General features: G+C 39.4%; 19 protein-coding genes across 27 annotated transcripts; 10 read left to right on the top strand and 9 right to left on the bottom strand.

Annotated features, from left to right (window-relative positions):
- Positions 1 to 3,482: 3,482 nt before the first annotated feature.
- Positions 3,483 to 7,408, bottom strand: LOC141809578 (proton channel OTOP2-like). The gene is made up of 7 exons (XM_074696665.1): positions 7,140 to 7,408; positions 5,311 to 5,705; positions 5,096 to 5,232; positions 4,957 to 5,015; positions 4,761 to 4,885; positions 3,895 to 4,667; positions 3,483 to 3,773 (listed from the first exon to the last, which is right to left on the bottom strand). The coding sequence occupies exons 1-7, from the start codon at positions 7,211 to 7,213 to the stop codon at positions 3,603 to 3,605; spliced, it is 1,734 nt and encodes a 577-aa protein (XP_074552766.1). The 5' UTR covers positions 7,214 to 7,408; the 3' UTR covers positions 3,483 to 3,602.
- Positions 7,409 to 9,332: 1,924 nt separating this feature from the next.
- Positions 9,333 to 10,820, top strand: amn (amnion associated transmembrane protein). Its single transcript, XM_074697347.1, has one exon. It carries the CDS (start codon positions 9,348 to 9,350, stop codon positions 10,818 to 10,820), a length of 1,473 nt encoding a protein of 490 aa, XP_074553448.1. The 5' UTR covers positions 9,333 to 9,347.
- Positions 10,821 to 11,145: 325 nt separating this feature from the next.
- On the bottom strand, positions 11,146 to 14,339 carry LOC141809900 (tripartite motif-containing protein 16-like). 2 transcript variants are annotated; one of them, XM_074697132.1, is made up of 6 exons: positions 13,827 to 14,339; positions 13,636 to 13,731; positions 13,303 to 13,536; positions 12,898 to 13,075; positions 11,851 to 11,925; positions 11,146 to 11,767 (listed from the first exon to the last, which is right to left on the bottom strand). In XM_074697132.1, exons 1-6 carry the CDS (start codon positions 14,247 to 14,249, stop codon positions 11,232 to 11,234), a joined length of 1,542 nt encoding a protein of 513 aa, XP_074553233.1. In that variant the 5' UTR covers positions 14,250 to 14,339; the 3' UTR covers positions 11,146 to 11,231. The 2 variants fall into 2 exon arrangements, with proteins under 2 accessions (XP_074553233.1, XP_074553234.1); XM_074697133.1 differs by having other exon boundaries at positions 12,904 to 13,075.
- Positions 14,340 to 16,520: 2,181 nt separating this feature from the next.
- ush1ga (Usher syndrome 1Ga (autosomal recessive)) lies at positions 16,521 to 24,639 on the bottom strand. Its single transcript, XM_074697602.1, has 3 exons — positions 24,230 to 24,639; positions 19,452 to 19,905; positions 16,521 to 18,533 (listed from the first exon to the last, which is right to left on the bottom strand). The coding sequence occupies exons 1-3, from the start codon at positions 24,391 to 24,393 to the stop codon at positions 17,736 to 17,738; spliced, it is 1,416 nt and encodes a 471-aa protein (XP_074553703.1). The 5' UTR covers positions 24,394 to 24,639; the 3' UTR covers positions 16,521 to 17,735.
- On the top strand, positions 21,897 to 30,278 carry LOC141810214 (proton channel OTOP2-like). 3 transcript variants are annotated; one of them, XM_074697599.1, is made up of 8 exons: positions 21,897 to 21,943; positions 26,203 to 26,281; positions 26,761 to 27,214; positions 27,305 to 27,441; positions 27,519 to 27,577; positions 28,713 to 28,855; positions 28,948 to 29,795; positions 29,888 to 30,278. In XM_074697599.1, exons 3-8 carry the CDS (start codon positions 26,779 to 26,781, stop codon positions 30,056 to 30,058), a joined length of 1,794 nt encoding a protein of 597 aa, XP_074553700.1. In that variant the 5' UTR covers positions 21,897 to 21,943; positions 26,203 to 26,281; positions 26,761 to 26,778; the 3' UTR covers positions 30,059 to 30,278. The 3 variants fall into 3 exon arrangements, with proteins under 3 accessions (XP_074553700.1, XP_074553702.1, XP_074553701.1); XM_074697601.1 differs by having other exon boundaries at positions 26,203 to 26,293; positions 26,844 to 27,214; positions 29,888 to 30,276; XM_074697600.1 differs by having other exon boundaries at positions 26,844 to 27,214; positions 29,888 to 30,274.
- A 1,087-nt stretch (positions 30,279 to 31,365) lies between these two features.
- LOC141810051 (Golgi apparatus membrane protein TVP23 homolog B) lies at positions 31,366 to 35,984 on the top strand. The gene is made up of 7 exons (XM_074697357.1): positions 31,366 to 31,439; positions 31,624 to 31,691; positions 31,780 to 31,924; positions 32,080 to 32,169; positions 32,808 to 32,933; positions 33,031 to 33,159; positions 33,245 to 35,984. The coding sequence occupies exons 1-7, from the start codon at positions 31,428 to 31,430 to the stop codon at positions 33,269 to 33,271; spliced, it is 597 nt and encodes a 198-aa protein (XP_074553458.1). The 5' UTR covers positions 31,366 to 31,427; the 3' UTR covers positions 33,272 to 35,984.
- LOC141809388 (ligand-gated cation channel ZACN-like) lies at positions 35,826 to 39,945 on the bottom strand. Its single transcript, XM_074696377.1, has 9 exons — positions 39,882 to 39,945; positions 39,634 to 39,779; positions 39,144 to 39,188; positions 38,952 to 39,058; positions 38,693 to 38,862; positions 36,843 to 36,964; positions 36,529 to 36,739; positions 36,182 to 36,343; positions 35,826 to 36,082 (listed from the first exon to the last, which is right to left on the bottom strand). Exons 1-9 carry the CDS (start codon positions 39,943 to 39,945, stop codon positions 35,826 to 35,828), a joined length of 1,284 nt encoding a protein of 427 aa, XP_074552478.1.
- Positions 39,946 to 46,347: 6,402 nt separating this feature from the next.
- On the top strand, positions 46,348 to 47,496 carry LOC141809981 (inward rectifier potassium channel 16-like). Its single transcript, XM_074697267.1, has one exon. It carries the CDS (start codon positions 46,348 to 46,350, stop codon positions 47,494 to 47,496), a length of 1,149 nt encoding a protein of 382 aa, XP_074553368.1.
- Positions 47,497 to 48,114: 618 nt separating this feature from the next.
- On the top strand, positions 48,115 to 53,793 carry LOC141809996 (inward rectifier potassium channel 2-like). Its single transcript, XM_074697284.1, has 2 exons — positions 48,115 to 48,305; positions 50,558 to 53,793. The coding sequence occupies exon 2, from the start codon at positions 50,785 to 50,787 to the stop codon at positions 52,099 to 52,101; it is 1,317 nt and encodes a 438-aa protein (XP_074553385.1). The 5' UTR covers positions 48,115 to 48,305; positions 50,558 to 50,784; the 3' UTR covers positions 52,102 to 53,793.
- A 20,273-nt stretch (positions 53,794 to 74,066) lies between these two features.
- On the bottom strand, positions 74,067 to 87,524 carry LOC141809870 (dual specificity mitogen-activated protein kinase kinase 6-like). Its single transcript, XM_074697093.1, has 12 exons — positions 87,159 to 87,524; positions 83,593 to 83,662; positions 82,690 to 82,738; positions 82,474 to 82,587; positions 82,114 to 82,233; positions 79,866 to 79,982; positions 79,295 to 79,346; positions 79,056 to 79,183; positions 78,573 to 78,650; positions 76,613 to 76,752; positions 76,347 to 76,392; positions 74,067 to 76,168 (listed from the first exon to the last, which is right to left on the bottom strand). The coding sequence occupies exons 1-12, from the start codon at positions 87,175 to 87,177 to the stop codon at positions 76,091 to 76,093; spliced, it is 1,011 nt and encodes a 336-aa protein (XP_074553194.1). The 5' UTR covers positions 87,178 to 87,524; the 3' UTR covers positions 74,067 to 76,090.
- An 847-nt stretch (positions 87,525 to 88,371) lies between these two features.
- btbd17b (BTB (POZ) domain containing 17b) lies at positions 88,372 to 92,217 on the bottom strand. The gene is made up of 3 exons (XM_074696447.1): positions 92,103 to 92,217; positions 90,450 to 90,735; positions 88,372 to 90,158 (listed from the first exon to the last, which is right to left on the bottom strand). Exons 1-3 carry the CDS (start codon positions 92,188 to 92,190, stop codon positions 89,084 to 89,086), a joined length of 1,449 nt encoding a protein of 482 aa, XP_074552548.1. The 5' UTR covers positions 92,191 to 92,217; the 3' UTR covers positions 88,372 to 89,083.
- A 2,476-nt stretch (positions 92,218 to 94,693) lies between these two features.
- LOC141809433 (G-protein coupled receptor family C group 5 member C-like) lies at positions 94,694 to 100,940 on the top strand. The gene is made up of 4 exons (XM_074696446.1): positions 94,694 to 95,534; positions 96,136 to 97,137; positions 98,855 to 98,958; positions 99,054 to 100,940. The coding sequence occupies exons 2-4, from the start codon at positions 96,165 to 96,167 to the stop codon at positions 99,150 to 99,152; spliced, it is 1,176 nt and encodes a 391-aa protein (XP_074552547.1). The 5' UTR covers positions 94,694 to 95,534; positions 96,136 to 96,164; the 3' UTR covers positions 99,153 to 100,940.
- Positions 100,941 to 102,998: 2,058 nt separating this feature from the next.
- Positions 102,999 to 106,315, bottom strand: ccdc137 (coiled-coil domain containing 137). Its single transcript, XM_074696449.1, has 6 exons — positions 106,118 to 106,315; positions 105,798 to 105,937; positions 105,490 to 105,715; positions 105,275 to 105,357; positions 103,700 to 103,779; positions 102,999 to 103,613 (listed from the first exon to the last, which is right to left on the bottom strand). Exons 1-6 carry the CDS (start codon positions 106,186 to 106,188, stop codon positions 103,416 to 103,418), a joined length of 798 nt encoding a protein of 265 aa, XP_074552550.1. The 5' UTR covers positions 106,189 to 106,315; the 3' UTR covers positions 102,999 to 103,415.
- Positions 106,316 to 106,796: 481 nt separating this feature from the next.
- On the top strand, positions 106,797 to 109,202 carry LOC141809728 (retinal rod rhodopsin-sensitive cGMP 3',5'-cyclic phosphodiesterase subunit gamma-like). Of its 5 annotated transcripts, XM_074696896.1 has the most exons (6): positions 106,797 to 106,894; positions 107,144 to 107,224; positions 107,631 to 107,729; positions 108,506 to 108,666; positions 108,746 to 108,786; positions 108,897 to 109,202. In XM_074696896.1, exons 4-6 carry the CDS (start codon positions 108,521 to 108,523, stop codon positions 108,971 to 108,973), a joined length of 264 nt encoding a protein of 87 aa, XP_074552997.1. In that variant the 5' UTR covers positions 106,797 to 106,894; positions 107,144 to 107,224; positions 107,631 to 107,729; positions 108,506 to 108,520; the 3' UTR covers positions 108,974 to 109,202. The 5 variants fall into 5 exon arrangements, with proteins under 5 accessions (XP_074552997.1, XP_074552998.1, XP_074552996.1 ...); XM_074696897.1 differs by lacking the exon at positions 107,631 to 107,729; XM_074696895.1 differs by having other exon boundaries at positions 107,144 to 107,729.
- A 1,122-nt stretch (positions 109,203 to 110,324) lies between these two features.
- On the bottom strand, positions 110,325 to 111,567 carry tspan10 (tetraspanin 10). The gene is made up of 3 exons (XM_074696376.1): positions 111,481 to 111,567; positions 110,749 to 111,344; positions 110,325 to 110,640 (listed from the first exon to the last, which is right to left on the bottom strand). Exons 1-3 carry the CDS (start codon positions 111,565 to 111,567, stop codon positions 110,325 to 110,327), a joined length of 999 nt encoding a protein of 332 aa, XP_074552477.1.
- Positions 111,568 to 116,166: 4,599 nt separating this feature from the next.
- Positions 116,167 to 118,847, top strand: LOC141810137 (uncharacterized). Its single transcript, XM_074697489.1, has 4 exons — positions 116,167 to 116,227; positions 117,298 to 117,403; positions 117,501 to 117,630; positions 118,374 to 118,847. Exons 2-4 carry the CDS (start codon positions 117,307 to 117,309, stop codon positions 118,651 to 118,653), a joined length of 507 nt encoding a protein of 168 aa, XP_074553590.1. The 5' UTR covers positions 116,167 to 116,227; positions 117,298 to 117,306; the 3' UTR covers positions 118,654 to 118,847.
- A 1,974-nt stretch (positions 118,848 to 120,821) lies between these two features.
- On the top strand, positions 120,822 to 122,790 carry LOC141809790 (immunoglobulin lambda-1 light chain-like). The gene is made up of 4 exons (XM_074696980.1): positions 120,822 to 120,939; positions 121,032 to 121,356; positions 121,644 to 121,678; positions 122,353 to 122,790. The coding sequence occupies exons 1-4, from the start codon at positions 120,900 to 120,902 to the stop codon at positions 122,691 to 122,693; spliced, it is 741 nt and encodes a 246-aa protein (XP_074553081.1). The 5' UTR covers positions 120,822 to 120,899; the 3' UTR covers positions 122,694 to 122,790.
- A 597-nt stretch (positions 122,791 to 123,387) lies between these two features.
- On the top strand, positions 123,388 to 129,044 carry LOC141809672 (immunoglobulin lambda-1 light chain-like). The gene is made up of 4 exons (XM_074696804.1): positions 123,388 to 123,485; positions 123,578 to 123,903; positions 127,977 to 128,010; positions 128,719 to 129,044. The coding sequence occupies exons 1-4, from the start codon at positions 123,446 to 123,448 to the stop codon at positions 129,042 to 129,044; spliced, it is 726 nt and encodes a 241-aa protein (XP_074552905.1). The 5' UTR covers positions 123,388 to 123,445.
- A 1,134-nt stretch (positions 129,045 to 130,178) lies between these two features.
- On the bottom strand, positions 130,179 to 135,462 carry LOC141809580 (immunoglobulin lambda-1 light chain-like). 2 transcript variants are annotated; one of them, XM_074696667.1, is made up of 4 exons: positions 135,423 to 135,462; positions 133,487 to 133,812; positions 131,393 to 131,426; positions 130,179 to 130,694 (listed from the first exon to the last, which is right to left on the bottom strand). In XM_074696667.1, exons 1-4 carry the CDS (start codon positions 135,460 to 135,462, stop codon positions 130,369 to 130,371), a joined length of 726 nt encoding a protein of 241 aa, XP_074552768.1. In that variant the 3' UTR covers positions 130,179 to 130,368. The 2 variants fall into 2 exon arrangements, with proteins under 2 accessions (XP_074552768.1, XP_074552767.1); XM_074696666.1 differs by lacking the exons at positions 133,487 to 133,812; positions 135,423 to 135,462 and adding exons at positions 132,153 to 132,478; positions 132,564 to 132,651.
- Between the last annotated feature and the right edge of the window lie 904 nt (positions 135,463 to 136,366).

Below are 136,366 nucleotides of genomic sequence, written 5' to 3'. Positions count from 1 at the left end.
CTCATGTGCTTTACTGAGACCTGGTTGAATCAAAACATCTCTGATTCCTGTGTGGATATCCCTGGCTTCACGCTGATACGTCTGGACAGAGACACCAAAGCTAGTGGCAAGTCAAAAGGTGGAGGACTGGTTTTATACATCAATCAGAGATGGTGTAATCCTGATCATACTACAGTCAAGGTGAAGATGTGTTCTCCGGACATTGAACTGTTGGCAGTTGGGATGAGGCCATATTACCTTCCCAGAGAATTCAGTCATATAATAACAATCCTCGTGTACATTCCACCCAAAGCAACTGCTGAAGTTCCATGTGATGTTATCCAAGAAACTGTTGCCAGGCTACAGACTCAACATCCTGAGGCTCTCATAATAATATCTGGAGACTTTAACCATGTTAGCCTCTCCTCTCATCTCACTGGATTTAAACAGTTTGTTAATTGCCCAACCAGAGTGAACAGAACACTTGATCTTCTATATGCCAACGTCAAAGATGCATACAGTGCCACTGCATTACCACCACTGGGCAGGTCGGATCACAATCTGGTTTTACTTCAGTCTTGTTACAGACCCTGCGTATTGAGGCAGCATGCAACTACTGTAACAATTAGAAAATGGACACCTGAGGCCAGTGAGGCTCTGAGAGACTGCTTTGAGTGCACAGACTGGAATGTATTGTTAGAAACAGATGAAAATAGTATAGATATTGATAAACAGGTTGACTGTTTTACTGAATACATCAACTTCTGTAAAGACAATATCATACCATCAAAGACTGTACTCCGTTTCCCCAATAACAAACCCTGGATCACAAGTGACATCAAGGATATCCTCAATCAGAAAAAGGAAGCCTTTAGAGATGGCGACAAAGAACGGCTCAAACTGGTGCAAAAAGTGCTGAAGAGGAGATTAAGGGAGGCTAAGGTGAAATATAAAAAGAAAATTGAGAGACAACTACAAAATAATAACATGCGGGAGGTGTGGAGAGGAATCAACAACATCTCTGGATATAACACAATGACAAGGCAGCCAATTGTGGGTGATGTTGAACGTGCTAATGAATTCAACCAGTTCTTCAACAAGTTTGACACAGCGACCACTTCCTCTTCTACTGCTGCTCCTTCTACACATCTGTGTCTCTCCACCACTCCTGCTACATCCCCTCTTACACCTGTGCCTCTTCAACCGTCACCGTCTGTCACAGCTTTAGGAGTGAGGTTAGAGTTAGGAAGACTGTGCTCAGGGAAGGCTGCTGGTCCAGATGGTGTGTGTCCAAGACTGCTTAAGGACTGTGCTGCCCAATTGTGTGAACCCCTTCAGAGGATCTTCAACCTGAGTCTACAGTTGGGTCAGGTCCCGGCTCTGTGGAAAACATCTTGTATTGTGCCGGTACCAAAACTCAAATGCCCAGCTGAACTCAACGACTACAGACCAGTTGCCCTCACCTCACATGTTATGAAAACCTTTGAGAGGCTGCTTTTACGTCTGTTGAGACTTGAGGTCAAAGACACACTAGAACCTCTGCAGTTTGCATATAGAAATCATATTGGAGTGGATGATGCAGTTACATACATGCTCCACCGTGCCCTGTGCTATCTAGAAGAACCTGGCACCTATGTAAGAATTATGTTCTTTGATTTTTCAAGTGCATTTAACACCATCCAGCCCATGATATTGAGAGATAAGCTCAAAGACATAGGTGTGAACCCATCCTTTGTCTCCTGGATCACAGACTATCTCACAGAGAGGCCACAGTTTGTCAGGTTGGGAAACTGCGTCTCTGGGACGGTCATGAGCAGCACGGGGGCTCCACAAGGAACTGTTCTGGCTCCATTCCTCTTCACACTTTATACTGCAGACTTCAAATACAACTCTGAGTCCTGCCACATCCAAAAATACTCCGATGACACTGCTATTGTGGCGTGTATCCAAAATGGACAGGAATCTGAATACAGGGATCTGATAAAAGCTTTCTGTGACTGGAGTCATAGAAATTGTCTCCTACTGAACACCTCAAAAACAAAGGAAATGATTGTGGATTTCCGAAAGTCTGGGCTCTGCCATCAGTCAGTTAACATCCATGGGGTGGACGTGGAGGTGGTGCCAACCTACAAATATCTTGGTGTACATCTGGACAACAAGTTGGACTGGTCCCTTAATACAGATGCACTCTTTAAGAAGGGGCAGAGCCGTCTCTTTTTCTTAAGGAAGCTCAGATCAATTGATGTCTGTGGAAAGCTGCTGCAGATGTTTTATCAGTCCGTGGTAGCCAGTGCTTTGTTTTATGGTGCAGTCTGCTGGGGAAATAGTTTAAAGCAGAAGGACAAGAGGCGACTGGAAAAACTGGTGAAGAGAGCTAGCTCTGTGGTTGGATCCAGTTTGGACTCACTGGAGGCTGTGGTGGAAAGGTATACACAGAAGAAAGTGGAGGCCATCATCCGTCACTCTGATCACCCACTTCACAACATCATAGTCCAGAGGATCAGCAGCAGGGGACGCCTTACCTCTGTGCGCTGCAGGACCGAGAGGTTCCGAAGATCATTCCTCCCTGCAGCCATCAGAGTGTACAATTCTCTGCTTGGAAGAGTGCCCAAACAACTTGAATTTCCCTCCGGGGATTAATAAAGTATGACTTATCTTATCTTATCTTATCTTATTATCAATATATGTTATCAAAACAAAGTCTTCTTTTTGCAGTCCTACAGTTTCAAAATTTAAATACATTCTTGTCTATACAATTATCCATATTATCCAATTATCCAATATATTTTAACGATATATATAGAATTTTATAATCTGTATTGTTTTTATGGCTCTTTTGATGGTAAAGGTTGGGGAATTCTGCTGAAAAATGCAACCCGATACATGCCAAACCCATATTGGGCAGTGTTTTTTAGATGTGAAACCTTTGCCAGCCAATCAAAATGGACTAGTTTTCCAAAATCTTCACTTAGTTTCAGTTTTCAGAAAACTGTTTTGTGATGCAAAACTGTTTTGTGTTGACGACAGGCCAAAACTCATACAAATATATGCGTTTCCCGAGTTTCCCAGCCATGTGTCAACATGCCCTGAAACACTAACTTCCCATAAACAGGAAAAGACGAGCAAATCATCAACAGGGATTCCTTTGTCCCTTGGGGTGCTGGGACATACACAAGCAAAGTTCCTGACTGAAGATTTAATTCAGGCTTTTTAATCTGCTTTAACCTTCAAAACACGAGTTCAACATGTAAACGAAGAAACAAGTTTTTATACATTCTTCCTAGACAGTAACTATCAGGCCAGAGAGGAGAACACTCTATTTTTATTTTATTTTATTATTTTTTGTGTGTGGGTCAATAAAACCTAATAAAACTCTGTGACTATCACAAACTAGGCATGCAAATTAAATTGCATTTCTCTTTAAAGCAAGTCATCTGACACAAACCATTGAATTCAATTAAATTCTCACACCATCAAAATCACAAAATGTTTTTTCCCCACAAAATTTATTGTATAAGTTAAATGATAATAAAAAAATACAACATTTACTTATTTTATAAAATCAAATACAAAAATAATAAATCATTAAACTATGTTTAAAACCTCAAAAAAAAAAAAAGTTTCTAGGAAATTAAGTAAACCTCAAAGAGACTGGCAACAGAATGCATGCGGTAGAAAATTCCAAAAGGAAGTCCAATGTTTACGATGGCAGCCCACATGGTGAATTTGTAGAACCTGATCTCAACGGTATGATCGAACTGGGGACGAGCACCAAAGGCAGGCATGATCCACAACTGGAAATGTAAAATAAAATCAAAAAAGGTGAATGGCATCAAAAATTCTTCTTCCGCACATTGCACTTAATGGGCCTAAATCAACTTCAAAAGAAAAGAGGAAAGAATAAATACAACTTACAATGACGTTAGCGAGCAGCAGAAAGGCACAGACTTCCTTCAGTACCCTCCTCTTCCAGCTTAGCTTGTCATTACTTGAAGACAGGTAGTAGCTGGACTTTTTGCGCAGGGCGTGAGCATTTGTGTGCAGAGCTGCTTCCTGCATCATGTGAAAAGGCTCCCTGTTGAGGCCTTCGATTATGAAGTAGTTCTGCAGCCCGAGCTGAAGCACTGTCAGCACAGCCCATGACAAGTTGAGGGCGTTTAGGTATCCTTGTGCTCCTGTGGCCACCATGGCCACGATGCTGAAGTAGCTGATGATGAACTGGCCCATGGAGGCTCCCACCAGCAGCCCCACGTCGAGGCTGCGAGTGGGGTTCTTCTCAGACACATGCTCTCTGTGGTCCAGCCTATAGACGATGCAGCCAATCACAGTGAAGAGAGACATCAGGCTGACTATCACAATATTCATGATGAAATGAATCAGCAGGGCCCTGTTTCTGCTCACTGTGTCTTCCTTTAGTATGTCCACCTCATAGATGATAAATGTTACAAGCCCTGCCACCACCATGAGTATTCCCATGAAAGTTCCAAAACACACTTCCTGTGGGCGAAATTTGGCATGGTGGTGGCTGTGATCCTCCACGAGTCTGCCAACATTTTTCCACATGATGTAGGCCATGGCTGAAGCAAAAAGGCTGTACTCAATGTTGAAGGGGTACAGGTAGTAGAATGCCTCTTTGAAGGTGTCGCACGCTGAGTGGTTGCATTTACACTTCTTGTCACCGTAACTGGCTGATTAAAGGAAATGAACAGTGTGAGTTGTGTTTTACTCAAATAATCATCAAAATGATTTAATCAGAAATGAAAACGTAAATCCTCAGATACCTCTGTACATCTTGTGTGAGACGTTCACATACAGCTCTGGAATCTCAGTTTGGTGAAGCGATTCCTCGGTCACGGCTGCCATCCACACCACCAGGTTAGTTGAAAGTGTGAGAGTGAGCCCACACCTGGAGGAGTGAAAACATAAGTGCCCTGCTAGATGAAAATAGATCCCCATGTAAGTGGTGAGATGTTTTACCGGGTGAAGTTGGTGTGTAGCTGTACACAGTCCTTTGCATGAATCCACAAGAAGTAAGTCTAAAAAAAGAAAGAAAAAAAAACGGTTATTTTTTCTGGTTTCCTTAAAGTGAGACTGCATGCTTTTGCAATGCTCTAACCTGAACAAACAAGAACACAGCTTGCACAACAGGGAATGCCACTTTCACGGGAGAGTCACAGTGAAGGTAACCCACATAGGTAGCTATCTTGAAGATATCCATGAGGAGACTGAGAATCCCAAACAGCACAAGCCCAGCTGAAAAATAAAACGTTTTTGTGAATAAATTAAATAAAAGTTGTCAAATAAAGAGGACTAGAAAGCCAGAGTTCTCACCTCGCAGCCACACAGGCCCTGCATGGCTGTCTCTGAACACCACAGCTTGATCCCCACGTGATGTAACAGCTGTGTAAAACAGCATCCACAGCATAGTGAGGAGGAGGAGAATGATGAGGAAGATCTGCCTGTGCACGGCTGTAATGGCCACACTGTTGAAGGCGCTGCCACTGACCAGAGCACAGCCCAGGATCAGGATGTTGATGCAGATGATGCCTGAGAGGAGCCATCCACCCCCATGGTGGGCCCTCTCTATCACCGTCTCCACGTGGTGCACGTGCTCTCTGGCGGCCTCCAAGCAGGAGCTGGGGCTGGACAAATGCTGGATGTTGTCCATCTGTGCTGCTGTCTCAATGTTGGATGGATGACCGTCTGAAACATCATTCTGTGTTTTTCTGTAAAGGGCAAAGGTCATGAAGGTTTGTCTCAGAAATCCCCTTAAGGTTGAATTAAAAAGCACATTGGAATCAAAAAATACACAAACTCTTCCCCTTTTCAGCTTATGAGCTTAAAATTTCACTCTGCACTCTGAGTCCAACAAATAAAAAACATTAACAAAGGGTTTGAGGAAGATGGTGAGAGACCAAAATATGTTTGTTTTCATTACCTTAATTTTTAAATGGTTTAGGTTTTTTTGCAACACAGAACAAACATAAGATTAGATATAACAGATAATGCAAAAATTATAAATCTAAATGAAATATAAACACCTCTTCAGCAGAAGGAAAAAAGGGGGCACATTAATATGTTGAATGAGCTAATTTACTAAGGCCACTTAGGGCTGTTTTTGTGGCCACTTACACAATCATCACAGGGGGCACTCTAGGAAAACCAGCAGGTGAATACTACAAGAAGGGCCCAGGTGAAGTAATGATTTGGGCAATGGGAAGAGCACAGGATTTTCACCAATAGCCATCATGTTTCGCACATATAAAAGAAGAATAAATGGTGCAACAGTAACTTTGGGTTGGACACTGGACTCTCTAAGAAGCGTTTCAAAAACATCTCACTCCTGTACCCAGACAATGTCTAAAACACAGCTAGAACAGTCGCTACGTATGGATAAAATAGATTAGATAGATTAGAAAGATACTTGGCTACACTGCCGTAGGGCCCTCTTTTACACATTTCAATCACACTCAACCTCTGTAATGATACCCAAGTCTCTACTATCAATCATTACCATCAATTTTACCTTCACAAATATGTAAGTGTACAACCACAAAGTTGCATTTTGCCACATCTCTTACAGCAGTGCAACATCAAAACTGATAATAATCTGAAAATAAGCTTTCTTTTGGACAGATACTGAATTCAATGAGCTTTAAAAAGGCCTTAATGAGTTAAAACTAGAATATAAAGCATGTCTACTGATCCATTTCCACTAAAAGGCTCACTTTCCCTCCCTCCTATTAAGGTCCTGGAATTTATGCTAATATGCTAAGTAAACTCCTAAATTTGTACAGTTTGCATCATCAAAAATGTCCATCAACACAAAGGCTTTTTGCACAGCAGTTGATAACTCTTCTTCCTATTTGATTAGTGGATTTTCAGCTGAAAGAAAAAGTGTGTGACTAGTTTGTCATATATGTACTTCTGTAAAAAACAGAAGAAGACCCACTCCATATCTGACAAAAAATAAATAAATAAAAATAAATGAACATGAACAACATTTTTAGGCTTTTCTGTTGTTTTGCCCATCTAACTATTTAATCAATATTATGTTTCATTTTCAAAAAGAATGAAAAATGTTGATTTGCATGTTCAGAATTAAGGACTTCTATTGTTTAAACCCTAGTGAAAATGAAAATGCGTCACTCCAGCTTTACCTAGAGAACAGCTTGTTGCAGGTCTCGCGCATCTTTTCAGCCACGGTTCTCATCGTGCCCCTCCTTCCGACCATTAAGGTGTTGAACGCCAGAAAGAAGGAAAATGTCACAGGTCGCTGAATTACTAAGCTTTTTTTTTTATTCGTGTAAGATATACATGTGTACGACAAAGTGTGCTATCCCTTTCTCTACCCGTCAAACAGCTCAGGTGGCTGTTGTACCGCACAAGGTGAAGTATGTGAAGACAATCAGGTGTTAATTAGTTTCAGCTGGTCAGTTCATCTGGCGTCTCGCCCCCAACCCACAGCCCCTCCGAGCACTAATGGAGGTTAATGGGTTTCGGGAGCAGTTCCGATCGTCACTTCCCCGTCATTTCCCTTTGGCAACACGTTTTATTGTGATTCCATGTAAACAACAGAGTTATCTCTGAAAGCATGCAACCGTGCAGGTAACAGGCTGCCTCAGGGAGAAACCAGCGTCAATAAGGGCATGCTGTGCATAATCCAGTTATCTTTTTCAGGAATCAGGATGAGTCCTTTTATCTTTGAAAACTAAAACTGGTCCTCATGACTTTTGACACTGGAAATTTTAAAGCATAGCAGCTTGCTTTCCATTAGTGGAAAACTGTTTAAAGAAATAGTAAAACATCTTACATTTTGAAATAGTGGGTGAAATGTTATGGCATTATAAAACTCCACCTGGAAGAAGTGGCTTTTAAAGCAAAAGTCAAAATGCAAAATGTTTTAAATGTACTAAACTTTGACTTGACTTTACAAAGATAAAGTAGATCTAAAGAGATATGCAAGAGAATCATGGGGAAGGGTATTCCTAGAAAAGGAGTCTGCAACCCTACATAGGAGCCATTTTCCCTCAGCCCACCTGGATGACAGCCATTCTGGAGCCACAGAATCTACACAATCTTCAGATGAAAGACTACAACGTTTATAAAATTCTTTACATCGTTAAAATCTAGAGAAAAGTTGTCTAAACAAGACCTATTTTAGATTAAAAAATCGTACATATGATGTCTTACTTTTTTTTATTTTAAATAAATTAGCATATATTAGAAAATAAAAAATGCATTTCTATATACAAGAAATTTGCAAAATTAAAAAGGAAAAAAATTAAAGCATTTCAAAAATTGCAAACAAATTGACATGTAATAAATTTGCAAAAAATGAAAAGTAAGTCAGTTTTCATATTAAATAAATTTGCAATTAAAAGAATTAAAGCATTTCAAAAATTGCAATCAAATGTGTAATAAATTTGCAAAAAAATGAAATAAAAGTGCATTTTTTTTATCTTAAAGAAATTTGCAATTTTTTTTAAGCATTTCAAAAACTGCAAACAAATTAACATGTAATATATTTGCAAAAATTAAAAGTCTTAAAGCTTAAAAATATGCAAAAATTTTAAGCATTTTTAAAGACATTTGAAATTGACTAATTTTCAATTTTTTTCAAAGAATACTTGAACTTCATAACATATATTGATACTTTCCTTAACTCATCATGTTTTTTTTGGTTTGCTAATTATCTAGATAATTATTTTACAGCTACAAGGAACCGCTGCAAAAGAGTCAAAGAGCCAAAGGTTGCAGACCCTTGTCCTTGAATGTCTTTTATTGCAGCTGCGTCTAATGGAAAGAAATGAGTTTGCTTTTCTAGTTCTGAATCCATTCATGTTTTTTCATATCTCATATCATTTTAAATTTTTGTACACGCAACAGCTTAAGTGTTGTACTCCTTAAATGCTGAGCTGAGGACTTTTAACCCTCATGCGTTGTTTTAGATAAAGCAGTGCTTTATGCTGGCAGTCCCCTTATTTACTTGCTGTGTTGAGCAGCAAGCATCCTAAATTTCTGCAGTCAATAGCAGTGAATAAAATGGCACACTTAAAGCACTGGATAAAAGTGCATAGAGAAAACATGAGCAGGCTGTTTTGCCAAAGAGAAGCTTTTAAATAATTTTAGTATTATTTCTTTTCTTCCTTTCTTCACGCAAAGATATGAGGCCTTGGAAGAGTAAGACTTGCAGCAGTGTCAGTACAGCCCTTGTAAATCTTTTACAGGTCACCTGTTTGTGCAGGTTGTTGTGTTCCAGAGCTCATCTGCTCATCTGATGAGTTGTGTGCCCTCGTGTTGGTCACACGGCTCAGAAACAAAGGTCATGAAATGTTTGCCCAAACGCTCCATCACAAACACTCAGGATGTCGAAAACATCAGACCTGCTCCTTCTCCTCTGTCTCGTCGGGGCTGCAAGTGCCCTGTACAAACAGTGGATTCCTGACACCAACTATGAGAATAAGACCAACTGGGACAACAATGATGTCCCACATGGCTGTGACATCGTCCAGTTTGCAGCTCAGAGAAGAGTGTCCGTGTTTGTGGAGACGTCACATGCGGTACGTGAGATGAGGCTTCCAGTCAATGGTGAGTTCATCCTGAATTCTGGAGCTGGTTTCTATGGACAAGAACCAGGCTGTGGACAAGGTGCTACAACCAACTTTAAAGACTCAGAGGATCTCCAGTGGTTCAACCCAGCTCTGTGGCAGGCAACTGCAACTCTGGACGACATGCAGAAAGGACAGGTCTTATTCTCTGTGCATGAGGAGAGTGTCCCCTGCCAGTATGACGATGTGGTTTTCAAGGCACTCTCCTCTTTCAGGGTTGACACCGGCTCAAATCAGCCTATTTCTGTTAAATCTGTGTCTGTGCTTGGGAAGAAGTTTGAAAGCTCAGCTGAGTTCTCACAGTACCTCAGCTCACGCTCTGGCCAGCTACAGTTTCAAGGGTCTTCTGCAGTCAACGTCGGACACCAAGGTTGTGGGGATCCATCTGGATGTGACTGTGGGAATTCTGTCAACCATGAGCGGATCTGTGGCACTGTTACTTGTGACTCTTTGGACTGTAAGACTCCTCTTTCCCCTGTTGGACACTGCTGTAAAGTTTGTGGTGCAGTCGTCTCGATCAAGTTCTCCACGACTTTCAACTTACAAACCTACAGGCAAAGGGTCCACCACCTGTTTCTTATCCTACCTGAATACAAAACCATCCAACTGGGCATGTCCAAAGTCTTAAAACCACAGAAGTTGTTGAGGATCATCCCTTTTGGTACTACACCTGAGATTCAGGTGGTTATCCTAGATGGAGACAAGGGAGCATTGGCAGAAAAACTGGCCAAGGACATAGTGAAGGATGCTGGCACTCATGGCTCCAACATGGGAATCACAGGAGCTGAATTTCAAGCCTCTTCTGGGGGCAGTAGCAGTCAATCTGGGAGCGATGCTGGGGTTGTTGTTGGAGCTGTGTTTGGAGTTTTAATTTTGATCTCACTAGTTGTGGTTTTGGTAGTTTTGGTTCGTAAAGGGTTTGTGCAAATGCCTTCTATGCCATCAATGCCTTCTATGCCATCAATGCCATCCATGCCTTCAATGCCTTCAATGCCTTCAATGCCTTCAATGCCATCTTTGAGACGATTCAGGGGACACAGTGACATCGGAGAGCTTGGTGGGACTCTTGACCATGGCTATGACAATCCAATGTTCGACAGGCCCCACATGATGCCTAATGACCCTAGTCTGTATGGGACTGAAGCTAATACTTCAATCTCAATGACCCAGACAGGTGTGCACTTTGTGAATCCAGTTTATGATGACAATGAAACTGATTTTAATGCTTGAAATTAAATTCATCTCTGAACATGCGTTAAAAAGTATTGAACTGATGATTTTACTGACCTGTGAAACAATCTTTCATCCTGTGGCCTTTAAATAACTCAGTGATGTAAATACATTTTTACAACCCAATGTACTTTAAACAAATAAAATAATTATTGTCTGACATGTGTGTACTTTTTCCCTCATTCAGATCACATTCATGAGCAATAAAGCTGCAATAAAACTGCTGTAAACTGTCAACACTTTTGGATGGTTTATGCAACACAAACTGCTTTATGCAACAGTCACCACTAGATGGTGGTAAATTCAACTTTCAGGGACATGCGTGTAGAAAAATTCTGCATCAACACCTTCATATTTGTACCTTAGTGTCAACAGGTAAAGGTAGATGTTTTACACTCTTGGAGAGAAGCATCACTTTGCATGAAGGAGAGAAACTACATTATCTTTCTTTGATAGCCAGGTGACAACATACAAGGGCTCAGTAAAATGAGCGGTATACTTGCAGAGAAGCGTGATAGGACCAGTGATATCATGAAAAGACACAGTGCCCTTCTCAAAGTCAACATATATGCCGATTCTTGTAGTACCAGTGACTTCCAAACGAATCTCCACACCGTCATGCCAGGCAAAGAAACCTCTGCTGTTCCTTCCAACACACCAGGAAAAGTCATTTCCCGTGATACAGCTGGTGCTTTGCTCCCCCTTTCGATCAATGCTCTTGTAAGTGACACCTACGTGTGCCCCTTCCCCGCTCAGCTCTGCTTCGACATAGTGCCTCCCCAGGTAAATGCTCTCCACAGTCATCGCCTGTCGCCAGTACTCAAAGCGAGCAGGGTGGTCTGGGTAGCTGTGCTGCCAGGGGCTGGTGTTGATGAGCTTTCTGTTGTCCTCCCTCACACGGAGGAAATTATGTGTGGTGTTTGGGTCAAAGGTCAGACTCCTGATGTCTGAAAATGAAGGGACACATTTAGTGAGTGTATTTTGACGACCAGAAACCTCAAAACATGTAGATGTTAAGTTGCATAGTTACATTTTAAAAAGTCCTCTCTTGTTTCAGGTTCAGGTAGGAATGAAGCTGGAGATTCTGGCACTGGGGATTTGGTACCTGGTTCAACATTTCAGAAAGAGACTTTTCAGTTTCATGGTTTCATCATAAAAAGAATTGAAAAAATTACAGTGTACTGTAAATTGAATAAAAAACAGTTTGTCATGGTCATTTTCATTATCAATATTCAGTTTTTGAGAATCTATGACAATTTAGGGCCTGTGTCCATAAAACAGCATGGTTTCGTTTTTTTGGCTGTTTGTTTTTGGTTTGTTTTTCACTGGCAGCACCTACAACCTGAGTCTTCCAAGAAACCTGTAAATTGGAAATTTCCCAGTTGAAATCTCATAGTTCCAACCTGAAAGCGTTCCAGGCAAATTATGACTTCGGTTTGAGCACAAGAAATTCAAACCAACATTACAGACATTATAAACATAATTCTTAATAATTTAAATTCCCAAAAGAGCCTGCATCTTGCTCATTTGAGTGAAATGGAGGAAGGGTAATTGTGCATGGAGTAACAAAAGCATGTACTTTATATATTACGGTGTTTGTTGTTATATAGAAACGTATTCCCAGAGCAGCTGCCAATGATGCATTAACACCAACAGAGCAATAACGTTACAGCAATACCTTTCTATGATAAACTATAAAAATAAGTGATGTGATGTCACAAGTTGTATCCCAGAGTACAAGTTTGACACAGCAGTTAAAAAAAGAGGTTAGTAGACAAAGGCCCTTACTCTTCAGCTGTGTCATTTGGTATCATAACAAATGTGGAACATGAGGGCTCTTTAAAGTCAATTACGCATGTTGTCTAAGAATTAATAATCTTAAGACCATGAGTGTTTTGTGAAACTTCTCATACTTTTGGAAAATTTAAGTCTGATTGGCCGGCAGATGATAAATAAACAGATGTTTAAAGAATTTCCAAGAGTGAACACAAAGATTAAATGATGGGTTTACACCTGAAGCACTTTCCTCTCTTAGGGGCTGAAAGATGTAAAGGTATGCAGACAAAACAATATTTACACTCACAACTTTTCCACACCAGGTTGAGTTTTTCCCTGTATGATGACAGAATGAGGTCACACAGCTCTTGTGTAGCATCAGTCACTACTTGGATATAGGAGATCAGATGGTCCCGGTGCGTGACGCTTGCTGTAGGCAGACACATGTCTGTTGATCGTTTTTTCCACTCAGAGTATTCCTGGAACAAGGAAGAGCCACAGGTGCATAAACGTGATGTCGTAACAGTAAATGAACTGTTACGACAAAATATGAGACTTCCTCTGACTCAGAACTTTTCTCAGTAAATTTACTGTAATGTTTTAGCTTTGTGTACAAGTTCAACAGGTTGACATTCAAAATAAACCCACACATCCTGGATTATTTAATGTTCTACATGGGGTTTTGCCTCAGGTCTCACTTGTTTACCTGCAGAAAGTCAACATCTGACTTGTACTTGGACAGTTTGTTCATTTGAGCCAAATTTTTCATCAGCTCTGTTCTCTTCTGCTCCAGATGGGCCTGGATGCCCTCTGCTTGTTTCAGTGCCCGTCTTTTCTCTCCTTCCAGCACCTCCACCGCCCCTTTTCTGGCCTCCTCCACAGTCATCTGCAGCCTGTTGAACTGTTCATCGACAATAACACAAACCTCCTGCATAGACGACTGAAAGAGAGAGAAAAAGTATTAAGAAATACAGTCACATCTCATCATTGTGTCCTAAATAAATGCAACAGTGTGTTAGACATAAAACATGTAATGAACTTTGATTGTGTCGTTGTTTCTTTGTAGCTTTTCAATCGCTTTCTCAGCTGCTGCAGCACTCTGACAGATCTGTTTTTGCTCCTTCTGAAGCTCCACCTGCAAAAAATCATCACAAACACAAAATTTCAAACATTTTGATAAAGAATATTCTGCTACATGAGATTTAAAGCAATATAGAATTTGATCAAGACCTCAATTTGTGCCCGTGCCTCCCCCACAGATGCAGCCATGTGCCCTTGATGCTCCTGAGTCTCACAATCTGGACACACACAGCAGCCATCAGTCAAGCAGAAGCGCTCAACAGGAAGTTGATGAACCTCACAAGTCCTGCAGTCAATGTCGTGTAAGGGTTCCACCAAACGGTGGTTTTGAAATTTGGCGTTCTCCAGATGTGGTCTCAGATGGGTCCTGCAGTAAGACACCAGACAGGTCAGGCAGGATTTAAGGGCCTTGCTGGGACTCTCCATACAAGAGTCACATAACACATCTTCTGGGAGTAGCGTTTCTGATATCTCAGGGGTGGGGTCCGTCGGCTCCCTCGGTTCCTCCTTTGAATCCGAGCGGTCCTGATTCTCCTTTGGAACCTCTTCATTAGTACTGCTGAGAGTTGCCATATCTGACAGTGTTTACTGTCGTCGAGCCTTCGAAAAGCCGGCTCCTTCCATACAGCTGCTTTTCCCTGCTTTTTTGAGATCCTTAGGGAGCATACGGAAAGAATTAACAGACCACGCCCAAAGTATCTGGACTCAGCCAGCTAAAGCATTCTCATTTTTCACCACACCCCTCTTTAACTCTTTTCTTTGCTGGATCTAACGGAGCTCCAGATACAGCAGATTACACTCGTAGGGAGGAAATGGCGAGTATAATGTAACCGTCCAGGAAAGGCATCCACACCCTCACTCTGCTCTCCATTCTGTCCCAGTAAAGAGCTTAACCCTTTAGTTATCTGACAACATCTGATAAAACTTATGTTTACAGTTTAATTTAAACAATAAAAACATTTTGTCCCTCATCAGCCAGTGAATGACAGAGATCAAGTCCCTGTGTCATCATCAGCAAGTGGTGTCAGTAATGCTGAAGGAACTTAATGGGCAAGACTGTCAGTGCTTCCTTCTGATAACACAATAGTGTTATGTCACACAGCAGCATTTATCTACAACTCAACTTCCTGACTTCATGTCAGGCCGTGCAAAGGAAGACGTGACGTCTGCCTTTTGTTTTCAAGCAGCATGGGAGGATTATCGTAATGCCACAACATGTATTTTCTGTTCCCTGTATCTGTTCGTCACGCACAGACGCACGCACATTGAAGTTTTGACTGAAGCTTAACTTGGTGTGCCTATAAACAGAAAATCAGACAGGATTTTCAGTGACCTGTTAAAACTGCACATACAACAGTTTTTAAAAATAGAAACACTATGCATAAGCAGAAACTATACTGTACTGTAAATACTGCAAAAAACGTAGTCTTATTCACTGTTTTTGTCTAATTATAAATAAAAATTGTATTTTGTACTCAATCTGAACCACATCCAACCAGTCGGTCCAGAAAAATGTCTTGTTTCAAGTTATTTGAAGACAAAAATGAGGTCTTAATTGCTTGTAACAAGTTAAAAAAATCTGCAAATGAAACAAGAAAAAAATAGCTTTTTCTACTTGTTACAAGCAATATAGACCTCATTTTTGTTTTTACATAACTTAAAAAAGACATTTTTCTGGACTTGCCAGGTGAATGTGGCTCATATTAAGTCTAAAAATGATTTTTTTACCCAAAAAGACAAAAACACTTGATAAGATTCCATTTTTTTCTAGTGTAATGCACTCAGTATTTATTCACCTTATACTGAGGCCAAATTTACCAGTAAAATCACATTTATGCCCACTTTTACACAAAAAAATCACCATTTGGTCAAATAACAAAAGAGACTCAGTTTGATTCCCATACTTAGCATAATGCTGCAGCTTCTTTTGTTTGAATGTGTTTTAATTTGTAGTTCTCACATTTTTTTTATGAGTACATTTGCAAAATTTCCACTTGTTGTATGACCAACCACATGACCTCCATGTCTTGAATTGTAGGCAGGTTTTTCTTAGAGGCATGTTAACAGCATGTTATTAACACTTAAGGTTTAGCTTCAGCTAATAAAAACAGCTTTCATCAGTCTGCCTTTAGGCAGTTAGTTTTCTCTGTCGAAGCTATAACTCAGTGGAACACTGAGTGCTGGCATTAAGTGTGCTTGTCAAGTTTCTTAAAATTACAAGAAACTTTTTTCTTACCCCACTGGCAAATATTTTTACTTGTTACAAGCAATTCAGACCTGAAATAGGAGATTTTTCTGGACTGTTCAGGTGAATATGGCTCATATTAAGTCAAAAAAGTTTTTTTTTCTGAATATAAGACAAAAAAAACTTGATTAGGTGTCATTTTTTGCAGTGCAGATATGACTTAGGTCTAAGCTTCATATCTGTGAGTCTGGTTTGTTTTCTTTTTCAAGCCTAAACAATAGGCCTTGACAAAATTTTAATGTTTTTAAATGTTTTGTAAAACATTTAAAAAAAATTATTATTATCTGTGGAATTACCAAAACACACAATAATAGATTATTTCATAATCTCCAAATTTTTGAATATTTAAAATTTTGTAAAAAAAAAAAAAAAAAAAAAAAAAAAAAAAGAAAGAAAGAAAGAAAAAGTCTTTTTTTGCTCTAAGAAGAATAAAAACACTTGGGGAAAAAAATTGAGACACGCTTTGAGAATTTATATGTCAGTGAGTTAAGTATCATTTCAACAGTCCACTCCTATTTGATTAAAAAGAAAAAACAGATAAATGTGCTTTTATTTTCTTTTTCACAAGCATTCACATTTCAACACAAAGTGTTACGTGATCTGGCATTACATGCAGTGAATGACGAACAGGCACAGCCATGACCGACAAGATAGTTCTTGATATTTTGTTTTTACTGTTTAGAGGAAGATAACACTAATTTAACCGGCAAAACCTGTGCCACAAGTATTCTGGGAGGAAAAAAGTACCCAAGCTTTAAGAAATCTTCTGAGTCATTTGAAAAGTTATCATAGCAGGGTTTTAAAGAGTATGCAGCTGCAGCTAGCTTTAGTGTGGGTGCGGTTGTGGTGGTTTAACAGACATATAAGCACAGCATCAAGTTTTTACCAAAGACCCAAAGTTAACGTAGTCATCATGAGGTAGAATACCAAAGATTTCCCAAGCTAATGGCATAGTGGGAAACTCAGTACAACTACATATATGGGTCATCAGTAATCTGCTTAAAAGTGTACATCCCTACTTTAACTTTACAAGCAAAATAACAAACTACCAAGAGTTAGTTGGTGCAATACAAAATCTAATAAAGATACAGTTTCAACATGTTTTACTGCTCCTCACTGAACAACTGACATGGCTTACAGAATGTAAACATTACCAAACAGGCTCTGGTGAGACTGTTGCTCAAATGCTGTTACTGGAACATCCTAATGTCAGGGTACAGTCATAGTCGAAGGTTTTCATTACAAAAGACATTTCTAGCAAATGTGCAGGCACATGCAATGGAGGCACATGAAGTCATAGGATTTACCCCACAGGGGCAAACACATTCAGGGGACACAGACCCTACACTTACGTCTCTGTTAGCTATGCCACGTGGCACACACTGACATCACACACGATTGCACTGATTGTATTTCAGTTTGTGAAGCCGTGTAGTGTGGGGAACTCCAACAACCCCGTGCGCCGAGCTGTCTTCTGAGATCCCCATGAGGCGTACGAGACACTGTAAAAGATCCTGTTATAAATTCATGTCACGCTCATCTCTTCTTGTTCGACATACTCCTCCTGACAGTGTCCTTTCTGCTTTGTTAGCACTGAGGTACCAGGAGAGGTAAATCATTGTGTCCTCTCTGTCCATACGTGACATTCACTCCACAATGATGCACTGACCTTAAAGGCTGGGTGAGCACACAGCAGGAAGACTGCTGCAACTTTTATCATCTGCACAAGATGAGATAAGAAACTGTCCTTGTAGCTTGAGTACAGAAACAACATGCTGTTATACTCTCTGCACTGTGATGGAAAATCTTACAACTTAAAGTTCAGTGTCCTCTATACTGTCTGGCTCCTCTATCGTCTCCAGTCGTGTCCTACAGGCATCCAAGATCTTTTTCCGAGGCCCTAAAGGGATGTGGATACTCTTAAGGTCGTGGTCAGAGCACAGCAGCAGTGCCTCCAGGTCGATCTTCTCTCTCTTGAAGATGGAGAAAAACTCGCTCATGCATTGCGCGGCTAGGAAGACCTCCAAAGGGCTGGTGTCAGCCTCATCATCGTCGTCCAGCCCTAATTCAATATCTTCCCAGGGCAGCTCCTCCATATTCCTCTCCTGCAGGCTCCGTGCACTGCCGATGCTGTCTTCATCCAGACTCGAAGTCGGCTGCAACCGACTTCGCAATCGCACGTTATTGCCAGAGCGGTTTTCCGCAGCTTCATCCCGGCTGAGGTCAAACATCCCTCCACTAACATAGTTCCTCCTAAAGACCATGGTCCCCAAACCGGGACGGTTGAAGAGGGAATCATGTCCTGAGTCAGTGCTGATCTCAGAGTAGTCCACGTCAGGCCCGTGAAGGTCAGGCTCGCTCATGGCACGTGAAATGGCATCGTAATTGTCTCTGGGGAACATATCGCGAACGTTGCGGCGGCCACGGTCTTTTGGGTTGACGTAAGTCCCCTGTTTGACAAACATGACGTCGTTGCCCAACTGGAGTCCAGACAGAGACCGCACGCTCTTCCTCCCATCCTCATAGATTTTAAACGTTCCATCTCCTTGTTTCCTTTTCTCCAGCTTCTTCTGAATCTTTGTCTTCCCTCGGTTTGTGGCGTGGAGGGTAGCCTGAGAGAAACAGGTTGATATGATGGTAAGGGGCAGTAAAAACAAAGGATAACAGTTTACGATGTAAAATGTTATACTTTGATACAGCTGTAATTACTCTTTATGCTTAGTGCGCAAAAAACTAACACATTGGCTATGGTAATATTTAATCTGTTAAAAGTAGGGTCTGCAGGAACTTTTATTACTTGTTAGTAAACACAAATTCAAACTGGGCTCCTCCTCCTTGGCTCAGTGCCAGCAGCAGCACACACCCACAGTTTCTGACTGAGACTATGTGAACACACTCACTAGCCCAGAAACCACCTGCAGTATCCGTTTTGATGTGAGAGTGACCCAGGAGATGTGCACCTGACTTGGCATGTTAGCACAAGCTAATCACTTGTTATTTGACACATACCTGGTTAGCAGAAAGCCAACTCGCAATGCTCTTCATCCATTGCTGCTCTCCAAGTTCCCGAAAGTGAGTGAAAGTTAAGCCAAGCCTCACCCTCATTTAGGAAAAATCTTTATCTGTTGGGTGTTTTGTTTCACTTTGGTTGTGTTTTCCTTTCTCAACGCTTCTTCTACTATCAAAGTCGCTCGGGTAGCTTCTTCCACTCACGAAGCAACACGCAAAGTCACTTGCACACTGTGATTGGCTGATGTAACCACGCTTACTGTCTGCCCAGAAATGTCTCGGAACAATCAAAACATCAACATACAGGCAGAGGAGAGAGTTTGAGGCAGACACAGACACTGACACACATGTATAGAGGCCCACTTTTTTTTGGAAAACCCTGCAGACACTACCTTTAAGCTCATTAGCTCTGATGCTGTGAGCGTGTTAGAAAAGAGAAATTATTTTTACAGTCAACAAATTACTACAAGACCATAACAAACTCCAAAAAAAAACAAAAACTGATAATAAAACCTCCTGACCTGGGAATATGGCACACTGACGGTGGCAGCATTGAAGTTGCGCAGCTTGTGGCTCATTGAGCTGCTGGTATAACTGGAGAAGCTCATGGCGTCTGATGCAGAAGCCTCTGAAGCGTCTTTGTGAAACTTCCGCTCCATTCGTTTGTGGTGTTTCTTCTGCATCTTCACACACTCTTTGATTCGACGCTCAGCCTCACGAAATGCCCGGTCCTTCAGCTTGTTCACCAGCTTGGCGTTGAGGCCTGTCTGCTTGGCAGCGACAGAATCCAGGTAGCGGACGCAATCCATGTGGTTCTTTGTGGCGGCCATGTCCAACGGTGTGTGGTAATCGTTGTCCAGGCACCATATGTTGGCACCAAAAGACACAAGGAAGAAAAGGCAGTTGTGGTGACCATTGGCAGCTGCAAGGTGGAGTGGCGTGTTCCCCCATATGTCACACTTGTCAGGGTCTCCTCTGGTGGACATGAAAAGAGTGTCAAAGTTGAATTAGATGATTAAGTTATAAGTTATTTCCACAAGACTGCTGCACCCATAGAAGACCACTCAACCATGAAAAAGCATGTGATTTTTTTCACAATATTTTCAGCCCTGACTTGCCACCCGTGGGTTGTTAATGAGACCTTATTCAATAATTCATCATTGTCACCACATAAGTCTCTCAAAAAATATTTCTGTGAGCTTCCAATGTGCTTCAAAAGGCCATAACAACCAGTGTAGAAGATGTTGTTATTGAAATAATTGTTCAAGAGGTATCTACTGTAATGCAGAGGCCACAACTAACAACATATGCAGCACTTATCCTTGGCGGGTAGTCCACGACCTTAATGTTACCTCTGCCTGTGCTGTGCTCTTGCTGTCTTTCCTGTAATATGACCACAGGCTTGCCAGCACCACTGCTTCACTACTTGTATCCAATTTCAGGGGAGGCCGACTGGGCTGTACCTGGCTGAGAGGATGCATGGCTGGTGTGGTGATGTCACTGGAGTTTTAAAGTCAAGACACAAGGAGTAAGGAGTGCCATTCAGCTGCTGACAAGAGGGGCTGTCATGTACCGAGCTATATCATATATATATATATATATATATATATATATATATATATCCTTTACCCATACATGTCTATATATACAGACATTATTCTTCTTCATTATTCGTGTTCCTATACTCTTAATTATTTCTATCTCTTTCTCAGCACCCTTTCCCCTTTTTCACCTGATGTGATGTTGTCATCTTCCCTTTTTTTTTTCTAAATCTTTAACCTTGTTATCTGTATAGTATCTTACTGACCTCTAACCTCAGCCTGATATTCGATTTTCTGATCCTTCGCCATGTTTTTATCTGTCAAAGCACTTTTAAAATGGCTTGTTTTTTTAAGGTGTTGTATAGACAAAGTTTATTATTATTATGACTATTATTATTATGAATAGGAAAGTACTGGTATCTGGTATCAGTATTGGACCAAAACCAGTCTTATTTCAAGATATTAGTACTTGTGAAGGCTGCCGATACCAGCAGCTGATACTCAAGACAAAAAAATCTTACATCGAGTAAGTCCTCCTCGCCAGTAGTTGGCGCTACATTGCTGCAGTTTGACAACATGGTAAATGTGTATCAGGTCCTGTTTAGAAAACATGAATAAGCCAGACAGTTAACAGTTAGGCTGTTTTATTTTGCACTTCAGTTTACTTAATACAATAATTCAAAATGATTCATCAATGGTATTAAAAAATGTTATGTATCAAAAATACAAGTGGTAACAGTGCTCGGTATTCCAGTACGAGTACTCAAGAGGAAGTACTCGTACTGGAATCAAGTGTCCCTAATTAATATTATATTATCATTTCCTGGAATTATAAGTGTGATATGCAATTTTATGAGACATGTTTGTTTACATATTTACACCCAAACAGATCTGTAGTGTAATGTAGCTCAAGTGTTAAGGAAGGTGGCAAGAAGGCAACACTCCTGTTATCTTTTTCCAAAAGACAACATATGTCAACTCAACAAAACTAACATAAAAGCAACAGAAATTAACGCAAATTGATTCATAATTAAATAAACAAAAAAAGGCACATGTAAGCAGCAGCACGGCCTCCACTCCAAGGACACTACTGCTAGCCTTTATGGCCTCTCAATTACCCCAATTGGACACAGGTGAGCAGCTGAGAGCAGCTGAAAGCAGCTGAGACGTCACAGCACAAGAAACAACCATTACTCTTGCACCCAAAACAAAGGGAATCAACTTCATAATTTAGCCTTACCCTCTTTTAACTAAATGGCCTTCTAAAGAGAAAAAAAATGTTCCCCCTGAACAATACAATTTGAAAACAAAAACTCCATCCAGCAGCAAATCCCCCCACACAGTTGGTATGGCCTGGTGATGTCAGTAATTTCAGTAATGACATCACAACGCCTATAAAACCCGGGAAGTGCTGGGCTGACTTTCTCTGTACTGGTGGGCACCGCATGGCATCTTAACAGAACAAACAAAAGGTAAGTTTAAACAAAGAAAAGTTTTCAAAATAATGTGCACCTGAGATTTAAATAAAAATAAAATTACAACTAAAGACTGAGTGTGTGCTTTAACTTACTTTGTGCTCTGATGTGATCTGTAACATGAGACTAACACAAACAAACCCGGAATAGTAAGTGTAGCAAATGTTACAAAAGCAAAAGTAAGTTACAGCAAACAAATAACTGAAAAGAGTAATGTGTTGGATGTTATTTCTGTGACAAGTGGTAACTGAAAGGGCGAAGTGTTGAACCTGCCAACCTGGGCGCCACTTTGCAAAGTCACACACTGATTTTAGCCCTCTATTCTCTATACCTGGTCTGGATTTACTTGAAAGAGTAGGGGACATTATGATCGAGGTGTGTTTGATGGACAGTATGAGTCCTCAATGAAACAATGTTCAAACAAATGAATTACAGAGTAAACTGATATGGAACATTATGCGACACAGTGAATTGCTGCACAATCATAAACAACAATTAGACTTTTTCCATTTATATTTTAAGATGATGTATTAATCATCACTTAGGAGATTACATAACATGCTTGTTGCGTTATCTGAAATAGATAGAGACCGTCTCACTTGATAGCTTTATGTGTCATAATTTATGCCCATCCTAGTAAAAAGCTGACCCCTGCTCTTTATCACATTGTGGACTGTTAGCGTCCTCACTTCCCGTGACAGCTTGATGTTACTGCAGGCCACCCTGTGCCATATACCTGCTAAATTTATCACTGAAGTGTCTTTCCCATGAAATTGTTAAGCAGTATTAGACTTATCTTTATTACAGCATCCTCAGGTCTCACGAGTTTGGTGCCCACCGTGAAACATTATGGCAGCTATTAACGTTGAATGTTAGCCCCTTGTGTCAATCAGGAGATAATGTGTTCTGTTATCCATAGGGGAAAACTGTCTTCACACTCTGTGGGAAACATTACGTTTACCATGCACTGGAAGAACTCCTTACTGTGTGTTTTAACAGCATTTAAATAAACATCCCTCACATTTGTCTACAGTGGTCAACGTGTGACTGATTCTGTGCAGTTTTCACAGTAATTCTCTCACAAGCTGTACTCAATTAAGCAGATTCATAATTGACAAATTTTTCTGCCTGACAGACAAACCAGGTCAGGCAGAAAAAAAGGGGGGATTGGCTTTTGTGTGGTTCTCAACCCAGCTTTCTATGATTAACAATCACATTTGCTCACTTAGCCTAAGTAAGGCCCGCATTTATACCACGATGCAGGTAATGTTGGTGATATTTACTGTAAATGTGATGAATCAGGTTTCCTTTATTGTCACGGTGCAATGGAATTGTTAATGATGTCCCAACAAGCTTTAGTGTCCCTCCATAGCAACGATACAAAATAATGAAGGCTCCAATTTACACTGAGAGCTTTTCATATACACCTGATTTGAATGGATTTGCTGCTTGATGAACTATCTTGCTGAAGCAATATTTGACTTTGCCAGAGTGCCTTTAGGACCACTTCAACCTCTGCAACCTCTTAGCTTTGCAAAAAGTCAAAAATTGAATGTCATAAAAGTATTCAACAGCTGCACAACACATACTGGTATTAATTCCAGTTTTTCCTCTCCTCAAAAAAATAATCTTAAAGTTGCAAAGTCATAAAAGTGGTTAGGCCTAATTGCTTTTCAAATTTAAATGCAATGCTTCAACTTTGGATTTCCTTCTGAGATGCACTATGTGAGTCTGAGGTCTGCTATCATGTAGGCATAGATTTCAGATGCAAAAATCCCCCTTGTTCCAAAACACACATAGGCCTAAGTGTCCAGCTCGGTTTTGTGGAATTTTCCAAACTGCATGTCCAAATAAAACGACCAAAGTAGCTGTAAAGTTAAAAGTGCTCTAGTAAGCTGAAAGCAAAGCCTGAGGTTAATGTGTCGGAATGCCAGGACCTGACCTCTCACCTCTGGATGATGAACTCTGTTAATTACTGCACCGTTTGAAGAGTGGCCTACATTTTTTTTTTAGTTGTGCATTGCTCCTGGAACTACGCATGGTTCAACTGCGAAAAACTTCTTATAAGTTAGCAAGTTTAGAAACGTGATAGATAAGTGATTGAGAACGTTTGGTTAAATGAGGCAGCTTGGTGCAAGGCTCTGCAGAAAAACCAATGAAAATGGTAAAGTAGTCCCTTTGAGCGCTTTATTGTACCTTAAACAAAAGACGAGTGGACATAAAGCTGTCCTCAGAGTGTTAGGCACACGCCCTGATATGTCATGTAACAGTGTTTTTACCCACCCCCTTCCCACGATCAGACGCAGAGCCTCCAGGTTGCCGTGATATGCAGCCCATAATGTCGGTGTCATGCCATCTTCATCCGGCGCGTTCAGATCCTTCCGCGTCGCTTCTTTCAGCAGGTCCAGGTAGCCGTCCCGGGCCGCCTTGTGGTACCTGTCATTCATGGTGCTCAATTAATCCACCCTGCTCTATTCCGTTCCGTTTCATTAGCAACAACACCATCATCGTCGTCGATGTAGCGGGAGCAGAGCGGCTGTTAGAGCCAGTATGTCCCACAAACAGTCGCCCCTGGTCATCGGTGGGCCAACAGGCTGAGAGCGTCGGTGGTATCCAGGGACGCCGGGATGTGGGCAACAGTGCTCCCGGTGGCCGAGGTGGTCCAAGACAGACCTAAATAAAGCCCCCCCACCCCAAAGGTAAACAGTGCAAATAGAAAAAAGTATCATTTTTAATCCTCCAACTACTCATTATTATTTGACTTACATAAAAAGCTTTTGGCTTTTTATTGGTCACACTAAAACTTTTTTAGTGTTATAAATCTTCCAGATATGAAGGCCACGCTCATCTACAACACTTTGTAGAACAATAGTTCTGCAAAATAATAACTCTAAATGTGGTGGGGTTTATTGCAGGGTTGCTAAAAAAGGCTTCTTTAGATTTTGCAAGTTATTTCTAGTAAAATAAAATAAAATAAAAAAAAATAATAATAATAAAAAAAAAATAATAATAAAAAACTTGCTGTGTGCATTTGTTACTCTGGCTTTCAGACACTACTGGAAGCTAATCAAGACATAGTGTTCTGATAAAGTCTCTTGTCTGCTTTAATAGCAAAGAAGAAAAAAAAAGCTAAGATATGATATCAGTAGCTGGTGTAATAATTCCACTTTTAATGTGATTTAATTTGAACCCTTTACCAAAAATTTAACTGATCCTTTCAGACTCCTGCGTCACAAATGAATAAAGGTTAACACAAGTCATACATGACAAAAAGTCATTGTGACATTAAAACTTGATCTATCAGGAAATGACTTGCAAACTTTCAAGAATGGGAAAGTGTTTTTCTGCAGATGTCTCAGTGTACCGGCATACATAGGGAAGAAAAGTGTCAGTCAGCCGGCATTGTTTGCACTTCTCAATAAACCATTGTTCTGGCATTTAACTTCCCCCTTACCAGCAGGATGGTTCAGAAACATGCTTGAGACATAAGTAGACAGCATAGTATTGCAATAAAAAAAAAGTTTCCTCAGCTCTTGGCCCCACCCTTATGAGAAGCATATAAATTAGCTAGGTGATTGGTCTCAACTGTGTAAAGGAGCATGGGCGACTCTGAGACTTCAGTTCTCAGACACACAAACCAGTTGAAACTTCCATAACAATAGGCACAGATAACGGGCAAATACTTCTTTTCAAGTACTTCACCTCAGGCTGTTAGCAGAGACAAGATACAGAGCAACATCTCCGTGGTAAGCCGTGAATGGCATTAAAGATCTCAAAGTATTCCCTTCCAGCTCTAAATAAAAAAAGAAGGGCGAGAAAGCATGTTACGCTGGTTTGGAGAATTTAGATTGTAAGGAGATTGTGAGGAAGCATGTGGTCAGCATTTGGTCAGCTGAAGCAAAAAAAAAAAGATAACAACTCATAAAAACTAAAGTATTAAACATGCACAGAGCTACAAAGGCAGCTTTAAGAATTAATTTGCCTTGAGATCAATTCATGCTTGCTGATAGATCTTTTACAAAAAGAAAAAAAAAAGAAAAAAAAAACCCTCAAGTATTATATCATGTCATAAAAATTGCTGTTGATCCAAAAAGGAACCGGTTTCACTATTTGGAAGTCGCAAGAAAAAGTTTTTCCTGGAAACATCTTTTGAACTTTGCATGAATATTTTGTGCAAAACATGCTGTGTTTGGTAATAATATGATGTTGTTCATAACAGATTATTGACATATTGACATTTATGACTCTTTGTACAGTAAACTACCGTGTTTTTGATGGCTTATAAAAGCCAGCACCACTGCTCAGACTGCCTCACAGGATCACACTACACATCAGGTAGGCTTACAGGTATCCTGAGACCCTTTTTCTTTATATCTGAAAGGTCACTTCTTTGTTGAATTGTCATAAGAGCTCAATTTTGGTAATCAAGAGCTTTTTTTTTTCTTCTTTACATGCTTGAAGGCTGTTTCACCTGTCCTTATGTTAATCCTGATTTTATCTGGGTTAGTGTAGATGACTTTTCTCAAGAAAACAGCACAGCTAATCCACGTAAACATGTTTGTGGATTCTCTCACAATGCTTCTGGGAGGCAACACAAGAGAAAGAAGAGAATGAAATTAAATCCTATTTGTTGATTTGAAACTGATCTTTTGTCTAGCTCCAACAGCTTGACAATTATGCTGATTTTTGTGCCCATGAAATGGTTTCACCTGGGCGGGATCTGTACCTACAGTGAGCCAATAAGTGGGTGTAGCTGTTAAACCTGTAATGTCTCATTTGGGACCAGATGCAACTAAGAGCTCATTTGTGAATAGGTCTTTGCTACAGGAACCATGTGCCTGAACACTGGCTTTCCGTGCAACTGTTTGACCGATGGAAATCCCTGTGAACCATGCAGGATGACGGCCAAAGACAAAGAGCCAGAGGAAGCCCATCTCTCCAACAATGTCCATTTGCCCAGTCCAGAGGGGGGCTCGTGTAAACTGGACCTGGAGGACTCTGGTAGTGGAGCTGCCAAGGAGCGGGTTCGAAACTGGGGATGGATGCTGTCCGGAGTCATTTGTCTGAATATTTTAATTCTGGGCAGTGCTCTAGCCAGTGGCACTGCCTACAACAATGTAAAAATCGGCATGCCTGACCTTCAGATTTTCCTCATCATCCTCCTTCTCCTCACCACTCTCTGGATGTTGTACTACATTATCTACACGGCGAGGAAAGAAAATGCGGTGGTTTACAAGGATGGACACGCTGGACCTGTATGGCTCAGGGGTAAGCTGGTGCTCTTCTTGCTTTAGAGTTAACTTTTTAATTCCTCCATGCCTGTTTTCTCATAGTTTCATGTTTTTTTCTGCTCATCAGGAGGACTGGTGCTTTTTGGAATCCTCAGTATCATCATGGATATTTTCAAAATTGCCAGCTATGTGGGCTACCTTCACTGTGATTCTGCTGTTAAAGTTGCCTTTCCTGTGGTGCAACTTGTTTTTGTTCTTGTGCAGGTAAAAATGTCAAAGAAATTCAGAATTTACTCAGTTCAGCATCAATGCAAAATATTAACACAATGTTTGTTTTGCAGACATACTTTTTCTGGACCCACTCCAAGGACTGTGTGCAGCTACAAAGGAACATAACGCGGTAGGTATTTCGTGGGTTTTTGTCTTTGCTAACATTCTATCCCTCAGGGTATTTATTTTGAAATTCAAGATTAACCTGGACAACAGGGTATATTTTTACATCTAAGCTGTTGGCACAGCCCCAGTGTTGTTAGAAGGTTCAAATAAGAATACGCTCTCAGTTTGCTAACCCTGATAAGATGAAATCATCCAGCTCCTTTTCTTCAGATCGTCACTTTGTAAAAGCAAAGAAGTATTTTCTATAATATTCTAAATCTTGGGACCACTTTCTTTGTCTATGACTAATTCCCCGGTTGATAAGGTTTCTAAATCAAGGAGATAATGTTATCATACCGTAAGTTTTAACTATTTTTCCCTTAGAGGACTTGGGAAACCAGCAAATATTTACAGTGTATCTAAGGCACGGCATGTCAAGGCAAGGCTAGGGCGAGGGGAGTTTGTGTATTTATCACATTTCAGCAACAAAGCAATGGAGAGTGTTTCGCCCAAGACCCTTGACACCTTTACAGACCCTTGACAGAAAAACACAATGAAAGAGGAAAAACAAACATGAAAAGACAACAAATAAAAGTACTTGAAAGCCATTGAAAATCAAAGAAAAGAGAAAATTAAAACAGAAAGTGCAGGGTCAAAATAAAATGAAACAATTTTATATGACATATATGTTAAAAGTTACTGTACAGTGCTCTGCTATCATAGGAATTTGAGTATTATTTTATAATAAATAAATGACATTTGTAGACATGATAAGTCTTTTACCTGGATTTTAGGGTGTGAGAATTTCCAGCATCTCAGACTTTTTCTGGAGAAAAAGGAAAATAAAATATGAAAGAAGAAAAACAAAACAAAACAACCAAAGAAAAAAAACATTTAGTGCTTTGTAAAGTAGCAGCAGAATTTTAAAATGCCTTTGCTGATATTCAGGGATTAAGTGTAAAGACATTCGACCTAGAGCGATGTGATTGGAGCTGTTTTACTGATTTTGATTGATTTCATATAATAGATTTTTAAATTGATCTTGAATCTCTTTTATACCAACTGAGAACGTTGCACTTACATCTTTATGAAAGCTACAGCTCTGCTTCGTCTGATCCTCATTATTTCTCTTTTAACCTCCTGCTTGTCTTTTCATTCAGCTGTGGGTTAATGCTCACCCTATCAACAAATCTAGTCATATGGATGACTGCTGTGACTGAAGAGTCGTTACACCAAACAGAAATCCCAGAATCCCCGACTAATGCTTCAAAATACCACGGAAGAAAGACGTACATCAGCAAAGGTAAGTAAGGAAGATGAAAAACCCAGAGTAGACACTGTGATTTTTAAGATATCACACATATTTACAATTCTTCCTTGTGTCATTTTTTACAGCTGGTTACGGAGATGATAAGTGCAAGTGCAGCCACACCTCGTGTAGCATCTTCAAGGATGCTTACTACTACTTGTACCCCTTCAACATTGAGTACTGCCTCTTCGCTGCTGCCATGGCCTACGTTTTGTGGAAAAATGTAGGAAGAGTAATTGACGATCACACCCACCACAAGATCAAATTTACTCTGAGGGGTGTGGTCTTTGGTCCTGTGATGGGAATACTCCTGGTGGTGGCAGGTCTGGCAACCTTCATCGCTTATGAGATGGAAATACAAAACGACGATCATAATGAGGCAAAGAAGGACAAAGCGGTGATGATGCATTTTGTAATGAACATAGTTATAGTGACCCTGATGTCTGTCACCAGTGTGGTTGGCTGCATCGTCTACAAAGTGGACCACAGAGAGCATGTGTCTGATAAAAACCCCACACGCAGCCTGGATGTGGGGCTGCTGGTAGGGGCGTCACTGGGGCAGTTTGTCATCAGCTATTTTACGATTGTTGCCATGGTTGCTACTGGTGCAAAAGGCCACCTAAACAGGCTCAACCTCACGTGGGCTATCCTGATGATAATCCAGCTCGGCCTGCAGAACTTTTTCATAATTGAAGGCCTACACCGGGAGCCCTTCCATGAGGTGCAGCCAGCGGTTCCAGTGCTTGAAAATCCATATGTGATGCATGGCAAAGACCTGAGCAGCCTTGAAGGATCAGAAATGAGCACAAAACAAAATCCAGCACCCACAGCACACGACTTGCACAGCCACACATCGGAGCACAGACCTAAACTGACATGGAAGCGACGTGTGCTGAAGGAAGTCTGTGTCTTTCTGCTGCTGGGGAACGTCATAGTAAGTATAGGTTACACTCTTGCCTTATTTTTTTTACATTTGAAAGAATAACTAAGTGCTCATCCTTTTCTTTTCCCTCCTTTCTTTGGCAGCTGTGGATCATGCCAGCATTTGGAGCTCGCCCTCAGTTTGACCATGATACTGAAACAGAATTCTACAAATTCAACATGTGGGCTGCGGTTGTGAATGTTGGACTTCCCTTTGGCATCTTTTACCGCATGCATTCAGTTGCCAGTCTGTTTGAGGTCTTTGTTACTTCATAACACAGCATAAAACAATGAAGGAAATGAAGTGTACAGCCAACTGTTGTGAAATTAGAAAACTTTTTTGTATAATTTTTTTTAGTCTGTTTTGATGATGCTTTTAATGTGACCATGTATTGTGAAGTAGATTCTGACTGACTATCACATCACCTCTCACTTTGCCTTCCAATGTGAAAATGTAAATGCATAAATAATGTAATTTAATTAATTATTTTGAACTTGTTGTTGAATTTCAGCTTCTTTTTGCACATTAAAGAAAGCAATGCATTAGACTGGTCTATTGTGTCTCTGATACTTTATACGGATCATACAATGACATGACTATTACTTGTACAAGCTTAAAGTGTAGTAGTGTAACCAATGCACACTACTAGGGCTAGTAACATTTTCTGAACAATGCTTGTATATTACCCAGCTGACTGGTGTTCCTGAGTAGTCAATGAAGTCTGCTGTTACATATTTCTGCCTTTCAAAATGTTTTATACATAAAAGAACAGGAACCTGAAATCTCCCCCAAAATGTTTGGTTTTTCTAAACGAATCAAAAATGCATCATAAACCACTAAAAATAATTAAAGGACCAAACACACACACAAAATACACATTTGTATACAAAATACAAAAACAATTATAAACTGTCATATAAATATAAATATAAATATAAATATAAATTTATTCCATTTATATTCACTGTTGTTTTATTATTCCTGTAGCTTCACAACCTATCAAGTTTTATAAAATGAACCTTGTGGAAATCTTTGCATGTTAATGACAGGAATGTCAGGATGCCACCATGTTTGTTTCCCCCCCATATTTTTTTTTTTAATGAAGTCACAATAAATAAATAAATAAATACATAGATAAATACATACATACAAACATACATGAATGAAAAGAAAAAAGATAATAATGATAAAAAACTTAAACAATAAGTAAATAAATTAAAGCATATACATATACAGAAAACAATTGAAAGTGACTATTTTTAAGCTCCTAAATTGTGTTTCTTTAATAATAAATGGTTATTTAATAGAGTTTATTCGTTTTTTTTTGTTTTTTTTTTCTAGGCCGAATAGATCCCTAATTTTTAATTAAGAAAGGTGTAAATATATAGGAAAGAAGTAGCAGTTTTTACTGTAATTTGGGACATTTAGGACGTAAAAAGCACCCACACAATTTCCCCTGAAACTTGGAAAAAGAACTAATAAGTTTGAAATGAAAGCATTCACCCAGGAGAGAAAAATATGAGAATTAAAAGGAACATGTTAAGCTAACTTAAGTCAGGCACATTTGAAGTCACACCTCTGGGGTCCTTAGCACACGGTTTTGTTTACAACCACGTCACCAGGAAGTGCATCCGTACTGTCAAAATGCTCGGACAGGTAAACTTTAATACTTTATTACTTTAAAGCACCACATGCTTTTAAAAACTGTTAAAGTCGTCTGGGTTCAATTTTTTAAGTCAAAAATTATACAAATTTAAAGACGATTTGAAAGGTATCACAGTTTGCATACACGTTTAACACGACGTGAGCATTCACCTGCGTTTATCTTCTATGCTTTAAGGATTCCCACGACGCTCCTCTCTTTGGTGAAGAGGAGGAAAACATCGGAAATACAAAATCCCAGCTCAGGTTAGATGAGAACTTTGAGCAATATCGAGTTTGCATTATGTTATAACATCAGCATCTCTGAAAAATAAAACTTCAATTTGTGTTTCAGATATCCTGTGGCCACATTCTTTCATCTATTTTTCCGGACCAGTGCTATTTTGGTTTATTTACTGTGTGATATCCTCAGTGGTCGTTTCATCGCTTGTATGGTCACCATCATTCTCCTGCTGTCATGTGACTTCTGGACCGTTAAGGTGAGCTGGTCAGCGTATATTCATACAGAGGACACCTGCTCCTTGCTTTTAATTTTAAATCAGCTAGAAATAATAATGGAAAATCTTATGTTACATATACAACCTGACACTATATTTTACAGACTTCAACTGATACAGACTTTTTCTCTCCCCAGAATGTATCTGGCAGACTGTTAGTGGGTCTTCGGTGGTGGAATCAGGTGGACGAAAGTGGAAACAGCCACTGGGTGTTTGAGTCGAGGAAGGTAAGCAGAAGCTCATGTGGTGCATTAAAAAAATGTCTAGCTGCTTGTATTTAAAAGGGTTTCTTTTCAGCACAAGATAAAAGAAAACCCTGCACCGAACAATGAAGGATCTCACGTGGAGGATACAGGTTAGGGAGGTAAAGAAAGAGTGAAACATCCTTTCTAGGCTGAACAGCCTCCTCGTGTTTCTTCTTTTCAAATAAACGTGACCTTGGCAGTCAGCGTGGGGCTCATGGGGAAAGTGATAGAGATCTGTAAACCGGTATATTCAAAGCAAAAAAAAGGGGCTGCATTTCAGAAAATATGTTGCATCTACAGTTTCGCAAAGTAGAGCTTGCAGCAACACTGCTGGTGCCAATGTTACATTTCCCCAGGTTGTATTTACTGTAATTTAGCTGCATGACCTTATTGGATCATTGGATGTAGGGTATCAGAAAGTCTGGCTCATACACATTTGACTTACTTTCCCACAGTTGGAAGAACCCATCTTTCCTGACACAAACAAAAATTCATCCTAAAAAACAAAAGGTTGAAAAAGAAACAAATGAAGCACATCCACCTCGTTACTTGCCTCATGTTAGAAGTCAGATATAACCCTCATCTTTTAACTTGTGGCTTTTTTTTGTTTTACAAAACAGACTCCAAGTAAAAAACCTACATCCAGTGCAGAGTCCCGAATCTTCTGGCTGGGACTCATCGTGTGCCCCATCTTCTGGGTCATTTTTGTCTTCAGCACAATCTTCTCTTTCAAGCTTAAATGGCTGGTCAGTTAAGTGGTTTTAAGACATCATTTACACCATTTATTAGTTTGTAATTTTTGACTTTTTAACACACTCCTGTTTGTGTTTTCTTCCTCCACAGGCTGTCGTGATCATGGGCTTAGTTTTGCAGTGGGCCAACTTGTATGGTTATGTCAGATGTAAGGTGGGAGGCAAGTCCAACCTTGGAAACATGGCGAGGAACTACATCAGTTCCCAGATTTTTAAACAAGTGAGTGGACAGTGATCCTGCCATCTTCCATATATTTTTTTCTTTAATTTACATGATGCAATAAATTTTCCATTTTTCACCTCAGGCAATGGCGAAAGCAGAGGGACCTTAAGGCTGCTGTTGGAAATGGCTCATCTTTTTTGAAGGATGATTTAAAATTGAAGATTTGCCCAGAAATTTCACGTTCTTTCCTTTACTTCTGTGACTTGATTTTTTTCGGTGTAATTCTTTAATAATCTAAAACATTTTTCTGAAAATGACTTAATTCTTGCTGGTAAGCTTAGTGCGCTGCTGTTAGGGCTGTGACAAGAAGAAAACTTTTGCAGTCTGCAGGAATGGACACTGAATGTGCTGTATGCTGTTATAATATGACAAGGAGTCATTTGTTAGTCACTTTAATGTTGGATCTTTGAACATAAAGCTCTTAAAGCTCTTGTGAGGTGTTCTTAACTGGTTATGAATCAGATTGAAATGAACTCTGTCAACTCTTAATGAGCTACTAAGGCAAAGATATTAAATTTTTTTCTCCAGCTGATTCGTATGCTTAAATAACTGCAGAAAGGGAGTAGATGTGAAAGCAGAAGATTGATCGACAACATGCTGAGGAGAAGCCTTTTTCACCTTTTTCACTGTAGAGATTCACAGTGAGTGAAAATTTGATTGGTCAGTGATCACAAGAGGAGATTTTTTTCTGTGAAATAAACTACATGTATATAAGTTTGGAAAATAAGAGGTATCATTTAGTCCTCAGGGGGGCACCAAAATCCACACAAACAGGAAGGGGTCAAGTTTTAAACTGCTTTGCTTGAATTAAACTTGTATTCAAAATCTGGGTTTAAATATAATTAAGTGTAGATCATAGACTGTGTATGGAGTTAACAGCCTGGCTCCGCCTTTTACCATTGCAAAGTTTTGAAGCCATAATACTCCCCTCACAGGTACCATCATTGTGCAGCCATAGCCTGCACAGTAAAGACTGTAAGGGACTCAGAGAGAATGGAGCCAACAAAAATACATATAGTTTTTTTTTTTTTTCTAATCAAGGGTCTAATCTCTTCTTGGCTCCCCCCCTGACATATTTTACTAATCCAGAATAAAAACAATACTCAAGAACCACAGCTGTCCAACATTGTTACACGTTTTTCACCTCTTCTTATTAATGAAAAAGAAACTTGAGCACTATGCAGCCCAATAATAGCTTCATATCACCACAGCATATGGATGTGAGAAACATTTCTGTGAGCGGTATTTATTTTTAAAATTTGACCACAGTCCGGACCCCTGGAATGGCTGGGGAGATGGATTTTTTGACCTATACTGCAGCCAGTCACTAGGGGGAGCAGTTTTTGAGGTGTCACAGCTGAGCAAGATGACGTCCTTTATTTAACCGTCTATAACAGTGGTCACGAACCTTGAAGGCTTGAGGCAAAATGGAAAAAAAAACATGTTTTGCCAGTTTTAACTAGCCGAGATGTATGAATTATACTTAAGCCCCTTGTATTTAAGTGTTAGAAGCTGTTTTGCTTATCTGCTAAAACTCTTTGGATGTTATAACTTTTTCCTTTTACGTTATGAAAAGATGAAACTTTAACATGTGTTGTAGTCTGGCTCATAGCTACAAACAGCTAGTCAGAGACACTCATTAGGGTGGCTGACAAAAAGATGGCTGATTTCCCATCTATACTTTAGACTCTATAGTATAGATGGGGAAAGATGAATTTAATAAGTGCTTTGTATCTCTAAACCAACCTTGTTGCAATCAAATGTGTCATCCACTAGAACTTGTGTGGGACACTTGTAATTTTGAATAAATAAGATGAAGCTGAACACTTTTTTTTTAATTGGTGTTTTTTTCCTACTCAAAGCAAATTTCAAAAACAACCATACAAAAATTAAATAATTATGCTGTTTATTGGACTTTGTATACAAACAAAACTGCAGGTTTCAAAGTGAACTGACAGAATTTCACCCAACAATCAGTGCAGATTACACTTACTATTAATTCTCAGTGTTCACCACAGCCTCTCCATGTGTGCTTTTATCACTTTTAATTGATAGATGAACAGAGGTGAAACAGTGTGTAGTTAAATATTCAGATAAATGCATTTGATAAAGAGAGAAAAAAAAACAACTGGTTCAAGTAAGAGATCAGAGAAGCAGGCGGCAGTGAAAGTTTCCACCACAAGGTGGCATCCAAAGACATTTAGGAGTTTCTCATCATCTTACTGTGTTTTCTTGTGCTGATTTGTATTTGTGATGATGTTTTTTGCACATTTGAATTTAAAAATGATCAAAAAGATACATATGAATTACAAATTGAATGTTTTGAATTAAATCAGAATACTTGCAGATGACTGAGTGTAACATGATCAATGTATAATGTAATCCAGATGGGGGATGATTAATCATAAGGCTGAAAAACTAAAACTTTGTATTGGTTTTATTACAGATATGTTAACACAGGTTTTATATGACACTGACATACAAAGAGTGTAAATAGTGCAATATTTATGAGACAGTCTGTAATAGATGTAACAAATAGTGTAGCGGTATTGCTTTAATTGCAGGTTTCTAATCTTTGAACATGAATCTGTGTAATCTAACTAAAGTGTCTTGCATATTATCTTTATTTCAGAAAGTATCGGTATGCATTTAGATGGCATGGTTTAGTACCAGAAGTCAAAGTGATTGACGCTACATGTATGCAATACCATCACACAAACCATGGTGATGAAATAGGCAGTGCCCATAACTAAATAGAACCAGAAAAATATCTTGTCAACTGTTTCAGCAAACCTCTTACACTTCTCACTATCTGTACTCTTCGCGCTGAGATCTTCCAAGAAGTCGACAATCTTCTTGAGCATGCGACTGTCTCCCTCTGAGGCATTCAGCTCAATCACACTTATGTCAGCTTTGGTCTCTGCAATGATGAAGGAGAAATTAGAAAGGCTCACACCCTTTTCAATAAGCAAAAATCAAGACTTTTGGGCCAGGATCAGTGTTTTAAAAATTTCCTCACCCTCATCATCTTTGTCACCCTTGTCCCCAGTGTTGGCTCGGGCTGACTTCTTTCTAGGCCAGCAGCAGAAAATGAACCTGCCATCACTGGCTAACCCTGTCAGCACCATGGACACCAGCATGCTCAACACCAGAAAGACCAGGCAGATGCAGAAGTGGGTTCCTGCAGCACATACAGACGGTGAGTTTTTCAAACTGTGATGCTGGGAATAACAGGAGTGGATCAGGACTCTTTGACTCAGGTGACCAAACTCATCATCCAGGTCCAAGGCAACAAATGAGAGTGCAAACAAAGGGAATAAAGGTTAGTGCATGGTTGTGTTTGTGTCTGCATGTGTGCTAACTTACGGATAATGGGGCTGCAATGACTGTCCCCAGGGAGTGCATCGTTGAGGATGATGAGGAACATGGTGAAGCTGAGAACCAGAGTAACCTTGAAACAGTTGCGTTCGCCACCACTCAGCGGCAGAGCAAAACTGAGCACATCAGCCAAGACAATGAGAATACTGGGCAGCATTAATGTAATGAAGGGGTTGGTGTATTTGATTTTCAGTCCCACCTGCAGGACACATCAGACAGAAACAATGCCAATGCAGACACTTGATTTTCAAAAACTCATTTGAAAATGATAATGATAATGTTCCACACAGTCATGAACTCACCCTGATGTAATTGCGGTCATATCCTGATGCCTGTCTATCTAATATTGCATACTCTGTTTGCCAGTCTCCATGGGTTCCATCAACCATTTTCAAATAATTCAAATCCAAGCTTGTGCCACATCCTGTCAGAGACAAACCTTCATTACACCTGCACTTCACAGCTTAAGACTGGCACTGACCTGTGTCCTCATAATGACAGTTAGCATCTTTAGTTAGCATAGTATCTTTGACTGTTTAAAGATGCTATGAGGAGGATCTGTTTTAATTGCACTCCCTTGCCACCTTGTGGCCTGGAGTCTCCGCACACTGCCGTAAATTACTTTTAGTGAGGTGTGTGTGTTTTTTTTTTTTAATCATATGGCGATTGGATCAAAACTATTTATTTTTGTTCAAGGCAACTTTTTACTGGATACAACGCCCTGAAGTACGGTATCTATCAGTACAGTTACATGGCGCTACCGTTAGAAATGTGACATCAAGCAAACGTAGCAACCAGCACTATGTTAGCCTGGTGCTCCGACATATCCATAGGCTATCGTGACAACAAGTAAAGACTGTCAGTTTGTAAGTATTCTAGTGGCCGTTTATATTTAGCGCTGAGAGAGGGAGTGTGCGCGTTTTTTGCTTGAATATTATCAGTTATGTACACGCTTCTGTAACAACTGTTTGTCCACAGCTATTATGTATCATCAAACCCTCCAAATCTCAAAGTTGGCTGAGTGCATGCTTAAAGTGATACTCCGGGATGGAACAAGTTGGGTCCTATCACAAGGTTTAGGGCAGAAATTACTCCTACAGCAGTGTTTCTGTGCAGCAGAAGCCCAGAGCACTCGCACCAAACACCCCCTCCCTGCTCCTCTGCCGGTTTCCTCTGCACTCAAACGGGGCCATTTTTTACTTGACCAAAATCACAAATAAACAGACTCCCACCGGAAAAATCTGATATCGGTCTGCATTCACGCTTTATTTAGAGAATTTTTAGCGCGTTACTTTCACACAAAAACACCGCTAAATAAGGCTCTAGTTCTCATTGTGTTGTAAAACAGCGCTACCTCCACTGCAGAGCCACAGCTGGCTACGAGGCGCTCGCCGCTTAGTTTATCAGTCCGTGCGCGCGGCGTGCCGGATATAAACAAACGCAGGTAGTCTGCCAGGTCGAATTATGCAATAACAACGTAAAGATGAGTGATTATGGGAACAAGGACGACCTGCCGTTCACTTTGAATTAAAGTGAATGCAGACAGATATCAGATATTTTCGGTGGGAGTCCGTTTATTTGTGTTTTTGGTCAAGTAAAATATGGCCCCGTCTGAGTGCAGAGGAAAGCGGCTAAGGAGCAGGGAAGGGGTTTTTGGTGCAAGCGCCCTGGGTTTCTGCTGCACAAAAACACTGCTGTAGAGGTAATTTCTGCCCTAAACCTTGTGATAGGACCCAACTTGATCCATCCCGGAGTATCACTTTTTTAAGGACTATCCAAGTTTGATTCCTTGTAAATCAATTAAAGCTAGGGGCTTGTCCTTATAAAACAAGAGCTTTACTCAACCAAATTCCAGACATTTACAAGTTAATTAATGTCAGTTAAGAAGTCATAGAGACCCTTTTTTGATGATTTTTGTGTGAATTTGTGTAAAACCATGGCTTTATTCTCATAAAGTTTTGACTTCACGCTCGTAGTATCACAACTTTGTACTCAAAATCTTTTTCAATCTGTCTCAATGTGGATCTCAACATACCTTATATAAAAAGGGACCCTGGATATTGAGACAGGATCTCTGGGGGTTTGACTCACTTTTGGAGGCAACCTCACCCTAAAATGTAATGTTGTAAAATAAGTATGTTTCTGAGCTCACCATCAGCAGTCCAGGTTTGGATTGCCACAGGACATTCATCTCCAGCAAAAGGATAGTTGAACAAGTTGACTTCACAGTTCACTTCAGCGCTGATAATCACAGAGTGCTTCACTGTGCCGTTACTGTGCACAAGCAGATCCTTGGAGTTGTGATTCATTGTTGTTAATATTCTACACAGGTAAGAGACAGCTGTCAGGTTAGGTTTACTCCACAGTTCTTTTATTTTTTTTTATCTATTGATACAATGTAGTTGACTAACCCATTTGTGACATGAATCTCTGGAGTCCAGACTTTAGCCACTGGGAGGACGACTTCATCATACTGGTACTCTGATGTGTTCCACCCTAACTCAGGGTCTTTCCATAGCTGTGATTCAAAAGCAAAAATATTGTTTAAAAATAAATATATCCTTTGTTTCTATTTGTCCATTTAAAAGTATGTTGATGCTTACAAGTGTGGCTCGAATTTGGCTCACAAGTCGCAGCTCCTTGGTTTTCTGTTAAAAAAGATACAAGAGTGCATCAGGAAAGTTAGAGCTGGTGAAATAGCAATACTGTTGACATTTTTCTCAAACTTAAACCTATAAAAAAGGAAGAAAAAAAAAAAGATTCAGAACTAGGAATGGGTACCTTAAACATTTAATACAATAATGATGCCTAGATAGATTTGTACTTGACTACTACTTTGGAACCAATTTCGGGTGGTTTTTTGTGTGTGTTTATGTGGTACTAAATATTAATTTGTTTGATAATTGAATCTCAAAGTTTTCTACTTGACATATTTATTTATCATTATATAAACTTGCGATGCCATGTTTATGTCTATTCAAAAATACTTGACTTGGTATCCATCCCAATTCACATCAACACATTAAAAAAAAGAAAAAAAAAAAGGAAATGAAAGTTGGCAAAATCACTGAAAATTCAGAGCAGAGTACTTACAACTGCCAGAGTTTGGTACTCAATGAAAGGCACCCTTATTACTTGTGTACAATTTTCATTCTGTGGCTGAGATAAAGATTCTTTCTTGATCAATGCATTAGCCAAACATCTGCGTGTTCTGCAGGTAGTTGCAGCATGCCCACATCCTGCAGTAAAAGAACAGCATGAGAAAAGGCTCTGAACAGCAAATCCCAGATTGTGAACTCTCTTTATTTTAATTTGAAGAAATACAACTGTGAGACACTTACCGGCTGTTTGAAGAATCAGTAAGAGTGCTGCCCTCCACACAATGTGGGTGAAAAACATCTTCATTTCTGGCTGAGTGACACCCTTACTGAGGCTTAACTGAACAACTCCTCTGCTTTCTTTAGGTTTCAGCTCTGCATTCGTTTAAATAGGCTCGTCAGTGACATTTAATCACATGCGCACAACGCAAGCACACTCCAAGATATAATAGTGCCTCAGAATACTATTGTGTGATTAACTACAGAGTGCTCGTCATAGATCCTGTGCAAACAGTCTGGACTGAAATGCATTTATTCTCACTCTTTGTAAAAGCAGGCACTGGTAGTCCCAGCTGCTAAATGTTATTAAAGCTGGATATTCTACTTAACATTACAATGGCTGTTATTCAACATAGAGAATTCAAACTACCTTTATTGGAGACAGGGGTTGGCTTCAAAGACAATTGACTGTGACTGCTGCGGTTTCAGTGTAAGCTGCGTGTCTTTTTACAGAATGGCCTTTAAAACACTATGTTTTGACAGCTGGATTATAAATCTTATTAGAAAAAAGTTATGTAATTCTGGCAATTTGAAAAAATTAATGTGCATTTATTTAATATTTTCATGCTTTGACAAGGTGCTGTCTGATGCTTAAAATCTACACATTTGTAAAACCGAATGTTTGAATAAAGCTATAGTTTTGTGGTAGTTTTAGATCTAAACATTTTTTTAGTGTGTTTCATAACCAAAACATGACTTTATTTATATATAACTGTGCGGTGTGGCGTTAACACTGTATTGTCTGTTAAGGCCCTCTATTGAGACTTTACTGCTGGTTGAAATAGTTTAAAGACAGGGGAATATGAATCAACACAAGTCAGGTAATCCCATTGGATGAACTATGGGAACATTTTTTTTGTATATTTTGACTAACCAAAATATATTATACAAAAAATGGCAGTTTAATTTTCTCTAAACAATTGTTTTGGAAATCAGTTGTTTACTTTTTTTTTTCTTTCTTTTTTTTAATAGCTCTAGTATTGCAAACCTAGCACAAACTGTGATATGCCCTTACATCATCCCTACCCCACCTAATGGAAATTTGATCTGTGTAAATAAATAAATAAATAAATAAATAAATAAATAAATAAATAAATAAATATATATATATATATATATATATATATATATATAGTCTGGATATAAACATTACTAAGCAAGTGTGACTGGATGAGAATATGCTACTGTCCTCTATCACCCATAATGCTGAAAGATAAAGAGTTAATGTATGTACATTTATGTTTTGATTAACATATATGAACAGCATGAACAATTTTGTGACCTATTTTTTAGCTTTTATCTGTTTTCCCTTTTTTCTTTTTATTGGACTGTTGAACCACTGACACTGGTTCTTTATCTTGAATGTGTTTCATACCTGGTTGCCCCGATCACTGTCAGTTGGAGCAGGGGTTATCACCCTGTGGTATATAATATGTCAGACAAACAACATCCTCAGCTGCCCTTTATGCTGGTCAGGCTGCCTCTTATTTCAGGCTGCTGACCTACATTCTCCTGTCTGTTTTTATTGTGATCATGGGAAAACAGGTGCATAAACTCACAGTAAAGCATGAGGTGAGTTACAGATTTATCCTCCTCTTTCAAACCCACAAATCAATTTATCTGACTTATCATGAAGACAAATAAGTATAATTTTATGATGTTGTGTAAAAGAAGGTACTAGGTCTTTGCCCCTAATAGAAATTGTTTACAGATACACTTAATGACCTAAAAGTACTGGAAGAGACACAGAGCTCCTGACGGGCTGCATAAATAATGTCTCATCCTGACCATACTCTGCTTTGCTGCCCATCACACAAATGCTTGTTTCTCATACATGTGGCATTAACTAAAAGGGAAATGAACAGGTTTTCCAACGGCATACTATTCATTCTACCATTCTACCAAACACAAATTGCTAAATGGACACAGCTTAGAGTCTAGTTCATCGAAGAGGTGTTGAGTGACTTGTGTCCTGGTCTGCGTGTCATTGAATTAAGACGTATCAACTAAGATCTGAAAGCACTTTCATGCCAGCTGACAATGAGTATCAAGTTTCCTTTACATTACATATACATACGTTGCTAGGCGCCGCCCTGTTGGTTGTGGCTGCTGTTGCAGTGTCTCTCTCTTCCTTGTCCTTTTCTTGTAATTTTTTCTGTCTCTTTTCTGTCATTTTTGCATTTGGAGTGGGTAATTGCTCACCAATTGCTAGGTGAGGACCACGCACTGGTTCTCAGGTGTGAGCTAAAAAGTGCAGACATCAACCTGTCCTTCCATCCATCGTTATTGGGAACTTAAGATCTATCTCCAATAAGATGGACAAGCTAACTATGCTAACCCAGCATCAGAAGGAATACCAGAAGGCAGAGTAGCATCATGCTATTCACAGACATGGCTAACAGAGCTAACAACTTTCTTACTCTTGTTTTCTTGATTGCTGCTGCGACTCCTCCAGAATTTCCCCTTGGGATAATAAATCTATCCTGTCTATCCTATTCTTCTCTATATATGTGCAAGTAAACTGGTTTTCCTGAGGGCTAAATGTAATGAAATGTTTTTGAGTGTTTTTACGCTGGCCTCACGTGAAGCATGACTCATCAATAAATCAATAAACAGTGATGTAGTTTTACCGTTTATGGGTTTTATGATGTACTTAACTTGTGACTAAGTGACACTATGTTCTCCTGTGTGTGTTTTCACTCATTCATTGAGTAGCTATGACAGACAGGTGCACTGCTATTTCCAGGTTATCTCTCCGAGGAATGTCTCTTATCTATGTCTTCACACATCATCAAGAAAACCTGACACAAATTGATTCACTTGGACTTCAGAGGGTTTCTGTTCCCATAAACACACAAAAAACAGTTGTTTTGATGTTGGTGACCTCTTCCTTACAGCCTGTGATTTTCTTATGACTGCAATAAAAGTGCTTTAAAAGTCATCATGTTCTGGCGGTTCTCTCTTGTCTTATCAGAACCAAATTGAGGACAAGTGGGACAAAGAAAATCCCTGTGCCAATGGCAGTGGCTCCACCTGATGGAGCAAAGGTTAACTTTCTGTCTAATGAATCATGGAAATTTGAAGGGAAATGACTGCAATGCACTCTGCAAAAAAAAGCTGAGCAACCGAAAATCATTAATATTTATCGGCTCTTATCTCTGAGGACTGTTTTGATTACACAATTTCTATTTGATCATTTTGAAGCAGTTAAGAGGAGCTTAAAGGAACTGGGGCCTCGGAAATATTCCATGGGTCATAAATTCTGTCAGATTGACCAATAAGCTCTCAGAGGGAAGTGATTGCCAGCAAGGGATATTATAGAAAACTTTGCCTCAGGACCAGGTCAGCCCCAAAACACTCTGCAACCAACTGGGAACACAGGTTACTTTCACTGTGGAAACATTTCGCTCAGGACTCGGCGGATTTGACGGGTTCACACGACATCTGACAAACTCTGATTTCCACTCTGCAAATAAGGTAAATACTAAAGATTATACTGCTTTTACACAGTTTATATGTTTAATAATTGCCTAAAGAATTTAATCTGTAATAAAAGAATCTGATGTTCTAAAGATTGAAAAAGGAGAGAAGAGAAGAAAAGTGCCATCAGGCAGACAGGAAAATTGTGTTATCCTGAAGTCAGCTATAAAAATATATAGTACAGAAGTCTCCTAGAGTTGTTGCGCAAATGCATTATTGCACTATATTGTTGTTTTGTTATCAGTATGTCAGGTACAGTAGTTCACTGTGATATGAGCTTTATGGCAAATAGAGAACAGCTGAAGTGGAAGAAGTAAAGATGCTCAGTGACCTGTGGTATCCCTGCTTTTTTTTTTTTTTTTTTTTCAAATATGTGTCATATTTCTGGGCTGAGAAAAGACAGTCAATAAGTCTTTGACTCATTAGATCCAAAAAACTGATGAGTAAGTTGATATTCTGGCCAGAATAGCTTCTGTATGTGGGGTTAGTTTTAGGCACCCCCTCAGATTATTGAGAGCATATACAACATCTAAATACTGAAACCATAGAATGGTTTTTCATGTCCAGTGTGCTGTAAGAAATTGCAAGAAAATAAAACAATGAAAGCTTAATTTGTTGTTTACGTCGGGGTCAGTACACTGCAAAAACTGAAATCTTAGCATGTGTTTATGTCCTAAATGTGAGTAAAAATGTCTTATTAGACTTTCAATGAGCCATATTAAATTCTAGAAAAAACTCTTATTTCATGATATCAGGAGAAAAAAACGAGGCCTGTAAGAAAAATATAATAGTTGACTCGTAAAACTTGGAATTTTTTCCTATTTCTAGTAACTTGACAAGCTATTGTTTTACCCCACTGGCATTTTTTATATTCCTAAAAAGCAATTTGGACATTTTATTATTATTATTATTATTATTATTATTATTATTATTATTATTATTATTATTATTATTATTATTATTATTATTTATTTATCTTAAAACCTTGAAAAAAGTTTTCTTGGCATGTCCGATCAAATTGGCTCAAGTCTAATTGAACCTTTTAGGTAAAAAAAAAAAAAAGGAAAAAAAAAAAAACATCATGAAATTTGAGATTTTGCAGTTTTTTTATTTGTATTGTGTCAAAAACAGAATTTCAAAACAAGAAAAAAAAAGGATTAAAGTAGCATAGAATTATATGTTACAGCTACGTGCGCAGCAAAGCTCAGGAAATACAGATGTCCAGAACAAAAAATTAATGCAATACTTTCAGTCTTCCTCCTGATTTTTTTTTTTTTTTGTATCTTTGTGTCTAGTGCTGGGGATTAGGCAGACTTGCACCACTGACCTTTCCTTTCCTGATCTAATTGTCTTGTAATTTGTCCTTTTCCATTAACATACTGACTGCTCGGTAAAACTCAGGCTGTAGCTGTCTGGGACCTGTGACCCTGCTCCTTTAAGTGAAGCATTAACCTAATTATACAAGCATTTTCACTTGAAAACTTCTTCATTTTATGTAGGGTGCTTTGCTTATTTATACAGTACAATTCTGTATCTCCAGACTCAATATCCTGAGTCTTAATTAAAGTTTACTTACTCATCTTTAAATCTTTCATCTAGCTGCACTGGCCACGTTTGAGCCACCTTACAATTAAGGTTGTTTTGTAACACAATAAACCTACACAACATGTCAGATTAGAGCCTTTCAGATGTCATTCATCTTAATCTGGACACCGGCTACGTGCTCTCAAGTTGTTCCCAAAAGCAATAAAACTCTATAAATGTAAGATATGACTTGCATGTGAGCAACATGGGGCAAAACATGTATTGATTAGTGACAGCAATTACCTAACACTTGATAGTGTTTGTGTTTTATCAGTGACAAATGAAGGAGCTGTCAGAATAATGAACGACAACAGTGATAAAAAAAAAAAATGTCCTGACTCTTGTATTTTCAGTCTGACTGGAGAGAAGGTTTGTCTGGTTAAAGTTTGACATTTGAAGAAACATTTGGAGGTGAAAGCTCTTAGAAGTAGTTTGGGGATAATAATTTACTTTCATGAGGACAAAAATGGGCTAAAGTTGCTTAATTGACCGTGACATCCTTCTTAATGGGATATACAATTGAATTTGTTAATGAAAATTTACTCTTTTTTTTTTTTTTTTTTTTAAATGTTCCTAAATGAGTCAGTCAACACTGATGAGCCTGATGATAGTTTTCCAGTTTAACTAGCTGCATTTGAAACGTATGGACAAAAGTTGAGTCATGGTTTGAAAAATAAAGTTTTATTTTTACTTTTTTTAGATGGTAACGGTCAAAATATAAAGTATTTCTCATTATAGGCTTTAACCAATCAGCCCAAAGTAGAGGACCTTTTGTTTTGGTTGGCTTAAATCGTGTTTTTAGAAAACTGTGTCATATGCTAGCATTTCCGTCTATTGATGATGATTTTAAAACCAACAAAAATTGAATGATGGTTTGATATCAAAGATGTAAAATCAAATGTAGTTGTGCAGTAGTGTTAGTCAATTTAAAAATGCAAAGCCCCTGTCAACTTAACAGTTTGATTGATAATTTCTTAATGGCTTTCGTTCATTTTTGATGTTGACAGTGAAGTGTTTTCTGAGATATCTGAAGCGTAACTGTTTTTGACAGTTTCCAGACTGAAATGGAACTTCTTGTAAATGATCAACCAGTTAGAAACTCATGCTCGTGAAGTTCATTTTTCACACCTTGAGCCGAGCACCACTCCGGCCATTTAGCGCTGATAGCCTGAGGCACAAACCGACCTGTGCTGCTTGCTCAAACATGAAGGGTTCAGCTTCACAAACAAGTCCGAGGGCCTTTTACATTTGAGTCACATGTAATGAGTGAGATGTTGTCAAAGTCCATGAAAAGTCCATTTTCCCTGCTAAAACAGCGTGTCATCTCTGTCTTTCTACAGGTGGCTGAAGTAAAAACCTGGTCAAAATGAGCTCAGAAAGAAGTGACGAGGTGGTCATTGATACCAATCACACCACAGTCCACACGCTCGGTAAGAAAAACGAGACCAGGCGCCTCCGCTACATGAAGAAAGATGGCAGATTCCCTGTGGCTTTCCAGAAGCTCCCGGGAGACTGGAGTCCATACCTGACGGACATCTTCACCACTCTTGTGGAGATCCGCTGGAGAGTGATGTTCCTCATCTTCTCCCTCTCATACATCCTCTCTTGGATCTTCTTCGGCCTCTGCTATTGGCTCATTGCTTATGTGCATGGTGATACTGAGGACCTAGATAATGCACCATGTGTGGATAACGTCCGTGGCTTTACTGGGGCTTTTTTGTTCTCCATGGAGACCCAGGCAACTATTGGCTACGGCAATAGGGGGATGACAGAGAACTGTATAGTCGCCATTATTGTTGTGACAGTCCAGGATGTGTTCAGCTGCCTTCTTGACACCATTATTATTGGTATTGTTATTGCTAAAATGGCGTCAGCCCGTAAGAGAGCTCAGACAGTTGGCTTTAGCAGCTGTGCGGTGGTCAACCTGCGAGACGGGGTTCTGTGTCTTTCATGGCGGCTTGGGGACTTCAGGGGGAATCACATTCTGGATGGTGTTGCCAGGGCCATGATAGTCCGCTTTGTAAAAAAGGCACAGGGGTCTATTGTGATGTCATACCAGGATCTGGATATCCAGGATCGAGACATTGTCCTTGCCACGCCGGCTACCATCATTCACAAGATAGAGCCTGGGAGTCCTCTTTACAGCATGGGCCCTGACAGCCTCCTGGAGGATGACTTTGAGCTGGTGGTGTCTTTCACCTACACAGGAGACACTACAGGAATGCTGCACCAGACAAGAACCTGCTACAAGCCATCAGACATCCGCTGGGGTCAGCGCTTCCAGGACATGCTAAAAAGAGGGAAGAAACACTACAAGGTGGACTATGCACGCTTTAATGAGACCACATGGGTGTCGGTACCTCAGGTCAGTGCTGAGGAGTTTGAGAGGGGGAGACAACCTACAGAGGGCAGGCAGCCCCACAGTCCTCTATTCCCACTAGACAAGAGGAATGGACACACTTACCAGCTGGATCGTGACATACCAGGAGAGGTGATGCACCAAACTAGTTTGTAGCTTTAACAACCAGGGGCATCTTTCCCTGCATTAAATGATGGACTCATGAGATGTACTGTAGTCTTGTAAATATATTTAAGTGTGCTTTTATATCTGTTTTCTTCATGCTTAAAAAATGATTTATACAGTTTAGATTAAATAAAAGTTTTCCTCTAACGCTGTGTCCTGTCTTTTCCTTGTACCATGATAAAGAGCTGGTTCCTGTTGGTTAAATATCTTTGTGGCTCTACACTGCCACCTTGTGGTCATTTATTACACTCAGTGTCAATCCACCACTTGTGGGTAATCGCAGATTTTACCATTTGCAGAAAAAAATCCCACGTAAAAGAGGACAGCCGCTTTGTCACGTGATCCATTAAATCTAAACATCGCCAATTGATGCCATTAGTTTGACCGACTTCGTAAATAAAAAAGAAAACTGAAGATACTTACTGATATTTCACGTTTATGTCAACATCATCTTTTGCCATCCTTTATTGAGGAAACAGGTTTCTCTTCTGTCTTTTCACTCTGGTTTACAACCGTCCGCATCCAGACCCTCACACAGGCGCTGCTGCTCTCCATTGGCTGCTGGCTGGAAAGGGGGCGGGGTTAAGCACACGTGTTTTTAAAGTCTGTCTTTGTATCCACAAACATCTTTCTCAGTTTTGCTGGAGAGGGTTATGGCAGAATTTGCGGTGTCAGACGGGAAGCTCGGTGAACATTACAAGCGAGCAGTGAGGAGAAAAAGAAGAGTGCAGGGTGCTACACACGCACATGGGACATATTACGACGAGAAAACTGCAGATTTATACTGCGAAGACCAACAGGTAGGTGTCACAAAGATTCATCTTATACTATGAGTGTGATGTAGTATGAGCCAAGAAGGGTAGTTGTGTCATCATACATAGGAATATTGATGGAAAAAAAGGGACAGTGCAATGGCTGATGTGGACGTGCGTCTACAAAATTGAACGTTATTTTAAAATGCAATCCTCAATAATAATAATAATAATTATTATTATTATAAAAATAATATTAACAATGATATGATAATTATATTTATTTTATTAGTAATGGAAGTGGGAGCAGTATAAAAAAATATTTTTAGAAAAAGATGTCAAATGTACTTTAGTTGTAACTACCTCTGAGGTATAACTTAAGATTTTTTAATCTCCTTATGTTTTAATAAACTTTCAACATAAAGTAAGTAGATATAAATTAATCAATTAAATTCGAAATAAGATTTTTTTTTTTTAATAATTATTATTTCAAACAGTATTTCAGTGTTCAGCAACACGTGATTCAAAAGCTCTGCACAACCCACTGGATGCTCATCCAAAGTTATTGATTTGTGTAATAATAAATAGAGCAGCTTTATGTAACCAGTTTCCATTTGTCTCAGTTGTTGACCAGAACAAGAATACATGCAAAAGCAAACAATCAAATTTTGTGCAGCCTATATGCTCTGTCAAAAAAAGAAAAAAAAGTTATGTTTATAAAGTCAAAGAAGTAGTGGTAGCCATTCAGCGAAAAAGAACTCCAAACTGCGTGACACTTGCAAAGTGATGACTGAGATTAAATTCACTCTGTGTCACTGTCAGGTGTAGACCAGCAGTCTTTGTATACTACAAATAATCCTTTCAGCATTTGCCTTTGTTTAATTTCTCTCAAATCATGTATTTGAAAAAGGGAATCTGTGCCACCAAAACAATTGAATCAAAGAGTGAATGACAGAACAACAAATGCATCATGTTAAAGAAGCTGAAATGGTCCAAATTTGATTTTTATTTTGTAACAAAAACTCAGTTTGTTGTTTGATCCTGCAGTTTGACAGTTGAAAAGAGTTCCAAAAAGTTTAGCTGAATATGTTATTACAATGTTTTATACATGGTTGAAAATCACTGACACACTTTTAAGTTAAATATTTGGCATGCATGAATTCAGCCTCATATTTCCAATAGTGTGCGTGACAGTTTGCTATTTCTAGTTGACCCATCTGTGACATTGTGAGTTTAGAACAAACAAAGAGGATGCAGGAGGATTTGTGACCAGGTCCTGCACATTTCAGTCCACATGACATTCGGTCACTGTCACAACAGTTCAGTCCAAACTTGATGAGAAAAACACATCAAGTTCCTTTCATGGCATCTCTAATGTTTATTTTTAGAACCTTGAGCTTAACCTGAACATCCTTTTCAAAACTATCCCCCAGGACTTTATTCCAAACTTTGCAACCTTTCAGATTCTTCCGCTTTGACTGAAAAGTCAGCATCAGATGAGAGATGGGAAGTTGTTTTGGCACATACAGAGCATGTCTGCCTGTTCAGAGCCTGATGTAGCCTGTGGTGCTGCATTTTATTGGACCTTTCAGGCCACACACGCCGAGTCGATAGCTTTTCTAATTTAGCTGTCCTTGTGACTCTATTACACAGGGCGCAAGGTTACACTTTTCAGAGAAAGAGACCCATCCTCTATGAAAAGCTGTGAGGTTCATGATGTGCTGTTACATGATGTTCTGGCGCAAACCATAGTGTAAATTAGATTTGCTTATGCATTTGTGTAATCTTAACTGGGCACTCGATATCTGAAGCTTACTGGCACAAACTGGTGTTAGATATGATTTTTGGGGGCATGCCTACCCTTCTTTTTTTGTTGTTACTTAAGTCTGCACTGACTTGAGAAACACTTCTCCAACAAAGCTGCTACTTTGTACCAGTTGCTCACTAGATTCACAAGAACTTGATCTGTAATTTGACTCAGCTCCCAGTGGGGCGACCTGCCTAATTAATACTTGCATTATGCAGGGTAAACATCCTATCTAACTTTGTCAGCTTTCTAAGTGAATGAATAGTGTTTATGGTTTACACGCCTCACTGCAGATTGGAGTATTCCCTGTGCTTTTCAAAGAAACTGGACTTGATGATTGTACATTGTTTGTGTATAGAGGAACAGTGCTCAAACTTAAAGTGTGCATTATTTACACACATCAGGTAACCACACACCCACAGACGTTGATCTTTGCTCTGGTTCCTGCCAATTACTTTAAAACTGTTTGCCTCCCTGTCTGTTATTTCCACAGCACACTTCACTGATGAGGTTCAAAGCATCTGTCAGAGAGGAGTGACCTGCCCTCAGCACGCCTGCAGCAGCACAGGCCCTGCCACCTTCATCCCCTGCAGGATCAAGTCCCCATTTTCTGCTAGAGTTTGTCCCTGGGATCATTCAAAACTGTTTCTCCAACGCTTCTATCAAAAACTGAGACTGTTTTCCAAAGCAGATCCGGCCCAGCCCTCCCAGGCGGAAGCAATGGGGAGTGTGCGAAGCCACCGCTACAGCATCGTGTCCTCTGAGGAAGATGGCATGAAGCTGGCTGCTATTGCCGTTCCAAATGGCTACGGAAATGGCAATGTCAACAAGGTGCACGCAGAGCATCAACATCAGAGCCGCTTCGTCAGTAAGGATGGCCACTGCAATGTGCAGTTTATCAATATGAGTGAGAAAGGCCAGCGGTACTTGGCAGATATCTTCACTACCTGCGTGGACATCCGCTGGCGCTGGATGCTGCTTGTGTTCTGCCTTTCTTTCCTGGTGTCATGGTTGTTTTTTGGGTTTGTCTTCTGGTTAGTGGCCCTGTCTTATGGGGACTTATACAGTGAGACTCAAATTTGTGTTTCTAATGTGGACAGCTTCACTGCTGCCTTTTTGTTCTCAGTGGAGACACAAACCACTATTGGCTATGGCTATCGCTACGTTACAGAGGAGTGCCCTGTTGCGGTCTTTATGGTTGTCTTCCAAAGCATCATTGGCTGCATCATTGATGCTTTCATCATTGGTGCAGTTATGGCCAAGATGGCCAAACCCAAGAAGAGGAACGAGACCCTGGTGTTCAGCCATTATGCTACAGTGGCCATGAGGGACGGTAAACTTTGCCTCATGTGGCGTGTGGGGAACCTGAGGAAGAGTCACCTAGTAGAAGCCCACGTCAGGGCCCAGCTTCTCAAGTCCCGCACCACTGCAGAGGGTGAGTACATCCCACTGGATCAAGTGGACATTGACGTGGGCTTTGATAGTGGCATTGACAGAATCTTCCTGGTGTCTCCGATCACCATCGTGCACGAGATTGATGAAGACAGCCCGTTTTACGAGATGAGCAAACAAGAGCTGGAGACATCAGAGTTTGAGATTGTAGTGATCCTGGAGGGCATGGTCGAGGCCACCGCCATGACTACTCAGTGTCGGAGCTCTTACGTTGCCAGCGAGATCCTCTGGGGCCACCGCTTTGAGCCTGTGCTCTTTGAGGAAAAGAACTACTATAAAGTGGACTACTCGCGCTTTGACAACACCTACGAGGTGCCCAGCACACCTGACTGTAGCGCCAGGGAACTGGCTGAGAGGAATTCCAACGCCTCCAGCCCCAGGAACTCTTTTTGCTATGAGAATGAGGTGGCTCTGGAGAAAGTGGAAATGGAGGAGGAGTTTGAGGAGGCGGACAACAGGGAGACAAGGGGTGTTGAGGTTTTTGATCTCGAGGATGCCAACACTGATGAGGTGTCAGACTCTGAATGCAATCTTGACTCTTTGCCTTTGGAATCAAGACCTTTGACGGCAGAATCAGAAATATGACTGCAGAGATAAAGAAGGATTAAAAAACGCCGCAGGTTTTGTTAAAACTAGCTTGAATTTGCTCCTGAATGCTGGTTTGTAGTGCATGGCAGTTTGTACAAAGCTGTGATGTGAGTATGATATGGTCTATGCAAAAGCTTGTTCATAGGACGCCATGGGAATCCAGACACACTGTACTGTTCACGGTGAAGAACAAATGAACTAGATGGAGCTAGAGGAATAAAATGGGTCAGATGCCATCACTTACACACTGTGAAGTCTGTAATTTTAAAAGGTTAAGTAGATTAGTTAATTGGGTGGAGAAAAAAAGAAAAACTATGCTTCAAGAAGCAAATTTTTATTTATGATGAGGCCCATTTCCAAGTTTGCACATTTTGCAGTTAGCATCATGGGTATATTAGCTTCTTTTTGGGGCCTATACATTACATAAGGTACACTTCAACCTAAATGTCAACTTAAAAATAATCTATTTGTAGTAATAAATTAATCTCTACTCAAAGGCAAGTAAAAGTTTTGTTAATGAGCTGGACTCTTAGCAAAACACATTTGAAGTTTCTCATAGTAATGGTCTTCGTATGACTCCTTGATGCAAGGTAGGGCAAAGATACCTGGCACACATCATGAGTGCAAGTACACTATGTTCTTTAATCTATCATCTTGTCTAAGTTTGGCATCTCTTGCAATGTGTGCCTTAATAAAAGTCCCTGTCCTGGTGGGAGGTTTGGCTCACACTAAGCACACACTGCAATAGTTGTCACAGTAAAAATAAGAAAGCTTTAAAAGGTGGTTGTCTGTGCAGTATGCTGCCCTTCCTTGAAGGTCCTCATGTCTTTACGTGCATTACAGATCTGTGGTTGAATGCGACAGGGAGCTCAGTCCTGAGCCGAGGTTATGAATGTTGATAAGTGCTGCTAAGTTACATATTGTATGTTTAGAGAGAAATCTAGGAGCCAAAATGTATTATTTGTCTTTCAAAGTATCAATTTTGAAGATTGCAGATGCAGACTGTGATGTTATTTGTAGATCTAGACAAGCATGAATTTGTCAGTGTGTTTTCCAAAGCTTTAGTGCACTTCTCTCCAGAAAACCTCCCCTCCCCCCTATTTTTGCACAAAAGCCAAATGTGTAAATTCAAAGAGACAGCCATGACTTACCTGTTAGTTGGTTTTTAACTCGACGTTTTCCCAGGTTGGGTGTCAGAATGTTGAATCATTTGCTTTGACCTAGTCAACATTATTTCAACACCAGTGTTAATGGCGTGCAGAATGTGGACACATCCCAGATAACCCTCTCACTTTGCTGCTGTGGGTCTTGTGAAGTTATCCTGTCATTTCTGAATGGGCCCTTTGCTTTGTCTTTATGAACACCAAGTCTTCTTCCTGAGCAAAATCAGCACACTTGATTCAAGTCTTACATGAGCATAAATACTTTCGTAATAGTAACTAAAGGTGTTGTTTTGACACATTCAAACCAGAAACTGTTCTGCATCTGTGATAAGAGAAATTAAAAGAAGCTTTATCTGTCCCTCACTGATAATTCACCTGTCCTAGGTATTTATTTTTCTACCAGGGTCTTCCCAACTTCACAAACTAGAGACTGTACAGATACTTTTTTATCTTTTGTAAATTATGAGGCAAATACTGTATATTGATATTGCAGTTGTTGAAAACTGTTAATGTCCCTTTTTCAATAAAAATGCATCAAAATCATCAATGTAGCGCATTGATTGTGACCATAAATTGAGACAAGAATTTTTGAATTTGCACCATGACCTCTATTACGTGACACCTTGATACGCTGCTCTTCTGTTTGGAGCTTTGGCCTAAATTCCAGTTTTCTAGCTGTCATGGCTCTCACCACCATTTACTCTAATTCACCAATGTTACTCACTCCAGGGCTGCAGGTCCACAGAGACCACATTGCTTGGTCAGTCAGTGACAGCATGGAAAGATTACGTCACTCACCTCTCTTGATCTCATTTAGAAAACTGGAGAATAGTGTATTGTGGTCTTTGAAGGAACTTAATGTGTAGAATTAGAGGATTTACAGCAGAATTTTACATTTTCTAAAACACATTTTATAATTGGCATTTTTCACTTTTATTCTATGAGCTTAAATAGGCAAAAATCAATAGTTTCAACGTGATCTATTGACACACAGATTACATAACTCACTAATACTCCAGAAAGCATACAGCAAGGATTGTGATCACACATACCATCCATTGTTATTTAAAATAAACGTACATAAAACTTAAAGCTCCAGATGTGATCGATATATTGGTACCATCTGATGCTGTGTTTGCAGTATGATGCATCTGTCATAAACTGTATGACTTTCCATCCACTGCTCTGTTCTGTCAGCATGAGTCGTAGTTGGGATCTATTGATCTGACACGTCCACAGGAAGGCAGCGAGCCGGTTTGATTGGGTTTCGCATAGGAAGTCGGTGCTGCTTCAGGGCTTTTTCCACATTAGCCCATGAAACTGCCACAAAGCTTGGGCTAGGACTTAAAATGGGTACTGCCACTTTTTCTCCTAAAAACTAATTTTCAATTAATTCACATTAAATTAGCCTTATTTCATATCTTACAAGACCTGATGATTTTTTTTGTTCCTCTGATTTCCACTTTAATTCGTTATACCACTCATTTGATTCATTAAGATCCAGCTTCCTATCAAAAACATCCTCCTTGTGATGGAGGTGATCACACCTTAACTCCTGATACCTCCTGCATGACGTTGAACTGAACAAATCTGGTGGCTGCTCAGTCCGTGCTGGGTGCACTGAGAGAAATCGACAGCCAGTGTTGGCCTGAGAGTGCCTGTCGATGATGCTGGTGACGTCTCTCATGGTGACTCCCTGAACTGGCTTATTAACAGCAGGCTGATGAGTCTGACCTTCAGATTAGATGGTACAAAAACAGAGCAACAAAGAACACATGGTTCCTGATTTATCTGTTTTGATCTAAATATGGTAATGGTTACAGGATTCTGGATGGAAAATCACTCATAGGCTAGTGGACATGTTCCATTCTCCAGACCTCAGCATGAACCCATAAAACATAAAGATATGAGCACTTGAAATGAAGCATTTGTACTCTTGTAAAAGTTAAGAATCCTCTGTTTTATCTCAGTGAATGTCATTTGGAGACATCCAATGCACATAATTCTAGTCAGTTTTAAAATCACAGGCATATTTATCACTTAGGAGGAAGTGTGTGGAGCTTGTATAAAGTGCTTCCTGAACATTTTAGAAAGGGTGTTACATCAGAATCAGCACCTGACTCTGAACTTATGAGAGGCAAAGCTGAAAATAGCAGGACCTGGGTGTATTTGACCTGAAGGATTTTACTCTGAGAGGTGTAGATCTGCTGAAAAATGACAAAAAATTAGCACTCCAGGAATTGATTTTTGTCTGATGAAGCGATTGTCCCATATACTGGTGAGTACAAAGTAGAATTTTTATCAATGAGAATGCTCCATCTGGATTTCCAAACATGAAAAGAAGTCTTCAAACTTCTTTAGGGATAAATTTTAACAAAAAAATAAAATAAGCATTTGTTTTTAATCTTTCTGATTGTCTCTTTCACACACTGCTGCTCCGTTATTTTGTAATTTCCTAGAAAGCAGAGCAGCTCTCTGACACTGACAGTAAAGTACAGCTGTGACAAGTGTGAGTGCATGTGTGGCTTACAGGAAGGAAGCAGCACAGGTAGTGCCATTCATAAGTTGTAACCATTCAGTCAGAATGACTTATAGCTTCAACAAGTCAGGAAGTGGGGCAGAGCCTGCAGATGGCAAACTTTCTGAAAGTCAATGCGAGTGTGAGAACATGCTTTGAAGGAGTATCATACCTGGTTTCCACAAGCACATAACTCATGCAACTTGTTCTTCACAGACCTAGATCATGGTAACCAGCTGAGTAAAGCCTGTGAACTGGTCACATTATTAATCAAACCATATTATTGGTTTTTGTTATCCAATGTCTGTGGTGGCCTCTTTGGACTTTTTGTACCCTTGTCCCCAAACAAGGCATGAAAAGAAAAAAAATCAACATGACGTATCTTTGCAAGGTACATTTGGATTAATTTAGGTAATTATGTAATCCCTATGACATGGCACTTGCGTAAGGTCTCTTGTGGGTCTGATGGTGCAGCAGAGAATAGCTGTCTCATGCAGCCAGCTCGTCAGTCAATGATGGCAGTGTGTTGACGGCATAAGCTGCATAAAAGCAGTGGACATAGCCTCCAGGTTAGAAAAGGGAGCTCAGTGAAAACTTTTTTTTCTGCTGTTGATAGCTCACATAAGGGTTTAATGTCTGCAAAAAAAATAAAATAAAAAATAAAAATAAAAATAAAATAAATAAATGTCAACAATTCTTTTACTAATGTTTAAAATATTAAATAATGAAAAATGATTTCACAGGGGTTCCTGATAGTGGCAGGTCTGAGTTTCACTGTAAATATATACACATATTGTTAGCCTAAGTTGTATCTTAAATTTAAGTTTGATTAACTATTTATAATAATATATTTTTATATAATGTTGGGATTTTTTGGGGCAAAAAAATATTGAAAAGGAAATATTTAAAGCCTGGACCAAAAAACAGCTTGGGTCTGAAATGCTGAGTTCACTATGGGCACACACTGTATGGTGAGTTAATGTTTTTCTAACTCTGTGGTTTAGAAGATATTAAGATTATTTCATTGTCCAGTCAGAGGTACAGCTCAGCTCACTTGACTGACCAGTGCTGTATAGCTGTTAGAAAGGAAGCTCAAAGCAGGCGTCATATCAAATGTGGCTGCATCCACTAATTAGCTTCATTTCACTGTATTGGGAATAGACAGGTGATATTTCATACGGTGTAGTAGTTGCACCCATGAAAAAATTGTCAAATCTTCAGCTAATTTTGCTGTTGCTATTGTTTCAAACTGCTGGTACCCCCAGCTGTTGCCAATCAGATGCCTGATTAGCAGCTGATTGGCAGCACCTGTGAGCCTGGGCCCTGCTACAGTGGTTAGTCAGTGTTTGCTCCAAGAGGTGGCATGCTACGTTTGGCTGATCCAGATGAGGCTGAAATAATATTGTCATAATCTTTTCTCTATAACATTATTTTTATTCTTCAATTATCCAACAACTTAAAGATGCCATGAGGATGATCTGCTTTAATTGCACTCACTTGCCATCTTGTGGCCCGGAAGCTCACGCACACTGTTGTAAATTACTTTTAGTAAGGTGTGTGTTTTTTTGGAACTAAACGGAGATCGGATTGAAAAAATGAAAAATGTTATTTGTTTAAGACATTGTTTCACTGGATACAACACACTCAGGTAAGAGACTTATCAGTACAGTTACATAGCACTACGGTTTGAAGCGTGACAACAAGTTAACGTTGTAGCAGCTGGCTAAATGTTAGCGGCATTTGCAACCGGTGCTTCAACGTATCTGTAGGCTAACAAGTAAACACTGTCAGTTTGTACAGTAGTTTAGTAGCCATTTAGGCCAGTGCTCTTAGATGTGTTCATAATGTGTAACGTTAGTAAATCCTGGCTAGCTATGTCCTGCCAGTCATCTACCAAGCAGAGCTAACGTAACCTCACTCTTCATTTTATTGATAGACTCTCAAGTTTGAACAGACCACTGCAGAATAACTGCTGCATGTGGGTTAGAATGAACATTATCACAGACAGCTTAGCCCCCAATTTTTAGAATGAAAGAGCCCAAGCTAAATAGATAGAAATAGAAATAGAAAATACTTTATTTATCCCCGAGGGGAAATTCAGGAGTCACTGCAGCATTTAAGAAAACAAAAGTAAGAAAGTGTATAGAAAGTGCAAAAAGGTCCATAAGATATTAGATGACGACATCCCGTCCACCATTCGTCCACCACTCTCCAGCCCAGCCAGCCTCCACCTCCACAGGGTCCAGGACTGAGCTAATTAGCCTTAAGCTCAGGCTAAAGGCAGAGAAAAACACACATCTCAGTGTTTTATCTCGTGTCACAACTAAATTTCGTCGGCCGGCGTGGTGTTGTCATAGAGACCTGGACGTACTGTAAATCAATCAGGTCCTGGTCGACCCGTCCTGGAAGCTAGGTAGTAGCAATTTAAACTAACCTGTAACCAGTAATATTGGCGCTGATAATCTCATTTTAAAGTGTGGATTACAATCAGGCATATATCTAGAAGGGAAAGTTTTTAAAGATCACTTTCAAACTCCTCACAGCCACTTTCATATATGATTTTTTTTTCTTTTTTATTTGGTTCCATTATGAATTAAACTTTGCAAAAGCTCCTTAGCTCTCACCAGCCCAATCCAGATTTACAGTTTACTATAAAAAGGACGAGAGTGTCAAATCACAGATGAACGTGTTTAACTAAACAGCCAACAGCTGACACACTTGCCAGAACCTTCTGCTGCCTCTTGTTTTTGTGAATGTGTATTTGGGTCCCTGTGTGTGTATGAAAGGGATTCCTGGTTAGTGAGAGTGTAAACCCCTGTAGTGATCTGTCTCTTGTCAAAGGGCGTATTCCAACTCTTTTCAGTGTCACAGTCTCCTGGTTCTGTCTAATCTGTAAAATTTAACCACAATATCTCCTTTTCTGAACTATGATAACCCAACAAAGCTACATAAATACGCACACACTCCCTCTCACTCTAAGACACATGGCTGTTGGCACTCATTTTGGCGCTCTCTTCGACAGCTGAGCATCTCATGACACTCAGGGGAGGAGTAGGAGTATCTGACAGGTACAATATGTTGGACGAGATTCAGGCTTTTTCCATTCCTGCATCCTGCTGAAAGACAATATGTGTGTTTATTCCAGAGGGTGTGCATGGTCACACAAGGATTAAGCAAAATTAATTTCTCACATAACAGCCTACAATGTTATCCTCTGTGCACTTGCAAAGGTCATGTTTCTTTTCTTTTTCATGTAAATGTATCTCAAAATTTTAGGTCATGCTCTCATCTGATTGTAATTCCGTCACAATACGCTACGTTCTTTCAACTGTTGTATGTCTGTCAGTTAAGTCTATTCGTGCTGCTGACCTTTATCTTTCTGGCTCAGGCTGCTCAGACCTTGACAAATGCATCCAGAGCCAGGAAACAAAAGTGATACCTACTCTTTGCTCATTCTTGGCTCTTGACCAGTAGCACCTTATGCTAAGGGGACTTGGCTCTGTGGTGTGTGTTGCAGTTTGTTGCCTATAAAGGAATCACAGAGTGGGCCAAAAATAAATGAATAAATAAATAAACACAAAGCCTCCCTGACCACCAATTACGACGTGTGCTTCTATCATAACAAGCCTTGTTGGCAACATGGATCCCCTGCAGGAAACAGTTAAGACTCTTAGCAGTGAAATATCCACACAGTGACATAACTGTGTAGGATGTCTCTACTTCCTTTTTTCCACTCATCCATCTCTCTCTGAGTCTTATTTTTTTTTATTTTTGCCATTGTTCTTTAAGTTTTGCATTTTTATGTGGGAAAGACACGAGAGCCGTGCACCTGACTTGGCGTGTTAGCACAAGCTAATCACAGGCATTTCACATATAACTGGTGAGCAGAAAGCTAACTCACATTGCTCATCGTCCCAAAAGGGAGTGAAAGTCAAGCCAAGCTTCACCCTCATTTCGAAAAAAGCCTCAACTGTTTGGCATTTCGTTTCACTTTGGTTGTTTTTCTTTCTCCCGCCCACTAGCATAGCTGCTCAGGATAGCTTCTTCACTTGCTAATCAACAGGCAAAATTAATTGGGTATGTTTCTCCTAATTTTGTAATGGGGGGGTTGCTGCTTTGTCTTGATGCAAAAGACCCTGGACTCTCTCAAACATAAAAAAATGCTCTGACTGTTTGCGCTGCACTCTCAAACAGAAAATGCCATAGCACAAATACACTCTTACAGACAAACTGCTAAAAAAAAGTACTCCTCTTTGTGATTGTAACCAGTGGAAAGCACTGTGTACTACCTGGAAAGCTGGCACAGCTCAAGATTATGTGTTGGCCAATCACAGTGCAAGGAGAAGCCATGTACTAGACTTGACAGTTAGAGAAACCCTTTTTAAAAAGTGACCAGAAACATCTTAGTGGTCATTTCAAAATAAGCTGCACTGGTAGTGTTTCCTAACAATAAAAAATGCTGTCTGGTCTGAACCCTACTACTACTACACAAATTGATTATTATAAGGTCAGTCCTCTCCCTGATTGCCCTTTTCGCACACAAAGATCATCACAGTGTTAGTTTTATTTTGTTCCATAACCAACTATAACTCTTCAGGGAAGCTTTATTTCATAAAAGAAAAGAAAAGAAAAAAATCTGATGGATTTTGGTGTAAAGAGTCTCATTGCTAATGATTAGCTTGCACTGAAAACTTTTTTGTATGTAGATAGAGTTTCAACATGAGTTTTATTGAACCACAGATTTTGCTAATCTAATCATCATTTACTAATATTTTTGCTGTGCATCAGGTTGAGCATTGATATAAATAGGTAAGACAGACACCTTTAAGGTTGAGTTGGACTAAATGTACTTTAATTGGCCCCCAAACTTCTGATTATAACTGATTAACATAAATGGAGCAAGTATCTCTCCTCTGAATGCGTCAGCCCCCAAAGGATGAAACAGGTTGTGTGTGTGAAAGAGCAGGTAGGCCCTCAACCCCGGTTACTATAACAATATCTCAGCAACACCAGCCGCAGTGAGGATCTCTCCAGAGAGCTGATCAAGAGAAAGAAACTTTGAACGTCACACTGGCAGCAAGGAAAGATGATAGCTGGCTATTACATGGGACTTTTGCTGCTCCTTTTGAAACATTAGCTTAAGCTCCTGGAATCATCTGCAAACAGGATTGAATTTTCCTTTGGTAGTCTGGGCTAGCCTAATCATTTCATTATCCTACCTTTTCTGAAAGTGTTAATTACTCCACCTCAACCTCTTGTTTTTCATCTCTTGGTGTTCCTCAAGACTCAGTCCTTGGACCCTTTCTGTTTTTAACCAATAAGCTTTCTCAAGGATATATATTGAGGACCACATCTCAGAATAATACGGAAGAACCAGATTTGTGTGGCACTAAATTCTGGATGTTATCAGAGACTGCATTACTATTAACTTCCTACAATGGCACCCTTATATGAAAAAAAAATCCCCTTTAATGCCACTCACACACCCCAAACAATTGTCTCTTAACAAGCTATTTAATTCAAATCATGTCTCATACAAACACTTGTGAATAGCACATAAGGAGATGTTCAGTACCCCTGGTGTCTCTCTTGCCTTGAAAACTATATTACTGTTAAAAAATAACAATTTATTAAAGGTACGGTTTTACGGAAAAAAAAAGTAAAATGTCAACTTTTAAAGGAATAATCCTGCTAAATCCTCTCCTACAGGCTGCTTTGCATGTGTGTCAGTGTCTGTGTCTGTCTTGAACCCTCCCCTCTGTCTGTGTGTTGATGGTTTTTGGTGTATCAGTAAAGCATTACTTCACCCCCCATTTCAGAATTATTATTATTATTTTTATTATTATTATTATTATTATTATTATTATTATTATTATTATTATGATTATTATTATTATTATAATCATATGGTTCTCAATGAGAATATGTTCTACTGGGCACCCAGTTTGTGATGAAACTTATAGGCTACAATTGCAATTTAGAGTAGCTTGGATTAGTGTCGGGTCCAAATGGTGTCAAAGATATATATCCTCGTCATGAGCCAGGATAGTAATCTCATACTGTACTTGTTAATCATACCATGAGCAAGTGAGAGCTACAAAACCTCACAACCACACACTCACAAACACACAGGATCAGGGGCAAGGCAAATTGAATGCAAACCTCCACCTCACTTCAGATTTAATTCACCCTGAATAAGATTAGGGGATCCAATCAGTTGTGACATTGAGCCGGGCACCCAGTGGAACAGGACACCAGGGAGTCCTAATCATCCCCACCGCTCCGCTCTGCTGGTGCAAGCCAATCAAATCCTCTCCAGACGAAGCAGATGGTCGATATCAACTTCTCCCTTTTCTGGTTGAGATTATCTCCTTGGCACTGTGGCAGTGGCCTTTCTGACATCTGGCTACAGGATGCTGATGCTGAGTCTAGCAAGCTTACTCATAAACAGACAGACAGAGATGGGGTTCATGATGTCCCAGGTGAGGTGCATGAGTGAAAACATCACTGTGCTGTGTATTCAAAATGCAGGATCAGAGGGGAACATTCAGATAAGGGCTATATGAAAGGTTTCATATAACAACTTACATTACTGATTAAAGAATAGTCTTTTTTTTCTTTAAAGACAACGTTTTGTCTAGCTCTGTTTGCTAACTGATAATAAGCTGACAGATATACTATTTTAAATGTAACAAGCATTTCTTCTTGGCATTTCAACTCTCCAAACAAGACGATTATTCCTTACGTCACAGCACAATTTTCTTTTTTGACCTGGCTGTCCAGAGATTACAGAGGTGATTTACCCTTGCTTTAAGTAGGTCTGTTGAGAGCGAATGACGCAGCAGAAGCTTTGCAGAGGATGACATGAAATGTATGATTTAAAAGTTATCTGAGCCATATGCATTCCACTGGCTCATCGAGACACGGTCACATATTTCAAGTACTAGAAAACCAAACGTACATGGGATCCCCTCTTGGCATGGTGCCAAAGGAAGTACTGGTTCTTAAGTGTGTTTTTAATTATTTCGATGTACAAGGAACCAGACATGTAATGGAAGCCATCCCTGCTTTAGTAGAGCATTGAAAACAGGACACAGGTCCAGTGAGTGGAACAAGTAATAGGAGAGGAGCCGCACGCCACTTAAAGACGTCTTTGGACCAGAGAGACGGCTCACTGTTACACCTGCCAGTTCAGGTAATCAACGTTGTTGTCTCATCTCTTGATCGGCCCTTGTGCTTTACAATGCAAACAAGCAGTGTGAGGACATGACGGTTAAAAAGCCAAACAGCAGGTCAGACATGAAGACGTGAGAGGAATTCAGGCAGTGTAAGGTCAGAGTTTGAGATTAAATCCTGGCATTCTGATGAACTGTGTGCATGAGATCCTTTTCAATGTTTTTCCAACTTAAAGAGATTACTTTGATAACTTAGAACGAAAACAAATGAAATCAAGTCCTAAAGGCCAGGAGTGATTATGTAACTTACATTTCAATCGACCTGAATAGGGGTAAGCAACATTTTCCATGCCTCGTAACTCTTTCATAAAATCATCGGCAGTCGATAGGAAAGTCTCCTTGAATGGTTTTCCATGCTTGGCTATGTAGTAAGAAATGGTATAACTTCCTTCTGTTGCCTGGTTTTGAATAGTACAGAAATTTTTAAATGTGTTGCTCTGTTTACCATAATATGCTAACACTGTTTTTGTGTTTGGTCGCAAAAAGACTCTACTCACTTGATGTCCTACATAGCATACTTTCAAAGCAAAGGGTGCATTTTGCTCCATCTTTGGCCATCTCTGGCAATTGATCCATACTCCCTTGTCCAGCTGTGTTGGAAAGAATGACTGGAACTTGGTTCGTTTGCCTTGATAGCGCTGCTAAATGGATGCGATTGTGAGCTAGCAGACTGATGTCCCAAGAAATTTGCGGTGACGCACTGACAACACACATTTGCGTCACGATTTAAAATAAAATAAAATATATATATATATATTTTTAAGTTTTATTATTTATATATTTATTGATTTATTTTGTCCTCTGCCTCATAGTAATTACTCTATATGTGCCAACATAAATAGTCTTACGTGCCACCTGTGGCACTTGTGCCTAAGGTTGCGTACCCCTGATCTGGAATTAATCGGAAAGGAAGACTGTGGCCTTGTGCTTTGTCTATTTTAGAAGACAGAGGAAATACAAGAAGTCAATGACACTGTGGATGGTGATTTCTTCCCACTGGGTCTTCAAAGCTTTTGGAGCAGGAGGGATTTGCTGGATTGCTGGATGGCTAAACCCATAACAGTACTTCACACACTCTTTTCCATCCTTTCTATTTTTTCTATCCCCTGGATTCAATATTTGTACACTATTAAAAAGCAGCCAATAGCTACTACTCTTACTGTTTAATGCAAAGAACTCAACCATCTGATGTGAAACCATCTTTCTACATCTCCACAAAAAGACACATCCCACAGAGGCCTGAGAAAGCCTTCATGACCAGATCAGGCTTCATCACATTCAGAAGAGAAGAAAAGCTTTATATATAAGATGAAGTCTCAGCGGCTTGGTTCTTTTTTCGTCTGGGTTGTTTTGCATCAACAGGCACCAACTTGCAGTGAGGCAGCCTCGATGAGAAGTGTCTCTTTACACTCGCTCCCACTGGGGATGAGCATGTTTCCATAAGACCAGCTGGGCTCTAATTGCATCACCTCTCTTTTGGAAAAACAGCTCTGGTTGAAGGAGGCATCGCTCTCTGCGTCTTCTGTCTCCTGTTGCCACCTTGACTCCCCAGCATGAGGAATCATGAGCCGCGTGACTGTAGTGTGCTGACCTCACTCCAGAGCTTACAGTAGCAGGTGTTAAATAAGAGAAAGAAAATTGTTTATGCTTGGTGCTTTCCGATGTGCAGAAAGATCCCTTCCATTGATCAGGAGAGTTTCCAATGCAGCTAATTAGAGCATTTCCCCCAACGGTGCAACATGCAACAAAAAACTGATAGGTTTCTCTCTTCCTTTTTTTGTTCATTGTATATGCTTTGATTTCTATTTTTTCTATACTTAAACCTTATTTAACCAGGAAGACACTCATTAAGATTACACATTTCTTTTCCAAGAGTTTCCTGACCAAAGCAGCAGCAGCATGGTTACAAAATTACAACAGACAGAAATACACAATACACACATGACACATGTTAAAAATGTGTTATAGGGATACATGGCTACATATTTCCATATTCAGAATGTAAACAAAATAGTTTGTAAATTAATTAGGTAAAAAAAAATTAACAGCCTACAGAAGATGATCAGAACAATCAACTGAGTCCTTAGTGATACACTTGTACAGCTCCACCTGTTGACTGGATGCAGTACAGGTCTTAAAGGCCACCTTCAACACTGACTCCAAAGCAGAGGGAATAATCAAAATCAAGTCTTTATGTTCATGATTGAAGAGGGAGTTGAAAAAATCTGTATTATTTCAAGGTTAAAGTTTAAGAACAGTTTTGGTTTTATGAGACTGAAGTCAAAATTCACTCATGGCAAGGCGACTCAGGGCCATAGAAGATGTGAATGATTTTAAGAACAAGCTCAAGACCTACCTTTTTAGCTCAGCTTTAGCTTAACATTTATTTTTCTTATCTCCTTTTATTTTAATAGCTTATTAAGAGCTATTTTTATGGTCTGTGTCTTATTGATATTTTTTTCACGTTTTTATCTTTTTGTCATTTCAGGACCCCAGTGTTTCCTCTGGGTAGCCCTCTTCTCCTGGAGTGGTGATTGGTTGGCTGTGGCTGCAGGGGCACATCACATTGGCTGTGGGTGAGCGTGTGTGTGACTGTTGAATGTGGGTTGCGCGGGTCAAGTGTGGTTGGGTTGAAGGGCATGTATATTTTTTATTTTTTTTAAAATAGACTGTAAAGCGCTTTATGTAACATCTTTTTTTATGAAAAGCGCTTTATGAATTGAGATTTAATTAATTGATTGATTTAAAACTTAAGTCATAACACCAATTTTATTCAAAAGATCCACATGATTGCTGGAAAATCTCATAGGTGGAAATCAAATCACAGGTCAGCCTTCTGTTGAAAAGGAGTGATGTGGATCAATATCATGACTTGGTTTCAATTTTGATCAAACACATTGTAACTTTATTCTAACTTCAAGTCCTGTTTTTAGCAAACTTTGGATACCTGTATCCTTGAAGTACCTGCATCTTCACAGCCACCTGTAATACAATTTATTGGCAAGTAAAACAAAAAAAATTCAAGCACACATAAATTTACATCTTTTTAGTTACAGTTTCTCTGGTAAAGTGCATTTATAGCTTATACCTGAAAACCTCAAGTAGCTCATCAGTTTCTGGAATACTAGCTTCTTTTCAGTACAGATGCTTGGTTTGAACTCTAGCAGGTTGTCTTGTATTAAGACACTACAAAGTGGCATTTTGAAATAACCTACATGGGCGCTGATAATCTCATTTAAAAATGTGGGTTACTGTCGGGCATATATCTATATGGGAGACTTTTTAAAGATCACTTTCAAACTTCTCACAGCTTCTTTAACAAGAAGTTGAACAGTAAGTAAGGCTGCTTTGATGTATGCAGATCATAGAAACTAGATCTGGACATATATATTTATAAAAGTCTTGACTGACCTTTGCTGTAACCCTGAAATAACTTTTTAAAAGTGCAAGCAGTGGTAGCAAACATTTAATACTTCCCCAAATGTTTGTCATGTTGACATGCTTAAGATTGCTAATTAACACAAAAAACCATAATGAATGAAGACATTAGAGTTATTTAGTTTCTGTGTTTGTATCTCACAAGCTGCACAAACTGGGCTAAAAAGTAAAAGACAGGTTTAAAAGACAGGCGTGTGTGCAGGCAGTAGTCTTGTTAAAGGTTCAAAAATATTCTTTCATTGTTTTTTTTTTTTTTTTTTTTTTTTTTTTAATATTCCAGTAGCATGAAGATTATTCTCACTTTCTAGAGAATTCTGTCAGCTCATTTGTTGAGCTGCCTACCACAACAAAGCTGGCAGATCGATACATGCTTGTCGCTAATGCTAGAGGTCATCAATGAAAGCATGGAAACACATTTATGTAATCAGGCGAGGGAGATGTGAGGTCAACAAAAATAAACAGTGCTTTTCTGCCTCTTTCTGGCCGCAAAGTGGAGCATGAAATGAACGTTTATCAAACACCAGGATGTAAGACACAGTTCCACATGGGTCACTTTATTTGTGGATGAGAATGGCGATGCTTTACCTCCAGTGCTGCGGTTTGACAAGAGAGGTTGACTTGGTTGCAGCTGTTCCTCACGCTGACACGGACCCACAGCAGTGCTTCTTCAGAGGCGAATGTTAGAGATATTACATTTCACCTTCTTTGGCTGTCACATGTTTTAAAATAGTCTAAATGTTCCGAATCATGCAGTAAACAGCGCACACCCTTCTTGCTCTGTAGTATCTCCTGAATGTTGAAACTGTTACAGCAGCTATCTTGCAGGCTATTACTGATATCTATTTGTAGTCTGTTTTAATATCTCACACTGTACATGGCGGCTGGAGTGTGTTGGGTTCCCAAAAGGAGCCATTGCTAAATCACTTGACAAAAACAAACTTGTCAGAGGGGTTTTGAATATGGTGCATTGCAGACGACAGCTTCTCCCTCAATAAACTTGGATGTTGCTTGTTGGTTACTTGATTGAGGTGTGGAACGAAACACGGCTGGAATATGACGGGAGAGGATCTGTCCGTTCAGCATCTGTGTCAGGACAAAGTACACAGAATGTCTGTCACCTTGGTCAGTTTGATCAAATACGCGGTCATCTCCCTTTTATGAGGAGTGCTGATCTCAAATATTTACTTTAATAGATGATGTTTGCTGACACACACACACAGTCTATCAGTCTGCAGATGTGAGGCAACATAAAAAAAGACATGTATCCTCTCTGAGCACGGAGTCCTAAAACTCTTTAGAAAAGGTTCAATAACATTTTAACTATTAGTTATTTTTCCCTCTCTGTTGAGTGATCTGTAGATGACCTTTTCTTATTTTTTGACAGAGGATTAGTCAAAGGATCTTTTCTCGCCACCAGCTAGCAAGCGCAAAGAGGAAGCTTCAGCAGTTAAATTGAGAAACATACTTCATGGATACGTTAAATTACCCAACACTTTGTCACAAATGTGAGTTGGTGTAACTCACAAATGAGGTACAGATCATAGCAATTTTCTAAGATTGATATACAGAGCTCAAATTTTAAAGCATTCATTTGCTGAATCCTATCTATAACCCGGGGGTTCCCAAACTTTTCTATGTTGAGGCCCCCCAAAAAACATTTGCTCCTGGCCAGGGGACCCCCTTTAGAAACCAACAGACGTTTCAAACTATGTTAAGAAATATCAACTTTGAGAATGTATTTTCTTACTTTTATATATTTTTCAGTAATTATTTCATTTGTTTAGAATGGGAATTTTTAACAAACAAAAGCCAGCCTCACAGAAGTAGGTTGTTGCAAAAGGGAGAAGGTATTCCAGGACTCGGCTAAAGTGAGATACTCATTTCTCAGTAGTAAGACAGAGGCAGGGCCTCAGAGTTCTATTCAGTTGTTCAGATAGCTCAATAACAGGCGCAGATCATGACATCATCATGCCGAAGGTAAAGTTAGGTACAATCGGAAACTTGAGAATCCGATGATTATGGCATTTTACCTGGTCCATGTTTAGGACAAATGGTTATGAGAAAATAGTTAAAAAATGAAATAAAATAACAATAAGATTCTGTTTTTCCCTTCCATCCATTTTCTGAGGCCCCCTTGGTACCCCCTGGCGGCCCCCACTTTCAAAACCACTGCTATAACCTACGATGCCTTATTTTCCAAAGAGTTCAGGAAGTTTGAAGTTATCCGGCACAAGAACTTCCCAAACCACTGCCCCATTGTTTTACTCCTTCCAAAAGTTGACAGTGAAATGTAACTATGTAATTGCTTTAACTTTATTGACTATAATTGGAGTATTACTTTCATTTTTAAGTTTAAGCCACATTTTTGTGTATGGAGCCAATAGAAGCTTGTCCACTACCCTGTAAGATTTCATGAGAGTAAGCTGCTCCTATAGCGTCTTTGAAATTCCAACGGAAACAACTTCAAAGAGTGACCAGTCAATTGAAACCAATTAATCAGGTTGGTTTCACTTCAATGCTAGAAAAGCACTCAGAGAGCACAGACCTCCGCCAAGAATATTGTGATTGTCATGCAACACTTTAGTCCTACTTGAATGTTATACTCCCTTTCAGCAGACTGTCTGCTACAATTTGGTGTTAGTTGCGGGTTTGTACGATAATTTGTTACCTGAAAGTGTTGAAAATTATGATGATCACTTTCATATTTCATTTTCCGGACCTTAGTATTCAGAATATTGCCATTGTACTTTTAAATCTGTTAAAAATTATGGTGACCTTGTCTTGTATTGTTTTGCAAAGCAATCTGACAATTTATTTAAGAGTTATTTATACACATGGTGAAAACAGCCCTATCTCACAATGATAAAGAATCATTGAAAACAAAAAAATCCTGGATCCAGATGGTGATCCAGATCACCTCTAAAATGTCAATACTTCCTCCATATCCCATTTCGAATGTTTCCTTACAATTTCATCAAGATCTGTTTGTTACTTTTTGAGTTATGTTGTTCACAGACAGACAAACTCTTCCAAAAACACAACTTCCTTGGTGGAGGTAATAACCTTTCCGTAGGATTATGGCATAACATTTGCTTGTTCTCCCTGTTTCCATGTGTAAATACAGATCAAACACCCTTTACTTCTGACTGTAACGACTCAGCCTGTCATGACTTTCCAAGTCCATGTCAACACTTACACACCCCCCCCTGCTCTGTCTGTCAGACCCAGACTTACAGTGCAACAGGAGCCCATCCTGAGAGCGAGTCAAGCATGTTGCAAAAGGTTGTGCAGTGTCAGCCCAGAGCCAAAGGGGATCTGATTGCAGAAAGCCTCTTTTACCCTGCATAAAAAGGGGAGCCCTCTCATCTTTCCATCACAAGCTGCTCTGTGTCATGTCTGGAGAAGTAAAACTTACACAACAGGTTCTGCTGTTTGTGGGTCCGCCATCTAAGGGCACAATGATGGCCTCGTTTTTCTTGGCAAGAAGCAGAGAAGCAAAGAGGGGGTGGGTATGGATTCATCGAGGGTCAGTGAGGGATGAGTTATCCCACAACACAATTCATCCATAGATAAACAGACACAATGCATAATTATTATAACAGGCACATCAGACGGTTTATTGTATAGCACTGTGAATGTGAAGCCTATAATGAGTTATTCAGGGGCTTTCAAAGTCTGCGACTGGGTTTCCATCTCCAGGACATGAGCAGGTCAGGAGATCGTGAGATCTGGCCGGAAATCCAAAATGAAGCTCACATACATGCCATGTCTGCTTGGGTTCTCCTCTGTCCATCTGTAGGTCTCTAGGGGCAACAGCAAACAGAATTCCCAAACTTTACCACACCAAGCAAAAAATAGGAACAGTTTTAATAACTTGTGCGTGTTCAAGAGATCAGACCTGCTTTATAAGAAAAAAAAAGAAGAGGAACTGAGCAGTACAGAGCGCTGGTCTGCTTCACGAGCTGTAAATCATGGAGAGCTGCTCCAAGTCAGAAATGTGTGTTGACGAGGCACAATATCATCTCTCAGCCTCTTATGCACCTGTTTGAGACTTAAAACAGACTAAGAACAGCTGTCCCACTGGTATTGCACTGCACTCTTGTAACAAGAACGAAAAGCAATCCTTGATGGCCATGAGGTGATTTCTAACGGCCTGGGATGACTGGTCTGGTCTACGAATCAAACCTTGACAGTCTTTTTGGACACCATGTCCACTAAGGGAAAGACACTGTTAACTTGTTATCAGTACACAGTTCAAAAGCTGACATCTTTGATGTATTGAAGATGTTCAAGTGCCCATCTTACACAAAAGGGAAAGGGGCATTAATGCAGAACAGTACACTGGTTTTGGAGCAACATTTACTACCACCATTACTGCAACTTTTTAAAGACGAATGAACTGGCCTTGTATTAACTTGCCATCCATTAAAACTTTGGAGGCAATGCGGAATAAACCAAAAAACATTTAAAAAGAGACCCTAAAGTAATGAACAGCTGAAATCCATATCTATTGGTCCAGAATGAGACACCAGCTCATTGTATCAAAGCCCGTTTGCTGTGAATTTGTCACCCTGGTCTGACATCAGTGTAGCTATTATCAGCCTTAGCTGTAGCTGTCACTATAGCAGCGTTAGCTAGATCATTAAAACAATTTCTAAATAAAACCAACAGTTCAAAACATGGCTAATATTAATGTGAAGTAGCAAAGGATTGGATATCTGATAAAAATATATTTTCATCATGGAAAAAATGTCATAATCCTTGGTTGTCTGCGTTTCAAGGGATGTGTAGCACTTACCCTTGATCTTAAAGAGGATTGGATGCACAAAACCAAGGGCAAAGTGGTGGAATTGGGATTGGCTCTTAGTCTCCTTGCTTTGGTTTCCAAACTAGTACTTTGTTGTGAGAGAAGGTGATGTATGCAATAGACCTGTATATCATGCATCTTTAAAAAAAATCTGCAGCACTGTATCTAAAATGATTTTTTTTTAAATGTATTTCAGCCTCAACATTCTATGTTTTGTATATTTCTGGTTTTGGTTCGAGTGATTTGCAAAAAATTAAATCCTTCTTTCATCAACATTCTACATTTGGGGTTGTATGGCTCAAACAGTTCTTGTTATATCTGTAACACTTTACACAAAGAGGTAAAACTGTATCCTTGCTTAAATGACACATCAGTCGTTTAATACCTGACATATATTAATTCCTGTTGCCCATAAAGCAGTTATAATTTTCTCACCTTCAATACATCACCAGCTAATGTTATCACAGTTTTTTTTAAGATACTGCTATTACTTTTTTGTAATTAACTAACTGTAAGCCAAATTATAGTTTATTATCTTAAAATTTTGTTTTTGTTTTTTAATTCCTCCGTTAAGCAATAGGACAACTAAACTCCTGTCCTCTGTAGCCTTACTTTAACATGTCACCAATGTATAAAATAAATCTGTGGTTATGGTGATATGAAGCAGCAATATCTGGCAATAGAACGCTTATGTTTGAGTTTTTCTTATCTGTGCCCATAATTAAACTTAATGCACTCAACTGGATTCTGCAAATAAAGAGTTTGATTTCCACTCCAGCTCACCTCACAGATTAGAATTCACTGACTCAAGCCAGTAAAGTAAATCAAGTAGATGTGTTCCTATTCTCCTCCCTCACACGCTGATCTTTTGAGCTGCATTATATAAGTTCTCATCAAAGGCCACCCTTTCTAAAAAGAGTGTCTTTGCTTTGGCTGGTGAACCACTCTTCTGCACAACACATCACAGGACCACTGCCTGCAGTCTCCTGCCATTGAGTTCTTTCATTCTGCCATGAGGTCTTTGACGGACACACTCGGAGCAGAGTGCGCTGCTCAATGTGAGCTTTTGTTAACCTCTGTTGTTGACATTCACAGGAAAGGAAGCACTCAAGACGAGATTCTCTATTCATCAAACATTGTGAGGAATCACGACTCTTTGAGGAGCCTGTGAGGACTTGTGTAAGCTTACATAAGGATATTTACACGAAGAGGAGCGGTAACTTTACAGGGGAGAGGCATTCTGAGATCCAAAAAACGTTTTCAAAGATCTGTTTTGAGGCATTTGATTTTAATGCAATAGATTTGGATAGAAACGCTCTAAATCTCCACTTTCTTAGATTCTAGCTTCTTCATGGCATCATATGTAAGAGGCTTGAGAGAACATGTCACCCTGACAGGTTTGTGAATAGAAGAGGAAGATCTGGAGGCTGCTGCTGGTTGAAACCTAAAGACTTGACTTTCCTTTTATCAGCTTGATCATTCAGCTTGATTACAGAGAGGAATAAGACACTCGAGCAGAGCTGTTAGTGGAAATAAAGAGGTTTGAGGAGCTGTCAGGTTTTCTTTTAGCTGAATCGAGCAAACTCTGCCGCAAAATAGGGCTGGCAGCGTTAACATGTTACCAGTATGGAAGTATGGAAGTCCATTTCTGACAATGAAAAAACAAACAACTAGAAAAGCACTCAGAGAGCGCAGACCTTCACCAAGCATATTATGATTGTCACCAACACTTTAGTCCAACTTTAATGTTATACTCCCTTTCAGCAGACTGTCTGCTACAATTTGGTGTTAGTTGCAGGTTTTTACGATAACTTGTTATCTGACAGTGTTGAAAATTATGATGACCCAGTACATATTTCATATTCTGGATCTTAGTATCCAGAATATTGCCAGGATCTGGATCGTACTTTCACATCCATCAGAAATGATCGTGACCTTGTCTTGTATTGTTTTGTAAAGCAATCTGACCTTTTATCATGGGGTTATATGGTGAAAACAGCCCTATTTCATAATAATACAGAATCCTTTGAAAAAAAATCCTGGATCCAGACGGTGATCTGGATCACCTCCAAAATTGAACCAGTTTTTCCTTATCCCATTTTGAACATTTCCTTAAAATTTCATGAAAATCTGTGCATTACTTCTTGAGTTATGTAGTTCACAAACTCTCCCAAAATCATAACCTTGTTGGCTGAGGTAATAAAAAAAAAGAAGGAAAAAAGGAAAACGAACAACTTGAAACAAAAAAAAAACTTAAAGTTGGTAAAATAAATAACTAAAAATTAGTTGGTCAAAATAGTGAGATAGTATTTCCTAACTATGACTTGGTATCTAATTATTTTTACTTTTATTCATTTATTTTTTTCACCTTTTTCCCTCATTTTATTTGTAAAAATGGGCTTCCATAAATACAGGTCTGATATGACACATTATTATTTTTTTTGATATTTTGTATACTGCCATCTGCCCCTTTTGGCACATGGTTGTTAAGCTACCACAGTGTTTTCCTGCTTCCTGCTTCATTTTTGCTCACATTACCATAAAAGACTGTGAAATGTTGACACGTCAAATGTAAATGCCCCCTGGAATTAAAATGCCACTGAATAACTGAGTTTGAGCTAAAACTTTTATGCAAATTTCATTCTTAGCTTTATATTAGAGAGACCCCTTGTTTTGTGCAGATTTTCCTGGTTACAAGAGAATACATAACCGCACAAATGCGAATTGCCTATTTTCCCTTCTCAATAATGTTGCAATAAAAAGAAATACCGCTAGAAAACATCCATACTGAACAATAAAGCCTTTATTTTTTTGTCTTTCCATAGTTCAAGTTTGTCAGTCCCACCCAATGAAAAGGTGGCGAATAGAGTGAAGGAGTAAGAGGTAGAGCAAGTGTTCCATTCTCATTGTGATCAGTGTAAAAACTCACTTTTACACACCAAGGGAATGGCCATCCAAAGAAGGCCAACTTAAACAAAAAGGAGAGAAAACAAAACAAAAAAGAAAAAAAAATAACAGCAGCTTCTATGTGGTGTTGCTAGCTTTCCCTTATTATTCACAATCATAAATACTCCTGACTCACTGACTTTTAATAAAGGTCGCACTACAGTGTAAACCAGAGAGGTGATGACTACCGGCCATGAGCAGACCCATAGCAGTAATCATCACTGTCGTCACCACCACCATCACAGTCTCTGAACACTTGGAGCAGGAAAAAAAAAACTGCCACATGGCAAAGGGCTTCTTGCTTTGTGTCCAAAGCGATCAGGCTCTGCATAGTACGGTCTTACAGAAGTGACAATGGCCGCCCACCAAGGACTGAAAAGAGGCTCTCGGTCCAGCACTCAAGGAGAGTATGACCTAGGGAAAAATAAATGGGGTCGTCTCCGCACGAAGGAGAGCAAAGAAACCTGAGCGGTGGCGCCTGACAGCACATCAGTCCAAAATAAGTGTACGACAGTCATCTGGCCTTGTGAGTACAAGTGTATGTGTATGACGAGTCACACTGCATTAAAACTAACTACCAACCTCTCTACCACTCAGCAGCACTGCCAGGTTCGGACAGTGCCATGTTGCATTAAAAAAGGAGATAGTATTTACATCCTCAACACATAAATTATTTCCCTACCATACTGTCTGGGTAATGCATAATAATAAGATCTCTAGGGAAACAAATGAACAATAAGTGCCTCATATGAAAAGACTATGCTGACTCAAGAATTGAGAAAAGTAGACAAGAAAAGTTTAAATGCTGCTGAAATAAAATCAAAACTCAAGCCAGAAAAATAAAGACACAAAAATACAATTAATGCGGTATTCATGAGAACGATTTGAGAGTTGGCACAGAGTAAAAGACAAAAGCTTGATTAGGCACCCTCCCTGAATACTTCCAGGTGGCACAATGGCAGCAATGATGTTGACTTGTAAATACCAAAAGATGAAAGAAGAGTAAAGAAGGGTCACTGCATGAGGGGCCTCAGCTTGGATCAATACGAGTTCAGATAGTATCAGATACTTCACATTCCTGCCTCGCCCCCGCCAAAGATCCAGGAATGACTCGGGACTCCTCCCACCCAGAGTGTAACCCTTGACATTTCTTACATTTTCTGTCCTGGTGTAGGAGTTCCCAAAGCTCGTTCTGCAGCCCCCACACTGACCAATCGATTTAGAGCAGAGGCAGGTGAAAATGTTCACCTGATGCACTGTGACAAATAAGGCCCTAATCCGGTTAAATTCACACTTGTCAAAGATATACAGTATCAAAACTCTGGATAATGAGAAAACATACATATGCAAATATAGCTTTCAATACATAACAACATACACATAAATTGATGGTTTTGCAGATGAAGTTCAAAGAATTCATACAATATGTGTCACAAAGAAACAATGGCTGGCTCCGTCCATTTCTGAAGACAGAGATAAAAAGGGGGCAGTGGGGCAAAAAAATCGCAAAAGAAGAAAGACAAAAACAAAAGCGGGAACAGTTCATGTCTGTCATGTTGAATGATTGCACACACACACAGGAAGCTTGGAGGAGTGAATTAAACCTCTCCAGTTGTTTTTTTTTTTCTTTTTGCTGTTGATTTTTTTTTTTTTTTTTTTTTTTTTTTAAGCGTACAAGTTCATATTACCGCCACACCCCCTCTCCAGTGCTGCTTGGCTGCTGTCAGTCTTTGGGTCATCCTCCCCCCCTCCTGTTGTGTGTGGGTGCATGAGAGTCTGTCATTCCAGTGAGTTTAAAAAAAAAGAAGGTAGGCCATTGGTTTGTTTTGCTGAGAGGTCCCGCCTACCCCGATGAGGGCAGAGCCAGGTCAGAGCCCCATCATTCATCCAGGATGACCTTGACAAAACTGGCCACGTCCGTGTCTTTGGAGTCATGCAGGGTGAAAAATGGATGTTGCTGCATCATGAAATAAAAGATATTTGTTTTAGAATGGAAAGTTGTGTTTTTAATGATGCTTGTATATTTGCAAATGAATACACACATTACAGTTCAAGTCAGTTATTGGGTAAGCCTGGCCTCTTGTGGACAAAAGCAAACACACTGAACATACAGACAAGGATAAGGCACTACCTACCATCAATTCAGTATAAGCTGGTCTCTCATTTGGTTTCTTTCTTAAGCTGTGAAAAAACAAGGGGAAAGTAAAAGTGAGCACAATAAACAACACATACAAAAAAACACAACAAATGTTCAACATCACATCAAAAACTGACATTCTTGACACAGGTACACAGTATTCCCTCTTTTGGAAGTGAACAAAGAGCAAACACTGACCCCTGCTGGAGCTCAGTGCTACTCTACAGAAAGCTTAATGAGCACTGAGGGAAGTGTGACACTCACCACTGGGAGATGAAGTCTACAAACTCTGGTGAGAAACGGTCAGCAGGTAGCTGTGGAGATGGCTCATCCACCACCTGTTTGAGCTGCTGGAACGGGGTCCCCCAGGAGTCATAAGGGAATTTCAGAATGGCCAGCTCAATCTGGAAGAAGGAGAGAGGAACAATTTCATTTCTATGTCATCAAACTGTTTCTGAGTGCAATATCTGCTTTTAACATAAAATACACACTAGAAGTATTACTGTTTGACATAGCCTTTGTTTTTGTAGCTCAATGAAGTATCTCATTATTTGGAGAATTGTGAGTGTGGATGTTTGTAAAAAGAAAAACAAATCTGGTAGAGCAGTGGTTCTTAAAGTAAGCTAAATTAAGTATCTTCAGCATTTTTGTTTGTTTTTGTCTATTTTTGATTTGACTATTACGCCTCAAATAAACCAGATACGTCAGCAGTCTGCCTCCGCTCTGTTGCATGTTAACTGCGTTCATCAACTCTCACCACCTGCATGTTCAGTATATTCAGAGCTTAAGAAGGGCCCGCGCTTCCATCTCTATTGAAAAATCTTTCTTCATTGATGCTGTGCTGTAAAACCTTAAATCTGTTGACTCCTGGTCTGGCTCTGCTCATTGTGTCCGTTCGTCTTGAAGCCAAGCTAAATAATATCTGGTTTTGACATGGTTTGTTTTCTTTACGTCACAAAATACATCTCTTTATGTCTCAAATTTTTCAGAAATCATTTGAATGAAGAAGTTTTCTTTTTGTTGTTGCTGTTTTTTCAAAACTGGAACACATGTGAAAATGGGATCTTGTGTTTTTGGTCAACTCTTTTTAATTTCAATATAAGCTGAGTGCTTAAACCTCTTGTATATTTCAAATTTTATTTTCTTCCAAACACCACATATCAAATTTTATCTGTTCATCCACAGAAAAAGAGCTGAATTTCTATTAGACTGTCGAGTTAAATTATCAAAGAAGAGGAAGTGAGGACGACGAGCTGATACTGCGGCATGAGCTGAGATCATCAACACGTCCTTCCATTCATTGTCAAAGAGAATGTAAGATCTATCTCCAGTAAGAAGCACTTGAGGAAAAACCAGAGGGCAGAGTGGCATCATGCTCTTTGCAGACATGGCTAACAGAGCTAACGCTGTATACAAACACAACATTGGAATGTTTTCACCTTCTGCAGGCGGACAGGATACAGGAGGTGAAGGCTGACGAGAATTCTAGCAATCTCCGTCTTTGATGGACATTTTTCTTCTAGTTTTCTTCTAGAATTTTATTTTTCTGTTTATGTATTTCTAAAATTTTTCACACTGCATACTTTCTTGTTTTGCTGAATTTCTCTTCGGGAGTAAAAAAATGTACATAGTATTTTATTTATTTATTGGCAAGTGCTGACCTTCAATCCACAGACTACACTTATGGACATTGTCTCTCTGATGCCACTCATCTGTTTTTTTCTCTTTCTATCATTTTGTTTTTTTGATTAGTGTGAACATGGTTTTTAGTCTTTCTGGAGCCAATCTCCGGCAGACCGTCAACGAGCTGCAACTTATTCTAGCGCTTCCATGTTGGCCTTTTTTTTTTTTTTACAGCGGATGCTGCTCCTGCTTCTGTCCCTATTTACATTAAGAGCCATATGGCAGGTTACGTAACTTATCAGTTGAGCATATTGAGGTGTAATGGAATGGGTACCTTACCCTTTTTATTGGAGTACATGAACCTTATGTTTATTTAATAACTAATATTATTACTATGACTTCAATAATCTTAAGATAAAACAGACAATAAAAATGTGCAATAATAAGCTTATAGCTGTACAAAGTAGATGAAGGAACAACTGTCTTTTAATATCCACACTGTATCATTGTTTTACATTTAAACTGAAGACCATGACTTCAAGACAGGCAGCAATATCAGGATTTTTGTGTGCAGCAGACAAACATCATAAATGTTTCTCACCATAGTGATGCCAAGACTCCAAATGTCTGACTTGACACTGTAGCCTTTCTGGTTGAGGTCAGGGTTGATCCGCTCAGGCTGAAATGGAATTATAAAAGACAGATAAGAAACAAAAATCTACACTTGTGCTGTAAAAAAAAGATAGAAAAATAAAAACAGTTACTATCTGATAAAAGCTTCATGAGAATAGAGGTTTCTTCTGTGAAGAAAATCAGAGTAAGAAGGTCAGATTTATTAAATGTCAGTTCAGAAGATATTTGAAATCATATATCAATTTTTCATTTAAAAGCTTCGAATTGAGGTTTTATCAGTGACTTTATTACAATCAGGCTGAGGTTTAAATTTATATATAAGAGCTTCTGGCCCATATGTTTCTGCTTTCACTACACCTGGGGAGCAGGAAGCCGCTCAGAGTGTGACACAGGTAACCCTTTGGAGAATTCTTCAAAAAGCTGGTTTCTGGTGACATCTGTACCAACTTACCGCCATGTAAGGCTTGCAGCCTGCATCCATTGTTTTGGCCACAGAGTCCACCAGGTGGCCACTGATGCCGAAGTCACACATTTTCACTTGGCCCTCAGTGTTGATCAGAACATTGGAGGGCTTCACATCTGAAAAGGGACAGAGTTGGGAAATGATGAGAGTCTAAAGCAAACCAGGACAGATGAACAGCGACAGGATGTTGTTATCTGTACATAAGAGTGGAGTCATCTTCTGATTACCTCTGTGGATCACTGACAGGTTACTGTGCAGATGCTCTAATGCCTTGACGATCTAAGAAGAGAGCAAATGAAGGAAAATGTTGAATACTTTAAGAAAAAAAAACATTTTTAATAAACTACATATTTGTCGTCATGCCCCTAATTTTACATATATGGTAAATGAAATAAAAACAAAATAGATAGTCCTTTCAATATCTTCTCACACAAATTGCTCAGTGGTGTTGTTTTTCTTTTATCCCCAAAAAACAAATGAGGTTTGACCTAATGATAAAATTTTTTGGATGAGTTACATTTTGTATCTCATGAGGAAAATTAATTGCACCATTCAGCCACAAAGATTGCTTGAAGGCAAAATTGCATTAAAATAATGTCACTCTTTCTAAGACCAAGCCATAAATTTGGCATTTTCATGAATATTGTCTATAGGGTCAATAGCAAAGTAGCTAATAAGCTACAAATGTTATATTGTGTGGCATCAATTAACTTGCTCCAAACTTGACCCTTTACAAAGATCAAACAGATAAATTATAATGATTAAGTTAACAAAACAAAAAAAAGGAAAAAGACATACTGCTACTGTGATCTTGCCCAAGATGTCCTCGGGGATTTCTTTGCCCTTCTCAATGACTTTCTTGTAGAACTTATCCAGAGATGTGTCCATCAGTTCCATGCAGATCCAAACATCCCCCTGAAAAGAAAAAAGTATATCAGTGAAAATTAGAAAAACGAAGAGTTCTGAATACAACAAGTGGGGTTCATCCCGAACAGATGGATTCCAAAAAGACTGAATTTTGTGAAGAAGTTCTTTTTCAGAACTTGGTTCAAAATGTATAACTTCCAGATGTTTTAAACTCGTGGCATGTAAAGTGAATTATTTTAAGCCTCTTTTGTTACCTCTGCCAAAATGGTTTTGTTTTTTGGGAGTTTGTCTATTTGTCTGTGAACAACAAAACTCAAAGCTTAACAAACAATTCTTGATGAAATATTAAGGAAATGTTCCAAACAGGATAAGGAAGAAGTGATTGAATTTTGGAGGTGATCCAGATCACCGTCTGGATCCAGGATTTTTTTGGATTCTTTATCATTGTGAGATGGGGTCGTTTTCACCACATGTGCAACTCCACGATAAATGGTCGCATTGCTTTGCAAAAAAATGCAAGACAACGTCACCATAATTTCTAGTCTGTTCCAGATCCTGGCAATATTCTGGATACTAAGATCTGGAATATGAAACATGTACTGGGTGAATTTTCAACACTGTCAGTTAACAAATTATCGTACAAACCTGCAACTAACGTCAAATTGTAGCAGACAGAAAGGGAGTATAACAACATTAAAGTAGGACTAAAGTGTTGCACCACAATCACAATATGCTTGGTAGAGCTCTGTGCTCTCTGAGTTCTTTTCCTAGTTTACATGTTTATGATTATAGCTTCACTGCTCACCAAATCAGAAATGTATTTCTCAATATGTGTTAGATTTACCTGAGTTGTACCAGGTACCACAGGTGGAACATTAGCACAGTGTATGATGTACACATACGCTGATATGAACAGACAGGAACAGAACTTAATGGGCTGGGGTTTAAGGGTTAATACCGTCCTCCATAGCCCCGTAGTAGCTTTACATGATTCATAATTCATTAATTAAAAAAAACTCCTTATTTCTCACACTGGTGTTTAAGAAAACCCTAATTTTAGCTTGTCTCTTTAAGGCCTCCTACTTCCCTATGATTTGCCAACCCTCTGGGGGGCTGTGTGGGGCAGAGCTTGGTGTTTGAGGCCCTCTTCTTCAACATGTCATGAGCCAATCAGGATATGTGATGACCTCATTCTTTTAGCAAATTTTGGGGATCAAGGGATTGCTCATATGAATGTAGCAGTTTGAAAATCTGCATTGGTTTAGTATGAACATCCAGCATTGTTACTTTATACTCATGTCACTCCTTGTCGCCAGTGTACCTTCTCCTACAAGTCAACTTTTCGTTAATAAATTCTTATACAGCACTCTGCAAACAACTGGCTTATGATTGAATATAAAATCAAAAGGTACTTGAAAACGTTTTGGTTTACATGCAATGGGTAAATTTTCACTTCCTTAAATAACTCATGGAAAGTATCGAACCATTTCACCATATTCTAAATACCGTATTTTCCAGACTATACTCCAGCATCAGTCAATTATGCATCGTGAAGAAGAAAAAACATATAGAAGTTGTACTTCACTAAAAGTCTCATTGATTTAGAACAATTCGTTTGTTTACAGTATTTCCACAGAGAACTATTTAAATATAACTTTGATAGGTAAGTATTTATTAAGAGGTTTAAATATTGTTCCTGCAGTCCCTCCTATCTATGACCATAGTTAAGTTTCAGTTTCTCTTCTCCTTGTGCCCCCTCTCACTCACTTTGCTCCGCTGCTCTACTGTGAGTGTTCCCAGTGAGACCGGTGCAGTGTGAGCTTAAATGACCTCCACCAGATAAATATCCTTACTTTTAAAAAGTTACCAGAGTTTTTACACTTGCTTGTGACTCAAACACCGAGAAACTGTCTACAATGAAGAGTGAAGAGGACCCAAGTGAAATTTTATTTCTCTTAATCACATTATCAGGCGCTAAACACCCGGGGCTGTCAGGCTGTCCAAGGCTGGTGATGCAGAGACTCTGTTGGCGCACAGTGCCCACAGCACCTAATTTGTTTTATATATAAGTTGAAGCTGACCTTAAGTCACTGGACCAGCCAAAACATGAAATAAAGTGCGGTCTATAGTCTGGAAAATATGGTTACTGCGATGCACCCCTTTGCCTTTGTTTATTCACCTCTCTGAAGAGAGCTCCATAGAATGTGACAGTGAAGAAACAGTCCACTGTCCTCATTGAAATATCCAAGTCCATCAGGAGCCTCTTCTGCTCCAGAGTGTTGACTGTGGCACGAATCCTCTGGGGACACAAACGACACACACCGGGCCGTCAGTGTCATCAGCGAGCAGATATAGCTTAAATCGACCAGTGTCAAATAACATGTAACATGACATAAGTCAACCAGATCTCATCCGAATGTTTACTACTTGAGCTCAAATGTTAAATACATCTCTGAGTAATGGTGGTACTATTTTAAAAAGCATGATACATTTACAGAGATACCAAATCAGGTAACCTGAGCACAGCTTCTCAGCCTACCTTGACAGCCATGATTTTCCCACTGGGCACATGTCTCATCTTGTCCACCACGCCATAGGCTCCCCTTCCCAGCTCTTCAATCTGCTCCAAGTCATCGGCCTTCACTACAAAGTTCTGAAAGGAGGAGCAGACGTGGCATTAATGTATGCAGGTGTTCAGTAAAAAAGAAATACAAATGGGAAAGCATGTTTAAGAGGATTTCAATACGAAATGTACCTGATCTCCAATCGTGACACAAGCTTTAGTGTCAAGATCTCGAGGGGGTCTGAGGGGAGAGAAACAGAGTCAAACAAAGACAGCAAAAAGAAGTCATCTGTAAAGTTTCCCACTGGTTAAAAACAGTTTTTTCCATCACAGTTCATCACCTGGTATTCGTTATATTTCACAAAATACTTAAAATATCCAAGATTCCTTCTGCACTTGCTCCCAGATTCTCAGAAAAAAACCCAATGAAACATTGTCTTGGTATTTTTCAGTCCCTCCCTGATGAAAACAGGACCAACAAGCTTGTGGGTCATCACGGTCGTTTTGTTTGACCGAGCTTCCATTTAATGCTTTTGTCTACAGTAAACAATAATCAATACCAGAGTGAAGTCACTCCCTTGCTGTGAGGAGCAATCACACCGATCGAAGAGCTTCATGAGAAGTTTCCATTTTGCATATTCAAAGAGATATTTCATGTCACAAATGTGTGATCATTTCTGGAAAAAAATCATCAAACTATTGTAAAGTGGTAATGCAGAATATCTGATCAACACAAGACTTGTAAAAAATAAAATTACGACTCTCATACCATTTATATGATAACTGTATTGCATTATTCATAATTTAATCTTTACTACTTATTACTATGCATCCCAAATATTGTTTCTCTAATAATTGCAAATTTTATTACTTTAAATAACTGATGGAAAAAAGGAACCTTATATTTTAATGGCACAAATATTGTTGTATTGATGTTTTGCAACACCCCTGCCCAAAGCAGTCTCACACATGTTTAAAACAAGTCCTAGTTTTAGTTTCATTTAACTGATTTGTTTGTATTTGCATAACATGGTGCAGAGGAGACACATTAATCCAGACATTAAAGTTAAAACTTTGTGTAAAAAGGAGCCTTACGCCGCTGCTGCTGCTGGTGGAGGCTGCGCAAACACTTCTTTGGGGATCTTCAGCCCAGGCTTCTTCCTCCCTAAGAGACAAAATAATTCAGAAACCGTCTTTTCACCGGCTCACATACACTGAAGACATCCTAAGACTCTTTTTGAGTCTGTTTGTCATGCTACAAGAGTTTTACAGAGCTCTATTACAGACCATTCAGAGCAAATTTCATTCATAGTGCTCCTCCACATCTGCCTGTGGGGCGGACATCTATTTTTGTTCTGGAAGTGAACACTGTTTTCAAGGTTACAACCAATTTGCAGCTGTCTCTGACACAAACTGTGGCAAATGATCTGTTATCTAAGTGGAGATTAGGTGTACTCAAAGCTCAAAGCTGGGGCCCTGCAACAGAAGGAAGGTGGACTAAATGACTAATCGACATTGGTATGATGACTCAAAACTGAAGGGGGGGTCAGGAAGAGGGGGCAGTTACAGAGAATCCTGCGTTCATTCCAGTCATGAGTTTTGATTACATGCTGTTGTATCTTTATGTTTGAGTTTTCTACTATCAAGTTCTGGATCTTGTGAACTTTTCTTATTATGTGAAGTGAGATGCTGCAAACTACGCAGCCCTTGAGACTCTCTGTGTTAAATCAATGACAGCAGTCCCATTCATAAACACAGCTTACCAGCAGCCTGTGGGACTTCCCACAAGGGGCCACGAGTCCCTGCCAGAATGACACAGCTACCAGGCCTACGAGCAGTAACGCAGGAAAAACAACTCTCCACGCGCTGTTCTGTGCGTTCGTTTGTGCTGCAAGGTCGACAGGAAAACAGAGCACCTTTCTTGACCTCTATGCATGTGTGCTTGGACCTGAGCACAATTCTACCCACAGGGACACGATGAAGAGCAGCTCAAACCTGGCCGGTTACTTCCTGGTCTTTTCCTGTTGCATGCAATTATTCTACCCCAGTTCAGGGAAACTGGTTTAATGTGCAAACAAATGCAACAGAAAAACTTAGCAATGGGTCATCTCACTGGTATGATCAGAACTCCACATTACTGCAGGCTTGTATTTGCTGTTTCATGAGTCACACCACTCCTGTGTGGAGGAAGTACAGTTGGGCAAACCCCTTCTTGCTCGAACGAGCTGGAAGGGAAGTGAAGCTTTGCTAAGATTTTTGAGATCCAATGGCCTTTCATTGAAATGTCAGACAGGTCCATTTTGTGCGAGAGCCTTAAAATAGTCCCACAGTGTCTGGACAGACTACAGCAGTCTCATGTGGTAGGGAGAGATTGAAGTGTGATTTACTCACACATGCTCAGTCAAAAATAGACTTTGTGTTTCCTCTGCGTGGGATACAGGGAGAGCACTCAAATCCTCCCAATGACCTGACCAATGAGACAACCTTTTGTTCACGTTAAATGAATTAGAGCAGCGGACATGAACACATCTGGTGTGGCACAGCTGTATCAGAGCTATTACGGGTATCTTATTATGCTCTGCAGCCACAAGAACACAAGCATCTCTTATCAATGTGCACCAAAGTTTTAATTAGGTTAAATGGACTCATAATTCAGTGGAGGTGGCCATGTGTTTGCAGTCACCGCGTACCTCTCAGGCTGTGGGGTGGGACATGACTCACAGCCGGTCAGACACATCTGCTTAAAACACAACAACTGTCAGGACCCCATCGGGAAATATGATGTCACTTCACTCCGCTTGCTAACTCTGCTAGGGCCAACTGAGGCCAGTCACACATGGCACTCTTTTACTGCAAGACCTGCATGGCGATGAGGTCTGCTAGATAGGACACAACTGTACCATGACATCAGCCTTGGCTGCAGCCTGTGTATACTGAGACAACACGAGATAATGCACAGCAGCATTTTAAGGTAAAAGGTGATACAGAAAATTCAAGTGGATTAAACACTTGTGTCCAACTAATAATGCAATATCACAGACATGTTCCAGGAATCTCTGTATCTTCAAAACACTCCACATTTTGCAGAGCTGAGAGTGCTGTTCAGCTGCAGCATGGTTTAAGAAGTGCACTTTTACAGGAAATGCAGCAGTTCTTATAAAACCAGAGATGTTCCATGGAAAGTATTCAGAGTGGAATAATTGCATACGTCATGTGAACAAGAATTTCTGGATTGTGCACGAGGGATCAAAGTGTCAATAGCTGCCTGGCGAGTCACCATCAGGAAGCTCCAGTCTTAGAGTGGGTCCATATACAGAAAAGGATGACTCATGCACAGATAATCTTGTGCACCACCCTATCAGCTCTGTTAGGGAGAACCCAATCTCGAAACATGCCTCAGCAATACCATGAAAAGCAGCACTGCAAAGCACTGTACTTTCTGGCTCACTCCACCCTTGACCACCCAGAGTTCAACTCCTTATAGTGGCCAGGAGGAGAAAAAAAACTTTCACAGAGACACCTCAGGCCTGCTTCAGTGCACACAATAATTACAGCACAGAACCTGTGTGGCAGCTATAGAGTCTGTGCTTGCAGCCAGTGAACTGTCAACAAAGACAGAGGCTGCTCTAGGTATTGGTGCTGCAAGTCAAAACATGCCATGGTAGGCCGAAGGCTGTGATTGCCTGTGAGCAGCACCCCAGCCAATCTACACAGCTCTCTCAAAACAGTGTGTACTCCCGACCATGGTAACGCTAGTATGATTGTGTAACACAGCACAAGCGGTGAACTTGAAATGTAAATTGACATCACCATCACCCTGCCTGTGTGTGTGTGTGTGTGTGTGTGTGTGTGTGTGTGTGTGTGTGTGTGTGTGTGTGTGTGTGTGTGTGTGTGTGTGTGTGTGCGTGAGTGAGTGACGCAAAGGAAGGACCTTGATTTTTCCAAGGAGTGTATTTTATTCAGCACAGTGCAGTAATTATTACACTGCACAGACTCACTGGCGAGCGGAAGCTGAGTGTGTGATAGCGCCTTGGCTCATTGGCACTGCCGCCTGTTTTGAAATTAAAGTTATTTCCACCACATGAGCAAATGGAGGGAGAAAAAAGATGCATATTTAATGGACGCGGCGCTAAAAATATTTCAACGCATACGCAAAAAGGTCCAAACACAATCGATCAGTCATGAGTCAGGAGGCCGAGAAATACAAACACCTGTGGTCCCAGTGTGGTTTACTTTCCCCGAAAGCAAGAAACTGATCCAGGGCGGTGATTTCCAGCCAAGGGGCAACTTTGTTCATAATTACAGCTTGGCAACAGTCCTTCATTGTCGTGAGAGTGTTGTTAGCTAACGTTAACCACAACACGGGAAGTTACAGGAGCGATGCGACTAGCTTAAAAAATGCATTAAATTCAATTTAGCACACCCCGAAATGGTATGTGCTGAAAACCTTCAGACAACAAATTAACAAGCGACTACGCATAATGATAGAAAGAAGGAAAGACATGCTGGCTAGCTTCTTTCCTTCTCTCATACATGCAGCTTTCCACCTGGCAAGGTTACATTTCGCAAACACGGTTAGCTAAATAACTTCTACGCAAATGCATGTTGTTATTCATTATTCATGCATATTTACTAATAAAAACAGGCAAAACAACACTTACCTCCTTTAGACAGAGACATTTCCCCTTTGCTTTGATGAGGGGGAAGGGAAGCACAAAGACTTTTGCCTTTTTCTACTCCCTCCCTCCCTGCATCAAGCCTTACACTCGCTCAGGATCGCTGGCTCGTGCAAAAAAAAAAAAAAAAAAAAAAAAAAAAAAAAACTACCAGCGATAAAAACTAAACGATTCTTTTTGCAATCCTTGCGCTTCAACCAGGTGCTCACGTCTTCAATGACCGATCCGCAGATGAATGCACAACTTTAAATAAAGACGGCGCAGTCTGTACAGTTCGAGTAAGTTTGCTAACAAAACCTGCACTTTTAGGGTGGCCCAGGGGTGGCCAAAGTCTGACAGCTGAAGGTTCCAACGGCGTCATGACGTATTTCCTGTCGCGTACTAAGCATTATGGGATCTGGAGTGTATACGGCGTGTGCGCTTAAACTCACTTTTCCCCATGTAATAATACATTTAAACCAAACGGTCCGTTTACCTTCTCATGACTTTACATTTTGACAATTTGTATTAAAACTTAATTATTTATAAACACTGGCTTTACTCCTCAGCAAAAGACAAATAGGCTTAATTTCTATCAATGTATTAGCTCATGAATATTTTTTTTTTCTAAAATTAGATCCAAAAGACAATGATTATTAATTTAATGTAGTTATGTATGTGGTTTGCGTAAGTGCTGTTGCCATACCTGTGAGTTGTCCATTCCCATGGTTTAGCATTAGATAATAGCCTCAGATCAGGCCCTTACTGAATAAATTTATTCAGAAGTAGTAAAGGTGAATTTAGAAAAATAATAAATAAAAAAATAAACAAAAGAAACCAAGATGACTTTATCCACCTAGCACCTAAGCACCCTTGGCTATATTTCAAGCTAATGTTTTGATACAAGGACTACATCAAACACCTTTCTTTCCCGACTTTGTTCAAAAAATTCAGTGCTTCTTAAAGAATTTACTCTAATATTTTAAATAACTGCCACCTGGAGTTATATTTGACCAAGTGTATGCTATCTTTACTTTGACTGTTGGGCACTTTGTCCTCCACTATTACAAATAAAAAGAAAAAAAGTTTTTTTTTTTTTTTTTTTTTTTAAGAGAAAAAAATAACTCTTTGTTTGAGCTCCTTTTTTGCTATTCCACCCCAAGCTTTAACAACAAAACTTTTGTGTAAGTCTCTTTTATTGCTGTTTTTCAGTTTGTTTCATGATGAAAATCACATACTAGTGTGGTGTCTTTAAAAGATAGATGAGATGCATGTATAAAGACATTTAAGACAACAAAATACAAAAATAACTACAAACTCAGTCATGTCTTGCACGTTAACTACAAAGGAAAAAAAATGAAGGGGGTTGAACTTTAATTATACTACTTGACATGTAAACAACAAAAAAAAGTTATATGTGTGTCACAAAACACTAAGACTACAGACAACAAAACCTATGACTGTCCATTGAATTGTGAAATGCATTAAATTGATAGCATTGACTCGATCTAATAAAAAGAAGAAAACAAAAAACAAAAAAACAAAAACTATGTTATCTATGCAAACAACATTAACCATTATAAAGATTTCATACATTTAAGGAACAAACTACAGGACATGAAATACCTGAAATAAAATACAGTACATTGATTTTTTTTTGTCCTTTCTTAACGAGCCAGAAATACTGAATAACCCACCATCGTTTGATTAACACTGCTGACCGGATGAGTTGTGAGTCTTTTTTGTACCAGTCACCTCCTTGCTAGATAGTTGGAAGACAACAAAATGCACAAACTACTTAACAATGGAGATGTCACAGACCTGATGCATGAACATGAGCTGCGATATGAGTTTACTTTGGGGTATGCATGTGCGTGATTGTGCGATTGTGCATGAATAACAGATGGTAAGGCCACGCCAGAATCCTGCTTTCACTTCTTTGCAACTAGGAGGGTATGGTACAGAGGTTTTATTATGATGTGCAGATAGAGGGAGCTGTCAATCAAGTACTCTGATGCACGGCGCTGCAGGTCAGCATCCAGCAGGAAATCCCCGGCCTCCTCTGTGCTTTGGTGGAAGTTGTAGACATGGCGAACCACCACTTTGCCTTGCTGTCTCGCCATGACAATCACCGTCTTCTGGAAACTCACTCCGGCAAAGTCTGGGCTAGAGGTGGCTGGCGTGACAATGATGCGAGGTCGACCTCCGTCTGTACGTGTGGGCTGCATGGCTCCCAGCTCGGTGTAGGTTGACCTGGCGCTGAGAGGGAGCCAGCGAGGGGAGAAAAGGGCGTTCCAGGTGACTTTCTTGCTCGAGTCATGGCCACTTGGGCCGAGCTGGGTCTGGAAGCTGAAGCTGCGGTCATCACGTGTAGGGCTGTTGATGACCCAAGGGGAACCCCATGAGGAAGATAGGTAGTTACGGGGGGTGAAGATACTGCAATTGACATCAAAGTATTTGGCCAACTGGATAGGTGAGGCGGAGTGAAACTGGAAAGCTAGATAGAGGAGATCTCTGATAGTTTCGTAGTTCTTCAGCATTAGGGCCGACTGCCTCTGAAGACGGAAGAGGTGCTGAGGGGGGATCATGCCATAGCGAATAGCCCTTAGGGCAGTTTCCACTGTCTTGCTGATGGGCTGATTCTGGCTAATCCAAGCTTCCAGGGCCTCATACAGCTCTAGCTCACTCTGCAGAATGAGGTCAGAGCGCTGGAGCAAAGAGAGGAGCAGGTCTTCACTGATGGAGCTCCATTCTCCGCTCTGTAGCACAGATGACAGGTTCCAGGACAGGTACTGCAGGCAGCTGTCCCGCAGGGCCACGTCCCCAATTTGTAGGGCATAGTTGTACCAGCCCACCACATGGCCGGTGGGGGAATCACTTGACAGATGTTGGGTCATGTATTGGGTCAGACCCTGTTGCAGGCCCCACACGTGATACTTGCTGGCAAGCTTGTGCAGAGAAATAGCCTGATCCAGCCGTACGGAGATATCACCACAGTACAGGTACCTGCAGGGTGGAAAAAGGTTGCTTCAGTTAAGCGCACTATATTTAAAACGTGTTCTCTCCTCACATGTGAGTCACTGAATAAACCCACACCGTCCGTTTTTCAGCTGTGTGCCTAAAACAGCACATGCAGTTTTAGAATAGTTCACACGCTGGAGCTGCTCATTTCTGCAGAGCAGGAAGGCAAATTGGTGAAGATCGGTAGCTTACACCGTGCAAAGATATCTAGTTTCTATGCTTTCTTAAAGATAATCAAACTTGATGAACTCTGAAGGTGAATTTTTAAAACCTCACCTGACAAACTTGTCAAAGACAGCTGCACAGTCGGCTGTCTCCATCAGCACAATAGAGCTGTTGTTGCGAGTAAGCAGCAGTTCCTCAAACACGTCACTCTGCAGTGTGAGGACCAGACTGTGTGCCTGGATCACCTTCACCTCGTCCGTGCTGATGGTTTGCACCCGGAGAGTGACATCACTGCTGTTCCCCATGGCCAGCAGGGACTCCATGCGCTGCACCAAACTCATGGAGTGATTCAGCACCGTGGCTCCATTGTCCAAAGCTGCCTCCAGTTTCAGCGCAGCTGTGAAGAAAGTAGAGCATGATGGAGGACAAGCCGCACTTAAAAGAAACTAAAATTTTGCTTTTCAAATACAGAACAATTTTGCTTTAGCTGCAGTCACTTTCTTTCAATTTCTACTTCACTTTATTTTGCACCAACCTGGTACTACCTTCAAGCAACATTTGTTCTTCAGTCTAAATCAGATTTGAACTTTTTGGCTAAACCACAACTGATGAACTATGTCAGGGGAAAACCAAGCTTGCACATCTTTCTGATTTTGTGGTGTCAATTAGAGAAAGAGAGCACAGGTGGCTGACTCAGAAAACCTCGACTAACATGCTCTCAGAAAGGATCCTGAGTTTGCAGTTCAAATGCAGATGAGTCCTTCTTTGCGCTCTCATGTGCAAGAGTAAAAGTGGCACATGCTGGAGGAGCACACATGAAAGACTCAGCGGGACAAGTTACTGTTTCCATCCTGCTCTGCCACAGCCATCGTTGGCCTGTTACTGGGGGTTTAATGAGACACTGGGGGCGCACTCTTCTTGGCTCCCCGGACTGCTTCACAGTCTTCGTATCTTAACCACAACCAAGCACCCCCTCTTCAAAGTAACCTTTTTCCAATTAGCGAGCCAGCACCGTGAGCCAGCTGAGCATGGTGGAGTGTGTGGGGGTGCGTTTTGACAAATGACTGGCACAGTGTAGCCAATGGAATACAACCATCATTACTACTAGAGACATAGTAGATCTGTTACATAATTAATGTATTTCTTTAAAATCTCAAGTGAAAATAAACATCAGAGAGAATCCAAAGTAGACCCAAAACTTATGAATAAAGAATGTCTTACAGTCTCTCTAACTTGAGCTGCAAAGAGTTGAAAGCATTAAATAAAACATTTTATACTGTACACAGCCCCTAAATATAGGATCAAAGAGTCGGCACCCGCATGGAATAAAAATCTAATCTGACAGCAGAGGAATGTGGCCTTCAATAGCTGAGCCTAATAATCAGTTCTAGTCAGATCTTCTTTTAGAGAAAGACAAGCTTTGTGCTTTTACTCTACACTGTGTCACTGAGCCAGCACAAAGCCAGGCAGCAAATGGACCTGCTTGTCTCTCCCTGCACCCGGCAGACAGATAGATGAGGACAGGATGAGTAGAATAGATAAATACCCATGCTGTGCCCTGAGGCAGAGCACGAGCCACACATTCATGCTGTGCCCTACTATCAACTGAGTGTATAGAGGAAAGCTGGAGTGAAATAATACAACACAGCCTGTTTTGAAAGCAGCATTAAAGAAAGAAGATAAGAAAAGTAACATGACTCTTTAAAAGGAAACAACAATTTAGACAACTGACATTTTTTTTCTTTTTTATGCTTTTTTTCTTACCTCCTCTAACTGTGGCAGAGTGCATCAAGAAGAGCAGGGTGCCCACACAGACCCAGGCAGGGATCCCTTGTTCCAAAGAGCGTACCATGTCTTCTCTCCTGACTCTCTTCCTGTATTCCCCTCTTCCTCAATCTTCTCTTCCTCTGACTGCTGTGCGCCTCTGTCGCGTGTGAGCAGAAAGGTGTGTTGCCCCCCGTGTGTGTGTGCCGCCCGGCTCCCTGTCCCGCACTCTTTATGTAGGACGCTGGCCTTTCCCTGGCGCATCTCGCAACCCCACGGGCTCCATTGATTGGTGGAATCTGGCAGGGGCGTTGCTATAGCGACAGCTTTGATTTTGAATTTCTCCCTTTTGGATGTTACATGGTATTGATCAGCGGCAGCGGGCCAATGAAGGACTCAGCTTAATGGTTTCTGTTTAGTTCTTTTTTAAGTTGAAAAGTTGGGGGAGTTGGGCACCATTATCAATCAATATTAGTACAGCTTCATTTTGATGGGCGCTCAGAAAGCAGCAAATCTCTACACGGCTCTATTTTCTTGTACATTTTCTATTTAATGAGCCAATTAGTTTCAGCAGGTTGCCACTCAAACTGGGAGTAATTGGGTTCCTCATATGTGTGACCGATGGCAGTCAATCAAATTTCATAATCCATTTTGTCAGACAGTTTTTCATCTGAGAGCAATTATTTTTCTGATGGCGTGTTAATCTTACTAATGGGAAGATAATTCATTTGGTGCTCCGTCTGCTCCTCAATTTCAGTTTCAAGCAAAATCAGCTGCCAATCAGGACACACTCATTGAAATAAATGTATTATTACTCAACTGTGTAAAATTAGCTTTTGGGGATATGACTGTGCGTGATCAAGTGCTGCTATGTTTAGGTGCTGGAATTGGAATGTGTGATGTAAATCCCAGTTTCATATGAAGTAAATGGACTGCCATAATTAGATTGACTACTTGAAAAATCAATCTAAAAAGCTTTAATGGCTCAAAGTACAGAATCACACATTGTTGTGTTTGTGTGGACTCCTGTCTGCAAAGTGAATCCCCCCCACAGGGACATTAAAGTTTTATCACTCGTCTACTCCATCCTGCAATAACATACACCACTGCAGAATTCATATTCAATGTAAAACTGCAGCAATGAACTGTTCCCACTTAATGCTTCAGGGCTAAAACTGTTTTGGAGTCATATATTTGAGCCTTTAGCATCGATCTGTCAGTCAGAGATGGGTCAGTCGATGCTGAGATCTCTGTAAAATCTGCTAAAAAAGATAAGCTTAGTATGGATCGATTAAAAATAAAATCATTGCATCCGACTGTGCCATTAGTCCAATTCTGATATTTTTGTACCAACATGCTACAACACGATAAAAGTGTTCAAAATAGCTCAGAATCTGCCACAACAGAGACACAGACAAGGACGGACTTCGTTATAAAAGAATCTGGGTTGTGGTGAAGCCCTAAGGCCAGCCACACTGCAGGAAAAAAAGGCAGTGAAGAGATGCCCTGTGAGACCCTGACCTGAGCTACTGCTATGAATAACCTGACAGGTTCCCTGAAGGGAGAGGTGCTGCTGAGGAGCCCTAATGAAGCTGGCTGCAACAAAGTGGACCAGACAGTGTGGAGGGATGAAGAGGTGGAGGTGGAAACCAATGCACATAACCAGAATTCATGAATTCTACATAACTACAATAAACCTATAGATAAAACTATTTATAAAGGAGATAATGCTGCATTTTATTTGGCATAGATGCAGCTCCAGAAATCAGTTGTTCAGAATCATATTGAACAGAACGGACCCAAATGCCCCCTCTATGAAAAAAAAGGAACGCCCTCCATTAGGGTGACATTGCTTTCTCCTTTTAGACTATCTCCTGTTAAGATTCTGATATGCAAAGGGATTGATTGATGAGCTGCTGGGTTTGTGAGGGCACCCCTCAGGACAACATCCATTCAGGGGGTCGATGCACCACAGGGGGCCCATCACACAGCGTAAACAGCGCGTTTAGTGTGGGCATGATGCCAGAGCTGGCTTTGGCAAGGTTTCCCGGGTGACCTTATTTTTATGCTGAACCCAGGATCCTTTTTTATGGTGAAATGTTGAAACAAATGACTTAAATACACATTAACTTGTTGTTTGCATCAATTATCTGCTGAATACATGTATAGAAAAAGGACACATTACCCATAAAATAATCTACAAATTATCTCCTTCTGATTATTAATGTACCCATCACATTACTTTGAATGTTCAGTAAATCTGACTTTGTATATTTGATTTGTTCAACTCTCTTTTTTGAGTCATTGCGTTTCCAAAAGAAGAAATGTAATGAATGAAACTTCAGGAGTTTTTCTGACGGTTTTGTCTAGACTCTGTCGCTTAAGAAAACTTAAGTGCATCAGTTTTTGAGCATCCTGATCTGATAGGCTATCTGACTTTTATCCAACTTTATATGCACTATTATTTGGACAAATATGTTGGAATATATTGGGAAAAAACACTGTACAGACATACCAGGGACAGTTTAAAAGCTTAAAATCAATAACTTGAATCAATATTGCTTTTAATCAAATGGTTGTTAAATGGCGTGGTGACAACAGATCAATAACAAGCCTGTTCTGTTGTGCAATCTGATTTGATTATGCAACACTTTAGTCCATATTTTCTGTTACAACATTTTCCACCAGGTGGCTCTGCAAACTGGGTGCACAGTTTCACTCTCTGATGGCTGCACTGAGCAGGAAAGGTAGAGCAGAATCGGCTTCTGTTATTATCCAAGTAAGTAATTGAGATACAAGAGTGAGTTTCACCTAAAATGAAATTTGAATAAAACTGAAAAAAATATGCATCACTCATGAAGAATCAGCTAAAAATTTCAAGCATTTTTGCTCCTTTATCACTAAAACTATTTGTTACTGATCCAAATTGTTCAAATTAAAACTGCATGTCAATCATGTCCTATGACCAGCAAACCCAAGTACCACCTACATGTCTCACTTGAGAGGTGAGTGGGTCCTTTGTTTGGGTGTAAGCTGCCTGAAACAAATAAGCAGGCTGGGTGCTAATCTCACAGAATATGCAAAACTCCAGAGAGGTTGGATAAAGACACGGAGCGGTTCCAGCTAGGTCCTTAGAGGAAGTTACACACTCTGGATCTGGATCATAACAAGTGTACATGACAGGGAGGCTATTATGAAGCGACTGCCGGTGAGAGCTGTGTAACATGGCTCAATAGCAGCAGGGAAGGAGCGGGCACATGGAGGACTGTCCATGATTCCACTCGGAGAAAAACACGCTGGATTGAGCCAGTGACGCGGATAAAAGTTCGGTAAAATTGAAGAAAGATTTAACATTCCGGGATAATCAACTTTCTTTCTTGGTTGGGTTATCCTTACCATTCGAGTCACCTGTTGAAGCGGTCACAAGTCCAGGTAAGCAGGTCCTGACATCATATTCTAATCCACCTATTACTTCCACTGCGGCACTTTGATCATGATTTCACCCCGAATTTGACCTCCTCGATGTCTCTTAGCTCGATAAAAATGTCTACTTTTCCAAAAGTCCTACATTTTGGTAAATTAGCTTGAGATTTGAACTTTTTTTTCTCACCTTTACAGGACAATGAAAAATAAACCAATAGTGACTGTAGTAAATTACTACAATGATGCTTAACAATCTTACCTTGGAGTACTTATGTCTCCACTTTGGATTGCTATAATGAGGCCTCAGCGAATTAGATGTTAGGCCAGACTGAGCAGTTATTACATCATGACTTTATGCTGTAATTAAAGGCAGGCGAGACAATTTGTTAAATTCTCCAGAGACATAAACCGATTTAATTCAGTATGACACAGTTCCTAGATGATCCAAGCGCTTTGTGTGAATGAGTTTTTTCTGTTACATAATGCGATTTAAGATGCATTCAAAGCTATCAGTCTGCATTCCTTGTCCTCTAGGATCTCAAATGCAAGTACTGTAGTTTTGCAACTTAATTTGAATGGATGTTAACAACATTGGATTTGTTTTTTAAAGGATATTAAAAGAAAATCCACAGCAAAGCCATGGCTTCAACAGGACCTCCGAAAGGCTGTGGCTCCAACATCAGCCCCATATTTTACAACCTGTGTGACCTGACCACGGTGTGGGGGGTGGTTGTAGAGGCCCTTGCTGTTGCTGGAGTTGTGACCTCCTTCATTCTCTTCATCATCCTCATGGCCAGCTTACCATTTGTGACAAACAAGAAGAGGAAGGCTATGGTGGCTCTGCAGGGAGGCATTCTGGTCTTCACTCTGGGACTCTTTGGACTCACTTTTGCCTTCATTGTGGGTCAGTATGCCGCCGGCTGTGCTGCACGGAGGTTCCTCTTTGGAGTTTTGTTCTCTGGCTGTCTGTCCTGTCTGATGATGCACAGTTTGTGGCTGGCCCTGCTGCAGAGAGGCCGGACACCAAAATGCTGGATGTTCTGCCTGGGCGCGCTTGGTTTGTGGCTGGTGGAGGTCATCATCAACACTGAGTGGCTCATCACAACTATTGTCAGGGGTCCACCTGGAGCTGAAGTTGTCCCAGACCTGTCTTGCAGGTTTGCAAAAATAGACTTTGTCATGGCTCTGATTTACGTCATGGTCCTTCTGGTTGCTGTGGTAGTGATGCCGGTGTTCACACTGATACATGAGCAGAAGCAGTGGCGCAAAGATGGAGCTTTCCTCCTGGTCACCGGGCTCCTCACCCTGGCTATCTGGGTGACATGGATCGTCATGTACCTCCATGGGAACAAAGCGGTTGGAAACGACAGCTGGGATGATCCAACTTTGGCTGTGGCTTTAGTGTCAAACGCCTGGGTGTTCCTCTTCTTCTACACCATCCCAGAGATCAGCTTACTGACCAAGGAGAATCTGGAACAAGAGCCACTGGATGATGGAGATCACGTTTATCCAGCTAGGAGCCTGGTTTATGACAACATCCTGAAAGACCCAGAGACACGCTTACAGAACATGTACATAGAAAATAAAGCCTTCTCCATGGATGAGCCTGCAGGTAGCCTACATAATATTGTCTGATATTAACCATGCAGTGTGCTACACTTTGAGAAACAGCCTCACTTATTCTACATTAAATGACAAAGTACTACAAAGTAGAATAGACTGATAAAGATTTTTTGGGGCCAATACTGATACTGATTATTAGTAGGCAAGGAGGCCGATAACCAAAATTTGAAGCCAATATTCATTTGCAGTCAAAGTGAAAATATTGGTGTAAAAAGTTTTGAACAATACAAACTCCGACACTTAACTGCAATCAAATGCCTTCAAGCATATGTTTATTAAATAGCTCCTACGCTTAGCAGCATGTTTTATAAAGTTAAATGAAAACTTAAAAAAATAAATAGCTAAAGTTTTCTACAGTAAATAAAGTTTTCCAAAATTTCTAAGTAACTGCAATAAAACTGGGCAGAATTGAGTTTGTGCTGCCTTTTACAGGCATGTAATGCAGTTGATTTAATTTTCTGTTTTGCTTTACATGACAGATTTTAAATGACCATCAAGGGCTTCCATAGAGTAGATAGGGAGAAATTCTGTGCAGAGTAGCATCAGAGCCAAAACAACATAGTTTTGAATGGGTTTCATATCAGCCATCGATGGGCGTTGCCGATATGCCCATAAATGCCAAATATCGGCCCGATAATCGGCCCGGCCGATAATCAGTCTATCCCTACTACAAAGTAATACATTTTAATCTGCAGCTCCCCCATGCACAAGGAAAGATTGTTTCTATTTCTGACTAACTGGCCAAAAAGCAGCTTGTTTTCCTATGAAATGGTAATCTGCCAAATGTTTGGTCTCCATGAGCCCAAACCTTCTCAGCAAATTTAACAATAAAATCCATTAGAATAACAACTAACTTGTAGGTACAAATGTTTCCTGCAGTGGCTTGTGAAACAGAAACAGAAACAGCAGCAGCAAAACATGATAATTATTTCAAAAGTTTTTTTTTTTATATCTAAAATTGGAAGATTGAATTGAATCCCCTTTTTGTTTGTGTAACATGATTAATAGTCCAGGTGATAAAACAAAAAAGCAGCAGGGAATCTGTTTGTGCTTGTCTGCAATCAAAGCTACCATGTGACACCATTTAACAGAAAAAAAGCACAAAACACGACCAAACGAAAGAGCAGAAATTTCCCAAAAAGACTAAAAAAACACTAACAAGTGGTCTTTTGGACCACAGTGATAAGCATAGCAGTCGCTGCTGTTTTCAGTAGTATGTAAATAATATCAGAACACTGTGGGTACATTCATAGTTCAGTCTACTTAGCTCATTAAATTGACATCTGCCATGCAAAACATGTTCATTATTTCTCACAGAAATCAGATTGACAACATAATAGCCGCATTGTAACAGACACATCATCATCTCTGAAACACAGCCGCGCTAGAGGCATCAGTTTTGTACACATATATTCATGTCTGGCAGAGCACCAGGAGAATCTGCTGTTTGGGCCATTCAGAAACCACCGAACCCTTTTTAAGGACAAGTCTGCCCCACTTCCTGAATTTTGAGACCTTTGCTAAAGTGATAAAGCAGTTACTGTGACGCAACCGTCAAAACACACCTCATAATCAAGATTCACATATCAGGGCTTTGTGTTTATGTAATAATAAAATGATGTTAGCTGGCACCAGATTTATTAGTTGCTATACATTTCTTCCAGATGAATCCTTTATTTTGATCTCATTTTCCATCCTCTTTCCAGTTTCCATAAGACCAGAGTCTCCTTATGGTTCTTACAATGGTCAGCTGCGAAGTTGTGTGTACCAGCCCACTGAAATAGCACTGATGGCTAAAGGTCTAACAAGGGTGAGTGTGTGTGTGTGTGTTCTCTAATGATGAAAAAGCACTCCTCCTCTACCATGACTGCATCAATCACCTCTTTGTGTGTGTGTTTTCTACAGATGGACCAGGAGGTGATAATCCCCCGAGCCAGAACCCCGTCTTTGAATCCGGGGAGTGTCAGCTCCCTGCCACGTTCACACGTGTCCTTGCCTCCTTAAGGACTGTCACATGCAGGCAGTGTGTTTCAAGAGCTATAAACACTTAAAGCCATGAGATTAAGCCCCACCAGGGCTTTGTTGTACCCTCAGAGTCCGTAGTGTGTTTGTTTATATATGATTAATTATTTTTACATGGAAAAAGTAGCTCATGTTTCATGACTGTTCTCTCAAAAGAGCTTCCTTCAGACATCCATAAACCACATTTATGTTTCTTCATGGTTAAAAAATTACTTTACTTTGGTTTGAGGAAAGACTGAAAACTCTTCTTAGTCTTTAAACTTCTACAGAATTACAGCTTGGAATAGAGTCTCTTGATGGCAGCTTACTGTCTGCACATTAGATCACTAGTAAAGGATTTGGTTGGGATTTTTTAAATTAGGTGATAAGGCATAGTAAAATTTACTATTTGGTTCTATGAAAGATCATTTTTCAATCTCATTTTCTTTTTTTAAATCTGTTTACAGCAAAACAAACACTTAAATCACACTGACATTTAGTCTTTGTAGTGTCTGGGATTGATAGATATGTAACTTTGTTTAAAGGTGTAAAATTCTAAGTTATTAAACCTGTAAGAGGTCATCAAACATGTGGCTACAGCTTTTTCATGTCATAGCAGGTGAGGCAGGTAAAAGGGAAAGCAAAAGGAAGTGTCACACAATGTACAACCTACTGTTTGCTGCTCTGGGTTATTTGCATATGCTTGGAAATTATTCCATCATTAACTGCACATCAGGCAGCACAAAAAGAGTTATGGTACAAGTCAGTAGATGGGCTGCACGCACATAGTTCCAGGAAATTATTCTGCCGTTGGAAGAGTTTTAAAACGCTCCCAAAGTTTTGAGAAGACATACTTTAGATTCACAATATTAGTGTCACAGGAAAATGAGCATGCAGCCACTTTGACTTATAGAGAAGAGTTCTTCCTGTCTTCCACAAGAGCAGTAACAGTTATCCACAAATAATTTGTCACACACACATGCTCACACTCTCAGAGCTTCAGAGTGAGCTGCTGCTGCTGCCTAGCAGCAGGCTGAGTAGGCTCTCCCTCTCAATCACTCCCACCATCCTGTGCTGTCAGCAGCCAGGGGAGGAAATTGCTCACAAACTGGAACTCAGATGGATCAGAAATGTACAATCAAACATGTGTGAGAACTGTCAGACTGTTTCTCTTCCTGCCTGCACCCTTTTATTCCATCGTTGGTTGAGAAATAGATGCAAAGTGCAGAAAAGACATGAAGATAGCGCAGTTTTCACAAACAACCTGGCAGAGAATACACTAAAAAGACGAATGTAAGCAAATGTAAGCAAAGTGAAGCTTTCAGACATCTGGTGGTGTTTTCTTTGCACTTCTAACAACAGCCTCTTTTTACTTGGTAGTTGCTGCCCAAACACTGCTGTGATAAGCTGGAACAAGTTAAACTGGAAGAAGGAAGCAGAATTTAACTTTTGCTTGGGGAGAAGAGTTAGGCTGATGAGTGTGATTTTGACTTAATCAGCATTGGCCAATACTTTGCTCAGAATGCCAATTAAAAAAGGAATGTCTATTCCTTGCAGAGAACAATCCTAATGTCTCATTAATTTTTAGCAGGTTTTCCAATTCTAAATGTTAACGGACCAAACCATAACAGTTCTTGGCTGGTGTAAAAAACATATTTTGGTATATTGTGCAGAATGGTATAGTTTAGTATGGCCCCTCACATAAATATCAGTCATATTCTGAAGTTTACAACAAAAGACACTCTAAACACTCTAATATTTCATTGGACCACCTTTAGCTTTTATTACAGCACGCATTCACTGTGGCATTGTTTCGATGAGCTTCTGCAATGTCACAAGATTTAATTCCATACAGTGTTGCATTAATTTTTCACCAAGATCTTGCATTGATGATGGTAGAGTTTGACCACTGTCAGTCAGCAATCAGTGAGGCTAGGTCATGTGGTCTGATGAGACCAGATTGACCCTGTTCCAGAGTGATGGGAACATCAGGGTAAGAAGAGAGGCTGATGAAGTGATCACCCATCATGCCTAGTGCCTACTGTCCAAGCCTGTGGGGGCAGTGCTCTCTGGGGCTGCTGCAGTTGGTCAGGTCTAGGTTCAGCAACAGTCAGTGCTCAAAGAATGAGGTCAGCTGACTACCTGAATGTACTGAATGACCAGGTTATTCCATCAGCTGACTTTTTCTTCCCTGATGGCACAGCCATATTCCAAGATGACAATGCCAGAATTCATTGGGCTCAAATTGTGAAAGAGTTGTTCAGGGAGCATGGATTGGCCACCACAGAGTCCAGACCTTAACCCCATTGAGAATCTTTGGGATGTGCCGGGCGGCAGTCAGATTCTACTATCATCAATAAAAGATCTTGGTGAAAAATTAATGCAACACTGGATGGAAATAAATCTTGTGACATTGCAGCTTATCGAAACAATGCCACAGCCTATGTGTGCTGTAGTCAAAGCTAGAGGTGGTCCAACAAAATATTAGTGTGACCTTTTTTTTTTGGTGGCGACTGTTTTTGGCCGGGCAGTGTATAATGTCAGTCATGTGATACCTGTCCAGGGTGTACCCCACCTCCCACCCAATGATGGTTGGAATAAACCCTAGCCACCCTGCTCCCACCTAGGGATGAGTACCTTTCAAATTTGAAAATATACCAATAGATGCTCGGTTCTTTGGTGTGTTGTTATGTGGTAATAAATATTAATTTGTTTGATGACAAAATCTCAAAGTTTTTCAGGAGGATGCGTTTAGGTATGGAAACATGGTACTGATGCTCAAAGACTACAGATGTAATTCGGTTGGTACCTATCAAAGTACCTAATTCAATATCCATCACTACTACCACCAGAAGAGAAAAGCAGCAAATATGATGACACAAACTGAAATTAATTAAACTTGTTTCTTTGTCAAATGTAAAAGACAAAAAGACAGAAAATATGATATTAGAATTACACATCGCCAGTATTGCTCTTACTTTAACATTGGTCGACCACAAGCTAAAACCACGCCGACATTACATCTGTCTAAAGTGTATTACACATTATTTCCAAATCAATGATCTGTGGTCAAATCAAGTATCTCTGCCTGGCAGCAACTTCAAACCCCCTGGTAATACAAAGAGCTGTCTTGGGCACATGAACACAGGTGGTTACATGACCAGTGGTGGTTAAGCTCAGCTCAAAGGAGTCAGCACTACCAATCACAAGCAGCTGTCCCCACTTAGTGCATTTCATTGTCACTGTGACAACCTTCTGTGGACAAACACAGCTGAGAGAAAAAAAAGAAAAGAAATACCAGTGAACCCACAGACCAGATGTCAGGGACTCAGTATTAATAGGTTATAGCATATGGTGAGTGTTATCAATACTTGTATTTTCACAGTCTGTTCCAGAAAGCAGTATTTAAACAAAGGCCTTGTTCATGAAGGTAAACCTTTTAAGGATTACAAAAAGTAATTAGCTGTGCCAGGCTCTGATAAGTGCTACGTGTTTAGAAAAAGGCGGATGTAAAAGAGCTCAGGCTCCACCAGGGGTGGACAGAGGAAAACCATGTTGACTTTCGTTAATGCTTGTACTCAAATAATGTGATCATCAAAAAGACCAAACTTTACAGTGAATGTCTTGATTGTTTGAAAACTATCCACACATTTTCTACCACCCTGAAGCCTCCACAATAGCTTACAAATAGCCCTGCCATTAAGATTGTTTTCTCAACAGCTGTTTGTTCCTCATCATTCATGCAAGAGCACATAAAAGATGAGATGCAACAGAGCTCATTAAGGAAATCTACAAATCCTTTAAAAATTCCCTCTGCTGACGCTACAAAGGTTCCAAAACAGCCTTGAATGTGCTATAATCCTCACTTTATTCTTTCACTTTTTATACAAAAACTTCTTCTTTCCACCATCAGATGAAAAAAAGTGAGACTAGTATTTTACAATTGTTGTTTGACATTGAATAATACATTTTTTACTTCAAAAAATGTCAAAAGTATTCTTTCACCCAACACTATGACCAGCTTTCTGCATGAGGACTGCCATCTAGTGGGACCACAGCAGACAACCACATGACTTACCTCACACTGGCCTGTGGATGCAAATGTTTGCTCATTTGCACACAGTTAAGCTTCACTGTAGTTCTGCAAACACACCATGTCCAGAGTTACATAACACATCCAGTCACTGCATGTGCTTATCTGATTGCTTCCAGTGTTAGAGCTTCACAGCCAGGGGAAGCCAAACAACTCTGACATGTAAAAAATAATCACTCAAGGTTTTTGAGTTTTTCCAGACCAGCAGTCCTCGCCTCATTCTGAAGCTGTTTCTGTTTCTTAAGATAACGATAGGCCTCCACTGCTCGCTGCCGCTCTTCCTCCATGATCCTCTGACGGGCCATGGAGGGCTTGGCTGTGGAGGCTGTGCTGTTGCCTAAGAGGGAGTGAAGATGCAGCTTCTTTGATGCCTGGTGAATTGAGAAAACAAAGCAAACAGTGAAGCTAATATTCAACCTTTAAGATTACAAACATTAAGAGTTAAACAGTAACTTACCAGAGCATTAACTGGAGCTTTCTTGGGCTTGATGCTCAAAGATGGAGGGGCCATTGAAACTTCACCAAAAGGAATGTCATCTAGAAAACACAAGAGAAAACATCTCTCACCAATTATCCTGTGTCTTTTATTTTTCAGCTCTGTTCTGCCCAACATTCATGGCAAATACCAAGAAACATGGTTATTATGCACCATAATGTTTAGCTGTAACAAAATGATCAGACTTAAGAACAAATGTCTAGTAAAAATGGAAATACAGCCAACTTAAGATGACATACATCTCATGAGAGAGTTGTTAGAATGTACTGCATATCTTGGATAAATAAAAACTACCTGAAAATTAGGGCTGCACGATATTTGGGAAGAAAGGAAAGCTCAATATTTTGTTTCTTGTGATATTTTTTAAAGTTTACTGCTTTACTTTGTTCAGCTGTATTCTCCCTAACTCTCACTGAAATGATAATGTCTTAATCATATTGATATGTATTAACTAAAGATATTGATCCATAATATATCCTGCAAGTGATTCTTCTCATAGCCGGTCAGACTTTTTGGTTACACATTCTTGCACAGAGGTTCCTTCATTTAAGTGTCCCTCAGTGACCAAATAATATTATTGGGATATTTTCTAAATATGTTAACCTGCTGAGTGGTACCAGCCTGCGAGAGCAAGAGATAAACAGTGGAGGCCCACAATGCCTTGCAGAGTTTGTCCTCCTGCATTTTGCCTTTTTGTAGGCTCAAGTAATCTTTTGCTAGAGATGCAAATCAATGAAAAGTAATGCTTGGAGACATTTCCAAAAAAAAAAGCACAATGCATTTTGTAAAGATGGTCTACCTTGGAAAGAGAAAAAGGGTTATTTCTGAGGAAAGCAAAGCAAGCTTTCAGCAACAGATTTCTTCAACATTAAACAATAACCGTTTCCAATTTTATGGCAGCTCATGAAATCATAAGCCGTGGGACAGAATATATGAAATAAAAAATAAAATGCGCTATCAAATGTAGCACCTTATGTGATATTATCTGCCGAGAAGGTGTTCCAGCTGGGGCAGTGGATGCATGCAATGTGGTAAAATTTATTTTAAATCTACTTTGTAATTGGGTGTAGACAGGCTACATTTCCTAAAGGGACCGTGAGGAGGATCTGTTTGAATTGGACTGCAGCGACACCTTTTGGCCCAGACACTGTCGAGAAAAGACTTGAAAAGCCATGTGTTTTTTTTTGGAAATGAATTCAGATCAGGTATTGGGCTCCTGTTTCCACCATCACTGCAAAATTAATCCAAGAATTTTTTTTAAGCAGTGAAAAAAACAGATCTCTCGTCAGCCAGCAAGGTGCTGTCATAGAGACAACCTGGTCCTGCTCAAAACTGATTGGGAAGCTGAAAATAGCATTAAGGAATAACCTATATTGGTGCTGATAAGCTCATTTTAAACTGTGGATTATGATCAGGCATCTGGAAGGGAGACTTTTAAAAGATCACTTGGAAAATGAGCTCAAACTAACCTCAGTGAAAATATCTACTTTGTTGCATCCCCCTGTGGTGAGAAATATTCCAGGAAAACACAGTTACCTATGAACATCTCTTTTTCTAGGATGTCCTGTTGCCGGTCCAACTTCTTCTGGTGTGTCTTCTGAACTTTGACTTTATCATACCTGTACCAGAGGAATGAAAGTTAAAGAATTTAGATGTGTGTCATTATGCATGTCATACACATAACCATTTAATTCTTTTTTTTTTTTTTTTTTTTGGAAAAGAGCTTCTTAGATGATGGCAAAACTACTCACTCCTTCTTCTTCTCAGACTTGCCCTTGTCCGCAGGCTTCTCTTGTTTGTCTTCCTCCAGCTCAGGCTTCCTCTCCACCTGGTTCTTGGTGAGGAACAGGACGTGTCTCGTCTCATTGTTCATACGCCTCAGGTATGCTTTCACGCTTTCTTTTTTACCCCTCTTGAAATGTGGGACAGGTATATCTCCATCCCGAGCCTCCTTGTGCTTACCTAACGAGGAAATAGCTAAGACATAGGGACTAAATAAATCGCCTGTTATACAAAGTGAATGCAAATAAAGTGTGCATGACAAAAATGCACTTCTCACCCTTGGGTAGCTTTTTAGCTCTCTTGGGTCCGGCTTTCAACCTCTCCTTGCTCTTCATTATCTCTCGTAGCCTGAATGGGATGTGTTCGAGGTGGTCTCTGGGTTTCTTCGGTTGTCCATCTCGTTTGTGCTTCTTATCACTAAAAGTCGGACACAACAACGTTGAAAGTATTTTATAAACGTTTCATAGTAAATGCGCATTTGACAGCCATGCTATCAATAGTCGTGATACCCGTTTGAGTAAAAGTAGTTAAATTTTCAACAGTTAGCCGCTTTAGCTACATAGCAGTTTTTCTGTATCATTAGCTCTAACACGATACCTTGAATGCTGTCCAGCCTTGGATGCTTGTTTTACAGACTCGTTAGTTTTGTTCTTTTTACTTTTCCCCATGTCAGTGTTGTTTAATTCACTTCATAGCATAATATTTTCACAAAACAACGGCACATGTGGAGAAGCGTGTGTTGCTTTTAACCTACGAACTTCGACCTTAAGCGATAGGAAGGAAATACGAGATGAAGAGTTCTCACTCTGTGCTGTTTAGGCGGGCGTGGATGTTTCACTTCTGCTGTTGATCGTGTAAAAGAAAATTTACGTCTTATTTTTTTTCAAAGAAGGATGGAAATGCCAAGTTCGAAATATCCCACTCGCACAACTACGTATTTCACTTTCAGTTAATTCCAACTGCGCCAAGGTAAGTCACGTTTCGTTAGAGCTCTTGCTAGATGGTCTCCTTTGTCCCTCTTCTTTTTGCCCAAACCTATTGTTTTTAGTTAATATTCCGAAATATACATAAAATAAATATATCTGTAGAAGATGATGTGATGTCCAAATAATAGGTCAAAATTTAAAAGTCAGTTGTAAAGATAATGCTGGACTTGTGTTATCTAGTGGAAGAAACAGAGTGATGCACTTGTTAAAACCAACGATCTTTGCCACAAGCAGAGCACCCGCCAGTGTTTACTTGAAACCACTAGATGGCGTGTGTATCTCGTGCAGAACTTCGAGCTCATCCTGTTTTAGATACCATGGCTGAAGTGGGCTGAAGTGAAAAAAACACAAAAAACAGCAAACCACTGATAAACGCTAATATAAAGAGGTGAGTTTTTAACAGAAATTTGTTGGTGGATTGGGTCAGAGCAATTTTGAATATGTGTGGGAAGTGAGGAGAGATAGGCAATGGAGAAGCCTAATTGTAGCCTATGTAGCACCTTGTCTCTAGTAATATGAAAATATTAGCCTTCTTTAAATGATCTCTTCATATTTGGAATCTCTAAAAAAAAAATTAGATTAAAAAAAATCTGGTGCTGTTTGAGATGTTTTGAGATGTGCATGATTTTATTTTCAGACTACTGGAGATATAGGGTGAGTAAAAGGGCAAAGCAAACTTGCTTCAACATGGGTACCTCCAGAGAAAAGCTGATTCAAAGTAAGTTTATGAATTAAAAATAGATATATGGGGGATTGGGGTTACAAGTAAAACACACACAAAAAGATCATCTCAATCTAAAAGACTGCTGCTTAAAGTCTATACATCTGTGAGTGTGTCATGGGCCTCAGATGCAGAATGGCCTCATATGCAGTTGGCAAAAAGACACTTAGGGTCATGGGACATAGAGCACAACACAACATCTGCTCATTCAAACATACACAAATTGCTTCCACTGTCTGGTGTGTGCACATGTCTGAGCAACTCACACCTTATATCCCCTAAACTGCCTGTCAGCCATTCCCTTAATGATACTACTGTTCTGTATACAATGAGACAGACAGTGAGTGTATAAGTGATGAAGGTCCTGGAGTTAATCAACCTGTAACGTCATAATCTTCTCAAGAGTATAGAGTGTATAAGAAGGCACCATATAACAGAACTCATAATGAAGCCCCAGCCCTGATAGTTGCTTCAAGACAAACAAGGGTAACAGCATTGGGAGGTGAGTATAAGCTGAATTTAAATTATTCTTATATTTTTAAATATATGGCTGATTTTGATGCATGTGTGCTTTTTGGACTTGTTGGTTAAAGTTCAAGATATTGGTTGTAATATGTCTTTGTTTTTAATCTGCATTTCATAACTCAGTTTAGTTTAGGGAAGGTTGCTATTTGTCTCAAGTGCATGCTTTTTTAGAAAGTTTTTGGTAATCATATTAAATTGAAATTTCACTTAATACTAAATCTACACATTAAGATGCTACTACAGAACCTTGATGGTATGTTTTCAATGAGAAAAATGCTCTCCATACTTAATCAAATGTAGCTAAGATTAAGTGCAAGCCATCAAATGATACTAAATAGATGTAGAGTACAGAAGTATTGAGAATAATCTTTTTTTGTGAATTTCTTTGAATTGTAATGACAGCCTAGCTTTCGGATTAAAATTGAACCATAAAGTACGCTTTTTGAAATATCCTTGTAATGAATTTTGATCGGTTGGTTTTGTAATTTCCACATAGACCTTTCAGTGTCTGAGTGATTCATGAGGTATTGTCAGGTTAAGACCTCAAGCTAATTCAGCATGTCCTCCAGATAATCTGATTATCAAGGTGCTGTGAAGGCATTATGACAGGATTAGAGGGTCTTTCATTGTCTGTGCATAACTGCAGGATCATTAAAGTCGTATCAACTTTGCCAGTGTAAAATGGAAGTGTGAAAATTAATTTACACTTGTACAACAAAAAAAAAAGAAACACAATATTGTGTCTCTTCAAAGTTCAAACTTCCAAGAATGAATTTAGATGCGGCCAAACCTGAGGCAAAGACTGGCAGCAAGGCCCCCACAAAAATCAGTGGCCCAGGATCTGGCCCCCCTAAGTTCAAACAGAGGAGCAGCCGCCAGTTCAAGAGCAAACCGCCCAAGAGGGGAGTGATCGGGTGAGCATGTCAAATGGAAGTTTAAATCACGACAGTTAGTATTTGAGAAATGCAGTTTGTGAATTCCTTGTCCCCACAGATTTGGAGAGGATATCCCAGGAATGGAAGGCCTCGGCATGGGTAAAGAATACAACAATAAGTCCACTGCAACATACATACCACAAGCATAACATAACATTTTATCATCAGCACTCACATTTTTTTCTGCTTTCTTCTTTTTTATTCTCTAGATATCACTGTCATCTGCCCTTGGGAAGCATACAGCCACCTCGAGCTACATGAACTGGCTCAGTATGGAATCATCTGAGTCTCTTGGCCGAAAAGCTATTTTTATTTGAGGGATCTGCAAGGAGCACACTTCATCAACCTGGATCATCTGGATTTTTTTTTGTGTCATTTTAATTAAGTTATTTGAAACTAAAGATGTAGCATGTAAAAACAGACATGCATATAAATGCTCTTAACTTCTATGTTGTTTGATACATTGAATATATTTTTTACAAAACTCTGATGTTATTTTGAAAGAGTCCTTTCTACACCCACAACCCACTAATGCCAACTTATTTATTTGGTATTTCCTATCAGAGACAGTTTGTTTTGCCCATTTAACAGCAATACATCTAATAAAACCTGAATATTTCTTAATAAATTCATTTCATATATTTTAACCATGCTTTATTTGCGAAACATTGTCTAATTACAAAAGTTGATACAAAAGCTACAAAGTTTGAAAATATACCATAAGTAACCACTGCATAATCAGAACAATAGTTTAATTCTGGGATGAATAAATCTGATGCTAAATCTTAATTTTTTGGCATTACTTAAGAAGGGAGGATATTCTTGAACTATCCATGTGTTGTTTGCTAACTTATCAATAGTTTTACAAGGGGAAGTGAAGAATGGTTCAATGCAAATCTGAATTTGAAGCCCTCAAGCTAGCTGCCAGAAAGCTAATCTGAGCACAAGGTTTTAGCTGGAAGTAAACAATTAGCTTGACTCTATTTTTCCAAATAGCATGTCATATTTTGTGTAAAGCACAAGCAGTGATGTTTTTATGGGGTCCTTGTTTGTGTTTGCTTTTTTGAAACTATTTTGTGGAAACCATAGCCTGGCTATAAGCAAGTTAGCTAAATTTAGCATAGAGTTAGGAAGAGAGGCAAACAGCTAGACCTGCTCTGTTTGTCAAGGTCAGAAATTTGTTAAATGAGGCTTATAATGTTATACATCGTGAAGGCCCATTTCTCAAAATATAAAACTGCCTGATAGGTAAGTTTGTTTGTTTTTTGTAATTGTGGAAATGTATTAATTTTTTTTTCTTGGAGGCTTTTTAATGGGACAAAAATACCCTCGAGTCAACTAAAAGTTAGACACAAGACAGTTTAAATGAAACTTTTTAAATGTTAACCTTGCATTTCCAAGGGAAAACATGTATTTTTTTGTAAGCTTAATATTTATTTTGAAATATGGTTCCTGTAAATGAGTATTTCTGTTGTAAATATTTATTTAAGCATATTCATTTTTACATAAACTGACCAAAAGGTACAGTTTTTTCAATCAAGTTGAAAGAGGATTGTTTTCGCAAAGCACATTTTTCACATATAACGGACAAGGTGGCAATCCAACATAACCAAGCATTCACTAGATTTTAGTAGCTATCAACCCATGTTGCTGTAAAGTTTATGCCAGTAGATGCTGTCTAACAAGCGGGTGGTGATAAACAGAGTCATAATTTGGATCCCCAGTACGGCGATAGCAACAGTCCCTATCAGGCCCATGTGTAGCTCAATCCAGCGTGAGATTCCCCCAAGACAGCCACCAAGGAAGATCACACTCTGAGCAGTGAACTCATCAAGCAGCTGGGCTCCTACGCCACACTGAGAGTTCCACACAGTGCCATTTTCCAGAGGGTCCACACAGCATGTTGCAGGGACACCACAGGCCAGGATTCCTGGAGCTGAACAGTTGTAATATCTGTAGAGAGGGAAAGGAAAATCTTATGGCAGTCTGAGCAGCAGATTTTCTTTTTTTTCAAGTATTCTGTCTATGTTCTACAGTAAATTTGAGTAAGTCTCTACTTACAAGTTGATTTCCCAGTCACGATAGTCATCTGCCCCACAGCATTGCAGGTTTGACTGGATCTCATCCATAATGAACCTCAGATCCAGATCATCTTGGTAGCGCACCATTGCGGTTATCATCCCAGACTGCAGGTAGTTTCCAATCTGATCTTGCAGACTGTAGGCAACAATGGTAGCCAGCACCTGGGCCGTGATAAGCACCAGCACTGCAGCAGAGAATACCCTCAGTAAGGTGCAGTTCTCTCTTATGGCGCCCACACAGCCTGACAGGCAGAGCAGAGTCAGCAGAAGGCCCATAGCCACAATGAGTAGCATGGGATCGCTGCCGATACTTCCAATCTTCTCTTGGGCGAACGACTCTTTGCTGACGAGGCCCCACATCCCCACACCAAGAACCATCAGGCCCAAGACGGTGAACAACAGATTACATAGGAACAGGGCATATTTTAAGAAATAGTCAATGAAGGTGTAACCGTAGCGGGGTCGGACAGTTGCAAACACAGGTTTGTTGAGGTCCTGTCCAGAGTTTGGCCCTGCTTCCTGGCATTCAACAGCAAGGTTGCTAAGGTCCCCAGAATCCTCTATGTCAGAGCCTGCCTTTGGACACACAGAATCACAACCAAATATCATAGATTGTAAGAAGTGATGCAACTTCAAACATCAGTTTACATGAGGACATTTAATATCCAGACAAGAACAAGATGGAAACCAAAAAGTTAGAGATGCTCCTTACCTTTGGTAGTAGAGGACTGGACTCATTCACTGTATCCTTCTTTTTCCATGGCAAAGAAATCTTTTTCATCCACAAATATTTTTTCATGTTGTCAACTTCTGGGAGAGGATTCTCCCTTTGCTCTTAACCGGTCAGAATGGTGCAAATTAAAGCGTAACATAGGGGGAGCATTCACTGGAGTGGGAACAGAGGAGCATGTGAGCTGAGGTGGAGATACTATGCAGTGTTTAGCCTCTGGCTGCTGGGAGCCGTGGGATTTCTTCATCATGTGAGAGTCACAGTGAGGAGATTACGGCTATCAGAGCATGTAAGAGAGGCTCGGATACAACAGAGTGGAGCTGTCTGGAACAAGAAACTATTGAAGTTACTCAAACAAACCACTTAAAATGTAAGAGTGAATGCAACAACTGTTTAACATTATAAAGAAATATGAATTTGAAATACAGATGTTTACCTGAAGATGACTGAATCAAATAATGAAAGAGAGAAGAACAAATGAATTATTTACATTTATGTGCACACTTTCTTAACCTAGAGGTCTAGGCCCCCAAATTAGGTCTAAAATTACATGTTAGATCAAAAGATGATCAGCAGAGGGGCTAGCCAAAAAATTAAATATAAAAAAGAATAGCTAAGCTAATGATTCTATCAATCTGTGCCTAGGTAAAGTAATATTATGAGGTAAATTGCTAATGTGAACATGCTAACATGCTGTTCCTCACATTGCTAATGTGATAGTTGTCTGGCAATGTTGCTAAATTGATGGTTTAGCATGCATAATTTAGCTGATCAGCATAAACATAAAGTACCACAGAAGCTAGAAAGAACTTGAAATTGCAGGCAACTGGTTTGCTTGTCATTTAATTCTGACCACCCAACCCATCTGAAGGAAAGGCCACATTTAGAAAACAGTTAAAATTAAGAACAACGTAGCTAATCATGATCCAGATCATGATGATCTGAAAGTCCACAGATCAAGTGTTGCTAATGTTAGCAGAGCTAGCACCACTAACCTGTGTTGCATGTTGACATCCATGTGCTTATGCTGTTTACATATTGCCCCACTTATATGCTAACTAAGAGCCGACCAGACATAGCCAGAGTCACAGTCAGTTTTACAAGATTGCCACAAGCTGAAATTATGGTTGGATAGTGGAGAACTTAAGGAAACAATAATGAGCCAAATTCATGGTGATCCATTCAGAAGTTGTTGAGACATGTTTCACCAAAGTGCCTTCTGGAGGCAAGATATTTACGATACTGTTCAGCTGAACATCAGGGGTCAGCAGCTGTTATACAGGGTTAAACTGACTCTGATGATTATGTCGTTTTTCACCTGAATTTTCCTGGATAACTCTTAAAATGAAAATAAAGTATACAACCGGAGACAGCTCCTGTGTCCTATAAATCCTTATAATCATGTGACTCAGATGGAAACCCAAGAATCCTTAAGGAGCACCTTCTGTTTGGCACCAGTGCTTAAATATAAGAGCAGATATACATCAGTTTAACTGCCCTCTTTAAATTGCTCTGATAAAGCAATTATGGAGTCAATAACAAGCAGCATGCGAGGGAACAGAAGTGAGTAAAGAAACAGACGGAGAGGATCATGGTTATCTCACTCTCTGGCTCTGCATGTGCGCTGCAGTCATTCTTTCCTCTGGCTGTGCTGCATCAAGGCTGGAGGAGAGTGTATTTACTGACTGGTGGTGGACTCCAGATAAGGCTTAGGTCCATAATGTGCTGCCATGAATCTGTTTTTATACTCAAGTTAATCAACAGAAACAAACAGCTCTTGCACATACCATTTACCTTTCAGACAATTCACATGTAATTTAATGAAAAATATCTTCTTGACGAATTTGTCTTTGAGTATGTGTATCCCTTGTTCACTACGTTTTATAAGGAAAAACAATAATTCACCATTCTTATGCATTATGGGAAGTGGAAAAGCTTCAATGTTGATTGACCAACTGAAGCATAAAATGCAGGATGACAATGAGCTCACTCAATGCTGTGGTTTTCTACCTTCACTTTCATCTGAGCCATTTTGCTTCAGCTCACCTGGATTAAAGTTGTTTTGGAGACACAAAATCTGATGTATCTTCAAAATAAAGTTTTAAAAGTGTCTAAAAATCTAAACATGGTTAGAAGCTGGTGAATACTTTTCGAAACAAGGTTTTTGTATTTATGAAATTGTACATGTTATTTCTTTTCTTTTTTTTTAATTGACCATTTTTTATATATTTTTTTAATGAAATTTAAGAAATGTGCAAAATCAATAGAAAAATATTTTTTCCTTTTTTTTAAAGAAAAAAGATATTCAAAAAACTTTGAAATATTTTTTAAAAATATATGGAATTGCAGAAAATTGCAAAAAAAAAAAAAAAAAAAGCAAAATTGTGTATTGCAATACTAAATTGCCTCATTACTAATCAAAATATCACATTTTGATTGCTGCTCCTTAGACAGTCAAAAACCACATAGAAGTAAGCTCCTTTATTTGAAAATGTTAGATAATAATCTGTATAATTGCACATGATACCCATACCTGCTTTGACTGCTGCTTCAATGGCAATTACTCCATGGCAGATTCATTATTCACATAAATATGTTTAATATTAAATACAGAGTTCCTCTGAAACATACCACATGGTATGCACTGAACCAGCACTTTCAATTTTAGCAGAGCCAGCCACATAAACATGATGCCATTCTTTTGAGAGAGCTCATATGTTACACACTAAATTCCAGTCTTCATCTAATGCTCTTTAATAAAACGCATGCATTTAATGACAAGCAGCTGCATATGTTGACAAGTGGAATCATTACCAACACTGAATTACCACAGGTAGGTCGTCATATGTACTCAAGACCACAATGTTTGGGAAACAGGTTGCACCAGTCTTTCAGAGGCAATTCCCTAATACTAAAAAGTCCCAATTTAAATATATATCAAAATATAGGAACGGGTGAAAGAAAACTTTATTACATCAAATTTCTGTACAACCAACATATTTAAATGCACAAGTGTCCATAGCAGCATCACCTGCTGTTTGTTAAGTATTTGAGCCCCGGTCAACTTCTCAATGCTTGACTTATCCAGGAGTATTTCCCCTTGCTTGAGGTGTTATATAAGATTTCTCCCTCTGCACATGAGGCACATGCCTTCTTTTATTGCCCTGCTGCTGCTTTACATTTACACTAATGTAGTGGAAAAGAATAATCCTGACATCAAAACAATTAATCACAAAATCAAAAGGATATTATTCAGGCAACTAGGTGTGAATAATTTTACAAACTAATTGACTGAAAAGCTCAGTTGATTGGATTTTGATTGAAGAGTCTGGATTTCTTGAACAAATCTCAAAAATCTTAGTTTCCTCATCTGAGGATGATTTACTGTCCATTTCTTGAATTCCACCCAGCTCTTTCTGTATTGCTGTCAGTGCTGTGGATGGATGGTACAGATGGCATGATGTTCATGATACAAACAGCATGCGTTTCAGTGTCTTATCTCTGTGGGTTTGAAGTTGGTGCAGATGGTAGATTATCATTCAGCAGTGATGAAAACCTTGTGTGATATTTCAGGAGTGTCAGAAGAACAGGAGAATCTTATCTGGGATAGATCAGACTTGGACCGTCTAGTAATAAAAGACTATTTTCTCTCTACTTTTTTTTGTTGTACTAGGAAAAGTGCAAGCTCTGCCAAGTATTCAGAAATGAAGGAAATTATGCTTTGGTGACTTAAATTCTTCTTAAATTTTAGCGTCCAGCTTCATTTGCCTGCCAAAAACTGTCCAGATTGTAGTTTGAGGATATCTGGTGAAGCAATGAAACTCAAGAAAATGTGTTTCCATTTTCTCTTTCAGCACTGAAATACTATATTACCTAAATTATAAATCATTTGAATTTGTTAAAGGTGGTTTGAAATCAAGCTGAGCAGAATAATGGAGAGAATCAAAGAGCAGCAGCTTATTTGAGTAAAGGATGTCCACAGCTGAGTGCGGGAATCTCTTGAGGGTTGTATATTTTTCTCATCACCATGTAACAGCTGTTGTTAATACAGATGTTAAAGTAGATTGTTTAATCCTGAAAACTTACTAACATGTGATTTAATATCCTCCAGTTTTGCAGCTCCATCAAGCTTGTTTGTCTCTCCAAGTGCTCATCATCTGTGCCAGTTAAAGGGACCATTTCTGGACGGGCCTGTCGTAGGCCAGATGCAGAGCAGATTGTATTACAGTAGGCAGTAAGAATGCAACGCTTCAGCCACACGGCTACATCAAACATCTCAGCTCATGGGGTGTACAGCAGACCTACACCGCTCACAGCAGCTAAATACATGTGGAGGATAGGCCAGGGCATTAGTTAGGAGATTATCAGGACTTCCTATACAGGCTCTGTGGGTTATTTATTGTTGTAAAAGATACACCAGTCTGGGAAACACATTGAAGAAGAAAAATAAGTGGAAGTCATGTGCATGTGATTTTAAGACATTTGACTTGCTTTCGTGCCACGTTACGTGACCCTGCAGGCAGCAAGTGCGCACAGATGCTGCAAAGGAAGAGAGTGTGACATGGGCCTACATCACTGAAGTGGGTGGGAGCAGGTGGGCGAGAAAAGAAGGAGGCAGTTATAAAAAAGTTCTGCCAGGGTTATGTTTTCTTAGTGCAGAGGGATCGGACCACAGAGCGTGTTCTGCTGCTTCAATAAGGAGAGAGCTTTGGCACAACTTCACAGACAGGTACAGTAACAAGCCAATAAGAGTTTAAGTTTTAAGCCTACTATGAATAATACTAATGCAGAGTTTAAATTAGAATTCTTGTGTTATCTTAAAGAATAAAGTGTATGTGTGTTATCTTATAAAAAAAAAATAGCATTTTGAGCTTCATCTACAGATTCATGTCTGTATCCGTCACAACATATGAGGAGTTTTCAGAAGAAATAAAACAGAATTTTTTGCTCACTAAGTGTCTGTGCTACAAAAATGTAATATTACAAAGTGTGTATATATATATATATATATATATATATATATATATATATATATATATATATATATATATATATATATATATATATATATATATATATATATATACAAATTACATTATAACACTTAAATAAAAGCCGAAAAGCCGTTAAAAAAAACTAAGGTATTAAAAGTTTAAAAAAAAGACCTTCCTTGATTGCAGTCTAAAAATAGCTGAAGCAAGTCTAATTGATTTAGGATGTTTCTGGATACAAGATGTCTATGTGATGTGGCTATTTCTTCTAATTGCTGTCCTTGTTTTTTAAATTAAATGATTTTTTTTTTAAATATTTAAATCTGGACCTTTTAGATCAGTGAGCCTTTATATACATGTATATATATATATATATATATATATATATATATATATATATATATATATATATATATATATATATATATATATATATATTATAAAACTTAAATAAAAGCCAAAGACTCAATAAAAAACTAAGATATCAAAACTTAAAAGAAAAATATCTTCCTTGATAAAAAGGCTGAAGCAAGCCTAAATGATATAGGGTGTTTCTGGATACAAGAGGAGTATGTAATGTGGCTATTTCTTCTAATTGCTGTCCTTGTTTTTTAAATTAAATTATTTTTTAAAAAAAATATTTAAATCTGGACCTTTTAGATCAGTGAGCTTTAAATTTGAAATTATTTTCTGACAAGTTAGAAAGTTAACTCAGAAATGTGATTTCTGCTCTGCACATCCACCTAACATCACACTAACTTGCACCCAATTATTAGCAACACTTAACTCATACATCTGTGATTTTTAGATACAAAACATGATGATGATGAAGATGTTCCTGATCCTGTTCTGCATGATTTTAACATGTGAAGCTCAGAAATGGAAACAGGAAACACCACGTTGGGATCCTAAAGGTCAGAAATGATGTTACGTTTTCTAAAACCTTTGAATTCTTGTCTTGTTACAAAGACTTGAGGGTTAACACTGTTTTATTCTAATGTCTGATTTCAGCTGACGGCAGCAACGGCAAGACTTGTTCCAACATGACTCAAGTCCTGGACAACTGGAAATTTGCGATTATAACTCAAGTGAAAGATTTGCTGATCAATGACCATGCGTCTGTGTTACCTGAGTACAACAGGTGTGCTAACTCTGTCTCTGATTTTAATCCACATTTTTTGCAGATGGAAAAGCTAGAATGAGTGGAAAATTAAAAACACACAGTCACAAGACTAAAGACAGTCAGCATGTTACGCAAGAGAGAGGTGAAAAGTGTGAACAGCAACAGTTGGTGATGTCAGTGTCCGTTTTTATTGTTCCTCACGGTGATACATCATGAGGAATTATGTAACAGCTCTTTCTCTGCACGTGACCAATGACCTGTAATGTGATTCATGATTGCTCTGGTCCACACAAGGCCGAATCTGCTTAGTGTATGACCTCACCGAGAAGACAGGGCCAGTGAATTACAGGAAATGTTGCAGCCTTGTGTTGTGCAGACTGATTGAGGCCTTGAACTATAACTTCTGATTTTTCTTTTAGCTCTTTCGCTGTGATCTTTTCTGGCTCACTTTAGGTGTCCTTTCTAACACTCCAGCCAAAAAAAATTTTTTAAGTCCATCTTTTCTCAAGAGACTTCCATTCTTTATGCCTGCTGTCCTGATGTTTCCTGCAGACGATGCGGCTGTTCCTCCTTAACAGCATGGCGTGACTTTCTATTTGCCAATTTCACTTGGTTCTCCTCATGTTTTTGCCAGTAAACAATGTTCTGATTCCTTGTGAGCTAATGGAACGTCGCAGTGCCAAAGTGCTTTGACAGGTCATCCAAACATTTAGAATAATTTACTCAATTGTGCTTTCCTGAATGTTTCTCCTCATGTTTAGGATCCAGCCCCTGTCAAATGCTCTTGGAGACCTTTACAAGCAGTTTAACGCTCTAAAAGATGAGCTGGCCATGCTCTCCTCAAAGTTTGACAGCGTGGAGTCTTTTGTGGACGATATGAAGAGTGGCAAATTCCCTCTGCCTCAGCGGCCCGTGCAGAGGCTTCCCCCCAGCATTGGACTCAGGTCTCCACTGCGAGCGCAGATGAGGGCGCCTGTGAGAGGAATTATCAGAGGACCTGCAATGATCAGAGGGAGGAGGAGAGGGCCACAGACGTCTTAGACCACTTGTCCAGAAATGTTTTGTCTTGTATCTGTTCTGATGTATCTAACAGGAGAAATGTTTGTATATTTCATAGAAATTTTTGCTCAGCATTATTTATACTAGTCATGCATGGTGCATGAAAATGTCAACTTTCAACTCTGGCAATAATGAATTTATCTTTTTCTTATTTTAGAGTTCATTTTAACCACAAGGTGGCAGCATTTATCAGTAGTTCTGCATTGTCTTCGACAGTTGTATTGTTGCAATACATAAACAAACCTAATGGCTTAGAAGCTGGAGCAGATTTGTGAGACAATACTATTTATCACACTGTATGTTCTTATTGTTTAAGAGGTTTTCCAAGTTGATAGAAGAGAATATGTTCGAGTGCGTGGAGTGGGTTCGATTCCAGCCTGTGGCCTGTTTCCTGCATCTTATTCCCCACTCTTACACTGTTTTCTACTCTATCCACTGTCCTCTCCTATCTGACATGAAAAGCCCCAAAAATAACCCAAAAAAGTCAAGATAGTGTCTCTTTACACTAGTAGCAGATGAAGATGATCAATAACAAAATAAAACCAAATACAAAATAAGAAAATGTGATATAAGGGAAAATGAAATGTCAGGAAATAAGAAAATACTTCATTTGAAAGCCTCTGTGAGAAGTTATGCTTCTATAAACATCAATAACTAAACCAACAAATAAACAAAAACACACCAAAACAACGCAAACAAATCTCTATAAAACAAAACAATACAAAGCTATATAATGCCATACAATTCTTAAAAACAAGAACCTAATGGCAGGACTGCACCTAAATTAAAACCCAGGATTGAAGGAACAGCCTATCACAGCTTGTGTCAATGACGTTATTAAAAACAGATGAGAAATGAGATCAAAAGCAATCTGAAACAATGCCATGCCTTTTCCTTTACTGCAAAAAAAAAAAAAAAACTGAAATCTTATCAAGTGTTTTTGTCTTATTTTAAGAAAATTGTCTTATGAGACTCAATATGAGCCACGTTCAACCAATCAGCTGAGAAAATGTCTTGTTTCAAGTTATTTAAAGACCAAAATGAGGTCTGAATTGCTTGTAACAAGTTAAAATAAGCTGCCAACAAGATAAGAGAAAAAATACTTAAAACTAGAAAAAATGTCTTCATACAAGTAACGTTTCACTTATTCCAGATATTGCAGATGTTTTTTACTTGTTAAAAGCAGTTCAGACCTCATTTTTGTCTTCAAATAACTTGAAGTAAGACATTTTTTGGACTGGTCAGGTGAATGTGGCTCATATTAAATCTAGAAAGATATTTTTTACTGAAAATAAGACAAAAACAACTTGATAAGATTTCAGTTTTTGCAGTGTGGGAAATAGAAGAGGGTAAGAGATGTTTCATACAAACAGCTAAAGGAAAGAAGCAAAACATAGATTTTTTTGCTGTTTAAAAATAGGTAAAGAAGGTCAAATTTACCTATTTTAATACACTTCACTTTGCTGTCCTAAATGCTTTTAGTATAATTTAGACAATTTGTATGGCTTATATTTACTACCCACAAAAACCATTTTTTATAGTGTAGAACTGATAAAGTTAATGCACAGGTTATAGAAACTGTCCAGCACAATGGAGGAAAGATTAAAATACACATTACAGAACACTGGAGGGCAGCACTGGTTTGCAGAAAGAGGACTGGGATATTCTTCACAAAAACTCACAGAAGATTTGCAAGACCTGCTTTCAGCCAAAGTGAGTTCTCATTTTTCTACACTGCCCTGTCATCTACGGGAAACACCTGCAAGACTTGAGTCTTTCTTTGGTTTCATGTAAATTGAGAGCGTCAGTATCAGTTCTCTGCAAAACTGTTCCCAACTAGAAACACTGAAACACTCTAATTCACAAGTTTTTAATTGTGTTATAGCTTATTTTGCACCCTACATGGCCTTATATATGATTCAGATAACACTTTTTACAACAACACAGAAGAAATAATCTAAAATTTTATGGTACGGGGAGTGACTCCCAGCCATTTGAAGCTATGCAGAGAAAAACCCCTGATAAAGTAGTCTTGGTCAGGGGGGAAATTGTTTTAAAAGGCCTTGATATTGACTGTAAGCTCCTCCTCCTTTCAGTCCCTCTCAGTCCCAGTGTTGTATTAAACTGCTCCTCCAGCACCTTCTCTCCTCATCCTCCAAAGCCTCTAATCTGTCAGCAGTGAGCTCACTTTCCAAGTTCCAGGATCATTCTCAGCACACACTGACAACATGCTGGGGAGCCTCTGCACTCTCATCACTGCTCTAACATGTAAGGAGGCTGACTTACTGCAGCTTTGAGCTCATGTTGGATTCATCAGTCTGTGTGTTTCTCTTGACTCCACGTTATCTTGTTGTTTCCAGGTGTGAGTGCTTTGACGCTGGTGACTCAGAAGCCTCCTGTTGTGGCTGTGAGGAGAGGAGAGACAGTCACCATGGACTGTAACCTGGGGACTGTGACTAATTTTCGTGTTATGTGGTACAAACAGATTCCAGGAGGAGTTCCTCAGTTTGTTCTGTTTAACTATCACAGCATGAGCTCTCCAAGCTATGGCTCTGGTTTCTCCTCTCCAAAGTTCACATCATCACATCAGTCAAAATCAGATTATCGTTTGATCATTAACACAGTGGAGGAGGGAGACTCAGCAGTTTATCACTGTAGCACATGGGACACTTCTGTTGATGAGTGTCCCATGTTGCAAAAACTCACTACAGTCCCTATGAAGTCTGACCACATTAATCCAGGATCATCAGAATCACTTGAAGAAAACATGAAAGAACACTGAATAAACTCCTGTTCCAGGATCAAATAGATCAATAAAAGTCCCTCAGTGTGTTTCTAATGTGATCAGAGTGATGACAGAATGAGATGTTGACAGTGAAAGTTGCTCTCAACAGGATGTTTCAGTTCCACTCCCCTCATTAGTGAGAGTCAGGAGGTTTTTGTACAGCCATGTATACAAACTGAATCACTGTGGTATTCGGACAAGGCACCAAGCTGATTGTGACTGGTAAGTTCCTTTATATTTATCACTAAAACAAGTGGATTTATGTTATTCTTTATAAAATACTGCAGAAATGTTAATTTTCTTGATATCATCGGCTTATTTTTTATTTTTAGACAATGAAAATATTGTTTTAGAACCAGTTATAAGTCTTGCATTGTCTTTCAATGTATGAAAATCTCATCAAATATTAAGTTGCAGGGTGATTTTTTTTCTGCTCAAAATTTAATATAGTTTGAGGGTTGAAGATTTTTTTTAATTAGACTGATAAAGATTGAGATTCTGAGGTACCATATTTCTTGCATTTTTTTTAGATTTCATTGTTTCAGAAAGAGATGTGAAATCATGTGTAAAAATATTGATTGATGTTAGAAAAAAAGACGATTAAAAACCCAATGAAATATGATTTCAGTTGTGATAGTAAGTTCAGAAAATCAGGACGAGTGAAGTTTTTTTTAAAAGAATTTAAAGCGTTTTCTAATGATGAGGTGAAGATTTCCAGCATTTTGAAATCATCTGATAAGATTTAAAAGATAAAATCATTGAGTAAATACATGTGATTGTGGATTTTGAAGATTTAACTATTCTGGTTTACTGAATCATGTTTAGTGTCTGCATTATGTTTGTGGTCTGTCCTGTCACATTGTGAACTCAGCTTATTCATCTCTCTGTTACTGTAGCTCATGTATCACTGACTTCCAGCCTCCCTCCTCCTGTCCTCACAGTCTTCCCTCCGTCCAGGGCTGAGCTCCAGTCCAACAAAGCCTCTCTGGTCTGTCTGTCCAGTCAGTCTGTGCCTTTTGCAGATGTGAGCTGGTTGGCTGCTGGGAGTCCAGTGAGCAGTGGGATCTCTACCAGCACGGCTGTTCAGCAAGCAGACCAGACTTTCCATATCAGCAGCTATCTGTCCATCCAGACGTCTGACTGGGACATGGACAAGGTTTACACATGTAAAGTGTCTGTGGGCTCCCAGACTTCAGAGAAAACCATCAACAAGTCTGTCTGTTCCACTGAAGAATAGTAGAGGAGCACAGTGAGCATTTCTAATCTGCTTCTTTACTCTTTGTCCTCTTTGCTCATAACAAGGTTGACATGTTAGAAAAGATGTGTCTGCATGCTTGGAACAAATGTTGTGACATTTAGCTGGAGGTGTTGGATCAGCTTTGCTATTTCTGCTGCTTTGATCAACAATCATTCAATAAAAATCATAAAACCACATCAAACAAGTCTTTGGATTTATTTTTACTTTTGCTAGAGGTTCTTTAAATATAGAATCTATTTCTGCCCAGTAGTGACTGTAACTTTAAATCTAATGAAAGATTATGGCAGCATTAAGGTTATAAGGTGATGACAGAGAAGTCAGACAAAGTGAGAATCAACTGAAACTGAGTTTTCATCCTTCATCAGTGAAGCATCACCTCTCTGCTCCTCCCTCTCCTCCTTCCCAGAATGCACCTGCAGACCTTTGCTACTTATTCAAAGCTGCATGCAAATGAAGATGTCAAAGGTCAGCTCTCTGTATGACTTTTTTTTTCAGTATGTGGTGGGAGGATTCCATATTGTCATATGAAGTTATTTTAACTGTCAGTTATATTCAAGAGGAGAAAAATCACATTCAGATAAAGCTCCTCCTCCTGTCAGTCCCTCTCAGTCTCTCTGTTGTATTAAATTGCTCCTCCTGCACCTCCTCTCCTCATCCTCCAAAGCCTCTAATCTGTCATCGGTGAGCTCACTTTCCAAGTTCCAGGATCATTCTCAGCACACACTGACAACATGCTGGGGAGCCTCTGCACTCTCATCACTGCTCTAACATGTAAGGAGGCTGACTTACTGCAGCTTTGAGCTCATGTTGGATTCATCAGTCTGTGTGTTTCTCTTGACTTCATGTCATCTTGTTGTTTCCAGGTGTGAGTGCTGTGACGCTGGTGACTCAGAAGCCTCCTGTTGTGGCTGTGAGGAGAGGAGAGACCGCCACCATGGACTGTAACCTGGGGACAGTTACTAATATTGCTGCTTATTGGTACAAACAGATTCCAGGAGCAGTTCCTAATTATATTCTCAAGATGTATCATAGCTACAGCTCTCCATATTATGGCTCTGGTTTCTCCTCTCCAAAGTTCACATCAACTTATCGATCACAATCAGGTTATCGTTTGATCATTAACACAGTGGAGGAGGGAGACTCAGCAGTTTATCACTGTCAAACATGGGATAACTCTGCTAAGGAGCACGTATCACAGTGATTTGCACCGTGACAAAAACCTCCTCACTGAACACTTCTGCTTTTTGAACTGCTGATGTGACTGTGACAACTCTCACTGAACACTAGAAGCAAAACACAAACACATGTCAATTTAAACTTTTTAATTCATATTTGTTCCTCATGATATATCAGAAGATATCCCAATGCAACAAGTTTTCTGTTATCAACAGTGATGTTTTACTTTCTGATTAAATGAAACAAAAATAATAAATATTAGCATATAAGTTTTGTTTTATGTGTCATGAGGATTAATTGGTTAGGGAAGCTGCTCTCTTTATTAATTCATCAAATAACTATCCGTCAAATAAAATCTTTTTCTTTCACATTTACCATAGATTATTCTCACAGTTCATTGGCAAAGTCAAGACAAGTGTCTATTTGAATGTTTCAAGTTTATAATAAAGAAATATTAACAATAAATTATATTTATGATAAACTTAATACTCAATGGATTGTATACGAAAAAAACATTTTGTTTCTTGATCAGAAATCATTATGTGGAGATATTACATGAGTCTATGCAGTTACACCTTGATGTTAAAGCCAAGTAATGAAGGTTATCTGAAACAATAAAACATCATAACTCAAAAACACAATGAAAACAGTAACAGGCATGGAGGAAGAAACAGTGATAGGTGTAAACTCCTCCTCCTCCCCCTCTTGTTGTCCTCTCCTCAGTGTGTTTATAAGCTTCAGTCTCTCTTCTCCTCACACTCCAACCCTGCTCCCCTCTCAGCTGGACAGTAAGGGACGTTTACAGCACACACTGACAACATGCTGGGGAGCCTCTGCACTCTCATCACTGCTCTAACATGTAAGGAGGCTGACTTACTGCAGCTTTGAGCTCATGTTGGATTCATCAGTTTGTGTGTTTCTCTTGACTCCATGTCATCTTGTTGTTTCCAGGTGTGAGTGCTGTGACACTGGTGACTCAGAAGCCTCCTGTTGTGGCTGTGAGGAGAGGAGAGACAGTCACCATGGACTGTAACCTGGGGACTGTGACTAATTTTCGTGTTATGTGGTACAAACAGATTCCAGGAGGAGTTCCTCAGTTTGTTCTGTTTAACTATCACAGCATGAGCTCTCCAAGCTATGGCTCTGGTTTCTCCTCTCCAAAGTTCACATCATCACATCAGTCAAAATCAGATTATCGTTTGATCATTAAGACAGTGGAGGAGGGAGACTCAGCAGTTTATTACTGTAGCACATGGGACACTTCTGTTGATGAGTACGTATCACAGTGATTTACACTGTGACAAAAACCTCCTCACTGAACACTTCTTCTTTTTAAACCTATGAAGCACAATGACAGTCATTTGAGACAATAAACTTGTTTTTATTTCAGCCTACATGCTCGATCTGTTTTCCATTTGTTTTCCTTTTTTTGTGCAGAATGTCGTCCAAAATACATGAAACCTACAAACACTCACAAATAAGACAGACCCTTTGATAATGGAGACTAGAAAAGTTCTGTTTTACTTTTTTATTTATAAAAAAATTTATAGTATATAAACAAAATTAATCCTCTTTTGCACAGAGGAATAAATATCTTAATTTTAGTTTTTTCTCTTTACCAGCCTATCTAGGCTCATCCACTAACGAGAAGTTAGACAAACACGTGTGCTGCTAAAACAGAAACTCCACAGAATCAGCCCTTGAAGTTTAGTACAAAAAACCAACATGGTCATACACTAATTATTATCATTTGTAAAAAAAAAAAAAAAAAACTGATCTCAATAGATGACAGCAGCCATTTAATGTGAAAGTCAGGCATGTCTCATTTCAAGAAAAAGATTTTACAAATAATTTTAAAGTGGATCAAGAAGCAAAAAAAAGATGAATGAACTGTGTGTGAGTAACAAAACATTAATACAGTGTTTGCTCTAAAACTTAACCCTTAAGTTACTGCCAACATGATACTTTCAGTAATTCAAATCAGAGCAATCCTGATTCATTATTGCTCAGGTGTCTTGTGTTTATTACTTTGATCTGATTGGTCAACATCCTTTTGCAGCATTTATTAAAGGGCTACGGGGGGCAACCTGACTTTTGAGGGGACCACAAACCTTTAGAATGGTGGTCAATGGCTTGCTTGTTTCCTTTAAATCTTTTCAGTTGATGACTCAGTACTGTGGGACTCCAGCTGCTACAAATATCAACAATAATTTCATGGTATGTGCTTTAATGATCTGAACTTGATTTATTTCCAAAAAAAGCTGTAACAGTTTATGAGTTTGGTGTGAAAAAAGAATCAAGACCAATGAGGACAGCTTCATACAACTTATATTGTGAAATGTGTAACATATTGAGAAACATTAGGAGTTCATCTTTAAAATGTGTACATGTGTCAAATAAAATGAACAGGATTGAAAAAAATAACAAAACATAAAAAGGACTCAATGACTTTGACTGTTGTTGAGAAAGTGTCAGATTGTACAACTAACAGGACTGTCTTTAAAGATTCCTAAAGGAAAAACAAAAACCAAAAACATGACAAAACTCCCTAATATCAAAAGGAAATATACTTGTTTTTTAATTTTAGAAGTTATATGTGGAGTGCAAGATGATTTTGAATTAATAATTTAAAAAAAAAATGCACACAGTGTATTAACTCCTCCTCCTCCTCCTCCTGTTGTGGTCTCCTCAGTGTGTTTATAAGCTTCAGTCTCTCTTCTCCTCACACTCCAACCCTGCTCCCCTCTCAGCTGGACAGTAAGGGACGTTTACAGCACACACTGACAACATGCTGGGGAGCCTCTGCACTCTCATCACTGCTCTAACATGTAAGACATTCTTCTCACTCCTTTCACACACCATCATTTCTCACACACATTTGACTCATGCCTTTTTCTCTGTGTTTTACAGGTGTTGATGCACTGGTTGTTCTTACCCAGTCGCCTGCTGTCCTCACAGTTTCTCCAGGTCAAGAGGCTGTTCTCAACTGTAATGTTCAGAAACACTATGATAATTTTGTCAGCTGGTATAAACAGGTTCCTGGAAACACCCCTCAGTATGTTGTGGGAATTCGTCGTAGTTTGAGTTCACCAAGCTTTGGATCGGGATTCTCCTCAGACAGATTTAACTCTAAATCAACATCAAACATAGATTTTCAGCTCATCATAAAGAGAGCAGAGACAGGAGACTCTGCTGTTTATTACTGTAGCAAATGGGATCACTCTGTTCAGAAGAGAGCATCACAGTGATTTACACCATGACAAAAACCTCTGCAACAAACCCTTCTGCTTTTTGACCCGCTGATTCACAGTGATGGTGGTTTGAAACAGATAATTGTTTTCATTACAACCCTTTTACATTCAAACTATGCTTTAAACTTTGCACATTTCCCTTGCTTTCAAATAAATCTTCAGATCTGGTTTGGTTGAAAAATAGGAAATGCAAGTGTAACAGGCAGAAATCAATAAGCAGAATGTTATAAATCAGACAACATTCTAATTAGGTCAAACAAGAGAAATCAAATTATTCTTACACAGGTTTTAGTGATTACTAATGTGTCAGAGAGGTTGCTGAGGATCTCATCCCAAGCTTCAATTCAACACATTAAAAAAAAAGATAACAAAAACAAAACATAAAAGGGATGGTACTGATGGCTCTGATTTTTTTCTTGATTTGTGTTGTTCTATGATGGACAAGTGTAATCATCACCTGCTAATCACAATTCCATATGGACTAATCCTAAATTTACAGCCAAATGAAGATAAACTGAAACCCTACATTCTCTCTGTCATTAATAATGTGTCTGATGTAAAGACTCACTACAGTTTCTATGAAGTCTGACCACATTAATCCAGGATCATCAGAATCACTTGAAGAAAACATGAAAGAACACTGAATAAACTCCTGTTCCACAATCAAATAGATCAATAAAAGTCCCTCAGTGTGTTTCTAATGTGATCAGAGTAATGACAGAATGAGATGTTGACAGTGAAAGTTGCTCTCAACAGGATGTTTCAGTTCCACTCCCCTCATTAGTGAGAGTCAGGAGGTTTTTGTACAGCCATGTATACAAACTGAATCACGGTGGTATTCGGACAAGGCACCAAGCTGATTGTGACTGGTAAGTTCCTTTGAATTTATCACTGAAACAAGTGGATTCATGTTATTCTTTGTCAAATACTGCAGAAATATTAATTTTCTCGATATCATCAGCTTGATTTTATTTTTAGATAATTTAAATGTTATTCTAAACCGTATTTAACGTCTTGCTTTGTCTTGAAATGTGTGAAAACCTCATTAAATAGTAAGATACAGTGTTAATATTTTCAGCCAAAACTTTAAAATGCTTTGAGAGTTAAGGAATTTTTTTTATTTAGAATGTGAAGGTTTGTCATATTGAGGTAACATATTTCTTGGGTTGTTTATAGATTTTAGCATTTCAGAACAATTTGTCAAAAAATATATATACTGTGTAAGACAAAAAATACAATAAAAATACAACAAAATACAATTTAAGTTGTGATAGTGAGTACAGAAAATCAGGCTTGGGTGAGGTTTTCTTATGAGGATTAAAAAGGTTTTCTGATGATTTGGTAGAGATTTCCAACATTTTAAAAACATTTGATATTATTGAAAAGAAAATAATGAGCAACAACAGGTTTTAACTTGTAAGATAATTTTTATTAAATCCTGTTTCATATCTGCATTATGTTTGTGGTCTGTCCTGTCACATTGTGAACTCAGCTTCTTCATCTCTCTGTTACTGTAGCTCATGTATCACTGACTTCATCTCTACATATGTGTTGATTTTTCTCTGTGTGTGTTTCAGGCTCCAGCCTCCCTCCTCCTGTCCTCACAGTCTTCCCTCCGTCCAGGGCTGAGCTCCAGTCCAACAGAGCCTCTCTGGTCTGTCTGTCCAGTCAGTCTGTGCCTTTTGCAGATGTAAGCTGGTTGGCTGCTGGGAGTCCAGTGAGCAGTGGGATCTCTACCAGCACGGCTGTTCAGCAAGCAGACCAGACTTTCCATATCAGCAGCTATCTGTCCATCCAGACCTCTGACTGGGACATGGACAAGGTTTACACATGTAAAGTGTCTGTGGGCTCCCAGACTTCAGAGAAAACCATCAACAAGTCTGTCTGTTCCACTGAAGAATAGTAGAGGAGCACAGTGAGCATTTCTAATCTGCTTCTTTACTCTTTGTGCTCTTTGCTCATGACAAGGTTGACATGTTAAAAAAGATGTGTCTGCATGCTTGGAACAAATGTAGTGACACTTAGCTGGAGGTGTTGGATCAGCTTTGCTACTTCTGCTGCTTTGATCAACAATCATTCAATAAAAAAACATTAAACCACATTAAACATGTCTTTGGAATTATTCTTACTTTTTCTGATTGTACTGCAAATGAATCATTGTTATAAGGTGATGACAGAGAAGTCAGACAAAGTGAGAATCAACTGAAACTGAGTTTTCATTCTCCATCAGTGAAGCATCACCTCTCTGCTCCTCCCTCTCCTCCGTCCCAGGATGCACCTGCAGATCTTTGCCCCTCATTCAAAGCTGCATGTAAATTAAAAGGTCAAAGATCAGCTATCTATAAAATCAGAGTGAAGCTACCTCTGCTCAGAAAGACATTGATTGATCTAATAGATTGATCAGATGAAATAGATGAATTTGTTGACCCAGAAATTTTTAAAACCTATGACACAGGTTTTGCTTCTCCCCAGCATGTTGTCAGTGTGTGCTGAGAATGATCCTGGAACTTGGAAAGTGAGCTCATTGCTGACAGATTAGAGGCTTTGGAGGATGAGGAGAGGAGGTGCTGGAGGAGCAAGTTAATGCAACACTGAGACTGAGAGGGACTGATAGGAGGAGGAGCTTTATCTGAATGTGATTTTTTCTCCTCTTGAATATAACTGACAGTTAAAATAACTTCATATGACAATATGGAATCTTCTCACCACATACTGAAAAAAAGTCATACAGAGATCTGACCTTTAACCTCTTCGTTTGCATGCAGCTTTGAATAAGTAGCAAAGGTCTGCAGGTGCATCCTGAGAAGGAGGAGAGGGAGGAGCAGAGAGGTGACGCTTCACTGATGAAGGATGAAAACTCAGTTTCAGTTGATTCTCACTTTGTCTGACTTCTCTGTCATCACTTTATAACCTTAATGCTGCCATAATGTTTCATTAGATTTTAGAGACACAGTAAGTACTGAACAGGAATAGATTCAGTATTTAAAGTACATTGAGACAAAATAAAAATAAATCCAAAGACTTTTTTGATGTGGTTTTATGTTTTTTATTGAATGATTGTTGATCAAAGAAGCAGAAGTAGCAAAGCTGATCCAACACCTCCAGCTAAGTGTCACAACATTTGTTCCAAGCATGCAGACACATCTTTTCTAACGTGTCAACCTTGTCATGAGCAAAGAGCACAAAGAGTAAAGAAGCAGATTAGAAATGCTCACTGTGCTCCTCTACTATTCTTCAGTGGAACAGACAGACTTGTTGATGGTTTTCTCTGAAGTCTGGGAGCCCACAGACACTTTACATGTGTAAACCTTGTCCATGTCCCAGTCAGACGTCTGGATGGACAGATAGCTGCTGATATGGAAAGTCTGGTCTGCTTGCTGAACAGCCGTGCTGGTAGAGATCCCACTGCTCACTGGACTCCCAGCAGCCAACCAGCTCACATCTGCAAAAGGCACAGACTGACTGGACAGACAGACCAGAGAGGCTTTGTTGGACTGGAGCTCAGCCCTGGACGGAGGGAAGACTGTGAGGACAGGAGGAGGGAGGCTGGAGCCTGAAACACACACAGAGAAAAATCAACACATATGTAGAGATGAAGTCAGTGATACATGAGCTACAGTAACAGAGAGATGAAGAAGCTGAGTTCACAATGAGACAGGACAGACCACAAACATAATACAAACACTTGACATGATTCAGTTAACCAGGGAGTTTAATCTATTTTTTTAAATGAATTTAAAATGCTGGACATCTTTACCTCATCATCAGAAAACCCTTTTAATCAAAAAAACAAACAAAAAAAAAAACCTTCTCATGGTCCTGATTTTCTGAACTCACAATCACAGCTTAAATCATATTGCACTGGGTTTTAAATTTTACTTTTTATCTAACATCAATTAATATTTTTACACATGTTTTCACATCTTTTTTTGAAACAATAAAATCTAACAATAACCCAAGAAATATGTTACCTCATAATCTCAATCTTTCACAGCCTAATTAAAAAAAATCCTCAACCCTCAAACCATTTTAAAGTTTGAGCAGAAACAAAGTCACTCCGCAACTTATCATTTGATCAGGTTTTTATACATTTAAAGACAATGCAAGACATTAAATTGGTTGTAAAACAACATTTTGATCATCTTAAAGTAAAATAAAGCTGATGATATCAAGAAAATTAACATTTCTGCAGCATTTGACAAAGAATAACATAAATCCACTTGTTTCAGTGATAAATATAAAGGAACTTACCAGTCACAATCAGCTTGGTGCCTTGTCCGAATACCACAGTGATTCAGTTTGTATACATGGCTGTACAAAAACCTCCTGACTCTCACTAATGAGGGGAGTGGAACTGAAACATCCTGTTGAGAGCAACTTTCACTGTCAACATCTCATTCTGTCATCACTCTGATCACATTAGAAACACACTGAGGGACTTTTATTGATCAATTTGATCCTGAAACAGGAGTTTATTCAGTGTTTTTTCATGTTTTCTTCAAGTGATTCTGATGATCCTGGATTAATGTGGTCAGACTTCATAGGAACTGTAGTGAGTCTCTTCATCAGACACATTATTAATGACAGAGGGAATGGAGCTTATTGACAGGAGGATGTGGAGTTTTCAGTTGCAGGTGTTTTACCAAAACAAAACAAAATAAACGTCTGTGAGTATTTCTGGAATGGCGGTTCATGAAACCTGTGAAAGAATAACTTGAGTTTCTCTACCTTGATGTGATAAGAATATTGGCTGTTTTTGTTGTCAGTGTTTTCTCTATGAAAGCATGTGCGCTATCTACTTTGCTTTTTATTGTCCAACAGGAAAGTTCTGAGGATTTATTGAAATACATGAAAAAAACATAGAGGTTTTTTTTTTAAAAAATGTTTCAATGTCAAAGGGTGATAGACAACATTTTTTTCTTTGACAAACCACTAAAAATGTGCATCATCAGGTCAAAAAGCAGAAGTGTCACTGAAGAGGTTTTTGTCATGGTGTAAATCGCTGTGATACAGCTGCAGAAGCAGAGTCATCCCATGTTTGACAGTGATAAACAGCAGAGTCTCCTGTCTCTGCTCTCTTTATGATGAACTGATAATCTATTTTTGATGTGGATTTAGAGTTAAATCTGTCTGAGGAGAATCCTGATCCAAAGCTAGGTGAACTGTTAGAGCGGTAGAACCTCAGAACATACTGAGGAACTCCACCAGGAACCTGTTTATACCATCTTACGGAATTTCCATCATCTCGCTGAATGTTACATTTGAGAACAGCCTCTTGTCCTGGAGAAACTGTGAGGACAGCAGGCGTCTGGGTAAGTACGATCACTGCATCAACACCTGTAACACACACAGAGGAAAAGACATGAGTCAAAGGAGTGTGTCAGAAATGATGGTGTGTAAAGGAGTGAGAAGAATGTCTTACATGTTAGAGCAGTGATGAGGGTGTAGAGGCTCCTCAGCATGTTGTCAGTGTATGCTGTAAACGTCCCTTACTGTCCAGCTGAGAGGGGAGCAGGGTTGGAGTGTGAGGAGAAGAGAGACTGAAGCTTATAAACACACTGAGGAGACGACAACAGGAGGAGGAGGAGTTAATATATTTTTCACTTTTCATTCATGAAACAGCTCCATTTTGTTTATGGTTTCTTCTTAAAAATTTGAAATCATCATCATCCCTGTATTCCCCGATGTTACTGCCCCTCCTCTGTTCAGGTACAATTTTTCTATGATGTAATTTTTTTTTGCCATGACCTCACACCAACTAAACAAACATTGTTAATCATTACTTGACATGTTTTCTCTGTATTAACCAGAAGTCTTCATCATGTGTTGTTTTTATTTGTGTAAATCTCTTAGGACTGTCTTTAACCATCACCCTCTTCTTTCTCCCTCCATTCCATGTCCCGACTTGTCTGAGCAGATAGTTAAAGAAACTAATAAGCTGATTGGGATTTGTATGTGTTTAAGCTGCAAATGATTTAAATTTGAATCCTGAGAGATTTATCAAAGAGATGATGTGTTCATAAAGGAGAAAAAAATAACCACAAGTTAATCAGTGCTATCTGTGTTTCATGAGACATTATTGCAAACAACATGTGATCTGAACCTTTTGAGCTAAATATTAAGACACTCAAGTTTCAAAATGTTCAGTGTTAGCATGCTGTCTATTTCTTCTTTGAGTTAAATATCTTACAAATGACAAAGAAAGTTGCAAGTAACTGAGTGAATACATTTGGTATTTACATAAAAAAAACTGCAGGTGACGTAAATCTCTGTCACTACAGCATTAGGTCAAAAAGCAGAAGTAAGTGTGTGAGGTTTTTGTCGCGGTGTAAATCACTGTGATACGTGCTCCTTAGCAGAGTCATCCCATGTGTTACAGTAATAAACTGCAGAGTCTCCCTCCTCCACTGTCTTAATGATCAGACGATAATCTGATTGTGACTGATGAGTTGATGTGAACTTTGGAGAAGAGAAACCAGAGCCATACTCTGGAGAGCTCCAGCCATGGTACATGTTCACAACATGCTGAGGAACTCCTCCTTGAGTCTGTTTATACCAGCGAGCAGAAGCATCAGTCACTGTCCCCAGGTTACAGTCCATGGTGGCGGTCTCTCCTCTCCTCACAGCCACAACAGGAGGCTTCTGAGTCACCAGCGCCACAGCACTCACACCTGGAAACAACAAGATGACATGGAGTCAAGAGAAACACACAGACTGATGAATCGAACATGAGCTCAAAGCTGCAGTAAGTCAGCCTCCTTACATGTTAGAGCAGTGATGAAAGTGCAGAGGCTCCCCAGCATGTTGTCAGTGTGTGCTGTAAACGTCCCTTACTGTCCAGCTGAGAGGGGAGCAGGGTTGGAGTGTGAGGAGAAGAGAGACTGAAGCTTATAAAGACACTGAGGGGAAGACAACAGGAGGAGGAGGAGTTAAAACACTAAGCACTTTTTTCACTCTTTACAAGCTAGATATAGGCTCAGACACGGACTCCTTTATTTTTATTTTGGTATTATTATAAAACTCTTGTCTTGCATAGTCAGATAAATGATGTGTTTGCATGCTGACTTCAGTTGACTTTGTCTTCACTGTATACACTCATTAACTCAAAGAGTGTGTTTCTAACAGTCAATCCAACTAGATTTTTTGGCTCATTCATCCCATGTTCCTGTTTGGTGTTGATGTGGACCACCTTCGGATGTGGTTCTATTTAATTCCAGTGCTGAGAAGTAGACACACTTTAAATAATTACTTTATTTTATACACTTGCATGTTGGCACTCTGTTTTTCTCTCATGTCCCAGCAGATAGTTTTCACCAATAGTCTGCTTCTGTTTCAGTTTTGTCTGTTCAATAGAAGTTTCTTCTCATCACATTTACCAGGTGCTGCTCGATCTTTGTAAATAAATCAAAATCTTTGGATTAGTCCACGAATGGAAGAGAATCTACATTTATAACATATATTTCTTTGTGTTTTAGAGGATTACTTTATGCATATATTTTAAACATTTCAATAAAAGGAAATCAGTAATAAGCAAAACAGACTCTTGTGATTAACATGTGAGACAAATTAGTAACTGAAACAGGATCTTAAAGATCTCCACTGACTGCTTGTCAAATTCTCTCTCTTTTTTTTTTTTTTACAGTAGAACCTCACAACATTGTGTCTATATTTTAAGCTGAAAGATCTGTGCATCCAATAAAAATCAGAAAAGAAAATGTGAAGTTTAAAAAAAATGTAACAAGTGTTGAAATATCAGGAAACACTTAAGGTCTGTTTAGACGGCTGTCTCTCTGCAACACAAGTTCAAAAAGCAGAAGTGTTCAGTGAGAAGGTTTTTGTCATTGTGTGAATTACTGTGATACAGCTTCAGAGGCAGAGCTATCCCATCTGCCACAGTAATAAACAGCAGAGTCTCCTCTCTTTGCTCTCTTGATGTTGAACTGATAATCTATGTTTGATGTTGATTTAGAGTTAAATCTGTCTGGAGAGAATCCTGATCCAAAGTAGGGTGATCTGTCAGTGCGGTAGAACCTCAGAACAAACTGAGGAACTCTACCAGGAACCTGTTTATACCAGCTGACAGTATTTCCATCTCTTTGAACATTACATCTGAGAACAGCCTCTTGTCCTGAAGAAACTGTGAGGACAGCAGGCGTCTGGGTCAGCACAACCACTGCATCAACACCTGAAACACACACAGAGGAAAAGACATGAGTCATAGGTGTGTGTGTGTGTGTGTAAGAAATGATAGTATGTAAAAGGAGTGAGAAGAATGTCTTACATGTTAGAGCAGTGATGAGAGTGCAGAGGCTCCCCAGCATGTTGTCAGTGTGTGCTGTAAACGTCCCTTACTGTCCAGCTGAGAGGGGAGCAGGGTTGAAGTGTGAGGAGAAGAGAGACTGAAGCTTATAAACACACTGAGGAGAAGACAACAGGAGGAGGAGGAGTTTACACACTCAGCACTTTTTTTGTTTCGCTAGTCAACTTCATTATTGTTATTATTGTTGTTTAAACATAATATTGACTCATTGTCTTTGGTGTCTTTAAAAACAGGCCCTTTTAGCTTAATAACTTTTTTTGTTATTGCTGCTGTTCAAGTTCATAGAATTTGCTGCATGTTTTGTACATGTACTTACAGTTTCTCAATGTGTATTTATGATGATGATGATAATGGTGATAATTTTTATTTTTAATATTATTATTACTACTACTACAGTACTACACTACTTCTACTAGTAGTGGTGTAGTATTTTTTTTTTATTATACTTTTGCTTTCATTTGTTTAAAAATGTAAATGTCTAACTCAAAATCAGTGTTTTTTTTTTTTTTTTAGATATATGGAATGATCTTTATGCTTAATTATCATCTGATTTATTTTTCCTTGCATTGAGCTGTGACTTGCAAATGACAAAATTTGAATATTTTCACAACATATAAAGAGGAATTATATCTAATGCTCAGGGATAAGTAAGTTTAACTTAAGTACAAATCTTGTCTGTTGATACAAATGGAAAAAAGGCTGTTAATATTGAGTCTTATAATGGGCGTAGTGGTGACAGTGCAGGTGTTAGAAACTCGAAAGCAGAAGTAAGTGCAAGGAGGTTTTTGTCACGGTGTAAATCACTGTGATGCGAACTCATTGACAGAAGAGTCCCATGTTTGACAGTAATAAACTGCAGAGTCTCCCTCCTCCACTGTGTTAATGATCAAACGATAATCTGATTT

The sequence above is a fragment of the Halichoeres trimaculatus genome, unplaced genomic scaffold, assembly GCF_033239565.1.
Source record: "Halichoeres trimaculatus isolate MK-OKI-2021-1 unplaced genomic scaffold, fHalTri1.1 fHalTri1_scaffold_20, whole genome shotgun sequence".
NCBI classification, from domain to species: Eukaryota; Metazoa; Chordata; class Actinopteri; order Labriformes; family Labridae; genus Halichoeres; species Halichoeres trimaculatus.
Note: the sequence above shows the minus strand (reverse complement) of the source record. Positions and strands in the feature narration are given on the sequence as shown.

What these genes read in the sequence shown, in the direction of transcription:
- LOC141809790 (XM_074696980.1), top strand. Translation starts at nt 120,900, where the DNA reads ATGCTGGGGAGCCTCTGCACTCTCATCACTGCTCTAACAT. An exon ending in TCTCATCACTGCTCTAACAT is followed by an intron (nt 120,940 to 121,031) that starts GTAAGGAGGCTG and finishes TGTTGTTTCCAG; the next exon opens with GTGTGAGTGCTTTGACGCTG. An exon ending in CACCAAGCTGATTGTGACTG is followed by an intron (nt 121,679 to 122,352) that starts GTAAGTTCCTTT and finishes CTGTTACTGTAG; the next exon opens with CTCATGTATCACTGACTTCC.
- LOC141809981 (XM_074697267.1), top strand. Translation starts at nt 46,348, where the DNA reads ATGAGCTCAGAAAGAAGTGACGAGGTGGTCATTGATACCAATCACACC.
- LOC141809433 (XM_074696446.1), top strand. Translation starts at nt 96,165, where the DNA reads ATGGCTTCAACAGGACCTCCGAAAGGCTGTGGCTCCAACATCAGCCCC. An exon ending in CTCCATGGATGAGCCTGCAG is followed by an intron (nt 97,138 to 98,854) that starts GTAGCCTACATA and finishes TCCTCTTTCCAG; the next exon opens with TTTCCATAAGACCAGAGTCT. An exon ending in TGGCTAAAGGTCTAACAAGG is followed by an intron (nt 98,959 to 99,053) that starts GTGAGTGTGTGT and finishes TGTTTTCTACAG; the next exon opens with ATGGACCAGGAGGTGATAAT.
- btbd17b (XM_074696447.1), bottom strand. Translation starts at nt 92,190, where the DNA reads ATGGTACGCTCTTTGGAACAAGGGATCCCTGCCTGGGTCTGTGTGGGC. An exon ending in CTCTGCCACAGTTAGAGGAG is followed by an intron (nt 90,736 to 92,102) that starts GTAAGAAAAAAA and finishes CTTTCTTCACAG; the next exon opens with CTGCGCTGAAACTGGAGGCA. An exon ending in GTCTTTGACAAGTTTGTCAG is followed by an intron (nt 90,159 to 90,449) that starts GTGAGGTTTTAA and finishes TCCACCCTGCAG; the next exon opens with GTACCTGTACTGTGGTGATA.
- tspan10 (XM_074696376.1), bottom strand. Translation starts at nt 111,567, where the DNA reads ATGAAAAAATATTTGTGGATGAAAAAGATTTCTTTGCCATGGAAAAAG. An exon ending in CCAGTCCTCTACTACCAAAG is followed by an intron (nt 111,345 to 111,480) that starts GTAAGGAGCATC and finishes GTGTGTCCAAAG; the next exon opens with GCAGGCTCTGACATAGAGGA. An exon ending in CGTGACTGGGAAATCAACTT is followed by an intron (nt 110,641 to 110,748) that starts GTAAGTAGAGAC and finishes CCCTCTCTACAG; the next exon opens with ATATTACAACTGTTCAGCTC.
- LOC141809672 (XM_074696804.1), top strand. Translation starts at nt 123,446, where the DNA reads ATGCTGGGGAGCCTCTGCACTCTCATCACTGCTCTAACAT. An exon ending in ATAACTCTGCTAAGGAGCAC is followed by an intron (nt 123,904 to 127,976) that starts GTATCACAGTGA and finishes TGAATCACGGTG; the next exon opens with GTATTCGGACAAGGCACCAA. An exon ending in CACCAAGCTGATTGTGACTG is followed by an intron (nt 128,011 to 128,718) that starts GTAAGTTCCTTT and finishes TGTGTGTTTCAG; the next exon opens with GCTCCAGCCTCCCTCCTCCT.
- LOC141809580 (XM_074696667.1), bottom strand. Translation starts at nt 135,462, where the DNA reads ATGCTGGGGAGCCTCTGCACTCTCATCACTGCTCTAACAT. An exon ending in TCTCATCACTGCTCTAACAT is followed by an intron (nt 133,813 to 135,422) that starts GTAAGACATTCT and finishes TGTTGTTTCCAG; the next exon opens with GTGTGAGTGCTGTGGCGCTG. An exon ending in ATGACTCTGCTAAGGAGCAC is followed by an intron (nt 131,427 to 133,486) that starts GTATCACAGTGA and finishes TGAATCACTGTG; the next exon opens with GTATTCGGACAAGGCACCAA.
- ush1ga (XM_074697602.1), bottom strand. Translation starts at nt 24,393, where the DNA reads ATGAATGACAGGTACCACAAGGCGGCCCGGGACGGCTACCTGGACCTG. An exon ending in CGTCTGATCGTGGGAAGGGG is followed by an intron (nt 19,906 to 24,229) that starts GTGGGTAAAAAC and finishes CATGTCCACCAG; the next exon opens with AGGAGACCCTGACAAGTGTG. An exon ending in TCAGTGTGCCATATTCCCAG is followed by an intron (nt 18,534 to 19,451) that starts GTCAGGAGGTTT and finishes TGTTTCTCTCAG; the next exon opens with GCTACCCTCCACGCCACAAA.
- LOC141809996 (XM_074697284.1), top strand. Translation starts at nt 50,785, where the DNA reads ATGGGGAGTGTGCGAAGCCACCGCTACAGCATCGTGTCCTCTGAGGAA.
- LOC141809578 (XM_074696665.1), bottom strand. Translation starts at nt 7,213, where the DNA reads ATGGTCGGAAGGAGGGGCACGATGAGAACCGTGGCTGAAAAGATGCGC. An exon ending in AGGGCCTGTGTGGCTGCGAG is followed by an intron (nt 5,233 to 5,310) that starts GTGAGAACTCTG and finishes TTTATTTTTCAG; the next exon opens with CTGGGCTTGTGCTGTTTGGG. An exon ending in TGCTGCTCGCTAACGTCATT is followed by an intron (nt 3,774 to 3,894) that starts GTAAGTTGTATT and finishes TTACATTTCCAG; the next exon opens with TTGTGGATCATGCCTGCCTT.
- LOC141809900 (XM_074697132.1), bottom strand. Translation starts at nt 14,249, where the DNA reads ATGGCAACTCTCAGCAGTACTAATGAAGAGGTTCCAAAGGAGAATCAG. An exon ending in AGGCACGGGCACAAATTGAG is followed by an intron (nt 13,732 to 13,826) that starts GTCTTGATCAAA and finishes GATTTTTTGCAG; the next exon opens with GTGGAGCTTCAGAAGGAGCA. An exon ending in AAGAGAGGACTTTTTAAAAT is followed by an intron (nt 11,768 to 11,850) that starts GTAACTATGCAA and finishes CTTCATTTTCAG; the next exon opens with ACATCAGGAGTCTGACCTTT.
- LOC141810051 (XM_074697357.1), top strand. An exon ending in CTTTCAAGCTTAAATGGCTG is followed by an intron (nt 32,934 to 33,030) that starts GTCAGTTAAGTG and finishes CTTCCTCCACAG; the next exon opens with GCTGTCGTGATCATGGGCTT. An exon ending in GTTCCCAGATTTTTAAACAA is followed by an intron (nt 33,160 to 33,244) that starts GTGAGTGGACAG and finishes TTTTCACCTCAG; the next exon opens with GCAATGGCGAAAGCAGAGGG.
- LOC141809870 (XM_074697093.1), bottom strand. An exon ending in CCACCAGCAGCAGCAGCGGC is followed by an intron (nt 82,739 to 83,592) that starts GTAAGGCTCCTT and finishes CTCTCCCCTCAG; the next exon opens with ACCCCCTCGAGATCTTGACA. An exon ending in GGAAAATCATGGCTGTCAAG is followed by an intron (nt 82,234 to 82,473) that starts GTAGGCTGAGAA and finishes TTGTGTCCCCAG; the next exon opens with AGGATTCGTGCCACAGTCAA.
- LOC141809728 (XM_074696897.1), top strand. Translation starts at nt 108,521, where the DNA reads ATGAATTTAGATGCGGCCAAACCTGAGGCAAAGACTGGCAGCAAGGCC. An exon ending in CCCAAGAGGGGAGTGATCGG is followed by an intron (nt 108,667 to 108,745) that starts GTGAGCATGTCA and finishes TTGTCCCCACAG; the next exon opens with ATTTGGAGAGGATATCCCAG. An exon ending in AATGGAAGGCCTCGGCATGG is followed by an intron (nt 108,787 to 108,896) that starts GTAAAGAATACA and finishes TTTATTCTCTAG; the next exon opens with ATATCACTGTCATCTGCCCT.
- LOC141809388 (XM_074696377.1), bottom strand. Translation starts at nt 39,945, where the DNA reads ATGAAGATGTTTTTCACCCACATTGTGTGGAGGGCAGCACTCTTACTG. An exon ending in ACTGATTCTTCAAACAGCCG is followed by an intron (nt 39,780 to 39,881) that starts GTAAGTGTCTCA and finishes CTTTTACTGCAG; the next exon opens with GATGTGGGCATGCTGCAACT. An exon ending in ATGACCGCAATTACATCAGG is followed by an intron (nt 36,740 to 36,842) that starts GTGAGTTCATGA and finishes TGTGTCCTGCAG; the next exon opens with GTGGGACTGAAAATCAAATA.
- LOC141810214 (XM_074697599.1), top strand. Translation starts at nt 26,779, where the DNA reads ATGTGCCTGAACACTGGCTTTCCGTGCAACTGTTTGACCGATGGAAAT. An exon ending in TTGTTTTTGTTCTTGTGCAG is followed by an intron (nt 27,442 to 27,518) that starts GTAAAAATGTCA and finishes TTTGTTTTGCAG; the next exon opens with ACATACTTTTTCTGGACCCA. An exon ending in AAAGACGTACATCAGCAAAG is followed by an intron (nt 28,856 to 28,947) that starts GTAAGTAAGGAA and finishes CATTTTTTACAG; the next exon opens with CTGGTTACGGAGATGATAAG.
- amn (XM_074697347.1), top strand. Translation starts at nt 9,348, where the DNA reads ATGTCGAAAACATCAGACCTGCTCCTTCTCCTCTGTCTCGTCGGGGCT.
- ccdc137 (XM_074696449.1), bottom strand. Translation starts at nt 106,188, where the DNA reads ATGGGGAAAAGTAAAAAGAACAAAACTAACGAGTCTGTAAAACAAGCA. An exon ending in AAGTCTGAGAAGAAGAAGGA is followed by an intron (nt 105,358 to 105,489) that starts GTGAGTAGTTTT and finishes CCTCTGGTACAG; the next exon opens with GTATGATAAAGTCAAAGTTC. An exon ending in AGAAAAAGAGATGTTCATAG is followed by an intron (nt 103,780 to 105,274) that starts GTAACTGTGTTT and finishes TGTGTTTTCTAG; the next exon opens with ATGACATTCCTTTTGGTGAA.
- LOC141810137 (XM_074697489.1), top strand. Translation starts at nt 117,307, where the DNA reads ATGATGATGATGAAGATGTTCCTGATCCTGTTCTGCATGATTTTAACA. An exon ending in ACCACGTTGGGATCCTAAAG is followed by an intron (nt 117,404 to 117,500) that starts GTCAGAAATGAT and finishes GTCTGATTTCAG; the next exon opens with CTGACGGCAGCAACGGCAAG. An exon ending in GTGTTACCTGAGTACAACAG is followed by an intron (nt 117,631 to 118,373) that starts GTGTGCTAACTC and finishes CCTCATGTTTAG; the next exon opens with GATCCAGCCCCTGTCAAATG.